The sequence below is a fragment of the Pongo abelii genome, chromosome 9, assembly GCF_028885655.2.
Source record: "Pongo abelii isolate AG06213 chromosome 9, NHGRI_mPonAbe1-v2.0_pri, whole genome shotgun sequence".
Classification (NCBI taxonomy): domain Eukaryota; kingdom Metazoa; phylum Chordata; class Mammalia; order Primates; family Hominidae; genus Pongo; species Pongo abelii.
The window spans coordinates 66,048,956-66,193,134 of record NC_071994.2 but is presented as its reverse complement, the minus strand read 5'-3'; the positions used below and the strand labels follow the sequence as shown (position 1 = coordinate 66,193,134).

The following is a 144,179-nucleotide window of genomic DNA, read 5'->3' as shown; positions in this document are numbered from 1 at the left end:
GAGACGGGCAGCAGCGGCAGTCTCTGTAGAAATCTTTCTTATCCCAATTGTGGGGATGGCAGAAGCAAAAAGACTATGCCATTTGTCTCAGCAGGGCTAACAAATGCTTTCTATAGTGCTGTGCAAAGTACACTCTTCCCCTGTTCTTTCTGGCTGGGATGGGCTTTTTTTTTCCAATTAAAAATTAAAATAGAGGCTGAATTATATTCATTTCTTGGGTCTGCAATTCATGCTCCATTTCTCATAAGCAGTCTGCATTATCGTGAAGCTCATCTACTTATACTGGTTCTTGGAAACAGCCACTTAAATCTCTGCTTGGTTAAAAATAGTTCCCTCGTGCCAGAGTGCCAGAGAATCAAGTAACAGAGTGAGATGAGGCCATGCAGCCCCATCCCCTTCCTGGGAAAGACTGCCCCCAATGCCACCCCTGCAGATCGACTTGCCTCTTCCTGGGCAGTTTCAGAGTCAGGAGCCACAGGGAGGCAGCTTTCACTCTTAGAAAGTGCTTCTTCCTGAGTAGCTACAGTTTGCATTCCTGCTTCTTACCTCTGCCCTTTGGGCCACACAAGTCAAATCTTGTACAAGGCAGTTCTTAGGATACATGAAGATGGTTTTCTTGCCTTCTTTTATGGGTTGAATTGTGTTATCCAAAAAGGTATGTCCAAGTCCTAACCCCCAGTACCTCAGAATATGACCTCACTTGGAAATAGGGTCTCTGCAGATACACTTAGTTAAAATGAAGCCACACTGGCATAGGGTGGGCTTTTAATCAAGTATGACTGGTATCCTTATCAGAAGATACACAATGGGACAACACCATGTGAAGATGGAGGCAGAGACTGGAGTGATGCTGCCAGAAGCTATGGAATGCTGGGGGCTAGCAGAAGCAGGAAAGGACAAGGAGGGATCATGGCCCTGTAAACATCTTGATTTTGGATTTCTGACCTCCAGAGGGGGGAGAGCATACCTTTCAGTTGTTTTAAGACATCTAGTCTGAGCAAACTAATATATTCCCTGGGGCTTCCCTGGGCTGAACACCTCCAGTTTTTTCAACTCTTTCTCATATAATATGGCCTCTATCCTTTTCTTTCCTTGATTTCCCTTCTTTGAGCATATTTCAAGTACCAAGCAAATCACTCTGGAAGGGGTCTGAGCATCATGCCTTGTACTGGACCATCACTTCTCTCATTTCTGGATTCCTTACTTCAGAGTACAGCCACTTTCTTGACAACTTCTTCATACCTCAAATTCCTTCTGAGTTTATGGTCAGCTAAGACCCATGATTCTTTTCCAAGAGTACTGCTGCTAAATCACATCTCTCAATTGGTGTGACAGCTCTGTTGTAATCTCTCATCATATTGATTATTGCTCTGGCCTTTTCAGATATTTTAAATTTAGAGTGGATTCACCAATGCATTAAAAATTTTTCCCTGCTCCATTGTTATATTTTTTATTTTTTTTCAGAAATCCCTTTATGTTTTCATTGAATTATTAATCATGGTAGGCTGAAGGCCGAGAACTTAGCATATCATCAGAGATTTCTCTGTAGACTTGCTGTGAATCCATACATTTGTTCACTCCATAAATATTTACTGACTTCCTGGTACCTGCCAGACATTATTGTAGGCACTGAGGATCAGTGATGAAAAAGACAAATCTTGGTCCTCATGGAGCTTAAGTTCTCATATTCTTCAACCTTTGGGATATATGTGACCATTAGTAGAATGTGTGGATACCCGGGTTTCTGCAGATACTTTATCTGTTTATAAATGCTAGTTTCGAAACTTCTGGGTCAGGGGCCTGGTAAAACACTACTTCCGAATGAAGGATTGAATGTAGGGTTGTTCTTTCCAGCAAGCAATACGGTTCTTCTTCTTCTTGCTTTCTCTGTGACCAAGTGTAAATCTAGAGGTTTCTGTCTCATGTTGCAACCTTTCTTTCCTTTTGACCTGCTGAAGGTCAGAGCAGCCTGGGGTTTGGATGGGAGGAGCAGGAGGGGAGCTGCATTCCAAGCAGGCAAGTGGAGTTAAGAATTAGGAATGAGGTGTAAGTGCTTCTGACTTTGGATCCTGGAGGCATGAAGCAAGATCAGCCTGGAGTTTACACAATGGAGAAAATCAGGGTGGGGAGAGAGAGCAAACTGTGGTCAATGAAGAGTTGGAGGAAAGACTTGGAGGAGGTGAGACCTGTATTGCAATATTCACGCAGATGAATTTCTTTCCCTAACATCTGACCAGTTACAAAATGCTACACATTTTGGAAGGAACCTAGATGGATTTAGATGAATTTATGCGCCAGATGCCAATGACTATAAGGCTTTAACAGCAGCTTTGCTGTATGGTGTCCAGCTCTCTAGTGGTCATACCTGTTGTAGCCTCTGGCATTGATCTCTTTTCAATAGCGTCTGTGCTTTTTTTACATGTCATTCTCCTTTCTCTTTCTTTTTCCAATTAACTAGATTTTCTTTGCATTTCCCTATTCAAATTCAGAAAGGAAAGTGTCTGACTTGTTAAAAAAAATCAATTAGGTGTCCATTAGATTGGGGTGGCTCTGGCACTTTAAATTCCTACATGAACAAATGAAAGCACAATGGAAACAGTAAATTGAAACTAGAAACTATACTAATCAGAAACCACCACCTAACTTCTAGCCAATCAAAATTGCTTTCTTTGTCTTGCTTCTGCAAATGCTTTATAAAAGTTTCCTCTTTTGCCCCTTCTGGTGGAATGCTAGCCCCTTGTGATCCAGTGTTACCTCAATTTATGAATCATTGAACGCTCAAATAAACTCTTTAAAGTTTAAATGTGTGACTTTTTTTTTCTTAAAAACAGTCTGTCCTAGTGTTACCATCAATACTATTGGACCTAATTTTGTATAATCAGCTACTTCTTTGGTCACTGGCCAGCCTATGAATGAGCTGATCTTGGCTTATGTGCCTACTCTGCACCTGTTAGCTGCCATTCCTTGCTCATTTGCCAAGTCTGGATGGATGATTTTACTTCTTAAACACTTTTCCTCTTCATTCATTCTATTTCCAGGTTTCACCTCTGTTTCACTATTATAATAGTAAATTTACCATACTCTGTTTCACCATGAGAACAGTCAAAGATATCTTTCAGCCTTGGTCTTGCTTCATTCCTCATAGATCATGTCACCATAACCTTTCTAAGATACACATATAATAATATCACATCCCTGCCTAAAACCTTTCAAAAACTCGCCATCATTTTTTAAGTAGAATGTCAAACCTCCTTTGCTTACCAATGTCATCTCCCATTACTATCGCTCCAGCATTCATCTCTTGGCTCTTCATTTGCTCTTTATATTCCATCAAGGCGTAGCATGCTATTTTGTTTTTCAAGTCTTTGTAATGTTTTCTCCCTCTTTGAGTGCTGGGGAAACTCTTATTTATGTTCAAAACACATCATAGGCATCACCTTCTGTGGGAAGCCTACTTTGGTAACCACCTCTGCTTCTGCCTCAGAGCTAATCACTTTCTCCTCTGTGCATTGTACATGATTCTATTGTTGTACTTATCATGCTGTATTAGAATTTCTTTATAAACATTTCTTTTTCTCCTCCTAATTAGCATGCATCCTAAGAACAGAAGCTATTTGTTATGCATATTTGCATCTCCAGCATTTACCACCAGTGCCTCAACAAATGTTTGTTGAATAAAGGAATGAATGAGAAAATGATTAAGAAGAAGATGAATTAACCTATTGTATACCAGGCACTGTGCTAAGTGCTTTACATGGACTATCTCATTTAGTCCTCACAACTGGAAGATAGGAAGGGGAGGACCTTGGGGAGATCAAGTACCTTTCCCAAGGTCATGCAGCTAATAAAATGAGCACAGGTTTGTCTGAATGCTGTTTCACTGCATTAGTAGAGGGAGAGAGCTCAATAGAGACAGACTCTAGCTAAATTAAATAAATCATTTTTAGCTTTTTAAATTTTGTTTTTATGATTGAAACTATCCAAAGTGTAAATGACTACCTCCAGAGTTCCTGTGTCAACAGAACATAGGAACAGCTGACTTACAGGAGGTAAGTTCCAGGGAGATGATGAAGTATAATTTTCAAAAGGTTACAAAATGTCATTTTAATACCAATACAAAATGAATGTATGTCAAAGAGTTTATTCTAGTCATTAATTAATGAGGGAACTAGTGAGATGTTAGAACTGGCTCAAATAGTGTTTAAGAAGCCAGATATTTATAAAAAATGCTAGTAGAAGATTGCTAGGTTAGATCCAAAATGGATTAATGGCCAACAGGCCCATAATGTAATTTTAGGCATTATCATTTTCAGTGGATAGAGATTATCTGTATCTCTAGTGGACAAAATCAACAGTAGGTACCTTTGTTAAATCTGAGATTTTAAATCAATAGTAAATTATGAGTTGAACCAAATACTATCCACTAGATATTCCTCGTGTGCCCTTCACCCCACTATGGCATTGAAAGGATGTGCCATACACCCTTTGCCATACTTTTTCTGACAGAGCTGTACTGCTTACCTCAGCCCCAGGGGCTTCCCTAGGACAGGCTGCTTCAGAGCCTGGCTGGAGGGTAGGGTCAGTGTGCAGAAATAATCCAGTGTCTTTTCCTATCACAAGGCAGGAATCTGCCCTCCCATCTCTGTGGGGAGCTAAAGGGAAGGAGAGGAGGCCTCAGCCAGAGGGGCTCCATGTACTACTGGCTGGGGTTGCAGCAACTAGTCCTGTAGCTCTGCTGGTAGGAGACCAGCCTTATAGTCTTACCAATTTTCTGTTTTTTGTTTTTAACTTTTAGTATGACAATTTTCAAACATAAAAAAAGTAGAAAGTTTGATCTGTTCCCCAGCTCCCTCACTTTCTAGCTAGAACATATTGGCAAATCCCAAACATCGTGTAATTTCACTCCTAAATTACTTTAGTTTGTACCCCCTCTCATAAAGAAAAAGGGAGAGAGAGGGAAACATTTTCTTATGTAATAATGTCATTATCACACTTAACAAAATTATCAGTCATTTAAGTCATCTAATTGGTAGTCAATATTCAAATTTCTGTATGTGTTTTTGTAGTCCTTACTTCTAATATTTATTGCACACGTAATTGAGGCCAGCCTCATTTTAGGTGCTGGGGCCATGGTGAGGAATGCTATGGACAGGACCCCTGCCCTGGTGGGGCTTGCATTCTCGTAGTTCATAAGCTATGAAGGCCAGTCCTTCCCACTGCCGAGGGACAAGGCCATCTTGGAGCTGGGCTTGGCTCAGTGAAGCTGCTGGGGTCTGGGGTGACTCCCATGGTGGTTGAGTACTCCAAAGTCTACTAAAACAGTCAGGCCTAGGTTGCTGCATCAGTTTAGATAGTAGGTGTCTTTTACTGGCTTGGACTCCAGACCTCAGCAGGAGGTGGAGTAGGTGGTTGCAGAGGCCACAGGCTGAGGACAGCAGCGTTCCTTGAGGAAGAGGAAGGGATTGGGGTCCTAGGATAGTGCCCTCTTGCTTTGGGAAGGCCAAGAGGGGAGAAGGTCCACCAGAAGATGAACAGAACCTGAGGGCACACATATAGTGTGTAGTGGGGAAGAGGGCGGAACAATATGGTGTGAATGGGATCAACTATGGTTTAACAGTTTCTGGCCCATGGTATAGGCCCTTACATTTTTCTCTTACAAGTGTCATCTTGACATGTTGGGTTTAGTGGTCCAGCCTGTGAAAATCACTCTGAATTTTGATCCTGTCTGCCCCCAGCTTCCAGTTTCCTGATATCCGTCTGTGTGATAATTATGGCTTCTGTGTCCTCATTCAAGCTGGCAATGAAAATGTTGAAGAGGACAGATTAGAGAATAGAGCCTTGTGTCACTGCCTTTCTCTGGTTAATGGCAAATGTTTAATCCTAACATTGCAAACTGACAGCTATAGGTTGTATTTGGCCCACAGCGGTGCTGTGTGTGTGTGTGTGTGTGTGAGACAGTGTTTATTTTTCCATTGGAATGTGCTTGCAGCACTTTTAATTGGCAAATCTAGATTTCTACCTTCATTGGGGTCTGGCTCCAACTTGGCCAGGCCCCTTGTGGCCACAATAGGCTACACCTGGGTGATGGCTTCTTCCTGTAGCTGACCCTACCCCTTTCTGTTGGCCAGAGAACTCACCACCACTCATATGTAGGCATTTGAGTCCCCCTTCCCATAATCTCCTTTGCTCTATTAGATGATGCTTTTTTATTATGATTGATCTACCAACCATGGATGTGCCTCACTTGATCCTTCTCCAGCCTTCATCTCACCCGCCACTCTGCAGGGCCCTGTGAGATACCTTATCAGGATCTTCTAGAAACTCAGATACATGCTCTCTACTTGACTTCCCTGCCTGCACATCTAATAACCCACGAAGAAAGGAAAATACTTCAGTTGACGTGGCCCATTCTTGGTAAACCTGTACTGTTTCCTAGCAGCCACTGCCTCATTTTTAAGTATTTAGGAATTGACCCCAAGTAGAAATAGAGGGTGAGCTGAAGCTTGGGGTTTGAGGTTGCAACAAACTACCCTCTCCAAGGAGGACCATACTATGGAAAAAAAGACAAGGGCTTCAGATTTTAAAAAATAAACACAAAACAACTGAGAATTTGAGTTTGGTCCAGGCACTTATGAGTGCCATTGGGCAAGATGAGTGTCGTGTCTTTGTGCAAGGACTTTCTCTCCAAGAGCTTCAGTCTCATCCACAAGTGGGAGCTGATTTGTAAAATGAGGCTTCAAGCTATGAAATGAAGCGAATGCTTCTCAGTTGAAAAGAGAGAGGGCTGGAGTGGGGCAGAGACCCTGGGGATGAAGCTAGACTATCTGGAAATCTCTGACCTGGACCATCTGGTTTGCAGGGCTTCCTGATCACTGGCACTAAATAATGACATCTATGCCTCCACAGCATCTAAGAACCAGAGGTTAACTTGGACCTCATCCCTAAATCTCTCAGTGTAGAGATGGGAAAACTGAGGACCAGCGGAGGGGAAGAGACTTTTGAAAGATCAGAAGTCTGATCTTATGAATTGGGGGCAGAATGGAGATTTTAACCCAGACTTCCTGAACTATAGTTGCAGATTCTATTCACTATGCCATTGTATTTCCCACTTTTATGATCCTGACTCAGACTAAGAAATACATTGATAATCACTATCTAGAATGCAGCTACACACACACATATGGTATATTTGGATAAAAACATATTTGTAACAAAATAATCACAAAACAATACTTATTTCTCCATATGCTAAACTCTGCATATTCTGTTCTAGTCTAATTGTCCCATCCCATCCCATCCCATCCCATCCCATCCTATCCCATGCCATTCTAATCTAGTTTGTTTAAAGATAAAAGTTCTGGTTGCCATCTGAATTTTTTCACTTTTGTCAGTGTAAAGCAGGGTTGTCCAAATCCCGGGTGCCACCTGCTTTTGTAAATAAAGTTTTATTAGCACACAGCTATGCCTATCATTTACATATTGTCTATGTGATATTGTTTGGCTGTGTCCCCACCCAAATATCAGCTTGAATTGTATCTCCCAGAATTCCCACGTGTTGTGGGAGGGACCCAGGGGAAGATAATAGAATCCCAGGGGCCAGTCTTTCCCACGCTGTTCTCCTGATAGTGCATAAGTCTCATGAGATCTGATGAGTTTATCAGGGGTTCTGCTTTTGCTTCTTTCTCATTTTCTCTTGCTGCTGCCATGTAAGAAGTGCCTTTCACCTCCCGCCATGATTCTGAGGCCTCCCCAGCCATGTGGAACTATAAGTTCAATTAAACCTCTTTTTCTTCCCAGTCTTGGGCATGTCTTTATCAGCAGTGTGAAAAGGGACTAATATGCCATGGTTGCTTTTGAACTAGGACAGCAGAATTGAGTCATCACAAGAGAGATGGTTGGTTCCACAGAGCCAAAAACATTTATTATCTAGCCATTTACAGAAAGAGTTCATAGACCCCCTGTAGTAGAAAGGCCTCTGGCCCCTGAGTCCACTTGTGCCTTCAGAGATTTTAGCCAGAGAAGAGGGGGCAGAGCCAGAAACCCTGGGACTCTAGGCACCCTTTGCTGGCCTGTCATACCCTGGAGGCTTTCTGAGTGCTCTTGGCTTCTGCAGCTCCAGTTTTGGGCTCATGGACCACTGGGCAAGGGCCACAAAATGTGGCTTCTGAATTAGTTCCATGGGGTAGGTGGAAGGTGGAAGGGACAGGACCACACCTGGTTTCCAGGCCGAAATCTTGCAGCTGAGGCCCACAGAGAAGCCTATTCACCAGTCACTGGTTGGCAGTTCTTACTTTAGGCTCTTCTGCCACAACAGTTCTCAGTGAAAATGCTATGGTTTTCAGCTCCATTGGCTCACACTTTGACAGGTGCTGGGTTGTTACCAAGTCTTTGAACAGCCAGTCCTCCTGGCCTGCTGTCTTATTAATGCATGACGAATGGGAGCTGCCATCTTGTATGCAACGCAGAGATCCAGAGTGCGTCCTGGGCACCATGGAGATACGATGACGCTTTTCTCAAATGAAACATGACAAGTAGCACCTCAGGAACTGGGGTTAAAATTGGTTAGTAAGACTAGCAAGACAGATTTTCTGTTGTTGTTAATTAGGAACAAATGTTCATATGCCCCTGGTTTCACTCCTAGTGGTATTGAAATTGTTTTTGTGAGGTGACACAGTTGGTACTGTATTTGAGGATCACATGTCTGTGCTGGATCCCCTATGGAAACAGATTCAGCTCAGTTCCTGCCTGCGTATCTCCTACAAACAGATGATAGAGTTCACTGGCTTATATATTTTGTGTATACATCTGTGTGCATGCATTTATCTATACAAAGTGTAAGTCATGGATACAGGTCCATGTAAGTAATGACTACAGAAAGGAAATACATTTAGCCAATAATGAAGTATGCTTCTGTCACACTGCTCAGCCTTACTACTTGCTTATTTTTAATAATGATGATGATGATGAGAAAAGAAAAATTGCTCAGAGCAGTCTGAGCTATGGGAGGGCATGCAAAATTTATCAGGCCCAGAAAGACATAAGTATGGGGACTTTAGTTACACCCCACCTCCCCACAACTATGCCCGAGGGCAATTGTTACCAGCATTTTTTTCCTGCCTTACCCATTATCTTCATGTTCTTGGAATTTGTCATACAAAGAACAATGTATAGCCAATCAATAGCTTGTATTATTTTAATATAAATTTTTGGTAAACAACTTAGGAACTGCCTTTTCTTTTTCTTTAAAAACCCACATGTAAATTCTGCTAACGGGAGCTTATATTCAGAGCAACTTGTGAAACTGCCTTTGCAAAAATTATAACAATGAGAAAAATCTAACCTAACTCCATCTTGCCTGTAACCTCACAAGCTAACTGCCTTTGTTAATTTTAAAACAAAGATGGTAACAATCCCTTCCCGAAACTAACACCCTCCTTGCTTAGGGACCAAAACTGCTCTTGTAAGATTAATGAAAGGCCACAAGATTAGGATTATAGAAGGAGCCTGAATTCTGCTAGGATGTAGGGTTAGTTAAATGATGACCAGCCATTGTTCCCTAGCTTGCCTTTCTATAATCATTTACTTCTGTGGAGGTCACAAGATTTATAACTTCCCCAGTTGTTCCTATAGATACATTCCCTATTGTCAAAACCTAAGATGGGTCTTTGAGATATTTTTCAGACTTTTGCATTCTGGTGACCACCTGACTCTGTTTGGACCCATGACTCATACCAAGGAACAGATTCCCAATCCTGAAACCCCCAACCCAGAAACTGACTCAGTGCACGAGGACCATTTTTGTCACTCCTCTGATTTCATTACTAGCCAGTCAGCAGTACCCATTCCCTAGCCCCCTGTCTGCCAAATTATCCTTGAAAACCCTAGCCTCCAAGCTTTCAGGGAAGCAGATATTAAAAATGTCTAGCATCCTCCTGTTTGGCTGGCCCTGCAATAATTACACTCTTTCATTGTTGCAATACCAGCTGTTCTCAGTCTTTGGCTTTTCTGGGCAGTGGGCAAGATGCACCTGTTGGGCTGTTACACTTGGTTCTATGCTCCCTGGTTGCAGTCCTCAAACTTGGCCCAAATAAACTCTCTACCTATATTAAGTATGTCTCAACAAGTATTTTTTTTTAGGCTAACAGTGACAATAATAATAGCAACCATTTATTGAGTGCCTCCTATGTGCTAGGTACTATATTAGATGCTACATGTAAATTTATCTCATTTAATCTCCCCTGCAGCCCCTTCTAAGTAGATGTATTCATCTGCATTTGTCTCAGAGCAGTGAGCAGAGTAGGGCTGTTCACAGTCACAAAGCCTCCAGCTTGCTGCTCTGGAGGTAGGTAACTGAGTATCCTGAGGAACCTCCTCTGCTCTACACAGTGAGGTTCTTTAGTGCCTTGGGAGGACTCATCTGGGATTTGCTATTCAATGGACACCTACTTGACTCCACCACACACTGGCTACAATTCATGTTTCTGCCCCCTGCCATAATTTCTCACTGAGCTGTTGAGGGGCATGGGTAAGGCAACACAGTGGTTTTCGTATAGTCTATTCAGGGACTCTAAGGTTTCATAGGTGCTTCAGGATGGCTGTGAGGGGTGAGGGGTGCCACACAGAGGCCTCCCACCCACTGTCATCCAAAACTGTTCTGTTGTTCTCTATAAGATCTTCTCTATAAGATCTCAACAGCAAAGAAGTTTTGTTCTCCCTAGCCACACACACATACACACACACACATACACACCCTTTTAGAAATGCTGCATGTAACGTGTTTGGAACATGTTAGAGATTTCATCAATGCATTTGACACATCTATTTTATTCCTACTGTGTGCCAAGGACTGTGTTAGCAGCTAAGGACACAGTGGGAAACTGAAAAAACATGGTCTCCATCCTTGCCTAGTTTATATTTCAGTGGGAATGAATAATTCTAAAGTGCAGTAAAGATTAGGAAGAAAAACATAAAGTTCTGTCTGGGCACACACCAGGGCAATGTGCCCCAGCATTATCCCATAGAAACAGAACATGAGTCCTGGCTAACATGGTGAAACCCCATCTCTACTAAAAATACAAAAAAATTAGCCAGGCATGGTGGTGGGCACCTGTAGTCCCAGCTACTCGGGAGGCTGAGGCAGGAGAATGGTGTGAACCTGGGAGTAGGAGCTTGCAGTGAGCTGAGATCGTGCCACTGCACTCCAGCCTGGGTGACAGAGCGAGACTCCATCTGAAAAAAAAAAAAAAAAAAAAAAGAAATAGAACATGAGGCCAGGTGTGGTGGCTCACACCTGTAATCCCAGCACTTTGGGAGGCCAAGGCAGCTGGATCTTGAGGTCAAGAGAACGAGACCATCCTGGCCAACATGGTAAAACCCCGTCTCTACTAAAAAAAAAAAAAAATACAAAAAATTAGCTGGGCATGGCGGTGTGCCTCTGTAGTCCCAGCTACTCGGGAGGCTGAGGCAGCAGAATTGCTTGAACCCGGGAGGTGGAGGTTGCAGTGAGCCGAGATTGTGCTACTGTACTCCAGCCTGGTGACAGAGTGAGACTCCGTCTCAAAAAAAAAAAAGAAAGAAATAGAACATGAGCCACAGATGTGGGGAACCACATATGTAGTTTAACCATTTCTGGTAGCCACACTAGCAAAAGTAAAAACAAAAAGTGAAATTAATTTTAATATATTTACCCAATATATCTAAAATATCATTTCAACATGTAATCAGTATTAAAAATTATCAACGAGATATTGTATATTATTACATTTTACTAAGTTTTCAAAAATCCAGGGTATACTTGACACTTACAGGGCATCTCAATTGGACTGGCCACCTTTCCTGTGCTCAGTAGCCACGTGGTAGCGGTTGTGGTATTTGATGATACATCTCCAGACTGAGGAGTTCAGAGAAGTCTCCCAGGGAAGGGGCCTTTTAGCTGAGATCTAAAGTAAACCTGAGTAGGGTTTGAGGAGGTAAAGGGGGCATATGGAGAGAGTGGTCCAGAGAGAGGGGACAGCATATGTGTAAAGGTTAGGGTACATTTGAGGAACTGGAAGAGTCAGTGTGGCTGGATCTTAGTGAGTCAGGGCAGAGTATGCAAGATGAGGCTAACACAGTGCCTTGAAGACTAAGTTAAAAAACATGGTTTTAAATCTCAAAAACAATGGGAAGCCACTGAGACATTTTACAATCAAACAAATTAACATTCAGTAAATGGGAATGAAGATCACTCATGTTTTGGGGCCTCACAAAAACTGTCAACTTTTTTTCCCCAGATGGGAGACCATGGCTTGCCTGCAGGCATGACCTGCCCTGATTCAGAGAGCAGCTGAGAGTAGGGCCAGCCTCTCTGCATGCGTCTGCCATGTCCTTCAAGAGCAGTTAACACATAGCCCACAGACAGGTGTGATCCGAGACAGATGCTCCCTGGATGTGGGGTTACTTTGCTTCTCTCCTCTATGAGAAGAGGGCACAGCTGGGTTCTCAAAGGCATGTCCCCTTCCATGCTCCAATGACCATCCCAAGCAACCACCCCTGGAACTGCCCTGGGTTTGGAGGTGACAGGACAGTGTACTCTGCTGGGAAGGGTCCAGCCCATGATGTCTCACCAAGACTTTCTCATGTCACACAAGGCTCAGAGTGCCACCACCTCAGGAGTCCCACCTCCAATGGTTCTCTAGTCTCTTGCTTTCTGTTTGGGCATCTCCCTGCTCTATGCCATTGAGTCATTGAGGGAAGGTTTGGGAGGAAGGAAGGCCAGTAGAACCCTCCCCAATGCTCAGACCTCTCCTTTTCTCTTTGGGAGGTCTTCCTCAGAAAGTCCACTCTTAAATCTGGGGGAGCAAACAGGGAGGGGTGTCACCTAAGGAAGGCCTTTGGCACAGGCTTTAAATGTCCAAAGGGAGGGTCAAGGCAGAACCAAGACCAAGTTGTGGGAATTGCAGGCAGGTAGACTTGCTTTCATAAAGGAAAGTGCCATCCAATAATCGGAACTGTCAGATATGTAACTGATTGCCAGGCAGTGAGGAGAAGTCAACTAGATGAATAGAACCTCTGAGGAGACCTCAGAGACCCTCTGGAGCAGTGGCTCTAAAATTTCAGTCCTCAGGCTGGGGCTGATCCAAGGCCAATTTCTACTGGACCCCAGTAAAATAGAGAAAGTGTGAAAAATTTCCATAGAACTCATTTTCAATGCCGAGATTATCTTCCCTGTGTTTTTTCACATTAAGGTACAACTTCTTGTGTGAAATGATGGTACTAACAGATTATTACTTTTTTATTGCACCTTGGTTGCCAATATTATAAACTCTCCCAGAGAGTATTTTTGAAATTGTAATTGTCCATGAAATCCAAATGCCTGGGAATATTGATCTAATATAACTGTCCTGTTCCCAAAATCTAAACCATCAAAATCACCTTCACACCAGCACCACACCCAATGGAAGCCCCAGACTTTTCACCACTTATGTGTTGGTCTTGAGCCTAAAACCTCAGCTGCATGTCTTACTAACCCATGGGATGTTGGGGATGTTGTCTGAAATTGCCAAGCTCTTATTCACAACTTGAGAAGGGCTTGGCCATTGACCATGCCAGAACATCAACAACAGAGACCATTGGGGATTGATGGGCAACCAGCACTAGTTAGGCTTGAGGACTAGCAAATGGCCGGCCTGGCTGTGAGTCTGGTGCTGGTGGAGATAGTCGGTAGTCTTTTGTCCAAGAGCCAAGGGGCTTGTCATACACAAGAGACACCCATGCCAGGGCCACTTGGTAGTGAGGTAGGATTGCCCAAGTGATAGATGATTTATGTAGTCATGCAGGGGGAGGGGCAGGAGTATTTCCAGTGAACATTTCAGCTGCAGGAGGCTCCCAGGAAGGAACATGACATCTGGGAACCAAGAACAGTCCGTGGGGAGGGGTGACAAGAAAGAGGCATACCAAGTGGAGTGGGGTTTAGGACAGAGAGTTCAGACCCAGGATAGAAATCAACTGCTGGGCAGGAAAACTGGACAGAAGAGGCCTAGATACATGGACTGAGCCACCCCATGGCAAGGAAATGTGTTGGAAGCAAGAGCAGGTTGTGTTCAATTGGCACCTGGGAGTTGGAGTGCTGCTTCTTTGTCTATATGACCTTCTTGAGGCTCCCCAGTTGGTGAGGCTGAGATTGCTAATGTCTTCCTGCCCTGGTCAAGTTGGCTGCAGAACTGAGCTGGGAAGAATGTGCAGGGAAAGGCCTCAGCACCTGGAGCTTTGAGGTGAGAGAAAGACTAGGACTCATGCTACAGAAAAGCAGTCTCTTCAGTATGTTCCATGCAACACCAGCAGGCAAGGGAGTTTGGTTAATTCTGCATACTCTGTCCTTCTCTGGGAGACTTGTAGTGTACATGAATATATTCAAGGCTCTGAGGAGTTCTGTGGAACACAACTAACTTTGGTTAATCCAGCATTCCCAACATGATTAGAGCCTGGGACCCTGTGTAAACCACAAGCCTATTAACCTTCCTCAACACTAATGTTTGACAGAAGATCCTGTGGGAAATGCTGCTTGATTTGCTTTAGACTGAACCTTGAGGCCAACCAAATCCCTTGTGCCTTGAGGCTTTTGTGTGTGTGTGTTCATGTGCACGCACATGCTACAGCAAGAGAGAGAGAGAGCCTTCAAATTGACTGTGGAAATTGCATGATAATGCCACCACCTGCTGCCACCTGAACTGGTCACTTTAATGGGCTCTGACAAGAATACCAAATCTTCACTTTGATTTGGGTCCATTAATTTCATTCTTTGTGGAGGGTCTGGTTGACTCACTTTGACAACAGAAATATGAAAATTTCAACAGGACAGTTGTCCATGACAATGCCTTGACTTCTCCATCTCCTGCCCAGTGTCAAGGCAATTGTATTTCAATTTGTTTTTCCATGGTATTTATGACCAGCAGATGCTCTACGATGTGTCCAAGGCAGCTGGCAAGTGCTAAGAGAGAGAGAGCTGCACACAGGAGGGCTTTACTTGTTACAGCAGAACACTGAAGTTGGTCTCAAGAAAGAGAATTAAACTTGCAAGGATGCCTGACCACCAGATGTGACCTGGTTGCCTTGAACTTCACCTTCTTGGAGGAGGCAGCATCATCTAGTGGCCCAGAGTCTGTGTAGGCTGGAGTTCGACCGTCTGTGTTTGAATTTTGCCTCCACCACTTACCAGCTGTTTGACCCTGGGCGAGTTTTTTAACCACTCTCTGTCCTAGTTCTCTAATCTTCAATAACATTTATCTCATAGCATAATAGTGCAGATTAAATATGTGTAAAGTTCTTAGAGCATAAATAATGGTACAATATATGCTGGTTAATATCATTGTATTAGTTCGTTTTCACACTGCTGTAAAGATTACCCAAGACTGGGTAATTTATAAAACAAAGGGAAGACGTTTAATTGACTCACAGTTTTGCATGGCTGGAGAGGCCTCAGGAAACTTACAATCATGGCAGAGGGGAAAGCAGCCCCATCTTACATGGCAGCAGGTAAGAAAGCATGTATGTGTCAGTACAGGAAAAACTACCATTTGTAAAACATCAGATCTTGTGAGAATTCACTCACTATCATGAGAACAGCATGGGGGAAACCACCCCTGTAATCCAATCACTTCCCATCAGGTCTCTCTCCAAATATCTGGGGATCACAATTCAAGATGAGATTTGGGTGGGGACACAAAGCTTCTAACCCTATCAATCATTATTATTGAAAGTTTCCTTCATTCTCCTGCTTAGTAATTACTAACCCTTTCCTTTGTTTGGCATTCAGAAGTAGGGAGGTGTTTCCCTTTTAATGCTTGGCTCAGACGTAGATATAAACTCCATTTTTCCTTTCAGAGAGTCTTGCCTAAGAAAGGGCAACAGGGAAATAAACACTAGGAATGCAAGAAGCATCATCACAATCCAAAGCATACAACACAATATTTGCCCTCCTCCTTGAGATTTAATGTGAGGAATAAATAAGATAGGGTATGCATAGTACTTAACACAGTGCATTTGCATAATAAAGATTCATTAAATTTTATCTATCAGTATGCTCTCAGTGTCTCCAGTGGTGTTAGAGTTGAGGGAGAAACTTACAGAGTGTTACATATGTTTTCTAATTTAATTCCCCTGTAATAAAGCGTTCTGATGGAAGTTGAGGGCTTAGGGTATAGTTAACATCCATCTTCTCACGAGGACCTTGTATTAGTCCATTTTCATGCTGCTGATAAAGACATACCCAGGACTTGGCAATTTACAAAAGAAAGAAGTTTATTGGACTTACAGTTCCACGTGGCTGGGGAGGCCTCACAATAACGGCAGAAGGTGAAAGGCACATCTCATGTGGCGGCAGACAAGAGAAGAGAGCTTGTGCAAGGAAACTCCCCCTTTTAAAACCATCAGATCTCATGAAACTTATTCTCTATCACAAGCATAGCATGGGAAAGACCTTCCCTCATGATTCAATTACCTCCCACCAGGTTCCTCCCAGGACAGGTGGGAATTGTGGAAGTTATAATTCAAGATGAGATTTGGGTGGGGACACAGCCAAATCATATCAGACCTTTTTTTTTTTTTTTTTTTTTAAATATGTAAGGAGACTTTTGTCTTATAATTGAAAAAGTTGGAGAAGTTTAGCTGAGGTCAGGGACTACAGGAAGAATGGAGATAAGGACAACAGATAATATGACTTTTGTTCACTACCTAACCCTTTGGAGAGTGTCTGAGTCCCTAAGGTTAGGAAAGTGAAGGTTGGAAGCTGAAAGAACTGACTAATTTTTAGGAGATAATTTGGTGAGCTATGGGCATAAGTAGAATTGCTTTGGAGTCTTGGGGGAAAGGCAAATACAGTTTTGTCATATTCCATTCTCTCCAACTCTGCATGGAACCCAGCACTGTTCTGGCTCCCAGGAGTATTCTGGGTGCATTGGGAAATGACACCCTAGCCCGGTTAAGGCAGTTTCATAAAGTGCACCCTCAACATGGGCAAAACTAAGCCTCCTCTAAGCAGCTTTTCAGACCATCAGCTCAATCAGGGAAAGCACAGCAGGAAAGGAAGAGCATGGTGGACACTGCATGGTAAGAGTAGGGGATATATTTACAGGTCCACATGAGTCTGAGTTCTCCTAGAAGTACCAGGGGCACACCTGGAGGGCAGGATCTCTAGCAGAGGTGGCAAATCCACAGCATTCTTGCTGCCACTCTTATTCCCCTGTACTCAGTGCCTGGACAGACATCACTAATCTATTACTGCCCTCTTTCTGATGAACTCAGATGCAGCCTCAGAATCCTTAACTTAGTGTTCCAGGCAACTCCAACCAAGTGATAAAAGCTGATGGAGAAGGTAAAAGGCTACGTAGTCTTTGACCTATCATATAAAATCAGTGATTTCAGACAGAGCCTTCAAGATCCTTCATGACTAGGATCCTGTGTGATAGCCAAGCTGAAACCTGCCTGAATACTCTGTGACACTGTCCCACCTTATCCCTGCTTTTTCCTCCTCTCAGAAATGGTCTTTGCCATCTTTTCAACTTATATATAGTGTATGGAAGTTTAAATTTTCCCCCTGAAGTTTTGATAATTTTAGTTTATAAAACACACTGATAATAGATAAATAGGAAAAAAGGCATACAAGTTTTGTTATGTGCACACTTGTGTGTGAGAGTCATACTAAATATAAAGACTCAAAGAAATGGCCAAATGGTTGATGCTTTTATACTATCTTGAGGTTACAGAAAGAATTGGGGATTGGAGCATGGCAAAAGAGATTGTAAAAGGGAGAGAAGAGGAGGCCTGGCTAGCAAAAGTGGTCTTGTTTTGCAGATGAAACCTCACAGGTAGCAGCCCTCAGAAGGAATGATGGTAGCCAGTGGTAGATGTTTCTGTCAGAGCTTTAAAGGTGTCAAAGTCTCAGTTAATCTTTCCTAGATTCAGATAAGGAAGAGTTTCAGAGAAAGCTTATTTGCATCTGTTGTTTACTTTATTTCCTTTAAAGATGCAAATCTTGCCCACAAAAGGCAGCTTTTTAGTTATTCTTGTGTTTGTAGCCCTTCTGAATAAGCCATCTTGAAATATGTCAAAGAAGTGTATTTTGGGGTAAAATATTTTAGTTTCTTCCGTTTAGCACCTCCTTTGAAACTTTACTTTCAGAAAGTTTCACATATTAAAAGCCAAGTTGACAGCTTTGAAGAAATTTGGGTTAGAATTTTTGAGATAAGAGATAGGCAAAGGGGAAGAAAAAATAGAGATTGGGATAAGCAGAGAAGACCAAATTTATGCATATCATATCATATCTTCTTAAATCAGTCTCTTAGTCCTGAGAATAGGTCAGCTCAGTTGAACAGTTGCATCTTATTTCAGAATGTGGCATTGCAGATGGGCTTTCAGAGCCAGGCTTCTATATCTGAGGTAGACACGAAGATCTTTAAGAAAAGGCATTTGTGTGGAAACAGGAGAAAAACAAAGGTTAATGTTGGAAGTATTCTATAAACTAATTTTCCTAGATCTTTGAAGCATTTCAGATTCCAGTGGCAACCTGACAGATTTTCCTGGATTGTAGTTCTAATTGGGTGATCCAGTGAGCTTCCCGAGTAGTCCATACATCAACAAGCATGTAGGCTGTTTATATATAAGTTGCTGTAGTGGTTTATCTTAAAGTTTATATCAAGTTGTCTGGATTCAGTTAGCAGGGCTTCAAGAAAAGCACAGTTTTAATTTCTAGTGATTTTAAGTCAGAAGAGCAGGAGGAAGTTGGAAATGTTGGTCTGGAGACTTGAACCTAGGTAAGAATTCAGGAGTCAGTCAAAATTGTAGCCAAGTAACAAAAACTCAAAAACAATGGTTAGACTTGCAGTATAATAACATATGTACTATAGTTTTCTTCTGAAACATAGCTTTTCTCTCTCCAGTCCCCCATTTCGACCAAGATGAATTATGAATTATAGTAAAACTAATTTATTTGCAAAATAAGTTTCAGGTCTATTATATTTGGCCTGATTATTTGGATAAAGTACAGCAAGAAAAGTGTTTGGCCATATAGGCTCTTTTGAGCTGGCTTTGCTAGAACATTCTTGCAAGAAAATCTGGATTAGACTTCAAAAAATTTCTTGAAGCTTAGGAGCCAAGACAAAAACTATCTGTAACACCAATATAAACTGGGTGAATTCTTCTTTTCTTGAGGTCCCTAAAATATCTTGAGGTTTCTGGGCCTGTCAGAAAGTGACATTCTTTACTTACTGAAAGGTCAGCAGCCCTGGAAAGACTGTGTAGACATGGCATCAGGTTAGTTTGTCCATGGGGCTTTTATCAGCTCTATAAAAGTTAACTTCAATTCCTCAAAGCAGTCTGGTCATATATGAAAATATGATCTCACAATCAAAGCCTTGGTAAAATAGTCATTGTTTCCAACTGTGTCGTGTTACCAAAAAACCCAACAACAACAAAACAAAAAACCCAAAACACAGATTCTTATTGAACTCATGCAAATAACTATATTGCCATAAAATAAGAGTACTCATGAATAGTTTCTGAATTCTTGAGAAATCAGGTAGAGAGAAAAGTAAATCCTTCAATTTTGCTCACAAAAGTGTATTTTACCCAATTGCTGTAAAGCTATAGATAACTTAGAAGAAAAAAAAATTGACGCTGACAAACAACACATAAAAAGAGTCAGAAATGTTTCAGACAAAAAAGTCATGAAAATTATTTGAGTCTTCCATCAGTTTAGTCTCATGTAATTGATTTTTAATCTGTTTGTTGTTATGTTAGCAATTTTTTTAGTACAGTTATTTTTTTTTTCCATTGAATGTTTTGGAATTATTATCCAGTCAAAGTCACCAGCAAAGGTCTATTTCAGAGTGCCTGTCAGAATCTATTCATCCTTTCCAGGAACCTCCTTAAAGACATAACCTAGGATTTTACTTGCTTGTAATGATCTTTTAGAGGAAGCATCAGCATAAAACAATTTACTATGGACAAGATTTAAAATGGTCATAAAGACAGAATTAACAAAGAAATTTGGTTATTTTCTGTGGCCTATGACAATTTCACATAATAATAATATGTCTGATAACATGTATCAAGACACATCAGGTTTTTAGGACTCTCATACAATTTCAGAAGACATTAATAACACATTTATACAAACATAACTATAAAATAAACATTATTTCTATTTGACAATGATTTAACAAACCAAATAAACTTAATGTCTCTCTTGGACTTACAGGGGCCCTTTTTGGAATGTCAAGAAGGTAGTGCAAGGTCAAAAAGACTTAATCTTAGAATTTTGAGGTTAGATTTTGGGAAGCCTGTCAAATACCAAAAGTATAAAACACTTAATCAAAATAAGATCACAGGTCTCTGTAAAATAATATTTATTTAGCCAAAGTTATAATTAATGGATTTTAAAAAGCAGGAGACTTGCTTCTCCAATCAAAAGACTTAACAAAGATAGCACGATGTACAACCGCCCTCCCCACTTATTTTTTTCAGTTTACTCAAAAGGTAAACAAAAATCTTTTGCCATATTTTATTAATACTACATGAAAATCTAGTTCAAAAGAGAAAACAAAGTTCTACATTTGCATCAGTGTATTATTAATACTGAAACTAATTTTAATAAAACCTTAAAAACAGATCAGTCTAATCTCTATCAGCTTTGACCGCACAAAAGAGTTCCCAAACCTTTTATAACCTCTTACAATTTTTCCCATTCTCTTTCTTTCTTCAACTTTCTATATTCATTCAGTTTTATCTATCATGCATTTTTCCTTCACACTAAAAAAAAATTTTAAATAACCTCTAAACTAGACAAAATTACTTTTCCTTGAAAAAAATACCACATTCTCATGTCTTCCTTATAACCTTCTTCACCAAAAACACATTCTAGTTTCCTTTGTATCTTGTTTCTTTCTCTTATATCTTTCTCTTATTCTTTCTCTTATATCTTGTAGCTGTAATTAAATATATTAACTACAATTTTAATTCTTAGTAACCCTAACTTTCAGTGAAAAACCTAGGAAGTAAGCAATTTTAATTGTTATGTATCAGATACAGAGCTCAGGAGAGAAGACAGCTGTGAAGACAATGCCTGGAGGATCTGACCTCTCTCAGCCTGGCCGGGAGACAGAGCTAAGCCAGGAGAACGAGATGATATTGGGCCTGGCTCTGCCCTGCAGCTGGTGACCCAGGCACTATGTACACACATATGTCCCCAGGCCTCACAATGACTACTTGTAGAGACCCTGGAATCTAACTGCTCAAAACCAAAGACATAAGCTAACGGACAAATTAAGCAATTATCAAAAGTATTACAGAAGCAATGGTTTTATTGCTTAATAAACAATCGAAACATCCTTAAAACATCTAGCAAAGACAGCATAAATCTGTCCAACCAATAGACCTAGGAAAAAATGATAGGTGACTGATAGGAGAATTGCTTTTCTGGACAATCAAAAGACCTGATAGAGAAATCATGATGTACACTCTCACCCCCTCTTTTTTTTCAGTTTACTCAAACAAAAATCTCTTACTGTATCTTATTAATATACAGTAAGAAAATCTATATTGATACTACATGAAATACTATATTTTATGAGTACCACATGAAATGTTTGAATTGTAGTTAATACTGACAATTCTGAAGACATTCTTATTTTATTTTACCAACAATTTTACAGCTAGCTTTATTTACCAGAAATTACTAAAGTCACATCAACTTGAAAAGCATTTGGGCTTATTTATGTAAAAATTTATGAGTACTAATTTGTTTCCAAGTCATTTTGGTACCATGTAGACACTATATAAACGCAGACATGAACACGTGTATACTCCAAGTGATAGGCAAAAATTTTTGTATAGCTTTGATTGAAAAATTTTAGTCATATGATAGGTAAAACTCATGAGTTTAAAAGGACTGTTGGATTAAACTGTGAATCTGTAAATGGAACAGGTTAAAGTTTATCTGTCCCACATGGCCAAAGCCTTTACGGAGTTTTAGAGAAAACATGGTAGCAAATTTACACCTCAAAGCACAGAGAGCATAGGCTTTCTAAAGAAGGAGTTTGGTTATGTTAGAGGAAGATAAATAGATAACCAAGGTAACACAGCATTGTAGGGATTCACCACAGTATTTTATAAGCAGGCCAATTTCATTTAGATAGGTAGCTTCTAATTTAGTCTGTTTTCCAGGTGGAACACTGAGCTCAGGATGGAGCCCATTAACAAATACTGCCAACACGGCATTTGCAGTTTCCAGGGCCCATTGCTTATATATGTGAAAAGCAGACAAATCTCCACAAAAGGCAGCTTTTTAGCTATTCTGTGTTTCCAGCATTTCTGAATAATCTATCTTGAAATATGTCAAAGAAGTATATTTTGGGGTAAAGTATTTTAGCTTCCTTCAATAGTCTAAGTGTCCTTCAATACTCCTTCTCTGTGATGTTTTCCTGGATCATCCCAGGTACTTCCAATACCTTAGAAGATCTAAGATACTCCTCCTCCACTTTTGGCAGATTTGTGCCTCAGAGTCCCTGAAACAGTGGAGCAGTTGTAGCTCATTGCTATAAATGGAATGTGCATCCCCTTCAAATTCACAGTTGAAGCCCTAACCCACCCTGTGACTGTATTGGAGACAGTGCTTTTAAGGAGGTGATTAAAGTTAAATGAGGTTGTATGGTGGGGCCTTGATGTAACAGAACTGATGTCTTTATGGAAGAGGAAGAGACACCAGAGATCTGTTTTTGCCATATAAGGACACAGCAAGAAGTTGGTCATCAGCGACCTAGGTAGAGAGCCCTCATCAGAAACTAAATCCCACTGGAACTTTGATCTTGGACAGACTTTCCAGCCTCCAGAACTGTGAGGAAATAAATTTCTGTCCTTTGAGCCACTCAGTCTATGATATTTTGTTATGGCAGCTGAGGTGAGTAGATACTCATGTTCACTGTGGAAGCTAACATGCATGGCCCTGTGGTCTACACTGGGAGTATACAAAGGGGAAAGGCACGACCCCAGACTGAAGTGACCTCATTGCCTTCACCAAGAGCAGCAGGTAGAAACAGACATACCAGCAGAGATTTAGGGATACTTCGAATCATGTTTTGGTAAAGGAAGCACAGCATGACATGGGGCACTGTCGTGTAAAATGGTGATTAGGGGATTGGGCTTTGGTGTCACACAGATCTCAGTTTGAATCCTATGTTTGCAATATAACTTCCGAAAAGTTACTTTTTATAAGTCTCTGAACCTCAGTTTCCCCACTGTAAAAGAGGGATAATAATAACTTTTCTTTAGAGGGTTATGATGAAGATTAAATTAGGTTAAGCAGGTTAGGTACTTAGCATAGACACATGGAAAGTACTGAGAGTTATTTCAGATATTACTGTCAATAGTATACGGAAAGGGTACCAAGGCATATTGCTAGAAGGATGATAAAAAAAAATCTGAGGAGATTAATGTAGAATTGAGTTTTATAGGAAAAGTAGCAATTAACCAGAAGACGTTACTGGTAGAAGAAACAGAATTTGCAATTATTGGGGATAGGAAATAACATGCCATGCTTGAAGGACTTCCAATAAATTGGTAGGACCTGATAAACTCCAAATGAGTGCAAGGGCTGCAGGAGGAGGGCGTAGGGAGGAACAGTGGGTGAAGGGCAAGAAAAGCAGTCAGGAACCAGGAAGACAGAGTTTGAACCTTATTCTGGAGATTTGTAGGGAGCCATTGAAGGACATTGAACAGTGGGGCTTCAAGTCATTAGATTTAGATGGGAGGAAAGTCACCTCTTTCACTGAGGAGAGAAGGAAGAAGAAAGAGATAAATGCAGATGCAGGTAAGTTTGAAGATGACAAGAAATGAATGTGGTCTGGATGGCTTGGAGTTCTCTGTGGGATAAGAGGAGAAGTCCTCTGATGAGACTGAGGTAGGAAGCAGGACTTGACTCCAGAGGTGGGGCTCATACACTGGATCAGATTGAAGACTAGCTAAAACAGGGCCAGGATGGAAGCAGCTTTCAATCAGACATGCCAACCAGTATGCCAGGTCTATTTACTGTTGCCATGGCAACACCGGAGCGTTACTACCCCTTTCCATGGCAATGGCCCAATTACCCAAAAGTTAATACTCTTTCCCTAAAAATTTTTGCATAAACTGCCTCTGAATCTGTATGCAATTAAAAGTGGGTATAAATATGACTGCAAAACTGTACTGAGCTGCTACTCTCTGTCTTTGGGGTAGCTCTGCTCTGCAGGAGCAGTCACAGAGCCGTAACACCATTGGAGCTGTAACACTGTCTGTTCAATAGAGCTATTTTCTTCTGTCTCTAGCTTGCCCTTGAATTATTTCCTGGGAAAAGCCAAGAACACTCAGAGGCTAAGCTCCACTTTGGGGCTTGCCTTCCTTGCATCAAGAAGAGGGCATGAAATGAGGCATGGCAGTATAGTGGCTAGAATTGAAACAGCCTTTGCAAAAATTATTATGACAGTGAAAGAGATCTGACCTAACAGACTCCATCTTGCCTTTAACTTCCAAGCTGCCCTTGGTCATTTCTGGGTGTAGGCTGAAGTAACTTTGGGAGGAATTTAGTTTACAGTTTAACTTTGAAACAAAGATGATAACAGTCTCTCCCTGAAATAAACTCCTTCTTACCTGGAGGGAGGAAGACTGCTTTTGTAAAACTAACAAATTAGCCACAATATTAGAAATTATGGATTATCAGCCATGCAACCAGAGGCTACAAGATTCTTAATCTTCCCAATTGCTCATCTGGGTAATATTACTTTTGTAAAACCTAAGATTGGTGTTTGAGATATTTTTCAGACCCTGCATTCTGGTGGGTCAGCTGGCACCACCCAGACTGGTAAGCAGGCTCGTCTGTTCTTGTAGCTTCCACCCAGGAACCAATTGAGCTCATCCCTGCCAATCAGCATTCCCCACCCTGCCTTCTTAAGAAAATCTGTCTTAAAAAAACCCCTGTTTCCTAGCCCCCTGCCTTCTTAAAAAAACACACAAAAAAAACTATCTTAAAAAAATCCTAGCCTCCGAATTTTCAGATAGGCTGATTTGAGTAATAATAAAGTTCCAGTCTCCTGTTTAGCTGGCTCTACATGTATTAAACTCTTTCTCTATGGCAACTGCCCTTTCTTCACAAATCAGCTCTATCTGGGCAGTGGGCAAAAAGAGCCAATTAGTTACAGAATGGGGGAGAAAGCTGCTGGGGACGTGTAGAAGATTTCTTAGCAGCACTAAAGCTTTAGCATTTGTAGTGGGATCTACATGGGGCAGTAGAGTTGAGGATAATAAAGAAGGAAGGAATAAAGTGCTATCGAAACCATCATTGCAAAATTATAACTGAGACAGTGAAAGAGATCTCACCTAACCAGCTCCATCTTGCTTCCAACCTCCAAGCTGTCCTTGTTCATTCCTGGGTGTAGGCTGAATGGGACTTTGGGAGGAACTTAGTTCATAGTTTATAATTTAAAACAAAGATGATAACAGTCCTTTCCCAAAACAAACCCCCTTCTTGCCTGGGGACTAGACTGCCTTTGCAGGACTAACAAATTAGCCTCAAGATTAGAAATTATGGTTTAGGAATCATGCATATGGAGGCTACAAGATTCTGACCCTCCCTAAATTGCTCCTAAGATCAGTGCTTGAGATATTTTGCAGACCCTGCACCTGATGGATCGGCTGGCACCACCTAGATTGATAAACTGGCTCATCTGGTCTTGTGGCCCCCACCCAGGAACTGACTCAGAGCAAGCGGACAGCTCCAACTCCCTGTGATTTCATTTCTGATTCAACCAATCAGCACTCTTTACTCACTGGCCTCCCCAACCCACCAAATTATTCTTAAAAACTCTGAACCCTGAATGCCTGGGGAGACTGATTTGAGTAATAATATAATAAAACTCCGGTCTCCTGCATAGCCAGCTCTGCATGAATTACTCTTTCTCTATTGTAGTTCCCCTGTCTTGATAAATCAGTTCTGTCTAGGCAGCGGGCAAGGTGAACCCGTTGGGCAGTTACACTATCATCAAAAAAGGAAGGAAGCTACAAGGATAGAGTCAGATTGAGAGATTATGGCCTGGCCAATCCACTGGAGGTCTCCGTTAGATGTGAGAGATTTGCATGTCAGAATTTGAAAACTGTTAGAGTGCATTAAAGGCTGGTAAAATTAAAGTGGTGGAGAAATGCAAGTTTCTAGATGTGTTCATGGGTGTCTGTGATCAGTAAGGTAAATGAGCAGCAAGCTTCTGGATTAAGAAGGGCAAGGAATTGTGAGGGCCAAGGTTTTGGATGGGTCTTGTACATCAGTGCTTTCCAAATTTTAATGTGCATATGGACCACAAGGGATTTTGTTAAATTGCAGATTCCAATTCACTAGGTCTAGGGTGGGGCCTGAGATTCTGCATTTCAATAAGCATCCCCAGTGATGCTGATTCTGCTGATCTGCCGCCCACACTTTGAGTGCCATATCTAAATGGATAGTGAAATGGCCCAGGATGCAGGCAGGTGGTGGTGGGGAATTCTATGCCTTTGGCCCTCCTCATCAATGGTGCTGTCATGGAAGGGAGAAGGAGTCAGAGCAGAGGTGTAGCGGAAGCCAGCTTTGCCCGGCATGTCCCACAGCAACCTCCCTGCAATAAGGGAGAAGGCTGCTAATTGGCTAGCAACACTCAATATTAATTAACTCAATAGAATTGGTCCCCTGAAGCCTGTTTTGCATAATTAATGAATGCTCAGATATAAGCTGCTGAAAACACTGACGCCAAAGTGTTACAATTTTCCGATCAGCTAAGCAGAAACACCGCAATCCATACTGTTTGTGGACACAGCAAAAAGCTTAACTCTTCCTAATTACTGAGATTGGCTATAGAGCCCTTGGCTTTGCCATATCCTAATGGGGAGAAGCAGGGCTGGACTGAGACACATGGGCACCCCAGGCAGGCTGATAATTTGATGCCTCTTCAACTAAATACTCTTTAAATATTTGTTCAGCTTTCAAGAAAAGAAGCTGAGTACTTCCTTCTGGAGGAGCAGAATAGGAAAGTGCTGGGCCGGGTGCATTTTCTCCTTTGTTGTCCCAAACAGTTCAGCTCTGGCTCAAACTCTCATAACAAACTCAGCAAAACAAGATCCTGCAGTTATAGGCCCACACTCCTTAGGAGGCAGGTTGCCACCATCTCTCAAGATCTCTGGAAGATGCCTCTGGGAGGCCTTGCCTTCCATCCCAAGTTGTTCACTGAAGAACTTTCCCTGAGACATCTCTCTTTTTTGTGTTTTTCTAAATTTTTAATTTTGGTAAAAATACACATAACATAAAATTTACTATTTTCACTACTTTTAACTGTACAATTCATTAGTGTCAGGTACATTCACATTACTGTGCAACCAATCTCTAGAACTCTTTTCATTTTGCAAAACTGAAACTCTACCTGTAAAAAAAGCCCATTCTCGGCTCCCTTAGCCCCTGGCAATCACCACTCTAACTTCTGTCTTATAAATTTGACTACACTAAGTACTTCATATGAGTGGAATTATAAAGTGTTTGTCTTCTTGTGGCTGGCTTATTTCACTTAGCATAATGTCCTCAACATTCATCTATGTTGTAGTGTGTGTCAGAATTTCTTTTCAAGGCTGAATAATGTTCCATGTTTTGCTCATCCATTCATCAACTGATGGACAATAAGGTGGTTTCTACCTTTTGGCTATTGGGAATAATGCTGCTGAGAACACGGGTGTACAAGTATTTCTTGAGACTCTGCTTTCAATTCTTTTGGGTACGTACCCAGAAGTGGAATTTTTGGATCATATGCTAGGTAATTCTATGTTTAATGTTTCAAGGAGCCACCATACTGTTTTCCACAGTGGCTGCACTATTTTACATTCCCACTAACAGTGTACAAGGGTCTCAATTTCTCCACATCCTTGCCAATATTTTTTATTTTCTGTTTTGATGATGCTACCAATCCTAATGGGTTGAGGTGGTATCTCGTTGTGGTTTTGATTTGCATTTCTCTAATAATTAGTGATGCCAAGCATCTTTGAATGTGATTATTGGCCATTTGTATATCTTCTTTGGGGCAATGTCTGTTCAAGACCTTTGCCCATTTTAAAATCAGGTTGTTTTTCTGTTATTGAGTTGTAGGATATCTTTATATATTCTGGATAATAACCCCTAATTAGATATATGATTTGCAAATATTTTCTCCTATTCCATAGGTTGCCTTTTCACTGGGTCCTTTGATACACAGCTTTTAATTTGGGGCTACTCCAATTGACCTATTTTTTCCTTTGTTGCCTATGCTTTTGTTATATCCAAAAAATCATTGCCAAGTCCACTGTCATGAAGATTCCTTTTTTTTTAAAGAGTTTTATAGTTTTAGCTCTTATGTTTAGGTCTCTGATCCATTTAGAGTTAATTTTTGTATATGGTGTAAGGTAAGGGTCCAACTGCATTCTTTTGCATGTGGATATCCAGTTTTCCCTACATTATTTGTTAAAAATGAGCTCTATTAACAAATAGGTTCTTTTTTTTTTTTTTGGTATATTGGTACTTTTTTTTAGAAGTTTAGCTTCACTTTTAGATTGGCACCATGGAGAACTTTGTCCAGCTGTTGGGACGGTCTGTAATGGGTTGGTTTCCTTAGCATTCAACTAGGGCAGAAGTTAGTGTGGAGAGCTGGTTCTCCAATGCCTACTTAAGCCATTGATTGAATGGTTTGAAGAAAAATTTTTTTACCTAGAAGCATAGATTCTGAGTCAAACTGCCTAGCTCCAAATTCTACATCTACTATGTATGGATAGTTATCTGGTCATGCACAGATTACTTACCTTCCTTGAGCCTCATATTCTCTATCTGTATAATAAGGATAATAATAGTGGCCCTTTCTAATATTCAGTGACATTAAGAATTAAGTGAGATAGCAATGAGCACCTAAACAGTTTCTGACACATAATAAACATTTCATAAATGTTAACTATTATAATTATTATTATTCTGTAGCTGTATTTGTTGTCTATACTGTATAGCAAATTACCACAACCTACCAGCTTAAAACAACTCACATTTTGGCATCTTAAAATCAATGAATGTAATGACCATATCAAGAAAAAAGGACAAAAAGCATATGATCATCTCAAAGGATTGCAGAAAAAAGTATCGAACAAAATCTAACACCTCTTCATGACAAAAACACTCAACAAACCAGGAATAGCAGGAAACTTCTTCAACCTGATGAAGAGAATCTATGAAAGTCCTACCAAAAAAGCTAACACCAGACTTACTGGTAGAAGACTAAATGATTTCCCCCTAAGATTAGGGTAAGACAAGGATATCTGCTTTTACCACTTCTATTCAACATTGTACTTTAGGTTCTCAACAGGGCAAACAGGCAAGAAAATGAAATAAAATTCATCAAGATTGGAAAGGAAAAATAAAACTATCTGTATTTGTTGATGACATGAGCTTGTCTATAGAAAATCCTAACGCACCCACTAAAAAATGATTAGAACTAATAATCAAGTTCAGCAAGGTCACAGGATCCAACATCAATATACAAAAATTAATTGTATTTCTATACACTTGCAATCTGAAAATAAAATTAAGAAAAACAATTTCATATAGAACAGCATCAAAAAGAATTAAACACTTAGAAATAAATTTAACAAAAAAGTACAAAATTTATACTCTGAAAACTACCAAGCATTGTTGAAAGAAATTAAAGAATATCTAAATAAATGGGAAAATATTTCACATTTGTGGATCATAAGACTTAATATTATTAAAATGTCAATCCTCCCCAAATTGTTGTACAGATTCAACATAATTCTACTCAACATCCCAGATGATTCTTTGCAAAAATTGACAAGTGGATTTTGAAATTTATGTGAAAATTCAAGAAGTTTAAATAACAAGACAAAACAAAACAAACTTGAAAAAGAACAAAGCTGGATGACTCCCACTTCCCAATTTCAAATGTACTACAAAGCTATAGACAATGTGGAACTGGCATAAGGATAGACATGTAGATCAACGTAATAAAATTGAGAGGACAGAAATAAACTTTCATGAAATTTTGGGTCAGTTGATTTTCAATAAGATTGCCAAAGCAATTCACAGGGAAAAAGAATACTCTTTTCAACAAATGATGCTGGGACAACAGGAAAGCCAGATGCAAAAGAATGAAATTGGAGCCCTGCCTTATATCATATGCAAAAATTAACTCAAAATGAATCAGAGACCTAAATGTAAAAGCTAAAATTATTAAACTCTTAGGAGAAAATACAGGGATAAGTCTTCATGACCTTAAATTAGGCAATAGATTCTTAGATATGACACCAAAGGCACAGGCAACAAAAGAAAAAATAGAAAAAAGAACTTTATTAAAATTAAAAACTTTTCTATTTCAAAGGACACCACCAACAAAAAGATAACCTGGAGAATGGGGAAAAATATTCGCAAAGAATATATCTGATAAAGCACTTGTATTGAGAATACCTAAAGACCTCTTAAAACTCAATAGTAAAATGACAATCCAGTTTAAAAATGGGTGAAGAATATGAATAGACATTTCTCCAAAGCAGATAATGGTTGCACAACTCTAAATATACTAAAAACCATTGAGTTGTACACTGTAAATGGGTGAATTATATATCAATAAAGCTCACTGACACACACACACACACACATACACACACATTTATTGTCTCATAATTTCTGTGGGTCAAGGGTCCATGTTCTGTGGGTCAAGGGTTGCAATCAAGGTGTCAGCCAAGGCTGGGTTTTCATGAACTTTGATTGGAGAAGGATCCACTTCCAAGCTCCCTCAAGTTGGCAGAATTCATTTCCTTGTGGCTGTCGGATTAATGGTAACTTTCTTCTTCAAAGCTAGCAATGGAGAGAGAGGCTCTAACAAGATGGGTGCTATATGATCATATAAACATAATCATGTACCTACCTCATCATCTCTACTACATTCTGTTGGTTAGAAACAAGTCACACTTTTGCTGACCATATTTGAGGGTAAAAATTATTAAAAAGTGTTAATTATAGGAGGTGGGAATCATGTGGACCATCTTAAAGTTTGTCTACCACAGTAACATTCTTAGGGCCAATTTTTATAATTACGCAAACTAAATTAATTTCTAGTACCATTTCTGATCCTAGTTTGTAAAGGAGCTTCTTGACTGCTACTTTGAGATTATTTTCAAATTTCTAACGTATAATCATTACTATTAATTGTTACAATGTATGGAGTATTTGCTTAGGGGCTGACATTACTATGTACTTTTTATATATTATTCTATTTCATACTTGGAAAAACCTATGAGGAAACACAGGCTCGTCGAGGCTATTTCTTCCAAGGTCACATAGCTAGTAAGTGATGGAGCTAGAATTTAACCCAGGTATTATGAATCCAAAGCCTACCATGCCTTTAAATACTATCATATAGTAATCAGATTAGCATGTGTTTGTGTGTATGTGTGTTGTGTATGTTTTAAGCATTAACAATGTGTTATTGTAATCTCTATGGGAGTAAGTCTAATTAGAAATATCATTTATTGTTTAACTAAAAAGTGTTAGACATTTTATCAGGCACTGGTGGTACAAGGCAAACTAAACAAGGTTGTCTTAGACAACCTTGGCCTACTTTGCTTAATGTTTTTTGTGGCTATGTTATTTAGTACATATACACATAGAATTCTTATAGCTTCCTGTTGGGTAGAGTCCTCTATAATTATGAATTCTCTCTTTTTGTCTTTAATAATGCTATTTCCTTGACATCTATTTAAATATAGCTATACCAGCGTTCCTTTGATTAGTGTTTTTGTGGTATATCTTTTTCCATCACTTTACTTTCCTCCATTCTGTGGATGTAAGTTTTGGGGTCGCTATTGTAAGTAAAGATTTTTTTTTAAAAAAAACCTACTCATAAAATATTTCCTTTTAATTGGAATTTTTAGTCCATTTACAATTAATGTAATTACTGATACATTTTGGTCTAAAACTTTCATCTTTGTATTTGCCTCATTTGTTGATATGGTCTGACTCTGTGCTCCTACACAAATCTTATCTTGAATTGTAATCTGAATTGTAAGTTCCATGTGTTGTGGGAGGGACCTCTAGAGAGCTAATTGAATCATGGGAGTGGTTACCCCCATGTTACTGCTCTTGTAATAGTGAGTGAGTTCTCATGAGATCTGATGGTTTTAAAAGGGGCTTTTCCCTCTTTGCTTGGCACTTGTCCTTCCTGCCATCATGTGAAAATTGACGTGTTTGCTTCCCCTTCTGCCATGATTCTAAGTTTCCTAAGGCCTCCCCAACCATGCGGTCTTGGGCAGTTCTTCATAGCAGTGTGAGAACAGACTAATACACTCGTCCTCTGTTCCTCTTTCTCGTTTATTTCCTTCTTTGAAATTATTTTTTATTTTTTCTTTTATTTACTCATTCATTATATACTTTTAAAGTGGTTACCCTGGAGATAAAGAAGAAAAATCCATTTCTTTTTTGTCACTTTCTGGCCAATGTAACACTTTAAACCCTCCTCCTTTCTTATGTACTATTATACAATTCTCTATATATTTAAAGCATTATAGGATATTTTTATTGTTCCATTAATTCAATTTTGATTTAAATTTATCCACATATTTTCCCTTTTCATTTGCTCTTTACTTATTTTTTTGTCTTTTTATGCTTCCTTCTGTATGTGTTGTCCCAGTGTCCATGGGGGATTTGTTCCAGGACCTTCTGTGGATACCAAAATTCATAGATGCTCAAGCCTCTGAGATGAAATGGTGTCACATTTGCATGTAACTTGACTGCTATTTTGGGATTGTCCTCCTGTGTACTTTATATTATCTCTAGATTACTTAAAATACATAAGACATTGTAAATGTAATGCAAATACTTGTTACTCTAAATTGTTTAGGAAATACTAACAAGAAGAAAAGTCTGTACATGTTCAGTATAGATGCAATTTTGGTTTGAATATTTTCAGTCTGTGGTTGGTTGACTGTATGAATGCAGAACCCATGCGTATGAAGAGTCAACTGTATTTTCTTTTAGTTCACCAATTCCCTCTCATCTATCTATAATATGCTGCTAAATATATCCATTACATTCTTCATTTCAATTATTGGAATTTTTAATTCTATAATCTCCATTTAATTCTTTTTGATAGTTTTTCTGCCAAAATTTTTCTATTTTGATATTTAACCTTTACATTTATTAAAATAATTATTTTAAAATCCGTGTGGGATAACTCTAATGTCAGGATCTTTTTTTTTTTTGAGACAGAGTCTCGCTCTGTCACCCAGGCTGGAGTGCAGTGGTGCGATCTCAGCTCACTGCAAGCTCCGCCTCCCAGGTCATGCCATTCTCCTGCCTCAGTCTCCCGAGTAGCTGGGACTATAGGTGCCTGCCACCATGCCCGGCTAAGTTTTTGTATTTTTAGTAGAGACGGGGTTTCACCATGTTAGCCAGGATGGTCTCCATCTCCTGACCTCGTGATCTGCCCGCCTCCGCCTCCCAAAGTGCTGGGATTACAGGCATGAGCCGCCATGCCCGGCCAGGATGTTTTTTAAAATTTATTTTTTATTCTATATATTTAAGGTGTGCAACATGATATTTTCATATACATGTTGATATGATTTGGCTCTTTGTCCCCACCCAAATCTAATTTGAATTGTACTCCCATAATTCCCATGTGTTGTGGGAGGGACCCTGTGGGAGATAATTGAATCATGGGGGCAGTTTCCCCCATACTGTTCTTGTGGTAGTGAGTAAGTCTCATGAGATCTGATGGTTTTATTAGGGGTTTCTGCTTTTGTGCCTTCCTCATTCTCTCTTTGCCTGCTGCCATCCATGTAACACAGGACTTGTTCCTCCTCCTTGCCTTCTGCCAAAATTGTGAGGCTTCCCCAGCCACTTGGAACTGTAAGTCCAATTAAACCTCTTTCTTTTGTAAATTGCCCGATTTCAGGTATGTCTTTATGAGCATTATTTATTTCTTGTTGACATTTTCTCCAAAGTTTCAGTCTTTTGGGGTACCAACCAAAAGCCTTTTGGGTTTACTGAATCCCTTCTTCTTGGAAGACCATGAACTTTATTTTTTGTCACTCTAGCTCTGTGGTTTCTGAAAACGTCACTCAGTTTCTTAGCCTCTCTACCATTGCTTTTACATTTAGAATTGGCACTTAACTCTTGGGAAGCCTCAAATGCTAAGCTAACCTCTTGTATTTCTCCATTTTCTTCTTACCATTCCCTAAAATTTTTATAATCATAGCAGTTTTACTATGCCTCCAAACAGATTTTTAAAATATTTTGTTTAGATTGTTCTATTGTTTTTAGAGAAAGATTTGGACTCAAACAACCTAGTGTGCCATTGCCAGAAGTAGGGGCACCACTTAGTTTTTAAAGATGTTCTTCTGGGCTTGACTTACTGTACAAAATAATACCATGGCCGCAGAATTTAAAATAAGACTTTTCTGCTTACTATGGAAGAAAGGAGGGAAGTGCTTACCAATCAGAAGTTCGGTGACCACCACCATATCCTAGGTCTTTAGCCCCTGAAAATCATGGCCTTTATTTTTTTAATGCACAAGTATAGTGCAAGATCTCCTCTGAGAACTGGCTTATGGTTAGCAAGAGAGAAGTTGGTGTTTTGGTACTTAGGTAGGAAAGAGCTCATGATACTCAGAGGAAGTGAGGGAAACCTAATAGTCCTGCATTAGGGAATTTCAAAAAGTTTTTGTAAGAGATACTGATAACACGCATTTTTGAGATATCTGTCATTTTGTTGAGATTTTAACTTTTTTGACAACGTTTTATATTTTGTACATCTTTCTTTCTTGTATCATGCTATATTACAGAGAGAGATGCAGGACTTACTTCTTCCTCACTTGGTAATGGCTAGTACTCTTTCAGCTGGGGAAGGAGACTCGGAAAATAGTATCTTTTCCAATATTTAGTAGAAAGAAGGGAAGGCATTTATCTCTGCTCTAGCCTGCTTTCATAAAGGACTGGAGAATTTCTGAAAAAGTTCTCTGACTTCTTGGAAACTGCCTATCCAAACAATGGCTTTGGCTAAAATTTATGCTTTTCTTGGGGCCTGTTGATTATTTCCTAAATAGTGTGCTAATGCATGGAAAACTTCCAAAGTGGCTGTCATCTTGAGTGACACAATTATAGCCTGTGTACAAACCCTTGATAAGAAAATGGAAAAGAAAAAAAAATCATCAAGATAAAAAAATTGCCTGAAGATAATGAAGGTGAGCAATGAATAGTGAAGGGCACAGAACTGCTTTGTTTCCAGGGATGCGAAAAAGAGGCAGAGAGGGAAAAGTTCCATGTTGATCCCAGGGGACAATTTCTTACCTTCCTTGTTCACCTGATAGTCAAGTGAGGAATGGCTTGCATGACAAGATACTGCATGGAAAAAGCCTGGGCTTTAGAGGATAAGGAAGGAAGACCATGTACTGGTTCTACCACTTAATCAGTACATGATCTGTGAATATTATTCATATCTTTGAGGCTCATCTGTAAGATGGGGATAATTCTTCCTTCACTGGCTTGTTACGAGTATGAATGTAGAACCACTGTGAAAGTGTAATATTAGCAGCATCAGATAGAAAAAAGAAAAGCCTGGTTTGGTTACTTTATTGTTATGGTTAAATGTGGGTTTTGGCAGCAGACAAACTTGAGTTTGAATTCCACTTTCTACTTCCTCATCTTTCAGAATTAAATGAAGTGATGCATGTGAAATGCTTAGTGTAGTTTCTGTCATATGGCAAATAAGGGTTTATGTGCCCAGTAAGGGTTATCTACTATTATTATTGTTGTGGTGATGATGATGATGATAATGATGTAGCGGATCTGCTTATTTGTTTTTGCCCATTTGGTGATCAGAACATTGTTTATTATAGTGAGATTTGGCTTTCCAAGTCCAAACATATGTCTTTAATTAAATAGCATTTTAATGTAAGATCTAAATAGATTGACAAAAGGATTTCAGGAGAATTTCTGAATTCATGCTCTAGAATGAGAATTAGATATAGTTCATTCTACCTTAACCTCAGCAAAAATATATGCAGCCAATTATAAATGACCTAGAAAGTGTTCTGAGGAAAACATCTACTGGTTCCTCACTAAGGAACAGATGAACATCCTTATCAGAGAAGTTATGGGGATATGTTTGTTTTGGCTTGGCATGTGTTTCTCTTACTCCATTCTAGAGAGTCCCATCTGTGCCATCTGATGCTCTTGTTTTACAGTATTTGAGCTGAGATCCTACCTTCCTGTATATCAAGAACTTTAGCATCACAGTCAGCTCTTGATTATCTGAGCCAGATAGACTGGTTTGACGAGCAAGATATAGCAGTGACCTGGTAAGTGCTTACCTTCCTAGAAGTAGTAGGAAGCTAAGTGGCTTGCTATTTACCCTCCCTGCCTTGGCACTATGAGAAGGGCGACAAAATCTGAAGCTGAACTTAAGAGATGATAGAGAAGCTGAGAAGGAGAAAATGCTCTACTTTAAAGGAGGTTGTAGGCCTATATGCAGAGTTAAGTTGGCAACAGAAAAAACATTGAATTTTTAAATTATTTTTTCTACTTTCCTTGACATTATATTGCCTTTCTTTTCTCCAGCTTCCTGATTTAAATGCCTAATGTATCAGAGAGAGTATATATATTGGGAATGAAGGAGATGAAAGGGAATGACTTTTCCTCTGAATAATGCTTTGGCTGGACCCTACAGGGTTGAATATATAATTACTTTCTTTTTTTATTACATTCCAGATATTTTATACATCAGTTAGGATTCTTTCTGTAGCAAATAACAGAAAACTGACAATTGCCTTGAAGAGTTTTTTTTCCTAAGAAGTTTGAGGTAGGAGGGTTTCAGGGCTGGTTTATTCAGCAGTTCAATGATACCATCAATGACCCACATTATTCTGATCATTCTGTTCTGCCATCTTTATTATATGGGGATTGTTCTTAAGTAAGTTTCCTTCATGGTGGTAAGGTGCAGCTTTGAGTGTTACATGCCCATAACAATTTTCAGATGCAGAAAGGGGACAGTTTCTTTTTAGCATTGAAGTAAACCTTTTGCAAGAAGACTTTCATCTGACTTTCCTTCAAAGTTCATTTGTCAGGATGTTTCATGTGACCATTTCTGATCACTAGTGGTAGGAGTGAGACTGCTATGATTTGATTCAGACCAAACAAGATTCTACTCCCTAGAAGCAGGAGTGGAACCTACCTCACCTGAAACAGATAGCTTCTTGGAGAAGAGGGAATATTTTTAAAAATCAGGTAAAATTTGAAATAAGAAAGGAAGAAAGAAAAAATGGTTATTGAAAATGCAACCAGCATTAGCTGCTACTTCCTGCAATTGTAGTTTTAGTTTCCTCTTAAACTTAGGAGTTATGTAGGGTCTTAGAGAAAGTTTTAAAGTTTAAAAATGGTCAAGGATTTCGGTTTGTTTCTACTTAATTTTGGATTGTGGTTAATAATGTGGTCTGATGCTTTTACTTTTTAGAATTTTTGAGTTTATTTTTGTTTAAGGTAGAGAGAATGTTTGCATTTTATGACTACATGAGAAGAAAAGAGTAGTTTCTGTTCTTGGGTCAATATTGTTAATTACATCATTCAGATTTTATATATTTCTATCTTTTATTAACTTGGTATTTTTCTAAATGTTCTATTTTGGAATAACTTTAGATTTAAAGAAAAGTTTGCAAAAATAGTACAATTTCCCCACACTTACCTAGTACAGATAGTTCCCCCTTTGCCTACCTTTCCTGAATGTTAATCAGCATAACTGCAGTATATATGAAAAAAACTAAGAACTTAACATGGGTACAATTCTGTTATCTAAATCGCAGAGTTTGTTCAGATTCTACTAATTTTCCCACTAATGTTTAACTTGATCTTTAAAGACTGAGAAAGCTGTATTAAAATATCTCATTGCTATTGGAATTTGGCCTCCTTTTACTTTGCATTTCCGGTAATTTTTTGGCTTCGTATGTTTTAATTCTGTGTAATTTACCACATATAGCTTCAAGATAATTTTATGTCAATGTGGATCTTACCCTTCATCAGTATAATGTGATCTTTTAAATCCCATTTAATAACCTTTTTTTGAACTCAGCATTTTCTGAGGAAGACAAACCCTGACTTTTTGTTTTTGTTTTTAAATTTTCCTAGTATTCCTTTCCTATTCTTTTACTTTCAGCTTTATGAGTAATTTTGTTTGGGTGTGTATAAGTCAAGGTCCTGGCAGGAAACAGATGCCATGCTCAAATTAGGTAACTTGACGACAATTTAATAAAGGGACTGTTTAGAGAGGTGTGAGCAAGGGTGTGGAGAAACCACAGGGACAGCATAGCACCCTTGGACTTAACCATTGGGCAACATTACCACCCATTCTTTGCCTGACAGAGCCTGAAGAGAAGGTGCTGCCTAACGGCAGCTGTGGCCCTTGGAGGCGGGAGGCAGCCCACTGTGGTGATTCTGCACAAGGGAGCCAGGGAGATAATGCCCCACTCACTCTCCTCCCTCCTTCCCTCCCTCCCTCTCTCAGACCTCAGGCTGGTGCTTCCTATGACCAAACCCAGCTGGAAGCTGGAGGCAAGGCCATGTGGGAATACACTGGTATTGGTTGGCCTCCTGGTTCACAAAGCTGTGGAGTGTAACAGAGTAGATCCGGAAAGCAAATGAAAGCTATCTAGTAAAAGTTGTGTTGTTTTTCTATAGAGCATTTACGGCTAGATTTAGTTCATATTAAATCTAATCTGAGAATTCTTTTTATGCATTAGGTTAACTTTTCATGTTAACATTTACTGTTGTAATAGATGTGTTTAGTTTTTATCTGTCATCTAATTTCTATTTTCTGCTTTTTTCTAATTCTTTCTTGCTATTTTCTAGTATTCTATTGTTGCATGTTTGTTTGCTTTTTTATCTTTTCTGCTTCATTAATTTGGATGGTATTCAGCTCTACTACTTGGTAAGTCTGCATATATATACTTAACATAATTAAACATAATAGCCATGTTCCATGTTCCTTATAATGATATTTCAGTCAGTGGTAGGCTGCATATACAGTGGTGGTTCCATAAGATTACAATGGAACTGAAAAATTCCTATCACCTAGTGACACTATAGCTGTTGTAACACTGTAGCTCAATTACTTTATTTAAAAAATAAATGTAGTGTAGCCTAAGTATACAGTGTTAATAAAGTCTACAGTAGTGTAGAGTAATGTCCTAGGCCTTCACATCCCCTCACTACTCACTGATTCATTCAGAGCAGCTTCCTGTCCTGCAAGCCCTATTCATGGTAAGTGCCCTATACAGGTGGTACCATTTAAAAAAATCTTTTATACTGTATTCTTACTGTACCTTTCGTATGTTTAAATACACAAATGCTTACTATTGCATTCCAATTGCCTATAGTATTCAGTACAGTAACATGCTGTACAGGTTTGTAGCCTGGGAGCACTAGGCTACTGTATAGCCTAGGTGTGAAGTAGGCTATATCATCTACGTTTAGGGAAAGTACACTCTGTGATGCTCACACAATGATGACATCCCCTAACAAAACATTTCTCAGAACATATCCCTGTTAAGTGACACATGACTGTGCTGTTAGTCTTAGATTATCAACTTTATAGATTAAACAATATCTGCAGACAGCCCCATCTCCCATGAAATATAAAAAAATTAGTACACATACTTCCTCACGCATCCCCACTTGTAAGATTTTGTTGGTATAATCTGGGATTTTTGTTTCAGCTTATAATACATACCTTTTTCTAACGTGCCTTTTATGTCAAGAATTACACATTTCACCTTGTATTTTGTAATTATGTTAGCTTTAGTTACAACACTTAAAGGCTTACAAGGATTCATTGCTCTGGGTAACCGTGCTGACTTGAGGCCAGATTCTGTCCCGTGCTATGTTCTTCTATTTTGGAGTGAGCTAGTCATCTTTGCATAAAATCTTAGAGATTCCTGGCTTTTGGTTTGAAAAGGCTTGTTATTTTTCCTCCCACCCAACTAGGCCTCTTGCCTTATCCTTAGGGGCATCTTCTCTTGTTTCGCTCTCATGCTGTGCTCAGGAAGTTATTTGAGCTGGGGAAAGGTAGTTTTCTGTGGGATATTCCATATTTTTCCTCGGCCCCATTTTAGCCCTGGTTCCTCTTACTCCCATTTGTGTGGTAGGGTGGGTATCAGTAAGATTTTAAATAATTTTTTCCTTTTAGTATTCATGGTCGTGTTTTGCATTCTCTTTGTCAACTCCTAGAGTCAAATAATTTTAATTTCAGTTGCAGGATAATAGTTCTTTGCGGTGTGAGACTGAGATCCTTACAGTTTCAATGTTGATGGTATATTTGCTATTTACTTCACTTACGTGGGTTTGTTCACTTATGTAGGTTTGTTCACTTATGTAGGTTTTGGATAACAAAGTTTTATAAACGTGCCCATATACTGTCATCTTTTCCTGCATTTTTTAATGGTTATTTTCCCCAGCTTTATTCAGGTCCAACTGACAAATAAAAATTATATATTTGAGGTGTACGATGTGATGTTCTGATACACATATACAACATATACTTGTGAAATGATTGCCACAACCGAACTAATTAATGTATCTATCACCTTGGTAATCATTTATGCTTTTTTTATAAAACACATTCACATTTAAATCTTGAACTCATCTGATACATATTTTTCTGCATGGTATAAACCTGACTTCATTTTGGCCCAGTGTTAGTGTTTTGTACCAATATAGTTTATTGAATAATCAGTTCGCTCACTCACTTGAAAAACGACCTCTGCTGTGAGCTAAATTCCCATATGCACTTGAGTTCATTTTTGGCTTTCCATTTGATCTCACTGATCTCACTGATTTCTGTCATTGCTCTACCTCCTCCCCACCACTCCAAACCCATTCACTGTGTTTGAGGTGTGACTGCCTGAGCCATTAACTGCTCTTGAATCCAGCATTGCCTGTCCTCTTTCTTGCCCTTAAAGAATGTTTTCTGTCCTTCCCTGTCTGGCCCATTGGTGCCTCTCATTCAGAGATACTACAAGTTTTCAGAAGCTCCTGTCAACCTCTCACTCAGTTTGGATTTCTAAGGGACCAGGGAAGGCTTTCAGGACCTGAAATGTCTGTTCTCATCCACAGTCCTGGCATAGAGGATGAAAGAGATTTGCAGAGTGTGAGCTTTCAGCCATCTCCCACCCACAGATCCCTCTATTCCTCCCTACATGGTAAAATAATTACTTCTCCCTCAGAGCTCCAGCATGACCACAGGGAGGCCCAGACTCTCAGACTGCCTCATCTCATCAACAGCAAGGTCTTGTCTCAGAACTGCTCTGTAGAGCTAGTTAAAATTTGTTAGTGGGCTTATCTTCCCCAATCCCATGCATATATGAATGACTCCACAAGCTTCCCAGAAAAGTGCACAATTGAAGACACATTTTGCTATGTGTGATTGTACAGAGCTGCACAAGAACCCTCAATATTTGAGGAATTTCAATTTTTCAAGAATTTTAGATCTATTGGAACAGAGGCATTGTCAGAAATATCATTTTTTCTGTTTTATTTAAAAAAGACAATTTTAGAGAAAATTGATATTTATGATATAGTTACATTTTTAGCACTCTATAAATCTGAAGCCATCTTGATAGCTGCAGAACATAAAAATGTATTATGGATAACTTGGTTTGCTCATAAAATGGTCATGTTTGGCATATTAAATGTCAAAGCATGGTTTATGAAGACAGCACTTATACATTTACTAATTGAATTGACATTCAAACACATTCCAGTTTATAAAAGAAAGAATGACAACACAGTAGTGTTTAAGGAACAGAGCACCTCACAGTACTTCTAAAAACAGCACATTTCTTTATTTCTTTGTTTTGTGTTTGTATTTCAATAGCTTTTGGGGTACAAGTGGTTTTTTTACATGGATGAATTATATAGTGGTGAATTCTGAGGTTTTAGTGCACCCATCACCTGAGTAGTGTACATTGTACCTAATGCATACTTTTTTTTTTTGTCCCTAGCCACCCTCCCACTCTTCCCCTTCTAAGTCTCTAAAGTCCATTATGTCACTTCTTATGCCTTTGTGTACTCATAGCTTAGCTCCCACTTATAAGTGAAAACACATGGTTTTTGGTTTTCCACTCCTGTGTTATTTCACATAGAATAATGGCCTCCAGCTCCATCCTAGTTGTTATAAAAGACATTATTTTATTTTATTTGTTTATTTATTTATTTATTTTTGAGATGGAGTCTGGCTCTGTCATCAGGCTGGAGTGCAGTGGCACAATCTTGGCTCCCTGCAACCTCCGCCTCCTGGGTTCAAGTGATTTTCCTGCCTCAGTCTCCTGAGTAGCTGGGACTAAAGACACACGCCACCACGCCCAGCTAATTTTTGTATTTTTAGTAGAAACAAGGTTTCACCATGTTAGCCAGGATGGTCTTGATCTCTTGACCTTGTGATCTGCCCGCCTTGGCCTCCCAAAGTGCTGGGATTATAGGCATAAGCCACCGTGCCCGGCCTATTTTATTCTTTTTAATGGCTAGGTAGCATTCCACAGTGTAAATATACCACATTTTCTTTATTCATTAGTCATTGGGCACCTAGATTGGTTCCACATCTTTGTCATTGTGAATTGTGCTGCTATAAACAAATGTGTATGAGTGTCTTTTTCATAATAATGACTTCTTTTCCTTTGGGTAGATACCCAGTAGTGGGATTGCTGGATTGAATGGTAGATCTACTTTTAGCTCTTTAAGGAATATCCATACTGTTTTTGATAGAGGTTGTATTAATTTACATCCCCACCAGCAGTGTATAAGTGTTCCCTTTTCCCCACATCAATGCCAACATCTATTATTTTTTGACTTTTTAATAATGACCATTCTTGCAGGAGTAAGGTGGTATCTCACTACAGTTTTAATTTGCCTTTTCCTGATGATTAGGGAAGTTGAGCATTTTTTCTTGTTTTTTGGCCATTTGTATATCTTATTTTGAGAAATGGCTATTCATGTCCTTTGTCTACTTTTTAATGGAATTATGTGTTTTTTTTTTCTTTGTGATTTGAGTTCCTTGTAGATTCTGGATACTAGTCCTTTGTTGGATGCATAGTTTGCAAATATTTTCTCCCAATCTGTGGTTTGTCTGTTTACTCTGTTGATGATTTCTTTTGCTGTGCAGAAGTCTTTTAGTTTAATTAGGTCCCATTTATTTATTTATTTTTGTTTTTGTTGCGTTCACTTTTGGGATCATAGTCATGAATTCTTTGCCTAGGCTGATGTCTAAAAGAGTTTTCCCAATGTTGTCTTGTAGAATTTTTATGATTTCAGGTCTCATATTTACGTCTTTGATCCATCTTGAGTTGATTTTTGTATATGGTGAGAGATAGGGATCCAGTTTCATTCCTCTACCTGTGGCTTGCCAGCTTTCCCAGTATCATTTATTAGTGTATCCATTCCGTAATTTATAATTTTTAATGTTCTGTCAAAGATGAGTTGGCTGTATGTATTAGGCTTTATTTCTCAGTTCTCTATTCTGTTCCATTGGTCTATGTGCCTACTTTTATGCCAGTACTCTGTTGTTTTCGTAACTATAGCCGTTTAGTATAATTTGAAGTCCAGTAATGTGATGCCTCCAGGTTTGTTCTTTTTGCTTAGGATTGCTTTGGCTATTTGGGCTCTTTTTGGTTCTACATGAATTTTGGAATTATTTTTTCTAATTCTGTGAAAAATGATGTTGGTATTTTGATGGGAATTGCATTGAATCTATAGTTTGCTTTGGGCAGTAGAGTCATTTTCACAATATTGATTCTTCCAATCCATGAGCATGAGATGTGTTTCCACTTGTTTGTGTCATCTATGATTTCTTTCAGCAGTGTTTTGCAGTTCTTCTCATAGAGATCTTTCACCTCTGGTTAAGTATATTCCTAGGTATTTTATTTTTCTTGCAGCTGTTGTAAAAGGGATTGAGTTCTTGATTTGAGTCTCAGCTTGGTCATTGTTGGTATATAGCAGTGCTACTGTTTTGAGTACATTGATTTTGTAACCTGAGACTTTCCTGAATTCATTTATCAAATCTGAGAGTCCTTTGGAGGAGTCTTTAGGATTTTTTAGGTATACAGTTGTATAATCTGCAAACAGCAATAGTTTGATTTCCTCTTTTTCAAACTTCAGATGCCCTTTACTTCTTTCTCTTGCCTAATTGCTCTGGCTAGGACTTCCAGAACTCTGTTGAATAAGAGTAGTGAAAGCGGACACCCTTGTCTTGTTCCTGTTCTCAGGAGGAATGCTTTAAACTTTAACTGATTTAGTATGATGTTGGCTGTGGGTTTGTCATATATGGCTTTTAAAATTTTGAGGTAAGTTCTTCCTATGCATAGTTTGTTGAGAGTTTTTTTCATAAAAAGGTGCTGGATTTTGCCGAATGATTTTTCTGTATCTATTGAGATGATCATATAGTTTTTGTTTTTAATTCTGTTTGTGAGATGTATCACATTTATTGACTTGTGTATGTTAAACCATCTCTGCTTCCCTGGGATAAAACCCATTTGATCATGATTAATTATCTTTTTGATATGTTGTTGGATTCAGTTAGCTAATATTTTGTTGAGGATTTTTGCATTTATCAGGGAAATTGGTTTGTAGTTTTCTTTTTTTGTTGTGTCCTTTCCTAATTTTGGTATCAGGGTGATACTAGCTTTATAGAATGATTTAGGGAGAATTCTTCCTTGCTCAATAGAAATTTCTGGAATAGTTTCAGTAGAATTGGTACTACTTCTTCTTTGAATGTCTGGTAGAATTCACCCGTGAATCCAACTGTCCTGGGCTTTTTTTTGTTGTTGGCAATTTTAAAATTACTGATTCAATCTCGCTGCTTGTAATTGGTCTATTCAAGGTTTCTATTTCTTCCAGATTTAATCTAGGAGGGTTGTATGTTCCCAGGAATTTGTCCATTTCCTCTAGGTTTTTTAGTTTGTGCACATGAAGATGTTCATAGCAGTCTCAAATGATCTTTTGTATTTCTGTGGTATCAGTTGCAATGTCTCCAGTTTCATTTCTAATTGAGCTTATTTGGATCTTCTGTCTTCTTTTCTTGGTCAACCTAGCTAGTGGTCTATTGATTTTATTTATTTTTTCAAAGAACCAGCTTTTTGTTTCATTAATCTTTTGAATTTTTTTGTTTAAATTTCATTTAGTTCTGCTCTAATTTTTGTTATTTCTTTTCTTCTTCTAGCTTTGGGTTTAGTTTATTCTTGTTTCTCCAGTTCCTTGAGGTGTGAAAACAGGTTGTCAATTTGTACTCTTTCAGACTTTTTGATATAGGCATTTAGCACTATAAACTTTCCTCTTAGCGCTGCTTTTGCTGTATCTCAGAGGTTTTAATAACTTATCTCATTATTATCATTAGTTAAAAATTTTTTTTAAATTTTCATCTTGATTTTATTGTTAATCTAGATATCATTCAGGAGCAGATTATTTAATTTTCATGTATTTTTATAGTTTTAAGGGTTCCTTTTGAAGTTGGTTTCCAGTTTTATTCCATTGTGATCTGAAAAGATACTCGGTTAATTTTGATTTTTAAAAAATTTATTGAGACTTGTTTTATGGCCTATCATATGTTCTGTCTTGGAGAATGTCTCATGTGCTGATAAGAAAAATATATATTCTACAGATCTTAGGTAGAGTGTTCTGTAAATATTCATTAAGCCCATTTGTTCTAATGTGTCATTTCAGTCCATTGTTTTCTGTTGACTTTCTGTCTCAAAGATCTGTTTAGTGCTGTCAGTGGTGTATTGAGGTCTCCCATATTATTGTTTTGCTGTTTATCTCATTTCTTACGTCTAGTAGTAATTGTTTTATCAATCTAGGAGCTCCAGTGTTTGGTGCATATACATTTAGGATTGTAATATCTTCTTATTAAATTGATCCTTTTATCATTATATAGTGACCATCTTTGTCTTTTTTCACTGTTGTTGTTTTGAAGTCTGTTTTGTCTGACAGAAGAATAGCTACTCCTGCTTGTTTTTGGTTTCCATTTACATGAAATACTTTTTTCTACCCTTTTACCTTGAGTTTATATGAATCCTTCTGTGTTAGGTGAGTCTCTTGAAGATAGACAAATATCTTGAAGATAGACACATTGGTCTTGATATTTGATAGGCGAAAAAGGGAATAGAGACATTTAAATAGCATAATTAGCAAACGACCTCATAAATATTTTTAAATACTCCACCCAACAAATTAAGAGTATGCATTTTTTTCTTTTCAAGTATACATGAAATATTTATATTCTAATTGACCTTATGCAGGGTCATAAAACAAATCTCAACAAATTTCAGAGAACTGAAATCATACAGAGAATGTTCCCTGTCAATTATACAATAAACCTGAAATCAATAACAAAGACATAATTATACATTTTTCATATGTTTAAAAATTTAGAAATATATTTCAGCATAACCCATAAGTCAAAGAAGAAGTCACACAGGACAGTAGAATATTTAAGCTGAATAATAATAAAAATATCAAAATATGTGTGTGTGACATGTGTGTCTGCACAGTAAAGAAGAAAAACTAAAAAAATCATTGACTCAGGCACGTTTCTCAAGAAGCTAGAAAAATAACAGCACATTAATAGCAAATGAAGTAGAAGGAAATTAATGATAAATGTAAGCAGAAATTAATTGAAACAAAAATACAATGGAGAGTATCAACAAACCCAGAGTTAGTCCTTTTAAAAGACAAACATCCTTGATATACCTCTATTGGGATTAAGAAGAAAAGGTGGGGATCGGGTGGCTGGAGTGGCACCGCTCTAGCCAGTAAATGACCTGCAACATAACTATTTGCAAAACTAATGGGGAAGGCGATTCAAGATAAAGATAAGTTATATCACAGGAAAGCAATTGAAAATGCAACAATTAAGCATCTGAATGAAGGACTAATTACACTGAATTCAGCACTTATGAATCTTATCTGCAGACATGTACAGACTACATCCTAAGATTGACTTCTGCTTCAATGGAAATACATGAGCCAGTGCCTTATTGGAAGTGATTTGTGTTTTTTTAAGAACTGGTGTATATCGGTAAATCAGGGATTTCTTTTTGGTTTGGATCCATTGCTGGATATGAAAGATGGCAAGCCCGGATAGAAATAAAGGGAAGACATTAAAAGCCAAAAACAAACAAACAAACAAACAAAAAAAAAACAATGCCCCCAGGTTGCTGGAAGCAAGTGGAGATTCCGAATAAGTCAAGGCATGTTGAAGCACTGAAAGCAGCAGCAACTGGGAGTAATGTTCCAAGCGGTAATCAGAATTTCAGTCCTAGTGTCATAACTAGCAAATGTAGACATTCTGAAAATGGTGCTTCCTCATTGGACTCTAATAAAAATTTGTTACCAGAGAAAAGTAAAGTATTCTCTCAGAATTGCAGAAAACCAGTAGAAGAAATCATTCATTCAGAAACAAAATTGGAACAGGTTGTTTGTCCATACCAAAAGCCAAGTAAAACAACAGATTCCCCAAGCAGAGTCTTTATACAAGAGGCAAAAGATTTACTGAACACTTCCAAAGACCATTCTGAAAACCATTTTGAATATTAGACGAATGTAACAGGATCCCTTTTTGAGCACAAAGGGGCTTGTAGTCTGAAGTCCAGTTTCTGTCCACCGAGTTTATTGAGTTGTGGTGTTCAGATGCCAAAGTCTACAGCAACCGGTACTGTGGATAATAAGAGAACTGACCAGATGGTTTTCCATTTAGAAACAAACTCCAATTCAGAATCACATTTGCCTTTTATCAAAGAAAAAGTGACAACATTTTAAGTTCAGAAGACTCAAGTTTTGTGCCTGTTGAGAAAACACCTAACTTGGTGAATTCAGTCACTTGTAACAACTGTGCTGATGACATTTTGAAAACTGAAGAATCTAGTAGAACCTGTCCTTCCAGCATTTCAGATTGTGAAAGTGCAGATTCAACTTGGCAGTCATCACTTGACACTGATAACAACAGCCATTATCAAAAGACGAGGATGTTTTCAGAAAACAAAGAAAATATTAAATGCATGAAAACTTCAGAGCAAATTAATGAAAATATTTGTGTAGGTTTGGAAAGGCAAACAGCGTTCCTGGAACAGGTCAGACATTTGATCATAGTATAAATTGCGAACTATTTGACAACAAACTGAAAGAATTGAACAAACGCACTGGGAAGATAGAGTGCAGGAATAAACATGAAGGAATAGCTGATGAACTCTTCGCCAAAATAGCAAAACTCCAAAGACATATTAAAACAGTATTATTCTGTCAAAGGAATTGTTTGGAACCAAACATGTTATCCAGTAATGGAGCCTGTAAGGTTGCAAATTCAGAGATTATGAATTTGGATAAGAATCTGGAGTCAGGGCCAGGCACGGTGGCTCACGCCTATAATCCCAGCACTTTGGGAGGCCAAGGTGGGAGGATCTCTTGAGGTCAAGAGTTCAAGACCAGCCTGGCCAATATGGTGAAACCCTGTCTCTACTAAAAATATGAAAATTGGCCAAGCACGGTGGTGGGTGCCTGTAATTCCAGCTACTTGGGAGGCTGAGGTGGGGGAATCACTTGAACCTGGGAGGCGGAGGTTGCAGTGAGCTGAGGTCACAACACTGTACTCCAGCCTGGGTGACAGAGCAAGACTCTGTCTCAAAAAAAAAAAAAAAAAGAAAAGAAAGAATCTGGAGTCAGTTAATAGTCCAGTTTAAAGAAGGTCTTCTGTGAATTATGAGCCTTCTAACCCTTCAGAAAAAGGAAGTAAAAAAATTAATTTGTCACCAGATCAAAATGAGTCTGTTCTGAAAGTAACAATGATGATCTTATGTTGATTTCTGTGAAAAGTCCTAATTTGACAACTCCGGTTACATCAAATCCAACAGATAATCAGAAAAATTACATCAGGAAATTCCAGCAATTCTCCCAATGCTGAAGTTATGGCTGTACAGAGGAAACTTGATTCTACAATTGATTTGACAAAAAAAGGCCTATCCAACTGCAATACAGAAAGTCCAGTATCCACCCTGGAGTACCTTTGAAAACTATTTTAAACTCAAAAGAAACAACCTCATTGGCACAAAATGCAGCCCAGTTTCCTGAGTCCTTTGAGCACCTGCCACCACTCTCAGAACCAGCACCACTAATACCTGAATTAGTAGATAAAATCTGCGACACACTTCCTCACCACAAGCCTGAGCTCAAAGTGAAATGGGTTTTTGAGACCCAGGGGCATTGCCCTGACTGGGAATATAACCAAAATCAATCCCAGTGCGCTCCTGTAGAAAGCTACCACCTCCTCCTGTGTTATGAGAACCCTAATAATAAGTTGATTTGGAAGAAGACTGGAGAAATTAAAGCTTTACCATTCCCAAAGGCCTGCCCTTTATCTCAGTTTTTAGTTTCCAACAAATATTATTTTACTGTCCAATAAAAAGATATTTTTGGATGCTATGGACCATTCTGTGATATCAAATCTGTCCCTGGGTTTTCTGAAAATCTTACCTAAAAGAGAGGTCTTCAATAATTATGTATTGTACTACATTTTTTCCATATTTGAGTTGTTTGTTTACAATATCACTGTAATACTATTTGCCATTGTAAAAGGTTAGCTCAGATTGTAAGCCCTTTCTATAGAAACAGTCCACTTCTATATGTTGTAAGTGGCCAGTAATTTGATGAATTTCTGATATGTATTAAATATATCCTTCCAATGGATAAGTTCTAAAACGTACATTCTCATGGACCCATGTTGCTGAGGTGTGTTGTGAACAATACCTTTGGTGATTGTGGAACTGCTGCTTCCATCAGAAGACCTAGGATACAAGCAGCCACTGTTTCCTCCATTGACAATCAGCTTTTAGTGACCTGCTGTGGTCAGCATAGCTACAGGAAAAATCAGTGTTTTTTTTTTTTTTTTTTGAGACGGAGTCTTGTTCAGTCGCCTAGGCTGGAGTGCAGTGGTGCGATCTTGGCTCACTACAAAATTGGCTCTTGACTGAGGCCAGATCATCCCTGGGGTGCACCTCCACCAAGATTTTATGAAAAGATGACATTTTGGGCTGGATAACAAAAATAAATTATAAAAATTAAAAGATTTCATGAAAAAAGAAGAAAAGGGAGAAGACACACATATATCCAATGTCAGGGATGAAAAGTCAACTTTGCTAGAGATTCTGCCGATACTAAAAATAATAAGATGATACTAATGGCATATTATTAATAACACAACCTAGATTTAGATTAGATGAATAATATCCTAGAGAAATGCAACTTAGAAACCTGAAGATCTTCATAACTTTGGGGTATGAAAAGATTTTTTTTAGGCAGGATATCAAAAAAGTGCTAACTATGATGGAAAATAGATGCTTACCACCTTGAAACCAAGAATCTCTCTGTTCTTCCAATGACTTGATGAAAAGTAAGCTGACAGTGGGAGAAAAGATTTGCTACACATATAGTCAACAAAGAGCTCATACTCAGAAAACAAAAAGAACTTCTAAAAATCAATAAGGAAAAGTCAAACAGCCAAATAGAAAACATTGGCAGACAACTTGAATAAGCACTTCACAAATGAAGAGATCTAAATGACCAGCGAACACATGGAAAGGTGTTGGGCCCATTACTAATTGAGGAATGTAAATTAAAACCATGAGTTACCAATGCACTCACCAGAATGGATAAGCTACAGAAGTCTGGTAATACCAAGTCCTGTGTAGCTCTGGAGTAGAGGTGCAACAGTTGGCACTCTTCTCACTGAAGGAAACCAGAATGCATCATTCCAAAATCTACCTCTTTGAAATAAATATTTTTGAACTGAAGGCAATTAAGAAGTAGCAAAGGGAGGAAGAGCTCTTTCTATTCTCTCCTCTGCCCCTACTGCCTAAAGACATGATATAAATTATCCTTTACTGGAGACGACTGCTATTAGCTCAGAGATGGCACCAGAGGAATCTACAAATAACCTTTACTCCATTAGTTTATTCCCATATTCTACTCATAGCTACCTCTGGAAGCTTAAAACTTCTTTGCTTTGTCTTGTCACTTCTCTAAAATTTATTATTCTTTGTTGAAGATGTTAAATAAGCCAGAGTTTCAAGTCACTGCTTTGAGGTACCTTTCATTGAAGTTTCTCTTATGTAATGCACACTGTTTGCATTTATACACTTGTCTGTTTTTTCTCTTGTTAATCTGTCTTTAGTAACAGGAGTCTGTCTCAACAATACATTTATAAGGGCTGAGGAAAAATTATGTTGTTTCCTTGGCATCATGCATTGGTGGTGGATATGCAAGTTCACACGATTTATATGGGAAAGAGTTGTCAGAATCTTCTGAAGTTGAACATATACATACTCTATGATCCCAAATTTCTTGGAATTTCCAAAACTTCTTAGATTTATACCCATGGAAATTCATGTACACGTGTACTATGAGATTTGTATAAAAATATTCATAGCTGCGTATTGACCATGGCCCCAAACTGGAAGCAGTGTGCGTGTGCATCACTTGTAAAGTTGAATAATCTAGAGCCATATGCTAGTTATGTCTGGTGAAAAAGCCAGATTCAAAAAAGTAAATACTGTATGACTTGATTTATATTAAGTGCAAAAACTAGGCAAAAAGTTAGTGCTTAGGAATGTATGTTTAGGTAGTAAAGCTGTAAAGAAAAGTATAGAAGTAATTGCCATAAAAATCAGGATAATGTTGCCCTTGTTAAGGAGAAAACATGAGGTGGCTTCTGGGTGTTGATCATCATCTAAATCAGGAGTTGGCAAATTACATCTGGTACCTATTTTTGTAAATAAAGTTTTATTGGAACAATGCAAGCACATTTGTTTAATATTGTCTATGGCTGCTTTCACAATGCAATAGCAGACACAGATGCTGTAACCTGAGTGTTTGTGCCTTTCCTACCAAATTCATACGTTGAAACCTAATCACCAATGTGATGATATTAGGAGGCCTTTGGGAAGTGATGAGATCATGAAGGTGGAGCTCTCATAAATGGAATTAGTATCCTTATAAAAGGGGCCCCAGAGAGCTAGCTTGCCCCTTCTACCATGTGAGGACACAGTGAGAGGGAACCTTATAGGCCAGAAACCAGGAAACAGGCCCTTACCAGACATGGAATCTGAGTCAGCTGGCACTTTGATCTTGGACTTCCCAGCCTCCAGAACTGTAAGAAGTATATTTTTATTGTTTATAGGCCACACAGTTTATGGTATTTTGTTACAGCTGCCTGAATAGACTAACACAGCAGAGTTAGGTAGTTGCTGAAGGGATCAAATCAGCTAAGTAAAATATTTACTCTTCTGCTCTCTAGAGAAAAAGTTTGCTGACCCCTGACCTAGACTTCCACCTGGATATTGATCTCACAGGTGCTTCTTTGTGACAAATCACTGCCCTCTACATTCTATTTCTGCTGTACATTTTTCTTTTATATATCTTTCTGTATATATGCTATATTTCACAATAAGATGATATTTAAGCTCTATATTTGAGTTTCAGCAGAGAACAACAGAACTGGGTGGAGATGTGGGCACTGGGAGGTGGGTGATTCACCTTCTTGGAACCTCCTTACATACAATTTGCACTTACTGGTCAGCCAGTGTATACTTCACAGGTTTCCAGAGTTGTTCAAGAACAATCAAAACATGAATGTCCCTTTTTTTTTTTTTTTTACAAACGAAGAAACTGAGGCTCAGAGAGATTTAACTGTCTTGCAGAGTTCTCAGAACTTGGGTGAGGAGATGGGATTTGAAAGCATTCTGTCCAACTATGAAGTTCATTACACCATGAGGTTGCCTCCTAGCTATTGTTAGAAACAAAACGAATAAGAAGGAAAAACTCAGCCTGATCCTCAGGCATTTTAAGGGCCTGTAGCCAGCTCCTAAATTTAGCCAGTATTTTTTTTTCTCCAGAATACATTAAAAAAATGCTTAACTGGATCATGTTTTTAGTCTCCTTAATAAATTCCTTTACCAAAAGGCTTGCAGAATGGGAACTACGCCCTGGAAGCTTCTAGTCCTAGTAACCTGACTGTGGTTGCACAGGAGGACCAATCTTCAAACCCGAGTCTATTTCCAAAGCTTGCGGAGGCCTGCAGGTGACTGATAGCTTCAATCACACCCCACTCCAAGCCTCTCTGCAAGCCTTGAAAATGAAAGGGTGGGATTGGCCCAACCAATCATTCCCGACAGAGCTTTGTACTCTGCTTTCTTTGTAGTACTCTCAGAGCCACAAAGGAAACAATCACCTTTCCCAGGAACAATACAGGCTGAGATGCCTTCTCAGGATTTTCTCTGCTTCGGCAAAGCCCTTATTGCCTCCTGCTCCACAGTTCACCAAGTGTAAATTATGGGGAAGATTAACCTGCCTGTTATTACAATTGTTCACTCAACTGTTAACACCAAGAGCCATTATAGGGAAATTAGACTTCGGGGAATGCTATTTACAGCTGCTGGCCCGGCACCCAGGGGACTGCTACTAAATTCATTTATATGTTTTTCCCATGGAAATTCTCAGTGGATTTAGGTTATTCTTTCAATTCCCTAATCCTTAAGTGACCTTACATTGTCCAGCTCATCATAACCCCTTCCAGTGACATTTTCTTTCCCATCATACTTGAGATTATTTCTCTAACAGGCAGAGTTATGACCCACTCTTGCTAATCCTCAACATATCAGGGGAGCTGTGGGCTAATGTGCTTATATTGGCATCAGAAAGACCTAGGTTCAAATTCTAGCCCTGGGAAAGAGGAGGCAAAATAACTGTAGACAAGTTATTTAATCTCTCAAAACTTCAGGTTCTGCATACATGAAATGCACAGTTGTGAAGATTCAATGAAATAATACATACAAAACATGGAACATGATGTCGGGTTCATAGGAAGTGATGGTGGCCAACATGATAGTTGTTTAATTCCAGGTATCTATTATTGTTGTTGTTTAATGAAATCCTGACTTTATTTATAGATTGAGCAGACTGGGAGGGACAAGGAGCAATGGGAAGGGTTTATGGAGCCTGATGGAAATGGGACTTGCCAGGATGGACTGAGAAAATTCAGTGAATAGATGGCTTGGGAGTAGGAAATCTGCCCTTCCCACCTACTCCCACCCATCACCCACATTCCCTGTCTTGGGACCTCTGCTGCTCTACCTACCAGACCTCATGTGGTCCTGTAGCCCAGGGCTGGGCATGGTCCCTTGACTCTTTGTAAACTCCTGGCTGTAATTCTGTGTTCTTTCTGGCACTGGCTTCATAGCAGCAGAATTTTAACAGACGTCAAACGTCTGGTTTTGTTTGTCTTCGGTTTTCAGTTAGAATATAGTAAGTCATCCTTTCCTCACCACTCCAGACCTTGCATATTTCTGAAGACACATTGTTTCTCTTCTTCCCTCGTGGCAGGGATGGGCCTCTGCCCTGCTGTAGTTTTGGTATTTAACATTTTCAGGGCCACTTACTGTAGATGTCACTGGACTTTCAGTCCTGTTTTCTCACTTGCGTCTATGAAAATGACTCTGAGGTTTGCTGGGAGCTAGGATCACCCCTGCTTTACTGGTGAGGGAATGGGTAGTCTAAGACCAAGTTATATCGGGTCTAGATGCCACATCTCTTGGGTCTGTGCCAGCATGCTGTACTCTAAAAGCCTCATTGTCTCCTTCCTAGAGGTGAGGCTTGCAGTTGCAGATGGGTATCAACTCATGGGAAGCTACTCCCTTCAAAGACCTGGATGACTTTATTCTGGATGTTTCTGGCAAGGCCCCAGGTCCAAAGAATGAAGAGGGCACTGATGGACCCTCTGCACTTACAGACTTAGTTCCTGAACCTACATGTCTCACCACCTTGTCCCTTCCTGTCTGTTCCAACCTGCCTGGCATCAGCCCTCACCTGTTACCCCCATTCCCTCCTCTGCCTGTTCTTTCCCTTGGCTGTAGTCAATAGCTCCTTCCACCTTCCAACTTTTGGCTTCATCTCCTGGCCACTGACACCCATGGTGTCTCTGCCTTTGACCTGGCCCCAGCATGCCTGTATGCTGCCCTCTTAGGAAACTTTCATCTTTTTTTTTTTTTTTTGAGATGAAGTCTTGCTCTGTCACCCAGGCTGGAGTGCAGTGGCGCGATCTCGGCTCATTGCAACCTCTGCCTCCAGGTTCAAGCGATTCTCCTGCTTCAGCCTACTGAGTAGCTGGGATTACAGGCACCCACCACCATGCCCAGCTAATTTTTTTTCATATTTTTGGTAGAGAAGGGGTTCCACTATGTTGGTCAGGCTGGACTTGAACTCCTGAACTCAGGCGATCTGCCCACCTTGGCCTCCCAAAGTGCTGGGATTACAGGCTTTAGCCACCATGCCTGGCCAGAACCCTTCATCTTGAATTTGTCTTCTGGACCCTGATGGCAGCTCAGGAAGTCCTTGTAGGCTCCAAATGCTCCATAATATAATCCCAGAAGCACATTCTGATCTGGTGCTTGTATATCTGATACCATTCAAGTCCCATATGCAGACCTGAGGCAGGCTGGACATGTAGAACGGTTGAATAACTGGACAAAATTTCTAGTGATCTCTGTTCCTCCCCTTCAGAAGGAAGATGATTTTCCACACTGCTGGTGTAACGCCTCGTCATCCCTTGAAGTGGCCTGGGCTGCCCTGCTCAGCCTGTCCCTAGCACAGGCTGCCCCTCACCTGGCAGGAGTCTATGGGCTTTGCAGCCAGGGCCTGCATTTTTACATCATCCTAAGCCAGCACTATCTCTGCCATCACTCACCTTGGCTCAGCCTGCTTAAAGTCTCTCCTGCTTTCACATATCAGTCCGCTCGCTGTGGGCTTGCCCCTGGTTTCGGACCCTAGTTTACCTGCATTCCTGGACTTGATCCCACCAGTTCAGTTCCTTGCTTACTGCAGGTCTATTCTCTCTTTAGCTGTGGCACGGTGGAATTGACCACCTGTGCTGGTTAATTTTATGTGTCAATTTCGCTGGACCTTGGTGTCCAGCTAATTGGTCAAACATTATTCTGAACGTTTCTATGAGTGTGTTTTTCTTGGATGAGATGAACATTTAAATCCATGGACTCCGAGTAAAGCAGATTGCCCTTCATTATGTGGGTGGGTTTCATCTAGCCCACTGAAGCCTTTAATAGAACAAAGACCAACTTCTGCCAGCAGAGGGATTGTGCCAGCCGACAGCTTTGGACTTGACCTGTAACATGGGCTCTTCCCTGGGTCTCCAGCCTGCCAGCTCACCCTGCGGATCGTGGATTTGCGTGACTCCATAATTGTGTAGGCAGTTCCCTTTACTATCTCTCTGTATAGATACACATCCTATGGGTTCTGTTTCTCTGGAGAACACTAACTAATACAGCTTCTAACACAGGGATGGTTAAGAAAATGGATTCAAGAGCCTTAAAAAAAAAAAACTTATGAATTTTAATGATCAACTTAAAAAGTTATATTTTTCACCTTTTTTATTGTAAAATATACATAACATAAAGCTTACTATTTTTTTTCCTTTTGCCATTAATTTTATGCAATTTATTAAAAAAATCATTCATTCAAAAATTATTTATTAACTGTCCTGCTATGTGCGAGGAATCTGTAAGAGGTGCCAGGGTTAGAAAAACAAAATAAAAACAAAAACAAATGTATGGTCTATGACCTCAAAGATGCACCATGTGTAGTCAAGGAAGACAAATAACATATGTAACAAACCTGCACGTTGTGCACATGTACCCTAAAACTTAAAGTATAATAATAATAAAATAAAATAAAAGAGATGAATAATTCAATAGAAACTAAAGGGAACGATGCACATGAAAACTTACTACTTTAACCTTTTTTTTTTTTGAGACAGAGTCTCGCTCTGTTGCCCAGGGTGGAATGCAGTGGTGTGATCTCGGCTCACTGCAACCTCTGCCTCCCAGGTGCAAGTGATTCTTCTGCCTCAGCCTCCCAAGTAGCTGGGACTACAGGCGCCACCACACCGAGCTAATTTTTTGTATTTTTAGTAGAGACGGGGTTTCACCGTGGTAGCCAGGATGGTCTCGATCTCCTGACCTCGTGATCCACCCGTCTTGGCCTCCCAAAGTGCTGGAATTACAGGTGTGAGTCACCGCACCCGGCCTATTTTAACCAATTTTAGGTATATAGTTCAATGGCACTAATTTAAGGACATTCACATTGTTCTGCAATCCACCTCCACACTGATGTCATCTTTGCAAACTGAACTCTGAACCTATTAAACAATAACTCCCCGTTTCCTTCTCCCCTCGGACTCCTAGCCTTTCTACTTTCTGTCTGTACGAATTTAACTGCACTAGGTCCCTCATATAAGTGGAATCACACAGTATTTTTCCTTTTGTTACTGGCTTTTTCCCCTGTGCAAAATGTCTTTAAGATTTATCCATGCTGTAGCACGTGTCAGAACAGAACAACTATTAACCTGGGTTCCTCGAACAATTTTCTAAACTGCTTGAGTCATCTCATCTGTAAAATAGGAGTTGTAAGAGTATCAGCCTTATGGGGTTCAATGAGTTAGTACGTAGAAAGTACTTGAGCAAGCTGGCTCATAGTGAGTGCTCAATAAATGCAGCCTGCCATTATTAGTTTCCTCTCTGATCTGGTGCCAAGGGTCCTTTTTCAAGATCTGCTGCCCTGCTCAGAATGGTGCTGTCTGGCCATCCCACATCTAGCACCTGGCACATGGTTTTCTCAATGAATATTTGTGACATGAATGTACACATGGAACTTATTCTCTCCCCAGCTCTGGCCCTGGAGGGTCAGATGAGGGACAAAATCTCTAAGCTGTGACAGGGAGTAAAATAGAGCTCTCTTAAGTACCACAGTTACTTAAACTTCAACAGTTTTCAATATGGTACCCAAACCCCAATAGCAGTAAGCTAACAATTTCATGTCAGGATGAAATAGGAAACAACATTGGTCTACAACTTGGAGTTGATGGCCAAGTACAGAGTTTAAGACCTTGCTTTGCTACTTGTTGGGAGTACAACCTTGAAGTACTTATCTCCCCTTGAAAAACCTTCGTTTCCTCATCTGTCAGTGTGGATTACAAGCTCTACTTCCCAGGGCTGCCGTGAGAACTTTGCGTGAGGTTTTGATGGAACTCACTTTGTACATGATGCTGCACCACGAGGGCCACCCTCTTCCTCAAGTCCCCGCCTTGCTCGGGTGGATCTCAGCTACCAGGGAGCAGCACACCATTTGCAGTTTGGATTCAATTTCCTCTTGACTCTTCTTTTCATTACAAACATGATAAAAGTGAGAGAGACAGATGGCAAGACTTGATTCACTTTTACAAAATGTTTTTATGGTGTGAATATAAAACTGAAAATGAAGGGAACGAGAAGGTTGCGATATCAGGGAAGTTGGGGAGGTGGTGAGCCCAGTGGGGGAGGTTTTGGCTTCCAGGGGGAAAGCTAATTGCCCATGGCTTGAGCGGTGCTCCCTGCTACCCATCCACCACTCTGGACACCCTAGGACATCACTGTCAGTGAGGAGAGACAGAGAGCAGATAGACTTTCTCCTTAAAGCACCTTCCCGAAGGGACACTCAACGTCAAGACACTGGTCATTTACTGGCCGATGGCTCTGGGTTGGACCAAATGACGCTGCTCTTTCTAGCACAGTAAGGCAATGTTCTCTGGCTGAAGCCGGGGCAGCACAGAGTGTGCCTGAGTTCCTTTCAACATTTGATTAAGGCCAGGCTTTCTCAGCATGGCACCATTGACATCTTGAGCTGGATAGTTCTTTGCTGTGGGTGCTGTCCTTTGCATTTTTGTATGTTTAGCAGCATCCTTGGCCTCTACTCACTAGATACCAGTAGCACCCTCCCCATTCCAGTTGTGAAAAACAAATCCCCCCAGCGGCTGGCAAAACTGCCCCTTATTGAGAACTACTGGGTTATGCCCATCAGTTGGGGTGCCCAGTTCTGCCCTTCTCGTGGGGCTGGACAAGCCAGATGGAATAGGCAGAGAGTTACCTGGCAGCCCTTTGCTGGGGATCTTTTGTTTACTTTCCACCCTGAGTCAAGGAGCTCCACTGGCCTCTGACTTCTGGTTGGCTTTGGCCAGTGAGGAACACAGGGAGGAGATCCAAGGAAGGACAGAGGGTGAAGTCAAGGTATTTGTTCCCCCACTTCCTCCCTGCAGGTTTGAGGGGATGGCTGCCTCCCTTGCAAAAGGCCACCTCTCTGTTTTAGTGGCCTGCTCCAGGTTCTGGGACCTGCTTCTCTCTTAGCCGCATCAGGCCTAGGGGTGCTAACAGCTCCTTCTCTCCCACTGCTGCCAGCCCCAGGGTGCTGCGTGCTTTGGTCAGTTACCTCCACCCTGTCTTCACCTTTCTGAATTTCTCTAATTACTACATTTGAATGTGCCATCTGCTTGCTGTTGAAACATAACTGATTTTTACAAATATTTATTTTTCTTGCATTAGTCCATTTGACCATTCATTTATTCAACACATTATTTTTCATATCTACCTATCCTGGGCCAGGCATGATGCCAGGTACTGGGGCCACAGAAATGGATCAGACATCATTCCTGCCTGAAGGGAGCTTACAGTCTTCCTGCGGAATAAGACAGGAGAATGGTGATAGTCCGAGACCTGGTGCTCACGTGCTCTATGAGATGTCTGGCAAAGCCCTGGGGAGGATACAGGAAGAGTATGGCCTAGGGAGCCTGGTGACCCAGGTGAGAAGGTATTGGATCTCCTGCAATGATGACACATCATCAGGTGGTTCTACGAGGATGTCTCCAGATCACAGCAGTGCATCCTAGGCAGAGGCACAAAGTCTGTAGGCTCCTCTCTCCAGGCCCTGGGGACTCTCTCTGGGGAGGAGTAAACTATGCACATTCAAGCTAAGAGCCTTCTTTCCAGGGATCCAGAGCTCACTCACCCTGAGGCCCTCCACTCTTTGGCTATTTGAAATTCCTGACTGATGCTGTGAAGAAAGAGAACATTCCAGCACAGAGAAGTCTTTCCCTGCAGCAGCTGCCAAACAGGCTCCTTGCCGAGGTACCTCCCTGCTGCCTGCCAGCCAGCCATATTTCAAAGGTCACAGTTTCCTCCCTGTGGTTTTCTACAGAGCTAAAGTCTCCAGGACCCTGAAATAAATTAAAATATTGATTGATTCTTAATATTCTCTCAAATCTCTCAAAATCTCCAGGTCTTATATAAATCAAATGTGCCGGTTCCAGGGACTTATTCAATAATCTGCAAAGTATCCTGGTAATTACTTTCGAGCTGACCCCATGGCAGAGGGAGACCACCTTTCCATCATTTTTAGGGCCCTAGGTACAGTAACTGATCAGAGGACTCTCATTTCTTATTTTAATTACTGAACCTCTTCAACACAGTGCCTTGGACAGCACGAGGCAGCCCACCTGCTGGAACAAGTCTGTTGGGCAGACCTGGGTCAGGAACTTGCCTCTCTGCTGCCTCTTTGCTGTCCTGCCTCATTCTGCTTCTCCCCTCCAACCCTCCCACCTCATCCCCTGCCTTTTACTCCAGTGTCCTTAGCTTCTTGGCAAGGATAGTTCAGAAATTAATTTAATAACACTCCATTTCTTCAGATTAAGTAGAGAGCTTGTCTTATTGGGGAAAAGCTGTCTGAAAGCCTCAAGCACATGGGACTTTCTGATGCTGCCCAAGGCAGCTGCCTGGATTTCAGGAGCGAGGGTGGGATGGGAAGAAGGAGAGGGGAGATGGGCCATATGCCTCTCATAACAGTGCTCGTTTATGCTGCAGTAAGTAATAAAGTGACTTCAGCTCATTAGGGGCCAATGTGGTTCTCAAAGAAGGGAATGTGTTCCTAAGGAAGCTAGAGATGATGCCTTGTGTACGGTCTTCCCTGTCTGACCCCAGCCACACCTGAGCCTCGCATTGTGCTGCAGCATCCTCTAACATCCTCCTGTCCTGAATGCCAGACAGGTGTATGGCCAGCCACCCCGGAACACGTTTTGCTCTTTCACCATTCTTAGCCTTTGAATATATTAGTCTGTCTATCTGGGATGCTTTGCTCCTCTTTCCCCTATCTGAAAAACTCCTGGTCATCCTTCAGAGCCTAGTTCAAGGCCGGGTGCAGTGGCTCACACCTGTAATCTTAGCACTTTGGGAAGCTGAGGCAGGCAGATCATTTGAGGTCAGGAGTTCGAGACCAGCCTGACCAACATGGTGAAACCCGATCTCTACTAAAAATACAAAAAATTAGCCGATGTGGTGGTACATGCCTGTAATCTCAGCTACTCGAGAGGCTGAGACAGGAGAATCACTTGAAACTAAGAGGCAGAGTTTGCAGTTAAAAAAAAAAAAAAAGAAACATAGTTCAAATGTGAACTCTTGTGGGGAACTCCCATACTTCCTGTGTTTTCCTCTGCAGCTGAGGATTCAGACAAACCTCAAAGGTATTTGCAGACATGTCTGCAGGTGTCTGGCTTCCCATCACCTTAGAGTAAAGCTCTCATGGTGACCTACAAGACCCCATGTCATCCACCTTTCATTATCTCTCTGGGCTCCAGTAACACTGACTGCCTTATTGTTCTTCAAACACTGGCCACCAGTGGCCCCCACCCCACTCAGGTTCCTTGCATTTGCAGTTCCCTCTGTCTGGGATGCTGCTGTTCCCCACAGCAGAGGTGGAAGAAGCTGTTCTCACAGAGGGGACATGGAGGTCACATTTTAGGTGTCCAGGTGAACGTGTTGCAGCAGGGTCAGGGTGTGGGGTCTTCTGCTCACTTCTGCTTGGTGCAGGGTGAGCTTCAGGATACCAGTGGGGGCACCCTGTGGAGCAGAAGCAGAGAGATCCGCAGACCTTGAGACTTGTGGGGAAAGGGAAGGAGCCACCTGGGGCTCAAGAACTCACCTCGTGTGCAGGCACACCCAAGACCTCCCCTGGGAGCCCAGAAGCATTCAGAGGGCACTTTGGAGTGGTTGTGAGCAGAAGGAAGTTACAACACAGTGAGGTCTGAGCTAGTACTGTCACTGGGACCCTATTCCTGCCCACAGGCTAGAGGAGGCAAAGAGTTTCCTGTTGTATTGACAGCGTCGTCTTGGGTTACAAATAGATTTCACACTGAGACACATGCCTACCTGTTCAAAGTGGCTGAAGGGCTTCAGGCCAACATCATGGAAAACACTCTCCAACCAACCATCTCAAGCCTTTCTGGATTAGGACTGATATATTCAAGTTTATTTTCCTCAAACTGCTGAGTAGCAAATGAGAGAATTTTTTGGTAGGTCTTTGCATAGGCCCAAGCAGGTGGGGCTTCCAACCCTATACCACAGGGAGGCCACACATACATGCACACACACATGCATACACATGCACCTGCACCATAGCAGGTAGGAGCCGCAGGAGTGAGGCTGGTACTTCAGCCGATGGTGCCTTTCCTGTGGGGAACCATCTGTTCTTTTTCTTCTGCCAGCTGCAGTCAACTCTCCGGTTCTTCTTTTTCGTCCCACAGCTCCAAATTCTCAAGAGATGGGGTATGGATAGTGGTCATAATCTTATCCCTCCCCCCAACATGGAAACTTAGGGTTCAAGACAAAATGTCTACTTTTTTGTTTTTACTTGAGAGCATCTGGGAGCTAGGTCAGCATACAGGCTTAGTGAGCTGTAGCTAGAGCAGGGAGCTTCTCACCAGGTTAGTAGGAAGTATTAGGACGAGATGAGGCTGAGACCCAAGGCCCAAGAGGAGGGGCTTAGGTGACTAATATGAAAAGGCCAGGAAAAATGTTAAAACTGGGAACAGACATGGAAATCAGAACCAGGGAGACAAGAGCAGGCATAGTGTCCACAGAGAAATTGAGGAGGTTCTAGGACAATCTCCTGGAATAGATACGGTATTTGTTGCTGACTTTCACAGGCCTGCAAAAGTGTGATAAATAGGTGGGCAGCCTGGGTTTGAGGCATTGGGGTGGGATGAACAGTTAGCCTAGATGGTTGACTTCTACATGGGAATCAACTCCTTCTCCTTTCTTAGTCTTGCCTTTACATAATCTTGTTAGGACAATCTTCATTCTTCTTGTTTTCTCTAAGGTAGTGAGGGATAATAATTATGAGAAATTTTATTTTCTGACGAGAATGGAGATCTGAATTTATCAATCGTTATTCATTTTTCACTTTTTTTTTTTCTGAGGCAACAACTTCACTCTTATTCTACATCCCTTTTGAGGAGATTCCTTCGAGAACTTTCCTTTCACTCACTCCAGGGGATGTTGCAGTCCTAAACAGAGACTTAGAAAAGTGGAGTTCCAGCCCCTTCTCCATTAATTACTGGCTGTGTGACCTTGAGTATGTCACCTACCCTCTCTGGGCAGTTTGGCTATATTATCTTCAAGGGCTTCCCAGCTCTGCTACTCTGGGTTTCTCTAAGTCTGTCTTCTTTATGGATTAATCTCTAAGCCACAATGACACCTCCCTCCAGAAATGTCATTCCAAATGTTCACTGGTGAGCAGGTGTCTGCCCACAGACCCTGCTCCCAAGATGCTACAGGCAATTTGGGAACTATATTTTTAAAATCACCACAGATGGGAAGACGAAACTGAAATGTGACTTGGTTGAAAACGCTGCTTTTAGCATTTTAGCCCCATCTTTCATCCTTCATTGCATTCAACTTTTCAGATGGCTGCCCCCAATAGCCCATGATCTTTCTGATTGCTCAACAAAGTCTCCTGGAAAAGAGCTTCTGATCACTGCTAGCTCTGTGGCCTCTCCTTACCATCCCATAATTCTTGTTCTAGTCCATTTCAGGGCTATTGAAGTCCCATATGATCAATGTTATGGCCTCTTTAACTGACTCTGTTATTTGCGTAAACATGGGCAGATTTGCTTTTTCATCATGCCCTAGAGGTCTATAACAGTGTCAATGATCTTTCCTACTGTCTTAATTCATTTTGTGCTGCTGTAACAGAATACCAGAGACTAGGTAATTTATAAAGAATAGGGATTTATTTCTTACAATTCTGGAGGCTGGAAAGTCCAAGGTTGAGAGGCCTGCATCTGGTGAGGGCCTTCTTGCTGTGTCATCACACGGCGGAAGGTAGAAGGGCAAGAGAGTGCATATGTGCGTGAGAGAAAAAGAGGGAGAAGTGGGGGTGGACTCACTTTTTAATCAGGAACCTACTCCCGCAATAACTAACTCTTTCAATAATGACATTAATTCATTCATGAGGGCAGAACTCTTATGACCCAATCACTTCTTAAAGGTTCCATTGCTCAACATTGTTGCACTGGAGATTAAGTTTCCAACACATGAATTCTGGGGGACACATTCAGACCATAGTACCTACCATATCAGGCAGTAACCTTAATTTAAGTTCTAGGCTGAGCATGTTCATTTGCATACATCATCTTTTTATCCACACAGTAATGCTCTTCCTGCATCTATATTGCTACTTTCCTTTCCCACACAAAATTTGGGAACTATATTTTAAAAATCACCACAGATGGGAAGATTGTTTCCTGAAAACAGTCTTTTTTTCAGATAATATCTCCAGGATTGGGATGATTTTTAACCTTAAGCCTGCCCCTGACTTGTTGAATGACATGCCGTCTGGAAGTAGTGCTTGTCCTGGGGGCTAGTATTGTCCTGGGAGTAGCCTGTCGGTGGGCAGAGCCTCAGGTGGGCTGGATGGTGAGCTGTAAGACAGGTCAGGAGGCAGGTGAGGGCTGGGGTGCAGGCATGGGATGGGATGCAGGTGTGAGCAGCTTGAGAGCCAGGGCAGATGGGGTAAAGGCAGAAAGGGCTAGCTGGGAACTGGGAACCAGGAGGTGAATGGAGAAAGTCAGAATCAAGGGTGTTGGTAGCCAGGTTGAATCCAGAAGGTGAAGGCCTGGAACCAAGACCAGCTAAACCCAATGCTGTATTGGGAACCCAGGCAACATGATAGCCTGGGACCAAGGAGAGAATTCTGGGGGTCTTGTATGCGACTGTGGAGACAAATTGTCCGAGTTTAAATCCTGGTTCTGCTCCTTATAGGTGAATGTCTGGGAGAAAATTATCTAAATTCTCTGTGCCTTGGTCTCCTCATCCATAAATTGGATGACTATAATAGTGCCTTTCTTGTAGGATTGTTTAAGTGAGTTAAGACATGTAAGGTTCTTAGAAGTGGTACTTGGCCCATACTGGCATCAGATTCAGCTATTTTCTTTTAAAAAATGACCATTAGATCACTTTGCACATGGAGGATTCTGCCTCAAGAGGATGTTGCAGGCTCTGAGCAGCTTCTGATGCTGCTGTATGGGAGTGTATGCCAACTCAGGGAAGGCCTGGCCTTGATTAGCATGGTGCTGTCGTACCAGTTCTTGCTGCTGCCATATGTTTGTTAGTGGGATAATTGAGCAACTGTCCATTTTTATTTTTAAGTTCTGATGGAAACGTGGAAATAAAAACACAGTATATTTCTGCAATAACCAGAGTGTGGGCTTTTGTGTTATCAGTCCTGAGTTCAAATCCCCTGTCTTCTATTCATTCATCATATGACATTTAGTAAGTTTTCACCTTTTTGAGTCTTGGTTTTCTTATCTACACAATGGAGATATCAACATGTATCCCAGAGAATGAATTTGAGGTCCAAGATAAAGTATGTAAAGCATCTGGCTTAATACTTCCTTTCTTCTGAAACAACTCCCATGTTAGCTGGGGCTATAGTCTCACCTGTTGGTGCCACTGGAGAAGGATCCACTTCCAAGTTCACTCACATCACTGTTGGCAGGATTCAGTTCCTCACGGGCTGGTAGGCTGAGGGTTCTTGGCTGGCTGGGGCCATTCTCCATTCTTTGCCATGTGGGTCCCTTCATAGCGCAGCTTACAACATGGCAGCTTGGCTTCCCTCAGAGTGAGCAAGATGGAAACCAGAATCTTTTTGTAACCTAATATTGGAAGTGATATCCCATCATTATTCATCAGCATCCCTCACTCAAGGTAGAGGGGATTTTACAAGAATGTGAACACCAGGATAGGGCATCACTGGGGCCATTTTGGAGGCTGCCATCACATTCTGAAACCTCTTTTCCCACACACATGTCCCAATACTTCCCTCTCCAAAGGCACCATTAGCCATAACCTCTGAGGCATTTGTTACTTCATCCCATCCCCTCCCTCAACCAGAGCCAAACTCCAAAGGCACTGAGTCTTTCAATCTTTGAGCAAGAAACTTATCTTAATAAGGGCTCTCAATATTCTATTTCTTATGTTAAGATTCTCTTTTTTCTTCCTAGAGCCCTCTAAAGTTTCGATTTCTTTAAACAGAGAAAGGGAAGCTTTTTTCTCTACCCATTCCCAAGAAAATGTAGAAGCCAAATTCTGTTTTAAATGTGTGACTTACTACATGATATTTGACCTCTTCCTTCATCTTGTATTAAAGAAACTTCTAATTTCAGTAATGTTAAAGAGTCATGTCCTCTGACCTGACCCCAACGGGAAGGTTGGCCCTACCATCCACTGCAAAGCTGAAACACATCTGACTAGGGTTTGCAGATTTCTTCTGCCAGGACTCACACTGGGCTTCAGTAGCAGTCAGGCTGAGAAGAAAAGAGTAAGAGATGCTGAGACGGAACAGCTGATAGCAAAGTGAGGACCAGCCTTAAGGAGAAGCAGAGAGTGGTGGGATGCAGTTAGACATAGGATGCCTGTAAACAATTAGACTTGGGACTCAGCGAGGAAACCTAGAGCTAACTATGTGTGTCATAATTGTAAATAAAAGGCAGTGGTCAGAGTTCAAAAGGAGTCAGAGGCAGTGGTAAAATAGCAGCTGGAATAATCCTGGAGACTTAATAAAGTACTGAGAGATAGGTGCTAGGATTAATGGGCAGAATGGGGCTTAGAGAGGTATAGCAATTTGCTTAAAGTCACATAGCCCAAAAGTGGCAGAGGTGAAAGTTGAAGGCAGGTCTGTCTGCCTCCAAATCTCACTGTCTCTGCAGTCTACCATACTGCTGCCTAGATGACTTCTTTGTCATCTTCTGTTTTTTTGTTTTTTTTTTTTGTTTGTTTGTTTTTTTGAGACAGAGTCTCACTCTGTCACCCAGGCTGGAGTGCAGTAACATGATCATGAACCACTGTAGCTTCGACCTCCGAGGCTCAGGGGATCCTCCCACCTCAGCCTCCTGAGTAGCTGGGACTGCAGGTGGATACTACCACCCCCAACTAATTTTTGTATTTTTTTGTAGAGACAAGGTCTTGTCATGTTGCCTAGGCTGGTCTCGATCTCCTAGACTGAAAAGATCCTCCTGCCTCTGCCTCACAAAGTGCTGGGATTACAGGCGGGAGCCACTGTGCCCGGCCTGCCTAGGCTTCTGACTATTGGTTGACCTCCCCAGCCCCCACCACAGATCCTGACTCCTTTCTGACCTCCTTGATGGGTTCCAGGCTAGCTGATGCCCAGGACAAGGAAGTGGCAAGGACTGATGGACAATGGGTGGAAGAGCAGCAGAAGACGAGCTTCATAGAAAACGATTTGCACGACCTCAGAGGTCTCCTCTGCCCAGGCTGGGGCCTCGCTCAGTCCTCAGAGATGCTGGGAGAGCCCAGAACCTTAGCGTGGTGGAGCCTGGCTGAGCCTGGTTGGGTCCTAATCCACTTCCTACTGGTTGACGCCACGGCCGCAGATGCTGACTACGATGTCTGCAGGCAGGACCCAGCTAGGTGAGTCCGCCTTGCTGGCTGTGCGCTGCGTTCTCACTAGGGCCTGAAGTCTCCCTTGGCTTCCTCTCTGGGCCTCTCGCACCTGAATTCTCCCCTCCGGATGGTTGGCTGTAGTTGCAGCACTGTGCCTGCAGGGGGCGTGAGGTGCGCCGCCCAGGTTCCCCTGGGGTCCCTACCCGTCCAAGATGGGACACAGTCCTCAGGCTGCTGACAGCTCTGAGCTGAGTCTGTCTCCAGGGATTGCCCTCAGATGCCGAGAGCCACCTCGCCCATCACATCCCCTTCCCAGGGGCTGCACATCCAATGTCGAGTCAGTGCGGGGGATTAGAGGGCCGGGGTCCTCGCCCTACCTCAGTGCATCTTTGCAGGGCCATACCAGCTCTCAATCTTCCCTGCAGGATTGCGGAGGTCTTCGCTGCTTCTGCATCACTGTTCAGCATCTCCTTCTGTCCCATCCTTTGCCCCTCACTACTCCCACGGGCGTGGAGTCTGAGAGCACTTCCTGATAAACCCCGCACTCACCGTTTCCGTTTCAGAGGTGCTTCCGGAAGAGGCACCTGCAACAACTCCTATCTGCTGTCTTGGGTCAACAACGTGGGATCCTTCCTGCCACAAGTCTTGTCCTGAGGCCTAGCTTAGCCAGGCCTCGTGTGCACCACATTCCCTAACCCCCTCCCCCGGGGTTGGGTCCACGGCTCTGCCCCTGAGAGAGGGAATCAGGCAAGTCCAACCCCTCCAGTGTCCAGGCGTGAACGATCCAAGGCAAGGCACTTGGCCACCGTCACATAGCAAGGCCGTGGCCCGGAGTTCTCCTCTTCTGCATCCCGACATTTCTACTATGCTCTATGGCTTTTCTCTTTAACAAATATAATCCAGTCCAACAACCTTTCTTGACCTGGTGCCCCTGCCCCTAGTATTCTTATTTTAGAGTTCTCAGCTTTCCCATCACCAGGGATATCTTTTGTGTTATTTCAAACTCCATGCTCTGGAAAATCCTATCTGCCATATACCCTTCATTTGCAGATAATAATAAATTTGTTTTCATAGTTTTATCATCAAAACCATATGTAACTGCCAATCAGAGCTTCTGATCCATAAGAGATAATCACAGTTTGTATAAATATTGAATTGATATAAATTGATGCTTGTTGCTTCATTTAGTTTGGCAGTGGTAGTGGGGTGGTTATTGCGAAAAACATGCGCAGTTTCCATGAGGAACTTCATTTGAAAATAGCACATAGACATCTGTGACTGTTTCAACTGCAGAGATAAAACAGGGCCTTGACCCCCCCTCTCTACAGCATGAAGCTCCTGGAGCCCCCTGCTGGAAGGTGCATAAAGGCAACTTTCCTCTACCAGACACTGAAACCACCATCCCTGGGCTCTTGGTGCCATGGAAGCCTTGCATGCTGGACTGGATGCCTTCTCGTCCACCATCCCTGGGCTCTTGGTGCCACGGAAATCTTGGATGAGGGTCTGGATGCCTTCTCATTTAAGGGGAAACTGGGCAGGGCTCTCTGTTCCTGCCCCCACCATTAGCGCCCCTCCATTCTTTCGATTTTTGAAGTTAATACACTAGGGCAGAGAGAAAGTGGGCACCACTTATACTGTGATTTGCCATTTATCCCTTAGTTGCCAGCTAAGCCCTTTGTAGAGTTTCCTGACAGCTCCTTAAAGCCAGATGATTTGGGGTCCCAGCAAAGCCTTTCAGTGGTAGTTAGGGCTCCAAGGTGGATTGAGAATGGCTCCTGGTTTCTCCAGGTCCTGTGTTTGTAGGCATGACATGTCCAGGTGTAGGAATGGGTGTCTATGGCAGCTCTGCTCAGCACACCATCGCCGGCCCAGAAGCACTGACATCACACATCACAGAGCTGCCCTCAGCTGGCGAGCAGGGCCTGGGTGTGAGGTGGAGATCCTGGGCTCTCCCAAACATGCGCCATAGAGCACTAGCTTCAGGTCTCATGGCAGCCTAATCTTTACCCAGCTTGCCTCCAAGATCTTGTTGGCAGGAGTGTGCACCAAACGAGGGGCAGAAAAATGATCTACATAGAGATGGAGGAGACAGAGCTGCCCAGGGAGCCCTGCCTTGTCTCAGCTGCAGCCTGGTGTGCTGAGGTCTCTTCCTACCCAACCTTCTGTAGACTTCCTTCTGTTCTCCCCCAAGTCACTCACACTCTGGAATCTTCCCAATGGACCTTGAGCATCATGAGGAGTCCAGACCTTGCAGGAGGGGGACCATGTGCCACAGAGCTGACCTGTCATTCCTTAGAGAGATGTGAGATGAAATTGTCCATGACTGCCCCAGGGATCCTGTATGGGGGGAGGGCTGCACATGCCTATGCCAGAAACCAGATTATCAGTTTTTTTTTCTGACAAAATGTTAGTCCATGGAAGATAAATTCTGCCTTCTGGCATATTATGTATATAACAATATATGATATATACATACATATTTTTTACATGTGTGCATTTAAATTACTTAATTTTTAATAGGAATCATGAGATATGTATGATCTTTTCAAATAAGGCTTAAATTAAAATACTTTAAAGGTTTTAATTTAATGATAGGGACTAGGAAACTTGAACAAGGATTCAGGTTAAGAAAGTTGAGGGAGCTGTTTTGAGACAAGTCATTGAGTGTACAAAAAAAGATAAATTGAGTTAAAAATACACTTGCCTTTAAAGAAATACCACAGAAAAGCACCAGTTTATTTCTAGATAATCTGGTCTGGGATGCCCAATTATTTAAACAAAAGGTAACACAAGAGAAAAACACAAATAAATAATATATAATAATTATAAATAAAACAAAACCCTCTAGGAAAATGGCTGATTCAAACAATTGTCAAAGCATCTTCAGACCGAGCTTATCGCATGCATTTTTTTCAGCAATTGAAAATGAGGTCAGGCTCCAGTGAGCCCAGAGACCTGGTTTTAGGGATGCACCTCCACCTATCAAACCCTGAGTGTACCTTCATGCCTCTAATTGTTTGGGTTTCTTCCAGTCCCAAAGGCAGTCATTCAAATATCTCTTTGACTTTTTAAGCCTTCCTGATTTCCTGAAGCTCAAGCACTGTATCTCTTTTCATGCCCAGAACCTGAAACTGACTTTAACAGATTCTGTTTATTTTCTTTAAACTCCTAAAAATATTATTCCTGGTCAAGCAGCAATCCTGTGCCCTCCTTCAAGCCAATGTGCAGGGGCAAGGGCACCCCAGGAGATGCTGGAGGAGTGGTTGCTTTTGACCTATGGAAGATGACTACCTGTAGCTGTGGGATTAGGATCCAGTAGGGCCATGATCACAGGGCCCAAAGAAAGGGACCCCAGGCCTTGTGCTCATAGCTTCTCACAATTTTAACTCATTACCACTGCAGCATCAAGGTTAGTATAAGGAGGTCAGTAAGGGGCCATTCTTCTCTTAAAACCTCAAGATTGTTTGCTAAATTTCTGCATGTTAAACCCTACTGGTTGTGGGTGGTATCCTCAGGTGACTCCCACAGATAGCTTAAACCCATTCTTCTTTGTAAAGTTTTGTGCTTTGCGTGTGTATGTGTGTGTGTAGGGGGGCTACGGAGGTTGCTAACTGGCGGCCACCTTGCTGCCCTGGACATGGCTGATTGGATCAGGCCCTTTGTGTTGGACAAGAGGGAAGCCAGTCCCCACTAAACTGTATTGATGTGAAACCTATTAGCCTGACTATTCAGTAAGAATGATCTGTATTGCATAACAATGAACAAAGTCAATCGAATCCTCACTTCTGGAAAGAGCAAATGCAAGGTATACACAATGGAGCAGGGTTTGCTTGAATTCAAGTTGCATCCTGAATGAATATGAACCATAGTTCTGGTTCCCTTTGAGAAGCCCTGGACAGTTAGGATGATGGCATCCCATGGTTCCAGCTGTAATAGCTTCCTACTGCTGCTGAAACACATGGCCACAGACTTAGTGGCTGAAAACAACACTAACGTATTCTCTTGCTGTTTCAGAGGTCAGAAGTCTAAAATCAAGGTGTCTGTGGGGCTGCTCTCATTCTGGAGGCTTTGGAGGACAATCTGCTTCCCTGCCTTTTTCAGCTTCTAGAGGACACCTGTGTTCCTTAGCCTGTGACCCTTTCCTCACGTCACTCCAACCTCTTGCTTCCATCACCACCTTCTTGTTTCTGTGGTCACATCTATTACTGTCTTTGACCCTGCCTCCTTCTTGAAAGAATCCTTGTGATTACAATGAGTCCATCAGGATAACTGGATACTCTCCCCATTTCAAGACCCTAATCACATCAGCAAAGTCCCTTTTGCCATATAAGGTAACATATTCACAGTGATAGTGATAGGAGGCAGCCAAATGCCTAGGCTGATAGGGGCAGGTCCTGATGAAACCCCACTTTCAAGCCAAAAACAGCCTGAAGGCTGAAAGACTGGGCTGCTGGTCTCAGATGAAACCTGTGACCCACAGTAAGAACTTCTGTTCCTGTTTGCCTGCCCTTTCCTGACAGATTCTTTCTGAATAATGCCTTTTAACCAGTTGAATGTTGCCTTTTCCAAGACTACCTATGGCCTGCCCCTTCCCCATTCTAAGCCCATAAGAAGCCCCCAACTCAGCCATATTAAGTAGACTTTCCCGCCTTTGGGTAGGGAGACCACCCCTGTGTCCCCTTTCCACTGAAAGCTGTTTCATCACTCAATAAATATCCCCATCTTGCTCACTCCTCAATTTTCAGCGCATCCTCATTTTTCTTGGGTACAGGACAAGAACTCAGGAACTGGTGTGCAAACCAGAACTCTACCTGGGCGGGCTGAGTGGGTGAGCCATCTCCTGCAGCAGGCAGTGTGGCTGAGTGAGGCCTAGGTGGGGCGTTGCCAACTGGAGGTCCTGGCTTGCAAAGTGACCAAGAGGAAAATCCTGCATCAACAGCTTCTGAATTAGGATGTGGAAGTCTTTGGCAGGGGGTAGGGGGGTCATTACTCAGGCTGACCATATGTGTTTTGCTATAAATTCTTGCAATAAGCCTGCATTTCTGATGGTAAGCATCTATCCAATTCTATGCTATTTGTGCTTCAATATATGTCCTGCGCCCATCTCCTGTAAGGGACAGTCCGTGTATTACAAGAACAGACCCTCCTTGGCAATAGTTGGTAAATAGTCAATCTAATTTCTGGTTAATGACCTATTGAGTTATGACCCATTGACTTGCCATTTGCCAGTGACCCGCTGGCTTGCCAATCATCAATCAGCTTCTGAAGAATTTGGATGTAGTGACACAGGCCTGTAGCCAATTGATGGTAGGCTCTTTAGACTAGGAGTGATCTAGAGTCAGGATTAGGACAGCCATCCCATTAGAGAGCTGTGTACAATATTTGTAAGCAGAGGAAGCTGATTGATCAAGAGAAGCATGAAATAGAAATAGGATTAGAGAGCCCCTGTGGCCTTTGAGAGACTGAGATGACTAGATGCAAACCCTGCAGGGACTGGCTGTGCTTCCTACCCTGCCCCTTTCATCTAAGGTCTTTCTGTGTCGTTGTGATAACCTTCATCTCTGTTTTTTAGCCAGTCAGAGAGGAATTTGATTCTTTGCAAAGCAAACAGCTTCAAATAGAATATTCTTTTATTCCTTCACACGGAGATGGTAACTTACAAGACCCTTTAAAGTACAGATCCTGTGTTCAGCAGAAGTCTTCCAAAATGTCAGAAGACCAATGAAGAGAAGGTGGGATAGTTCCCCTGGGGTCCCCTTATATCCAGGGGCTTCAATTCCCATGCCCTGGTGGCTCTCATTTCCCACAGCTAGAACTACTGAAACTCTAAGGGCAGACCTGGCTTCTCCATCATTGATCAAGACAAGGGGTCACTTGACAATTTTCTCAGGGTTGAGTCACTGAGGAAAAACAACAACAACAAAACCCAAAAAACTACTCTCACATTCCTACACTCACCATGTTATCTCAGCCCAAAAGTCCAGACTTCTGCCTCACTCTCCCTGTGCTCAACTCTAGGTCAACCAGAACCATCTTCTTGGAGTGCCTTCTGCTATCTGGACTCCCATTGCTGCAGCCCACCAGGTTCTAGCATCTGTTCTAGCCATACCTGGGCTTACCAAGGCCTCTGGACATTGTGACTTGCACCTCTCAACCTCCTGGCAGGCTCCTCACCATCATGCCCCTGTTCTGCCAGGATGGGGGCTTCCTCTTGTTCCCCACCAGTAGGTATGAGTGTGAACCCCACTGCCTCACTCTCTTTGTACTCCCTACCTGCCTGAGGATGACCCTTCAGAAAACACCTGTGAATGGACTAACGAATTGATTTTTGTTTAGCAGCATGCGTTTGTGCCGTGAAGTATTAATGGGGTCTCTGCTGCCTCCAGTGCCTTAGTTGTCGGGGAAAAATTGAAGAAGATCTGAAACTGCTGAGGATTCAGCTGGTGATTTAATTTTCCCTAATTTTTCTACCTCTGGGGAAATAGGCAAATTAATGAGAAGCCACACCTCTCAACTTGGCTGCAACATATGAGCGGTTGTCCAGGGAATGCAGGTTTATGAGTTCAGCCACCGTGTCTTGTGGTACAGGGTCACTGAGGGTCCTGGGGCAGTTGTTCCCATTCTCCCTGCAGCTGGGCCCCAGGATCCAGGGCACGTGGAGGGGAAACCCCTCCTGCATTCCTGGAGTGAGAAAGTCTGCCCGTTAGATCACCCCGCCAGCTTCAGTGTTTTTATTTCTTTCCATCTGGTTGCTGCTTCTACTATGGAACTGATGTTGCTTCTCCATAACTACTGGGGGTGCCAGACAAGACCTGGGTGTGGAGAGAAGATCCCAAGGGACAACATGTTGGATTCCTGAGCCCAGCACATAGCACCAAGAGCTCTGCAGTTGGCCCTGCAGCCCGACAGCTCTCAGTCCCAGCTCCAGTCCTCTTGGTGAGGAGACCCGAGCAAGTCACTTATTCTTTCTGGCCCTCAGCTGATTGCTCTAGGCCCTGTGAACTCTCAGGGTGCTTGCAGCCCAAATAATCTGTATTTTATTTGTTTTACAAAGCATTGTGTAGCCTTCTGCGTTAAAGAGACTTGCAACTTCTATGGATTTTGCCACCAGACTTTCTAGTGATGAAAATGTTTTGGAGAGAAGCCACATCTTTTCCTTCTGTTCTGAGGATGTTAACAAAGCAAGTCTTAAACATCATTACAAAGAGGCTTCCTTCCAGTTTCCTTCAGGGTCCTGCCTCCTTGGATTTGGAAAGAGTTTTATCCTCCCTTCGTCTCTCCTCCTGTCTTCTGGTATTCCCTCTGTCCCCTTCTTGGCAGCAGCACCACATGCATCAGAGGGTGGGTGTCTCCTGCTTGTCCGTCAGCTTGGCTATGTGGCCCACATGTGGTATTGCAGGACATTCGACTCATTAAAAAGTCTTCATAAAGTTCCTGGACTCTTGATCTGAGAGGGAACAGGTTTCAGCCCTAGGCAGGCTGCTGGCTCCAACAGCTTCTCCTACCAGGTAACTGCTTCTGATTTCTCCAAGCAAAAATATAGAGCTATCCCCAGGGATCCCCCAACCCATTAATACTTTATTTTAGTGCTTCCCAAACTAGAGTTCAGAAAAAAACTGTTCTTGTCTGGAGGATGTTAACTGATATGCCAAAACATAAAATCTTCCACTTAAATCTATTCTTTTTTATTTAACCATGAAACAAAGTTAGTCATACATTTCTGCTCCAGAATTTCTCAGAACCTTTAAAATATTAGTGTGTCCTGGGAGTCTTCTGAAATGGGGATTAGTCTGCGGCACTTGCTAAGTTTATTTGGTCTTGGGACACTTTGTTTCTAGAGCTCTGATTAACATCTCCCTCAAATAGTGTTTAGTGAAACACATTTAGGAAAATGTTTTTCCATTATAAGATTTATCACACTGTATTGCAATGATTTATTCACATGTCTGCCTTCCTCACCAGACTGCTATTTCCTAAAGGGCAAGAAATGTATTTTACTCATCTCTTTATCTCTAGCACCTAGCACAGTGCTTTGTAGAGTTGGTCCTCTATGGAGCTCTTGCCAGGGTCACCAACAGCCCCGTCTCTGTTCTCATCTTACACAAATTCCCAGCAGCGATGCACTCAGTTTGGCACTCCTTCCTAACCCTTTTCTCTTGGCTCCAGTGACACCACACTCTCCTGGTACCCTTCCACAACACTCAGGAATCCTTTGCAGTCCTTGTATTGAATCCTTCTCCCTCATGTGTTATGGAAATATCAAAGTGCCCAGGGCTCTATTTTTGGACAGTTCTGATGCTATAGCTACACTCTTTCCCCAGGTGACCTCAAGCAGATCCATGGCATAAAAGACTTTCTATAGGCTGGTGATTATCATGCTTATGTTTCTAGACATGGCATTTGAGTCAGACTCTTGTTTCACTACCTATTTGTTATCTTCTCCTAGATGTTAATGTTTAACAAATCCAAAACAAAGCTTTTGATTTACCCAGCAAACCTGTTCATCCTCCAGTCCTTCCTACATTAGTAAATAGCATTATCATCCACCCAGGGGCTTGCTTGTATCTAAACTCTAAAACACATTTGTCTTATTCTGTTTAGTATTGCTATAAAGGAACACCTGCGGCTGGATAATTTATGAAGAAAAAAGGTTTCTTTGGCTCTTGGCTCTGCAGGCTGTACAGGAAGCATGGTGCCAGCATCTGCTTCTGGAGAGGGCTTCAGGCTGCTTCCACTTGTGATGGAAGGTAAATGGAGCCAGCCTGTGCAGAGATCACATGCTGAAAGAGGAAGCAAGAGAGCGAGCCAGTGCCAGACTGTTTTTAACAACCAGTTTTCATGGGAACTAATAGAGGACTCATTCATTACTGCTAGGACAGCACCAAGCTATTCATGAGGGATCTGCCCCCAGGACTCACACACCACCCATTAGACCCCACCTCCAACATTGGGGATTCAATTTCAATGTGAGGTTTAGGGGACAAGCATCCAAGCTATAGCATCCTCCCAATTCTTTATCTTCCCTTTCAATGCACTGGCACATTCCACTAGTACTATTTCTGTGATCACTGAGATTATTGTTTGCCAGATACTCACCCTCCTCCCCATCTCTCGCAGAACATACTTTCCCACCCAATTGTGAACCTGTTTAGGTGACTTGCTTTGGCCACTGGGATGTTAGCAGATGTGTCCAGAGCTGAATGTGTTTGGGAAGTGTGGTTTGGCATTGCATCCTGTGTCAGTTATCAACATATTACCTCTCAGCTCCAATTCACCCTTTGTTGCTCCATCTGTGGAAACGGCTAAAGGCCCTTTATGTCTTTTTCCTTTGCCAGCTGGGATAGTGTTCAACTTTGTTGATGAGGGCCCTGGATGTGCTCCATCCCCTCTGCACACCTGCCCACCAGCCTGGGATGTCCTGCTCCCCAGAGGGTGGTTCTACTTGCCTGAGGGCCATGGAACAGCTCTGGGTTAGGAACCCAAGAGAACTTCTCTGCCATCATATTTCTCTTGGACTATTCTGATAGCCTGTGAACTGGTCTCCTTTCTTCCATTCTTGTTACCCTGCAGTAAATCCTGATCCCAACTGGTTAGTGATGTTTCAGTCATCATACATAAAGTTTTCATATATATCACTTTCTGATTCAGACTAATTTAGCTATTCTAGCATATTGATTCATCTATTTGATTTTGGGTCCTTAACAATATTTTCATTATGATATCTTTATAAAATATTTTCATATCTAGTCCTCCTCACTGCTCTTCAACACACTTTTTCAGTGATTCTTTCCTGTTCACACTTCCAGATGAATTTTAGAATCATTTTGTCATGTTCCCCAGATAACTCCAATACTATAAGTTCATTTGGGAAAATTAACATCTTTATATTATTGAGTTTTTCCATATAAGGTATTGACACATTTATATTTAGTTAACTTCTTTTATGTCCTCAATGAAACATTCTGATTTTCATTATCTAGGCCTTGCACTTTCTCTTTCTCTTTTATTTTCTCTTATAGGCATATAAGTCTTTGCTGTTACTGTGTGTGGGATTCTTTTCTCTCATATTCTTTACATAATTACTGTTAGTATATTAAAAAGTTATTGATTTTTGCACGTTTACTCCATAATGAATCATCTTATCGAATTCTTATTAATTCTATGTGTGTTCAATAGATTCTCTTGAGTTTCTTGGATACAAAATCATATTGACTATAAATAATGATAGTTTTTCCTTCCTTTCCAATAACTATACAACTTACTTATGTTTTGTATCTAATTATACCAACCACAACTTCTATAATGATGTTAAATAATAATAGTGTTCCAGAAAATTTTTACATTCCTATGGAAAGAAAAATGAACATTGACTTTTTTTCATTCTATGTAAGAAAATTAAAATGAATCATAGACTAAATGTGGGAGCTAAAACTATAAAGCTTTTACAAGAAAGTGTAAGATAAAAAAATCTTTGTGTCCTTGGGTTAGGTAACATGTTTTTTAGATATGACACAAAAAGCATAAATCATGAAAGAATGATAAATTGGATGAAATTGAAACATTGATAAATTGAATTTTATCAAAATGGAAACTTCGGCTTTTTGAAAGGCACTCTTAAGAAAATGAAAAGACAAGCCACAGACTGGAAGAAATTATTTTCAAAACACAAATTTAACAAAGAACTTGTATTCAGGATATATAAGGAATCCTTACAACACAGTGAAAGGAAGACAGACAGCCAAATAAATAAATAAGTGAACAGTTTAAACATATACTTCACCAAAAAAAAGATGTATTGGTGGGAAGTAGACACCTGAGAAGATGCTCAAAATCATCAATTATTAGAAAAATAAAAATTAATGTCAAACCAAGATATCACTGTACATCCACTAGATGGTTAAAATTTAAAAACTGACAATAGCAAGTGCTGGTGAGGATTCAGAACAACTGTAACTCACATAAAGTGTTGGTGGGAATGCAAAACAGCACAGCCACTTTGGAAAACAATTTGATAGTTTTTTATAAAGTTAAACATTTATTTAATATGACCCAGCATTCCTACTTTTAGATATTTACCCAAGAAAAAAATGTGTGTTTATACAAAAGTCTATACACAAATGTTTATAGCAGATTTATTGATAATAATCCCAAACTGAAAACAATAAACATATTCATCAATCATAGAATAGATAAACAAATTTTGGAATATTTATACAATGAAATATCATTCATTCAACAACATGGATGAATCTCAAAAAACAGTTTGCTGAGTGAAAGAAGCAGGACTCAGAAGGCTACCATCTGATTTTATTTATATGGCATTCTGGAGGAGGCCAAATTATAGAGATAGAAATCAGATCAGTGGTTTCCAGAGCTGGGGTGGAAGAGGACATTAACTATAAAGGAGCTTGCGAGAAATTTTTGGGGTGATGGATACTCTATGTATTGAATATCATGGTGCTTCAACGACTGCATTTATTTGCTGAAATTATCAAACTGTACAGTTTAAGTGAATAAATTTTAGTGTGTGCAAATTGTACCTCAGTAAACCTGACTTTTAAAAAAGAGATATGCAGTCAACAAAAATTCTTGTTTTGTCCTTTGTTTTAATAGGAATGACATTATTTACGTATTATTTCTGGCCACAGGTTTTAAAAAATAAGACGTTCTTTATTATGTTAAAGAGATAACCTTCTGTGTCTTTAAGATTTCTTAGTTGCCAGCAACAGAAACTGATTCTGGCTGATTTAAGCAAAAAAGAAATTTGTTGGCAGGATTCTGGATGGTTCAGAGAATCACCAGGAAGTCAGGAACAAAGAGTTCCTGGGCAGCTGGCACCACAGTGCAGATCATGACATGGAACACAGAGGAATGGCTGCTGCCGTCTTTGACCATGGGATGCCAAATCTCGAAACACCAACTCTGCTGGTCCCCAGAGCCCAGATACAGCTACTTATGCTTCTATCACTGTGTCCCTGGAAACAGATGTTGCTGCTCTTACTGGAACTGCCATAAAAGATTCTCTGCTGCCTGGCTTTTTTGCTCCCCAATCTGAGCTTATGCTAAATGCCTCACTGTTGCTGCAAGGAGGGGGCCAATACCCAGGGCAGTGAGCACTTGGCCTTTCTTCCATTTCTACAGTGAAAGATGGCTCTGCCTCCCACCCAAACTCAGAAAGCGGGGAATTTCCCAAACATTGGAAAACCTTCAGATGTGGAGTGCCCTCCCACTAAAAACATTCCCATCACTGTCCACTTGTATCATTTAGTCCTAGTATTTTAAAGAAGGTCCCCTTTAGGAATTGATTTTGAATCTTCATAAATGATTTTCCGGCTCCTCTTGAGATAATCATATGGTTTCTCTTATTTGACCCATTGATATGTTCTATAATCAGATTTACTAATATTAAAACAGCTTTGCATTCTGCAGTAAACCCTATTTGGCTGTGGTAAATTATTCTTTTAATATACTGTTGAATTCAATTTCCTGGCATTTTGTCTAGAATTTGCACATTTATATTTATGAGTGAGGTTGGTCTAGTTTTATTTCATGCCGTCTCTTTGCCAGCCTCAGTGACATTCTGGGCGCTTCCTCCTAGGGATTTTGTGCCCCCTGGTTGGGATTTGAGCCCTGAACTATTTTTCATAAACCACAGGCTTTACAACAACCCACATGGCTCATCGAGTGTGAGGAAATTATAGGAACGGACACAGATATGGTGAGAAACTCTAGATGCCCGAGGCATCCCTTAAATCACCCTGGACATTTACTGAGGGCCTACCATGTGTCAGCTGCTGAAATATTTAACCTGAAGATTAAATAAGTTTCTCTGTGGGTAGAATTCAGATGAACCATGAGAATCATCTGAAAATAGAGACTGGGAGAGGAGACGGGAAAGACCATCTCATCCACCTGTGTCTTAAGGTTGGGGGCGGGGGTGGGGGTGGGAAAATGAAGTCCAAGAAGGGAAGAGACCTGCACCCGGAATATGATCCAGGTGTCCCTGACTCTGTCCCTTGCTCTTTCATAGACAGGACAGCCAAAAGCAAACAAACAAATGAACAAACAGAAAAGGTCCAGACTCTGGTGAAAAACATGCTTCAGGCCCCTCAGTAAGAGTGGACAAGACAAACATCTTTACAAGGTTTGTATTTGTATGCTGTATGGTTAGATGCCAGGCCCCTTTCAAGATCCCCTGGCCTTAGGAAATTCTACAGACTTCTGCCAGCCTACACATCCTACATTAGTCCTGTCTAAAGATAAGAGAGCATCAAATATAGCCTGAAACTTAAGCCAAGGCTTCTGGAGCCTGGCTGCAGACTACACGTATTAACTGTGTGATCTCAGATTGTAAAGCCTCAGTTTCTCATCTATAAAATGGGATAATAGGAGTGCTTAAAGTTAAACTAGTTCTAGGCTCAGATAAGCACTCATTTGTAAAGAACCTGCTCTGTGCCACGCCTGTGCCTGATAGTTACAGAGATAACAATGGTTCAAAATGATATGTTTTATTGGAGTGTATCTGTATCTGCTCCAAATACATGACTTTTTGCTCATAGGAATGGCATCTTTAAAAAGTCCTATCTTTTATTTTTCTCTTGAGGCTGTATTTAATAGAACAAAAGGTCTTTGGATAATTATTAAGAAATTGCCTCACCACCCTCTCCAGGCTCTGTGATTTTCAGGTGGGTGTTTCTGGTGATTTCCCAGCTGGGCTCCCCTCTCCAGTGCAGCCTGTAGTCCCGGGGGGATCTCCTGCGGCTGGAGTCCAGTGCAGCAGTCTCAGGCTGGTCAATGTGAATCCCCGTTTCCACATCAGGGAGGCATCTCCTCACCTGTGGGTGTTCCCCCAGGCCATGCCTGGAGGCAGAGCTGTGCTCTGTGGCCTGTGTGGCTATTGTCTTGTTCTGCAGTTCAGTGTCTGCAAAACTTTCCCTTGCATGTGGTGTGGTGCCCACGTCCACACCCACAACTCCAGCATCCCCGTGGTCTCCATCTTGTTACTCTCCAGAACACATAACAGACCAGGGACAAATACTGTTCCATACAGAAATCTGCAGACAGCTCTGACTTTGTAACAGCCCTGGCCGGGGGAAGAGTGGGCCCAGGGTAAAGAGGAGGCCCTGATGCACAGCAGGAGATGTTCTCTGGAATGAGTGGGCAGAGCTTTGCTTTCACCTTGACTGTCACTAACTCACTAAGTGACCTTGACTGAGTCTTTTTCCCTCTCTGGGTCTTGGTTTCCTCATTTTGCACAATGAAAACCCTTCCTCCAGCATCAATTTTCCTTGGCTGTTCGGCTTTAAAATAAGGTAAGTGAAGACAGAGGTCTTTGGGAAGGTTAAAGCTTTCATGATCATCGCAGTCTTACTGGTTGAGGTTTTGTTGAATTGACATCCAATATGAGAAGATGCCTTAGTCAGCAATCATTTGATTACCAAGAATAGAAACCATCTAAACTCCCCTTAAGTGAAGAGACGGAGGGGAATTTCCAGACACCCAATTGTAGAGGAATTACAACTGTGCTTCACAGAGACTGAAGGTCATCAGGTGACTTCTTTCTCTTTGTCTGGTGCCATGTGCCTGCCTCTGCTCCAGTCTTCTCTTGGTAGACCAGTTCCTTCTCTAGGGCCTGTAATTAACCTCCCCAAACTCAGCTACTGTGAGGTTCTGCCTGGTATGGGCACCAGTCTGGCCCTGGCTTCTCTTAACCTATAGCTATGATACTCAACACCATAGAACTGTCTCTGTGAGTGAAGAACCAGCTTGGGTGAGGGATCCACCCTTAGTCAGATCACATGTGTGTGCTGAGTAGGATCCCATGTTACTGAGAACTGAGATCATTGTGGTGGGTCCTGGGGAGAAAGTTCTCTGAGGGGTAGCCTAGTACTCTGTGCTGGAGCTAAGTCATCTGCTTCAATGTTTCATTTTACAAAGAAGTAAAATGAATAATGGAGTTGAAATGACCAGTAAAGGTCACACAGAGAATTAATGGCAATGCTGTGACTTGAATTCAGCCCTCCCAATATATAACACAGGCATCACTGCAGCCCTTCTCTGGTTCAGATGCAGAGGAGTATTGGTGCTTGGTGGATGTGCTCTGTAGTGGAGACGTGAAAATCAAAACAACATAACTCTGTAGCCAGGCTGGATGTGCCAGGTATGTCTTCTTAAGGCCGGGAGTTACTGTAGGTGGGCAAGGGCTGCCTGCCATGAGTGGAACACTGATGCAATTCTGGGGTCCCACTCTGAAGCTCGCAGGCTAGGTGAGGAGACACCAGATGGATTTGCACAGCAATCTGGGGGACATTCCTGGGGCTGATTTAATGCCTCTGCCAGGGCTCACTAGAACTGGGCAGACCATTCCTACAGTATTCATCAGCCACAAGGAGGCCTCCCCAGGACCCATCTCGGATGTCTTCTGTTGCCTCCCAACTTTCCACCTCCATATATGGTGACAGAAAGCATGTGCCATACCCTGTACCCACATCCTCCCAACTGCACCAGAAAAGGGAATGTTTATTTTTAGAAATGGGGCAGGCTCTGGGGATGTACCGGAGAGCAAACAGGCAGTGTTTCTGCCCTAAAGGGGCTTATAGCCTAGAGCAAAGGGTAGACAGAACCACACTATGCTATGTGCTGTGAAAGAAAGGGGCAGGAAGCTATAAGAACACCTGGGGGGTCCCTGACCTGGCTCAGGGAGGGCCTGCCAGGATGACCTCCCTGAGGAAGTGCTTGGGCTGAGAACTGAAGGATGGGTTATGACAATAACTAATATTTTTGAGCACACACTAAGTGCTCTGTGAATGCTGAATCATTTATTCCTCTAGCTAAAGGTTCTGTTATTGCCTCCATTTCACAGATGAGGAGACTGAGATACAGTTAGCTTTTGCCAATTGTCTAAGACTACACAGTTAAAAAAAAAAAAAAGAGGAGGGTACTATACAGCTGGAGACTCAAAGCCTGTCAGTCTGACTGCAGAGTCTGCATTGGTAATCATTAAACCACAGCAGCTGTTAAGTAGGCAAGGGTGTGAAAATGACAGAAGGGAGGCTCAGAGAAGGCACTGAGAGAAGGCCAGACTGATGGAACCCAGCAAGTGAGGTGCAGCCAGGGGCAATACGAGGCCCGGGGCCTTGCAGGGCCTTGAAGAGCCTTGTAGGAGCTTGTGGACCACATTAAAATTTGAGTTTTTATTCTGACTGAAATAGGTAGGAAGACACAGAAGGAATTTAAGGACAGGAAATACATAATGAGAATTGTATTTTTAAAAGACTATTCTGTTCTATTTGTGGAATGGTGAACAGATTGGAAGGGGGTAGGAGAAGATGCCAGCAGACAAATTTAGAGGCCACTACAGGGGCCCAGAGAAGGGGCAATGGCAGTCTGAGGGTGGAGAGGCAGCAGCGGAGAAGGAGAGAAGTGGGAGGGAGAACTGGTGAGTTCTTTAAGAGGGAGGATTGACAGTCTTTTGTAATATGGGGGCTGCAGGAGAGGGAGGTGCTGAGAAGACTCCTTGGATTCTGAGTTGTACATCTAGATGGAGACTGGTGCCATTCACTGACATAGAAGGCACTGGAAGGATGGACTTATTTTCTGTACTTGTCCACACTTTTATGTATGTGTGACTCCCAAATTCTAAGGATAATTTTAATTTGAGGATGTTTAAGAATAGTAATGTGTAAGAGGTGGTTTGATGGCTCTGGGAAATGAGAAAATGGCAACCTGGTATTTTCTGTCTCTTATGGATCTGCACTGTTACTAAAAAACATGACTTAGTGGGTGGAGCCGGACACACCTCACCCCCAAGTGGACCACAGGGAATGAGGTTCTTAGGCAGCCTTTCTAAGGCGAGGCCTCAGCCCTGGCTTTCCAAGCTCACTTGGCAGGAAATTCAGAAAATTTATACTACTTGCTAGAATTCCACATTCCCCAAACCCAGGTTCTCTGAGGGAGGCCTAAGTATGGGGGAACATCCATGTAATCATATGTAGCAGGCATGAAGGAGGGGAACAGAAAAGTACCAGGGAAGCTGTGAAAAGTTTCTACTCCAGCCTTTGTAACTGGGAAAAAATTTAGAAACAGAGGACTAGGAAAAAGCCACCAAATAAATGAACTTCGAGTAACAGGGAGAATAATTCATCTTCTGCCCACCTAAAAACCCCTCTTCCAGCATAGAATATCCACACTCATCACAGGCAGGTTCCACACTCATCACAGGTAGGTTGAAGCAGACTGTACTGGATACTGTCATATAAGTCCAGATCCCCGCTTTGGGAATGAGGCACTCATTCCTCCAGCAGCTGGTAATATTGGCTGCTGACAGCTCACAGCTCAGCCCCTTTGGAAATTGCCCTCTATCTCCCTAGATCATGCACTCTTCCCCAAGGCAGCCTTGCCTTCATTCCAGACAACCCTGAAAGCCATCCCAGCTCCATACAGAATCCTGTTGCAACTGCCTCTCAGCTCACCTTCTCCCTCTGCCCCACCCTGCTTCCTTCACTCCCAAGAACACACCCCAGTAAATCTCCTGCATGTACATCTCCATCTCATAGTCTGTTTCCTGGGACATTTGACCTAAGACACTGTGCTGGCTTTGTAAAGTGTCAGTTTGGCTTGCTGACATGCAAGGATTCCCTTTGCACGTGTTTCTGGTTAAGGTGGGTGAACTAGGAGATCCTCTAAGGAATTTTCGGGGGCAAAAGGGAGGCAGTCGCCATCATGTAGCACAGGCACACTGTTGTTAACCTGCTGACTCACCTCCTTGGTGAAGCAATAGCTGGGCCAGGTGTGAGTATTTAGCTCAGGGTTGAGGGTCTGGTCTATGCAGGAGTTCTTCACCAAGGTCAGAGGCAACAAGAATAGCAGGTTCCAGCCTGTCCTTGTGAGGTCCCAGCTTGTGCCTGTGGGGTTTCAGCCTTTTCATAATCCTCCCTTCCTGATGCCTGCCTTGTGGTCTTTAAGCTCCACCATCAGACACAGAGACAGCCTTACCTGGACTATTTAACCAGCTCCCACAATGCATAGGTCAATTACCTGTAAAAGGTCCCTTCATCTATCTCTCTCTCTCTCTCTCACTACCTCTCCCCACTTTCTCTATCTCTCCTACTAGTTCAGCTTCTCTGGTCCAACTCTGACTGATATAGACCCATTCTAATCAAGGAAAAGCTTAAATTCCTGCACAAACTAGTGCAGTAGCTAATAGGGTCAGGTTTAGTGAGAACAACAGGAGCTTAGCTGACAAAGTCTGCTCTTTGAAGAAAGAAATATGAGCAGTAAGTATGTCCACCCTGGTGCCAGGATGTAGAAGACCAGGTTATCCCAGCCAGAAAGGAAGGTGAAACAAATGGGAAGGCATCAAACAACAGAGCAGAGCAGTATTAGATGAGACCCTGCCCAGCCACTCCTGATTTAAGGCTGTACCAGTGTCTAATATGGAGGGGCTGGTGGTTAAATCCTTACCTCTCATCTGCCGCAGCGTAACACTGAACTCTGGATATATAAGCATATATAAAATAATATACAAGTTCATTCTATAGTTTGTCTCAGTTCTCAGTGCCTCCTTTGTGTTCCATCAAAGGCCCTGAGTTTTACTGTCCCTTCCACCCCCCAGCTAACTGGGGCACTGCCCAGGTGCAGCCAATCAGGGGAGCCTCCTCCTGCACAGATTCAGATATGAGCTGAGGCTTTTCTTGAGGGGTTTTTGCCTTTTCAAGGGCATCTGTTTTCTAGTCATGCTTGCCCCTCTTCTTTCAGGAAATAGTTACTGTACTTTTTAGCTTTTGAGCATGACTGAATGCTGCCCCTCAGGGTTTCCTGGGTTGGGAGTGATTTTCCCAACATGGAAGGATGAGGGATAATCTAGGCATAAGGAGGGGAAGCAGAAACAGAAGGTTTCCAGCTGAGTAATGAGAGAGGGAAAAAGAATAACAGCCTCAAAGGAGAATGGGAGGAAGAGGGTTTATTAGCCACTATTTGAAAACACAATCGTCCCAGAGCAGAATTCTTAATAGATTCAATGGTTTTTACACATATTTTACCTGCAAAACTGGAAAAAGCATGTGAGAAAGGAATACAGAAACTCCTGAGGACAGCTTAACTTTCGATTCTGCTCTCCTTAGAAGATCCAGTCTCTCACTCTTTAGCCCTTAGGGCCTTATCCAGGGATTCCTTGCCTCCTTCTTCACAAACCGTCCCTGCCTTAGAGGATCAGACTAAGTATAGTGGAGCCAGTTCTCTTGGGAAGGCTGTGCTGCTTGAAGGCTGCTCAGGAATGCTTCTGAAAGGGCTGAGAAATCCTTTCTTTTTCTGTCCAGCTCCCCCAACTATTAGCATATTTGCTCACTTTGGTAGGCTACAAAAGTACCCACCTCTCCCAAAAGATATTCACCTCCTAATCCCTGGAACCCGTGATTATTACTTTATATGGCTAAAAAGGGCCTTTGCAGATGTGATGGAGAATCTTGACGTGGAGAGATCGTGTGGATTATCCAGGTGGGCCCTGAGAGCAATCACATGATCCTTATTAGAAGGGGCAGGGGGAGATGTGACACTCACATAGAGAAGGCCACAGGAAGATGGTGCAGAGAGAGACACAAAGACGTAAACTTTGAAGATGGGAGTGATATGGCCACAAGCCAAGGAATGCCAGCAGCCGTTAGGAGCTGGAAGAGGAGACTCCAGGAGAGCAAGACCCTGCCAATACCTTAATTTCAGGGCCAGTGATATTGATTTCAGACTTCTGGGCTCTGAAACTGTGAAAGAATACATTTCTCTTATCTTAAGACACCAAGTTTATGGCTTCTTTGTCACCCAGCCACAAGGACCTAATGTATAGACCCTTTGTGTGCTTCTGTGGAATGTCTCCTACAACAACCCTGGGAGAGTGGGGACCTCCAGAGAAACAGTGTGGGGAGGACAGTGTGCAGAGATCTCAGTCCCTGAGCAGGTAGGTTTGCTGGTGGGAGGGAACTGAGTTTAGACCTAGAAAAGGACCACTGAGTGTAATGAGATAGGACAGCCCAAGGGCTGTTGATTTGAACGCACATGTGCTTATATTCTTGTGTGACTTCTGATCTGTTATTTCATTTTAGGCGTGCTATTTAAACTTTTTGAGTTTCCTTCTCTGTAAAACAAGAAAAATAATATATACCTTATCAGCTATAGGAAGAATTTAATGGGATGAGGCAAGTTAAAAATAGTGTGCATAATTCTAGCAGATTTAAATGCTAAGAAGGTGATTCCTACAAGAAAAGAAAAGGTATGGCAATTCAGGTATGGTTCTAGCAAGTCTAGCTTCTGGGAGGACAAATCCCTGTGGTCTGACTGCCAAATTATACCTCAGTTCACAAGTTTGCTAGAGCTGCAGTCAGGGTCAAGATGGTGTCTGTGTGCATTAGAAACATGGTGTTCAGGATGCAGGAAGTGGAATCAGGCTGAGGGAAGGAAGGTGGCATGGACCAGGTAGATTCTAGGTACCAGTCCTAGAGGGTCCCAGGGTGGCAGGCAGCAGGACTGGCTACATAATTTGCCAGGCTCCATGCAAAATGAAAATGTGGGGCCTCTTACTGAAAGATAAGAATTTCAAGACAGCAATAGCAGAGTATTAAGCCAAGCATGGAGCCTTTTTGAGCACAGCCCCTTCTGAACACAGGGTCTTGTGCAGTGGCATAGATTGCAGGTTCATGAAACAAGCCCTGCAAGGTTTGAGACAATGGGGAATTCAGGATAAAGTCCAGCCAGAGAAAAGCAGAGTCCTGCTGTGTCCCAAGGCAGTGCCGCTTAGCCCCGATGTGCATAGGAATCACTAGCCCCTCTATGTTAATACTATTACTGATAACAATAACAACACCAGTGATAACATTACCTTAGTAGCCTGTATTTATTGAGCACAAATCATGTGCTAGAAGCAAAGCTAAGTATTTTACAAAGCATTGTCTTTTTCTCCCTGGTTTGAAAAGAATAATACCAATCTATGCCAGGTGATTATCAGTGATCTTATTATATATTAACTTATTTAAAGGCATATAAACATTTTACTATTATTTTTCATGCATCATCTTGCTTATGCCTTCTATCATGCCTATAGCTGGTACCAGCACATTATGCCCATTCGACAGATATGGAAACTGAAATTGACAAAGGTTCAGTAACTTGCCTCTATCTGTCTGGGTCCAGAGTCTATGCTCTCAAGCTCTCAAGTAGCTGGTCCTCGTTACAAACAAACTGAAAGGGATTGAATGTTGGCTAACACTAAACAATTTACAACATGCTTTCATGCATGGTAACTCACTACAGCCACCTGTGAAGCATTGCTGGTATCCAGTTTATGGATGAAGAGATTGAGGCCTGGGGGTAAGTGAGCTGTCCAAGTTCACAGCCAGTAAGTGGGAGAAGCCAAGCCCAGGGGCTGGGGGCTCTGTGAGAACACCATGCTGCCTGTTTTTCATTGGAGGGACAAAGGAATGAGGTGTATGCAAAGATCTGCATCCAGCTCCCGAGTCTGATGAGTTCCGGCAGTGGCTCCAGGGAAAGGAGGAGTCCAGGAACAGAGCTGGTGGGGGAGGCGCTCCCAGGAGTGGCCTTCCCAACAGCAGGTGCTGCTCTCCTCCTGCCGCTGAGGAGTCACATGTTCCCTCTTCTGAAGGACTCTTCCCTGTTTCTGGTGAGCATTCCCCTCCCCAGGCCAGACAGGCAGCTGAGCAACAAGGGCTAAGAGAGAGTTCAGACTCTAGGGTTCAAAGCCTGACTCTCTCTCACTGGAAAACTTTCCTCAGTTTCAGTCAAGTGGAATTAATAATAGTGCCCTTCTAACAGGCTTGTTATGAGGATGAAATGAATTAATCCACATATATCTCGGAGAAGAGTGCTCATCTCAGAAGACGCACTTAAGCAATGTTGTGAGTAGGTGTCCTCTTCGTGCAGAGAGCTCTCATCCTGGGGTGCTGGTTGGGACCATAGAAGGTCCCCCTGAGCTGAGAGGCCAGCTTCCTTATCTGAGCAACTGTCAGCCTTCCCCTGCTTGGCTGGGCCCAGCCCTGGACCCCATCCTCTTCCTCATTTTCATTCTGCCAACATTTTGGCAGCAGCTCACTGTTGAGATTCTGTGAGATTCTTTTTTATCCACATGGATTATATATAATCTTCAAAGAAAATGACACCAATTTTCTCTCCAAGTGTGATAGACTAGATCAGCTCCCATTGGGGTAAGGAGGTCTCAGTTCTGGTCCCAGCATTACTATTTGTTAGCTGTGTGATTTTGAGGATAGCATCAAAATTCTCTGGGCCGTGGTTTTCTTGCTAAACAAGGAAGGAGTTGGATTTAATTTTTTTTTTTTTTTTTTTTTTGAGATGGAGTCTCACTCTGTCGCCCAGGCTGGAGTGCACTGGCACGATCTCGGCTCATGGCAACCTCTGCCTCTGGGGTTCAAGTGATTCTCCTGCCTCAGCCTTCCGAGTAAGTAGGACTACAGGCATGCGTCACTGCACCCGGCTAATTTTTTGTATTTTTAGTAGAGACGGGGTTTCACCATATTGGCCAGGCTGGTCTAGAACTCCTGACCTCATGATCCACCCACCTTGGCCTCCCAAAGTGCTGGGATTACAGGCGTGAGCCACTGCACTTGACTGAATTTAATTTTTGAAAAGTGCCCTGAGCCACCACTCCATGCCAGATAATGTATGGAGCGGGGCGGGAGAGGTGGGGTGTTGGCGGGGCGGGGGCACCAGGGGATGTAAAAACAAAGGTTCCAAGCCCCCCCTCAAAGAGCTCCACTCTGGGGCAGAGGAACACCATGGTGAAAGGCCACATTATCCGCTAGCTATGTTTGACTCTGACACTCTAGAATTATTCTTATTGTCACCCTTGACTCCTACAATGCTATCATGCCGAACAGTGAACAAATATGTCTGTTGCTAGTCCTTGCTCTTTCACCAGGTATCTGTTCTGTCTAAAGAAAAATTTCATCAGACAATCCAAGTTCTGAACCATTGGTTTAGCATGACATGTGTCCCCCTAAAAAGGTCCTCTTACTGGTCGAAGTCCAAGGTTATGGTAATGGCTTGCAAAGTTCAGATTCAGATATTAGATGTGGCCCTGAGTTTCTTGGATTGGTAATAGAAGAGACATGCTCCCAGCTCACCTATACCCTTTTCCAGGAGGCCTCTCCCTGATATTTCAAATCAGCAGGCCTGGAGGCTTCTGTCTCAGTAATTCAACAACTACAGCAGCTGGTTCTTTTCCCTTAAGATTTAATACTTGTCATTTATCTATGTCAAAACTGTAAAGGAGCAAGTTTCCAAAGACAGATTTATTATGTGTGCTGAGTGTCTCAGGTGCAGCAGTGCATATAGATGGGCTGAATTCCATATTTTCCCTGAGTTTTTGTTCTATAAAAATAGCCACTTTTACTTTGCATTCAGGCAAGCATGAAATATACAGTCTTGAGCTGTGAGTCACCACGGGGCACTCACAGACAGTAACATTATTGTGAGACTGGGCTCTAGCCATTGGGTTCAGGATCAGCTGCCTAGCTTGCACATGGGTTGGCTTAGGCAAGGAGCAAGTTGTAATCAGAGCTAGCTACATAATTTGTGAGGCTCAGTGCAAAATGAAAATGTGGAGCCTCAAGGTTAAAAAGCAAGAAAAAAAGTGCTGTTATAGATAAAGCTTTTTTCTTTCTTCCGCAGTCTCTCTCCCAGCTTGTCATGGTGTTTTTCATTTGTTATTTAATGTCATTCTAAGAAAAATTAAAGTTTTCAATTATTAGCATGAATTTTATCTTTACATTGTGCAAGGCAAATATAAAAGCACTTAATGTGTATGTGGAATTACCAAACTTATACAATTTGCATTTTGTAGCCCCTCCACAAAAGGTGCCTTGAGCTGTCCAGAAGAGACAAACCGAAGCCCTGCGCTGGAAGGGAGGAAAAGAGAGAGGACCCCCTCCTCCCAACAAGGTATGTTACTGGCTGTAGCTGCCTGAGGGAGGGCTCCAGGTGTGGGGACACTTGCAGGGGAGTGTGCAGCCTCATAAGTGCCCCGGACCTCTGCCCCTTGATGGAAAAGGCATGCACACTCTTCCTGCTTGTACCAAGGAACCCTGCCCGAGGCAGCCAGAGGCAACTGAGGCTGTGGGTCTGAAGAAATTAAGCCAGGCATCTTTCCTTTCTATGGGCTCTCACCCCTCCAACCCATGGCAGTTGGCTTCCCTGGATTTTTGAACCTGTGTGCTGGGATGTGCTTGCTACCTGGATTGGGTAGGTGAGACTTAATCCCCTGGAGATGGGGCCTCTGGCTAGCCATCCAGCAGGTGTGTAGGGGTGCTGCCAAGCCTCACTACCAAGACTGTGGGTGTGTGCTGGGCCCCCGACTCTCCCTGTGTCCTGTCTGGGGTGGAAAGCAGCCACAGTTGTGCGGTGGGGCCTGGGGGAGAGAGAGGCCCCACAGCCCCCGTAGACAACCATCCTGGAAAGGTGGGAGGAGGTAGGACCACAAGTAAGCTGAGGTCCTAAGCCCCTGTGAGTGCCCCATTGTCCCATCAGACCTCACAAAACACAAATTCAAAGATACAAGTCTTAAGAATTTCAAGATGGCAACCACAGAGCATTAAACCTCCTGAGGAGGAAGCCCAGTATGTGGCCCCTGCCCCTGAGGCCGCCCTGGCTGTTACCCTAGATCCACAGCATGGCTTGGGACTGACACTACCCTACTTAGTAATCCTTGGAGCTCTGACCCTTTCAGGACCTCACCCAGCAGGCCAGTGCATTTCAGGGCTGTGACAAAGAGGAGAACAAGGAACATATGTTGGAGACAGAGGCAGAAACCCTGGACCCTAGTCCTGCTTCTGCATGACCCTATCATCTGTGTTACCTTGATAAAGTCATTCCACTTTCCTACATTTACCTTTTACCATAGGGTAAAGAGGATGGTGTCTACCTTTCTCCTTTGCCTCCCCAAGATATTAAACACGGAATGCTAAAGGAAATGTATGTGAGTGTCTCCAATCTTTAGAAAGCAGATGTCATATAGTCACAAGGCTGAAGAGAAACTGGAAGCCAGCTGGGTCGATTTTTTACTCCAGACTTCAATTCCTCCTTCAACATTCCACTAAGAAATCGACCTGCCTCTGCTTGAATTTCTCTTGTGACAGAGAGCTCACTACCTTTCAAGGCTTCTCATTCAATGATTGGATAACTCCTATTGCTGTAAAGTGCCTAGAATAATGTCTGGCACATATTAGGTATTCCATAAATATTTGGTTTTTTTTCTTTCACAATTGAGATTTTATTGGTTGCGTTGAGGATCAGTATACAGACATTTCAATTTGTACACAATTCTTAACATACATACCAATAATCTAAAAAGCCACTATTGTAATTTCTTTTTAAAGTTGTTCCAGTGACTTTCCAGCTTAAAATTTGGAGATAATTTTTCCTTAAGAGGCTATCAAATATCAGTATCTTCACATATTGATCAACTGTTACATAGTCCCACCAATTCAAAATTGAATTGCATATATACCACATACTCAAATTTTCAGTCTTCCACAGCACATGAACACAGTTATTAGGGAAACAGGACTGCGACCAAAGATGGTACAGAGTGCACACAATTCTGACAGGAAGAGCCATGTTCAAGGGCTGGCTTTCTTTAGGAAACAATTCTACTGAAAAACAACATGGCACTAGAAGTAATTTAAAATGTCCGAGACATAAATGCAGGACTGTGACTCTATGTTGCCATTCAGTATGCTTTATATTACAATATATAAAAACTAACCCCCATCTATGGAATGTTAAGCTAACACCCAAGACAGTCAAAGCCTCCCATAATTCAATATCCTGCGCTATCTTCTGGTTGTACCAAAAAATAAACAACCAGCAAATGACTTTACCTCTTAAAAAGCATATACTTAAAAAATGGGATGAGGTGGGATTCCCTCCTTAAAAACGTTTCTAGATCTACTAAAATACTTGCATTTACAAAATAGTTGATAAAAATACTCTTCTGGATTGTACAAGAAGGGAGACGGGGACCGCTAAGACAGGGTACATGCTATTAATCAGACTTGGCTTCTCTCTCTCTGGCTTCATCAGAGGCTGGGCTCTCCCCGATTTTAGTTTCTCCATTTTCTGCAGATAAATGTTCTTTAGTTTCTTGGTTAGCCACTTGGCCTGTTTTCTCTCTGCTCCCCTTTTCCCTTTTGTTTACACTTTTTTTGTCTGAAGATGTATCCTTTCCTGCTGCCTTTTTGGCTTCATTTCCCCTTTTGCAGGAGCGGATTTAGCTGAAAACCACACCGATCCCCTCTTGGGCTCTTCCTTGGCTGCCCCTTCGGCGCAATTGCACTTCCTCTTGGGCTTCGGCAGTGGGAAGAGCGTGAGTCGGGTGCCTTTGAGCTGCAGTGCGCCGAGAGGCTTCGCGAGGCTGGGCTCAATATTCGTTAATGATCAAACAATTATTTATGTTGACAGCCCAAATCTCCCTTTCCGTAGTTTCCATCTGAAGACTTAGCTCTCCCTTCTGGTGCAGAACAAGAAAGCCTAATCTGTCTTCCAGGAGGCTGCTCCTCCTGGGGCCTCTGTCGGTATCCTCTGTGTTGCTCCTAGTTAAACTCTTATTCCTCGGGTAAGATGGTGCTGAGTCTACTCGCCATCCGACTGTGGTGCCTAGTATTGGACACCACATCCCTGATGTGCCCGGACACCTCAGTTCTCTCCCACATAGCATCTATTTGAAGAACTGCTCAAGAGGCTTTGTGGGAGGTCTAGCTCCTCCTCACTCCCTCCAGGCTTGACATGCCTCCCCCACCCACCACCCCGTACCCTTCCCAGCATACTTCCGGTCAGGCAGCAATCAGCTTGCATCTGAGAGGGATCAGCTGTGGTGACTGAGGCTGGCTTGCTCTTGCAGCCCCAGGAACACAGAGATTCGTGCTGAAGAACCAAATGGTTCCTACAGTACAAGCAGGCGCCAGGGACTCCGCAGGAGGCATCACTGGCGCCTTCTAATTGATGAGCAGTCCAGCTCTGAAGCTGTGAGCTCTAAAGCCAGATACCTCCTCCAGGTGACTCTGATCTTCCTCTCCCAGCGGAATAGAGTGAACTTCAGTGTTTCTGGCTTCCAGTTCCTGAACTCTGCTTCTTCCAAGGCAGGTAAGGCAGTTTTGTTCCTCTGCTGGAAAAGTAATTTCAGGCCTCCCTGTGCCACATGCTGGTCCTTTTGCCTGGAACGCTCTTCCTGTCTTCTCTGCTTTCTCCTTCAAGTTTTAGCTTAGGCATCGCCTTCTCTGGGAAGCTCTTCCTGACTCCCATTCCTACCCACAGTGAGTCACTTGCTGTCTGTTCCTCACTTCCATGGTGTTTCCTCCTGTCTCCATCATTCTACTCATTAGCCCAGGTGACAATTATTTGTTGTGGTGTTTGTTGTAGACAAAGACGGTCTTGTCTGTTTTTTTGGTTTTTGAATTTGCTACTAAATGTGTTTTTGATAAATGAATAAATATAATAACACCACAATAGCAGCTAAAAATTATTTATTGAGCATTCACTATGCAAATGCACATGCATTTTCTTAAGTATTCCAATAACACGGTGCCATGGTTATTATCTCAGTTTTAAAGACGTAGAAACAGGCTCACATGAATTATGTAACTTGTTCAAGGCCATAATAGCAGTTTGTGGTGAGTCTGGGACTTAAACCTAGGTCTTTTAAAAAAATTATTATTCCAAAGTCTTATTTTAAACTTTGTAGTATGAATGTTTATCCCAAAGATTTTAAGCACTCCTGAATGTTATATCTTGCATCTAAGAAGATAGGTAGTTCTCAGAAAAAATCAATTGCTTAGAATGCCTTTTACATAGAACTGCTGCTGATATTTCTTTTTGCCAATAATAGAACTTAGACTCATATTAGGCAGTGCAACATAGTGGTTAAGAACTCGGACTTTGGAGTCTGCAAGACCTGAGCTCAAATCCTAGCCCTGATACTAGAATCTTGTGTAAATTACCATAACTTGCCCAAATCATAGTTTGCTTATACAGTATATAAAAAGGGGCTAAACTATGTTGGAGAAATGAAGCTGTTATTTACAGATGCCATGATTGTGTGCTTATAAAATCTAAAATAATCTACAAACTATGGTAGGCTGAAAAATGCACCTCCAACCCCACCTCCACTCAGGATATCAGGTCCTAATTTCTGGAACCTATAGATGTTACCTTATTTGAAAAAAGCATCTTGGCAAATATTGTGCCGAACCCCCGAATTGCCTCAGTAGGGAAAGCACCAGGTTCACAAGGCCAAAGAAGAGACCCAGAGCCAGCAAACGAGACGTGGGGTTTTATTAGGGGCTCATACACAGGGGAGAGAGTCCAGTGGCAGTGGGCTGGGCAGGAGACCCGGACTACCTACAGAAATGGTCCAGTGGCAGTGGGCAGGATGGCATAACCACATGGCCCAGTGGCGGTGACCTGGGCAGGAGAACCACAACTTCCTTTCTAACTGTGTAATTAACTTAGAAAAATTTACCAATGTTACAAAATAAAGTCCAGAAATAGACTCATATATCTAATTACCTGATTTGTGATTAAGGTAGTGCATAGGAAAGAAGGCATAGTTTGATTATTAAATGTTGCTCCATCATGCGCTTTATACAGCATTTTCACTTAACAGCCTCCCTCTAATGACCTCCACCTGGCAATCTTCATTTAACCCAAAACTCAAGGCCTCAGTCCCCCGTACAGATCAGCCTGTGTCCCACAGGACTGGCCAGGGGGCTGTCATGTTTGTGATAGAAAAGGAATGAATCTCCAAGTTGGCCACTACTGGATTCCCTAGCTCAGCACAAACATTCAGGTGCACCTGCCATACAGGGTCATTCTAAGAGTATGTTTAAATCATTGCTATTAGGTTACCCTATAGCAGATGTAATTAAGTTAGAGATCTTGTGTTGGGGAGATGATCCTGGATTATTTGGGTGGGGCACAAAGGCCATCACATGTGTGCTTATATGAGGGAGGCAGAAGTTGGTCATACACACAGACAGAAGAGAAGGCCATGTGAAGTTGGAGGCAGAGATTGGAATGATGTGGCCACAGGGAATGCTGGAGCCACCAGAAACTGGAAGAGGCAAGAAACAGATTATCCTCCAGAGCATCCGGAAGGAGTATGGCCCTGCTGACACCTTGATTGTAGCCAAGATTTTGGACTTCTGGCCTCTAGAGCTATGAGAGAATAAATTTCTTTTGCTTTAAGCCACTAAATTTGTGCTAATTTATTGCAGGAGGCTTAGACAATTAATAAACTATTAGAATTAATAAATGTAATTAGTAAAGTTGTTGGATACAAGGTCAATATACAAAAATCAACTGTATTTCTATCAGCAACTAACAAATAAAAATTAAAATGTTATAATAGCATCAATAAACATCAAATTCCTAGGATTAAATATAATAAACGATGTACGACTTCAAAATATTATTGAGAGAAATTAAAGATGACTTTAACAAATAAAAAGATATATTATGTTCATGAATTGGAAACTCAACATTGTAGGATGTAATTTCTTCCCAAATTAATATATTGATTCAATATAATCTCAGTAAAATTCTGACAGTATTTTTTTTGCAAAAGTTGATAAGCTGATTAACAAGGCCCATTATACATTTGTAGTGATTTAGACAGTGTAGAACTGTCATGAAGTTAGAGAAACTTACCAATGGTACAAAATAAAGTCCAGAAATAGACTCATATTACTTGATTTGTGATTAAGGCAGTACATGGGAAAGAAGGCATAGTTTGTTTATCACATGTTGCTCCACTGATTATATGAAAAATATATCTTTACTTTCCTATTTCATACCAAATACAAAATCAAAAACAGATGGATAGCAGCTCTAAATGTAAAAGATAATAAAGTTGTAGAAGAATACGTAGGATAACATTTTCACGATCCTTGAGTAAGCAAAGCCCACTTATTTAAAAGGACACAAAAATTGCTAACCAGAAAAAGAAAAATACAAGGACAAATTATACTTTGGTTTTTCAAAAGACATCAACAAGAGGGTAAAAATGTAATGCAAAAATGAAAAGATATTTTCAACACATATATCCCACAAAGGTCTTGTATCCAGAATATATGAAGAACTCTTACAAATCAGTTAGAAAAATATAACGTAGTAGAAAAATGGGCAGAAGGCTTGAGTAGACATTTCTCAAAGAAAACATCCATGTGGAAAAATAAATAAGCAAGTAAAGCCAACCATGTGAAAAGGTACCTGATTTCATTAATCATCAAGGGAATGCAAATGAATGTCACGATATACCACTGCACACTCACCGGAAGGCTACAAAGGAAAAAAGGAAGTTTCAAAGGCTGGTGAGAATGTGGGACAAAGTGAACGCTTCTATACTACTGGTGGAAATATAAATTTGTACACTTCTTTTGGTAAAGTGTCAGCATTTAATAAAGCTGAACATATGCATGTCTTACTCTCCAGCTATTTCATTTCTAGTTATATACCCAATAGAAATGCACTGAAGTAATCACCAAAACAATATGTGCTAGGATGATCATAGAAGAACTATTTGTAATAGTAAAAATAAAATGGGATATTACCCATATGTCCAAAAACAGTAGACTGAATAAATTTTGTCTTATTCACATAATGGAATACTATACAGAAATAAGCAAAAATGGTCTATATTCATGCGACAATGTGAATGAATCTCAGATGACATAATGTTAAGTGAAAAAGGCCAGACCCGAAGCAGTACCTATTTGTTATTCCATTTGTATAGAGAACAGAAATGGACAAAACTAATCCATGCTGCTAGATATTAGGACAATGGTCACCCTTCCATAGGCATGGTAACTGGAAGGGAACCCAAATAGGGACCTCAGAATGCTTGTCACATTCTATTTCTTGATCTCAGTGCTAGTTACATGTGTGTTTAATTTGTGAATATTCATTGGGGCCAACATCTATGTGCCCTAGAAAAGCAAGTTATGCTTCAATAAAAAGTTAATAAAAACTTACCCTATATTCTATGGTGTTATGAAGTGGATTAAGAAAAGTAATTTCTTAGCACAGGTCCTGGCACTTAGCAAATATTAAAAGTGACAACTATTTTTATTTTTGCTGTAAAACATAAGCTATTTTCTGATGATTATCTGCTACAGCTAATGCTACCAGCTTCATTTTTAAGTTGCTTGATGTTAGTCTGACAAATGAAGTCCTGTCCAATCATGACTCTGCTGCAGTGACTTTGAAATTTGTTAAAATTTGTGTAGCAGTGTTGAGCATCATGAGATTTGTGAGCTGAACCCTGGTGAACCAAAATGTCTGTTAACATGAAATTATTGCTCTCCATTTTGCATATTTTTCTAAAGCAGTTTTGGCAAGTGAGGCCAAGAGCCATGAAAGGGCCATGACTAAGGTTTTCCAGAATCACCTCTGACATGGATTTGACATACAGGTGTGTTATCTAAGTGAGATTCAGAAATGGCTTCAGACAGGACTTTTGCAGGTACCAGTGAGTTTGAGGAGTATTAGAAATGCAAAATGTCCATGTTACCTGGCCCCTCAGCACATACTGGTCCCATTTGCACTCTGTACAAAGTTTCTTATTGTCTCTCTAATGTTATAATGATCCTAAGGCCAAATTCTCAGATAGATGCAGATGTAATTCACGTTGAGCATTGCAGTTTATTTGCTTATACTCTTTCTTATTGCAGAAAGTCTCAAAGTGGTTTACAACTGCTGTTTAAGCCATATTTAGGGGCATCTGCTAGGCTGTGACCTCCCTCCTCTAAGAATTGTCTCTCTCAATTATAGTGGGGGGCCTGGAAATCATGTTTACACCTTATTAACCCTCCCTCCATAGCGGAACAGAACTGGTGGAGATGGCTGACCAAAGATGGGCCAATTGCAGTCTTTCTCCTGAGATTTTGAAATTAGTACCTGGAGATAGCAGTCCCTTTCCACTAATTGGCTTGACTGAGACCTATTTTCACAGAGAAGAAAAGAAAGCTGGTTTATGGAGGAAGACAGAATGAAACAAATGCGTAGGAGAAAGCAGAGAGAATATTTGGGGAAGAGAAAGGTAAGAGACTAGGAGAGGGAATGCTTTGGTTTCTTGTATTTTTCGCAGTCCTGGTTTTTGTTCCTCCTCTGATCCAACTATACTTCCTCTCCTGTGGTCATGAAATAACCCCATGATATTACAGTGACTCCTCTCATTATGTTTAGTTTAAGCAGGCTCAGGTAGGCTGCCCACAGTCTCCAACTAACATAGAACACGTTGCCACAAGATAAAGTCACATTTAAAATGTGTTGACAAATGGAAAATGAGACCTGAAGGCTAGGATGGTGTCTGGGGAGAGAGATGATACCAGTGGAAGCCACAAGGCCCAGTGAATTTGCTGCTAGCAGCCAGCATATCTGGCTTTCAGTTTTCTAGTGGCCAATGCCAAGGAGCAGGACTCCCCAAGGATCAGTGGTTCTCAACCCTGACTGTATGTTAGGGACACTGGTGAGCTTCTGAAAAATACTTCCAGGCCCTACCCCAAGAGACAGTGATTTAATTGGTCTAGGCTGGTATCTGTATGTTATAAAAGCTTACTAGTGATTCTAAAGTATGGTCAGAGTGAAGAGCCACCAAGTTATACTATTCACAATATGTAGAAATAAAAGTAAACAGATAAACCAAACAAAAACAGCTCCTTAAGAGAAGCACAGGAATGGAACTGAGAGAGAAATTCCTCCTGTGAATTTTTAGCTGGAGGGCATGTGTGATACAATGAACAATGTCCTCAAAAATATCCCTATAGTAAATACTCAATTTTCCACAAATGGAAACTCATGGAATTATCCCTAGGTACCAATCAGGAAAATCACCTCTATAGTCATGGGCCAAAGCATCCTTGCCACTTGGCTGCATCCTGGAATGTGTTTGAGAGGATTTAGAACAGATTCTTACACAAGGACTCCAGAAATTAAAACAATTTCTTTTTCCATGAAGAGGGCCTATGGTTTTTGTATTAGTCCATTTTCACACTGCTGCAAAGAATGACCTTAGGCTGGGTAATTTATAAAGAAAAGAGGTTTAATTGACTCACAGTTCTGCATGGCTGGGGAGGCCTCAGGAAACTTACAATCATGGTGGAAGGTGAAGGGGAGGCAAGGCACATCTTACATGGCAGCAGGAGAGAGAAAAGAGAGAGAGAGAGAACACAGCATAGGAGAAACTGCCCTCATGATCATGATCCAATCCCCTCCCACCAGGCCCCTTCTCTGAAATGTGGGGATTACAACTAGAGATGAGATTTGGGTGGGGACACAGAGACAAACCATATCAGTTTTTGTCTGATTCATCTGATTATCAGTGGTGGCTCTGAACCCTGTGAAGCTTAAGAACCACTGGAAGAGAAAAATTCATGGACTGCTTCTTTCTGACAATTTTCTAATCACACAGGAGTCTTTTAACTGCTCGATTGGGCTTCCAGGTGCCAGGGCTACCTGGCGTGCAATGCAGCTTGCTCTACTGCTGACTTGAGCATGGAGCAGGTCTGCCTCGCTGGTCAGCTGGTGGGCTCAGGATCAGCATTTACTTAGGAAAGTTGAGGAGCCTGGCAAGGACACAGACATAAACAGAAAGCAAAGAGGCAGGCCAAGATTTTCCTCAGGAAGCATTTGGATACACTCCAGTGCACAGACAAAAGGGTAATTGAGCCCCCAGAATTCTCCATCAGAGCACGAACAGCAATAATTTTTGCTTGGAAAAAATTTAAAGCAGGTGGGCCAAATACCCAATTTGTTCATAAAATATTTTGGTAAACACCCATGGAACATTTAACCTTGAAAAATAGAGTTTCCTTGTGCCCTTTCCATGCTAAATTGTTTGCAAAATATACAACTCTGTGATTTGAATTTGTGAACTTCTTTCTTAGGGTTATTGGCCACAAGTCAGTTTAATATTGGAGGCTGTCTACAAAAATATAATGACTTTGTTTTTAGAAGCACTTGATTTGTGGTCCTGTTTTACAACATTAATTAGATAGTAGGTATGCTATCTATTAAGGTTAGTCTCAGCTCATGACACTATGGAATCTGTGAATAAGTGAATACCCTTCTTTCTATTTGTTATAACAAAGGAGTAATATCTTGATAGCCTAATCACCTAAGAGATGCTAATTTAATGGAAGAAAGGCCAGAATAAATATCCATTTTATTTCTTTGGAAGATGCTATCTGAGCCATCAGAAGAATATCTTTATTGGGTAGGTCCTAGATCAGGTGTTGGCAAACCACAGTCTACTGGCCAAATCTGACCAGCAGCATTTTTTTGTATGGCCTGCAAGCTAAACAAGTGTTTTTATATATTTAACAGATTGAAATAAATCAAAAGAAGAATAATATTTTTTGACACATAAAAATTGAAACCCTACAAGCCAGAAGAGATTAGGGGCCTATATTCAACATTTTTAAAGAACAGAAAGTTCATCCAAGAATTACATACCTGGCCAGAATAAGCTTCATAAGTGAAGGAAAAATAAGGTCTTTTTAATACAAGCAAATGCTGAGGGAATTTGCTACCATCAGACCTGCCTTATAAGAGCTCCTGAAAGAAGCTCAAAATATGGAAAGTAAAGACTTATCAGCCACTACAAAGACACACTTAAGTACACAGACCAGTGACACTATAAAGCAATCACACAAACAAATCAGGGTATAGACAGCAAACAATATGAATACAAAATCTAATACACACATATAAATACTAATCTTGAATGTAAAGGGCTAAATGCCCCAATTAAAAGTCACAGAGTGGCAAGCAGGGTAAAGAAGAAAAACCTAATGGTATGCTGTCTTCAAGAGACCTATCTTACACACAATGACACCCATAGGATCAAAATAAAGGAATGGTGAAAAATCTACCAAGCAAATGGAAAACACGAAAAAGCAGGGGTTGCAATCCTAATTTCAGACAAATCAGACTTTAAACCAACAAAGATCAAAAACGAAAAGGAAGGGCATTACATAATGGTAAAGGGTTCAATTCAACAATAAGACCTAACTATCCTAAATATATGTGCACCAAACACAGGAGCACCCAGATTCATAAAGCAAATTCCTAGAGACCTTCAAAGGAACTTAAACTCTCACACAATAATAGTGGGAGATTTCAACATCCCATTGACAATATTAGAGAAATCATTGAGGCAGAAAATTAAAGATATTCAGGACTTGAACTCAACTAGTGGACCAAATGGATCTGATAGACATCCACAGAACTTTCCACTGAAAACCAGAAGAATATACATTCTTCCTATCCGCATGTGGTACATACTGTAAGGTTCACCACACAATTGGACATAAAACAATCTTCAGCAAATTAAAGAAACAAAACAGAAACTATACCATCCACACTCTTGGACCACAGTGCAATAAAAACAGAATTCAATATGAAGAAAATCACTCAAAACCATACATTTACATGGAAATTAAACCACTTGCTTCTGGATGACATTTGATCAAATAATAGAATTAAAGCAGAAATCAAGAAGTTCTTTGAAACTAATGAGAACAAAGATACAACATACCAGAATCTCTGGGATACAGCTAACGCAGTGTTAAGAGGGAAATTTATAGCCCTAAATGCCCACATCAAAAAGTTAGAAAGATCTCAAATTCAAAACTAAAAGAATTAAAGAACCAAGAGCAATCAACCCCAAAGCTAGCAGAAGACTTGAAATAACGAAATCAGAGCTGAATTGAAGGAGATTGAGACATGAAAACCATTCAAAAGATCAACAAAATCAGGAGCTGGTTTTTTGAAAAAATAAAAATAAATAAATAGACTGCTGGCTAGACTAATGAAAAAGAAAAGAGAGACGATCCAAATAAGCACAATTAGAAATGACAAAGGGGATATTACCACTGACCCCACAGAAATACAAATAACCATCAGAGAATATTATGAACACCTCTGTGCACACAAACTAGAAAATCTAGAAGAAATGGATAATCCTGGACACATACACCTTCCCAAGGCTGAATCAGGAAGAGACTGAATCTCTGAACAGACCAATAATGAGTTCTGAAATTCAATCGGTAATAAATAGCCTACCAATCAAAAAAAGCCCTGGACTAGACAAATTCACATCTGAATTCTACCAGATGTACAAAGAGCTGGTACAATTCCTACTGAACCTATTCAAAAAAGTTGAGGAGAAGAGACTCCTCCTCAACTCATTCTATGAGGCCAGAATCACCCTCATACCAAAACCTGGCAGAGACACCACAACAACAACAAAAAGAAAACTTCAGGTCAATATCTTCGATGAACATTGATTCAAAAATCCTCAACAAAATACTAGCGAAACAAATTCAGGAGCACATGAAAAAGCTAATCTATCACAAACAAGTAGGCATCATCTCTGGGATACAAGGTTGGTTTAACATCTGCAAATTAGTAAATGTGATTCCTCACATAAAGAGAACTGAAGACAAAAACCACATGATCATCTCAGTAGATGCAGAAAAGGCTTTCAAAAAAATTCAATACCCCTTCATGTTAAAAACTCTCAACAAACTAGATATTGAAGGAAATACCTCATAATAAGAGCCATCTATGAAAAACCACAGCCAACATCATAGTGAATGAACAAAAGCTGGAAGCATTCCCCTTGAAAACAGGCACAAGACAAGAATTCCTTCTCTCATCACTCCTATTCAACATAGTATTGGAAGTTCTGGCCAGGGCAATCAGGCAAGAGAAAGAAATAAAGTGCATCCGAATAGGAAGAGAGGAAGTCAAACTATCCCTGTTTGCAGACAATATGATTCTATATCTAGAAAACCCCATAGTCTTGGCCCCCAGAGCTTCTTAAGTTGACAACTTTAGCAAAATTTCAGGATACAAAATCGCTAGCATTCCTGTACTCCAACAACAGCTAAGCTGACAGTCAAATTAGAAATTCAATCCCATTCAAAACTGCCACAAAAAAAGGCTGGGCATGGTGGCTCATGCCTGTAATCCCAGCACTTTGGGAGGCCAAGGTGGGTAGATCACCTGAGCTCAGTAGTTTGAGACCAGCCTGGGCAACATGGTGAAACCCTGTCTCTACAAAGAATACAAAAAATTAGCTGGGCATGGTGGCATGTGCCTATGGTCCCAGCTACTCAGGAGGCTGAGGTGGGAGGATCACTTTAGCCAGGGAGGCGGTGGTTGCAGTGAGCCAAGATTGTACCACTGCACTCCAGCCTGGGTGACATAGTGAGACCCCATCTCAAAAAAAAAAAAAAAAATACCACAAAAAGAATACCTAGGAACACAACTACAAGGAGGTGAAAAATCTCTACAATGAGAATTACAAAACACTGCTCAAAGAAATTAGAAATGACACAAACAAATGGAAAAACATTCCATGCTTATGAATAGGCAGAATCAATATCATTAAAATGACCATATTTCCCAAAGCAATTTATAGATTCAATGCTATTCCAATCAAACCACCAATGACATTCTTCACAAAACTAGAAAAAACTATTCTAAAATTCATGTGAAGCTGAAAAGAGCTCAAAGAGCCAACACAATCCTAAACAAAAAGAACAAAGCTCAAGGCATCATGCTACCCAACTTCAAACTATATTACAAGGCTATAGTAACCAAAATAGCATGGCACTGGTACAAAAACAGATACATAGACCAATGGAACAGAATAGAGAGCCCAGAAATAAGACTACACACCTACAACCAGCTGACATACGTTTAGATGAAATATCCAAAAGTAATAGATAATAAAGGAAATGTTCTTAAAAATGGGAAATAACATTTTTGAATCATTTGGTTAATTATTTCAACAAATATTTATTGATAAATTACTATGTGCCTAAGAGCATCATGACTAAGGTATTCATAATAGACTCAAAATCCAAAATCTGGCAATTGAGACCATCCTTGACCAGTTCTGGGCACAAGAAATTTTGCTCAGGTGTTTTAGTTAGCTTGAGAACTTTGTTTTAATCAACTGTATGAAATGAGAGTTTATTACTAGGCCTTAATAAGAAAGTGGCCCAGGATCTACAAGGTCTGAATAATTGCCCCTGCTTTGTAAAGCTGTGAAAATTAAGTGTCCTGTATCTCAGTCACTAAATGCATGCCTCTTGTAAGTATTTTCTGAATGCCCATTGCTAGTTGTTCTGGCATGGATCAATTAGAAGGGCAGAAGTTTACAATAAGATCAAGAGTTACCAGTGGTTTCTCTCTTCCTTGAAGTTATTGTTTAACCACAAATGAGGTGAGTACACACTGTAAATCCTAGGATACAGCACAAGGTTGATATGTATTTAAATAATCAGCATTTTGTTTGGTAGGAAGAGGGAAAACATCTCCCTTGAGGCAGTTAAAGTGAAGTTAATAGCCCCCTGGATAGAAATTGGTCCAGCAGGATCAAACTGACTTAAAGATGATGAATCTAAAACCAGGGAATCTCTTCTACAATATTAGAGGGTGTGATGTTTGGAAGCAACACCATTCACCATTCCCTTAATCCCTTAATCAAGTGTGTCATCTGTGCAAAAGAATTAGAATTCTGAAAAGTGTAAACTTGTGAGTCTACTGGATTTTCAGGAGTAGGGTAGAGTAGAAACCCTTAAAGGGATCGGTTCTGTAAGAAACAGGGTTTAGCTCTTAGGACAAATGCAAAGAAGAAGGGTCCAACCTCTGCTCCTTACAGGGTGAGCTTTTCTTTGCAACCACATCTATAGCAACACATTCCGGCTGGCCATTGTAAAAAGAAATGAAAATTTGTCATAATTTTCATAGAAAGAAAGGCAAAAATGAATGAAATTATTTCAGTCATGAGAGAGAGTATAGGAGATTAAAAGGATATTAAAACAACCATAAAAAAGCAATATACGTTTATAAAGAATATAAATCACAATAAAGGCAAAAGGTTAGGAGCTTAAAAATAACAATTAAATAAAATGGATGAAATTCAGAAGAAAATGTAAAAGGCTATACACCAACAAAATTAAAGGTTACAAATATAAAAGTAAATGAGATGAAAGATTAAGATAAAAGGATAAAGCCATGAAAGTAAAAAGTGAGCAAAAATGTAGACATAGATGGGATTTTAGGGTTAAGAACTAAAATTAAAAATTAAAACTGTAAAAGTAAAAATAAATAAGTCACAAGAATAATAAGATTAGAAAAATAACATGTTTAAATGTTTATGATAGAAATTTAAAAATAATAATGATATTGATGTGGCAGGAACCAGATAGAAGAAATAAAAAAAATGTCTTGGGGTAGCTCCAGCTTCTCCTGGTTAATCAAATCCTCTAAAGTAGGAAACTAAAGGGGAAAGATGGTATCTTACAGCAGATTCTCCTTCTACACAGAAATTAGCACTGCAGAAAACCACTAGAGTTGTTGGTGCTTGCCTGGAATGAGAGGAGGGGTGACTTCTTAACATCAACAGCTAGGGTCTCAGGGTTGCCCATGCCTGCCCTTGGGCAACTTTCCAGTAAGAGCACTGAGCACTGGCTGGGCACGGTGGCTCATGCCTGTAATCCCAGTACCTTGGGAGGGTGAGATGGGAAGATCACTTCAGGCCAGGAGTTCAAGACCAGCCTCGCCAACATGGCGAAACCCTGTCTCTACTAAAAATACAAAAAACTTAGCCAGGAATGGGGATGCATACCTTAGTCCCAGCTACTCAAGAGGCTGAGGCATGAGAATTCCTTGAATCTGGGAAGCAGAGGTTGCAGTGAGCCAAGATTGCGCCACTGCACTCCAGCCTGGATGACAGAGTTCTGAGCACTTACTATGTTCCAGAGAGTGGCCTGGGTGCTTTCACATTTAAAATTTCATGTAGTAATATTCCTAATAATTAGCTTTTGGAGGCACCAATTATGCATGTGTTGGATTTTCCGTCTATCTTCCAGTAGGCACTGATATCTCCATGGTTTAGGGAAATACAATTGTTTAAAGTCACACAGCAGCTGAGAATTAACCCACATCCGGTCTTTGTTCTACAACTTTGTTCATCTGAAAGCCTTTACTCTCTAATTCTCAACTGCCAGACTGAGGAACTACCCCTTTCGATTAATTTTAAGTGGTGACTATTGACTCCTAGCTGCTAGGGATGAAGCAATTGACTTGCTTATTTCTAGTTCCATCATCTTTTGCCCTTCTCCTCTCATTTTCACATTGTCAGAGTGTGTGCTATTTACATTGTATTATGTCATTTTTACCTCCATGCTTGCTTTTTATTTTAGGTCTACAGTTAAATATATTGAATGCTTTGACAGTCTTTTTGCCAGATTTTCCTCAATTACCTCTTGTTTGACTAGAATTCATTTTCTGCTATTTTCCTCAAGGATGGCCCATGAGAACAATATTTCCAGAGTTATTGCATATTTTAAACTTTGTTAGCCATTAGGCTTGAAGGATAACTTGGCTGGATATCAAATCTTTATCACTAATTTCTTTTCCTTGAATATCTGATAAGAATTTCACTTCACTATGTTGGTGTTAAATGATGCCATGGGAAAGTCCGATGTCAGCCTGATTTTCTTTCTTTTATAAGTGATTTGATCTTTTTGTTTGGCTGCTCAAAGAATCCTTTAACATCTAACAGTTTTATTAGGATATGTCTCAGTTTGGACCATTTGATATCAGTTTTCCCTAGTATATGATTTGCTCTTTCAGTATGTAAATTCAAGTCTTTTACTTCAGGAAAGTGTTTTTGAATTATACATTAAGGATTTATTCTGTTTCATAGTTTTGGTTTTAGTCTTTGGAGACAACAGTTATGCATGTGTTTGATTTTCTGCCTATCTTCTTTAATTCTAATTTTCTGCCTAATTCTTTTTATCTCTTTCTCTATTTCTGTTTCATTTGATCACTTTTCTCATTCCTATCTTTTGTGTCATTTACAGGCATCTTGTGTGTATCGTCTATAGTGTCTTTTCTTTCTTGTGTTCCTTTTCATATATTCTTTATTTCTGAAAAAATTGATTTTTTATCCCTGAATTTTGCCAGTTTTCATCTCATTTCCCTGAATTCTTGTATTTCTGAATTTTTTGTCTTTTTTGTCATTGCATGTAACAAATTTTTAAACTTTATGATGGAATATTTGGTTATGGTGTCTTTGAATCTTGAGTGTTCTTCATTAGCACAAGAGTTTTCTAGTCTGTGTAGTTGAATAGATCCTGTGCCTATGAAATATTTGTTAGTCAATTGTATTAGGTGGATTTCTGGATCAACCATCTGCAGGAAGTCATTTTGTGCCTTTGTTGGGGAGGGTTGTGAGATGAGTTGGGAGAAGAGGATATGGAAAATCTCTGGGCTTTGCAAGTCAGTACTTCCTCCTCTGTTACTTAAGTAGTGAGCCATTTCCTTCAAATATGGCACCCAGTGTAACCATACCTGCTTGTCTCTGTGCATCTAAACTGGCTCAGAAGGGCTTCTAGAGCCAACCTTGATTTTCTTTGTTTGTTTCTTTATTGGATGCCACCACTAATAGGAGCAGCCCTTGCCTTCAAATGTCTATTTGTTTGTGCTTTCTGAGGTATGCCATTCCTGGATCTGTTGGGGCACTTTTGACAACTTCTCTCTGTTGCTTCTTACCCTACTCACAGATGTCCCACTTAGGGCAGTTATTCTCTGCTTCTGGAAATGCATTTTTTGTTGATGATTTCTGAGGTCTGCTAGTTAGACCCTTGTTCTCCCTGACTTTTCTCATGTCTGCCTCTTATGAGGCTCTTCGAGTCTCACCTGCTTTGGGCATTACTTAAATGTAACTTGGAGTTCGTGGGTTTTCTCTGTTTCCTAGTTCCATGTAAAATGATGTTTGTGTTTTTTCTTTTTCTTTTATTCATTTTCCTTGTTGCTCTATATGGCTTCCAAAGGGAAAAGTCTAAAATAGAAGCAAACTATCTGGTATTTAAAAGATTTCCCCAGTGATTTTAATGTCCAGAGGGGAGAATAACTATTTAAAAAAAAACAGGGAAAAGATATACATAAAATTTAGTGTAATGGTTATTCCTGGATGCAGGAGGTTGTGGAAGGCAGGAAAATGCAGTAGAGGAAAGAGAGCTTCAATGGTATTGGTAATAATTTATTTCTTAAATTGGGTAGTAAGTTCGTGGGTGTTTATGTTATTATTTACCATATAATTATGTGTGATTAAAATATTGCAAAATAAAAATAAAAACCTTTAAACATTCACAAAGAAAACTGTATTTTAATGACTCAAAATATAATTAATATTAATTTGACTGTTGCCGATAATGCTATTGTAATAGATTATATTTAAATAACAAAAGAGCAGCTCCATGTGGGGACCTGAGGAACCAACCTCGTTATTCCCCTCAGCCCACAGAGATAAAATGACCTCCAGAAAGTCTACCAGGATTTGAGTGTTCTTTTTTTTAAAAACAAAAAAAACCAACCAAACAAAAACCTATTATAGCGTCTGTAACTGGACTTTAAAACAAAAGGAACTTTTTGGACAGTAATATTCCCACACTGAAAGAATCTTATTTGCCTGGAGCCAGGAAAGCCTGGAGTGGTCTTCAGAGGTCTGGGCACTTATGGTGATCTTTTTCTCCACCATCCTACCTAACAAACTGGGACACAAGCTTCCCTTCTACTTTACAACTCTTTCTCAAAGACCTTAAGACATGCTCATCAGAGATGGGGTCAGAAGGCATATGACTATAATAATAAGAAAAAAAAAACACTTCAGTTTATATACACTGGCATGTATCGTTAAGGGGAAAAAAACCAGCCATGTGGACCAAAATACATGGCAGGTCCCAGTTTTGTAAATAAAATTAAAAGATTATCATCTGTTTAATCTTTTGTCTGTAGATAGAAAATGTCAGGAAGGATGGACAATGGTTAACATGGTGGAGGGGGGTTGGTGTTAGAAGGACAGAAGAAAGAAATTTCACTTCCTGGTATAATAATTTTAGAAGATGTGATTGATTTATAAATGATTTTTGATTTTATTGTTTTTAGTGTTTTTCAAATAAAACTTAAAAATAGAATGCATTGCTCCTTGTGACAGCCAATATTGTAATCTGGGACACTTGCTATCATCTCTTGCTTTGAAGTGAGTTCCCTGCTCCCTGCCCTGAGACTGAGGAAGCCCTTGTGCCCTCTTTTGCTGGGAATTATAATCTTAGTGTCCAAGAGCTGGACAGTTAGGGTCAAAGTCCGCAACCTCATTTCTCCAGGTCACTCCTGATAACTCATGATTCCTAGGCTCAGCACGAAAGCCTCTCTTTCCTTCCTCAGGCTTTTATTTTTTAAAAATTGACGAATGAGATGCATTAAACATAAGTGGTTAAAAACAGGGAGGCAAGGCAGATGCCTCCACTCTCCTCCCTCCCTAGGAAGCCCTGATTTGGTGGCTTCTGAGCTGGATTTGTGGCCAGGGTTCCCGTGTTCGGTTTGCTAACCCCAGGGCCCTGTTGACTTTCACTGGGCCAGCGTCCATGTATGTCACTGGGAGAGGAGGGACTGGGATGTTTTGTTCACCCGCCTTTGGCAGGAAGCAGAGGGTTCCCGAAGCCAAGAGGCTTTCCTTTCCACCAGGCACTGAAGGTGGCTCACAGGGATGGGAACTCTGAATCCAGAGGATGGACAGTGATATGTGCTGGTCCAAACCAGAAATCCAGGCATGACTGCTGAATAGCAGGACATGTGATTACTATGGGGTGTTTCCTACCGATTCTTAGACATTTACCATCATTTCCAAAAAGTTTTTCCAAAATCTCAAACTTGCCATTCTTTCAAAAACTTTTTTTAAAAAGGAATAGGTTTGTGGGGTTTTTTTTTCATTTATAGCAAAACTCCAGGGACATCTCCTTGTCAGACAAGGCTCTATTGCTCCTACAAATAGAGTTCATTATTTTGCCAAAGTGAGTTAAAATAGGATGTCACTTACTGAATGTCATATTTCTGGCTGTGACATTGTATATAAAAGGTCCTCTTTAAAAAAAAAAAAAAAGAGAAAATCTGAAAGCCTTGGTTGGAAACCCATTTAAGAAAAAGAAATATAGACATTAAAAAATCCCATTTGGGTTTCATAAAATTCCTTTCAAATGTGACAGTCTGGTAGAAATCAGGTAGTTTTCAGTTCCCAAAATACAATCTTGATAAAAAATTTATAAAGCTATTTGGAGGAAAGATACTACATAAATTGAGAATAAATCTTATGAGTCCCTTAGAGAAAAGCTGGGAAATTTCTACAACTAAGTGGTAAGCAGTATTTGCTTCCTGCAAATAAATATCCTTTTTACTATTTGGAATGAATCTCTTTCTATATTCCAGCAATTTACACCTATGGCAGCTAAGGTTGACCAGAGACACTGGAGGGTGACAGTTACCAGGACTAGACACACAAAAAAAAGAGCTGAGTGGTCCCCTGCAGGCCACATTTGAATACTCCAGGGTCCATATCTTCTGCACCTCAGATTAGTTCCTGAAAAACTGAAAACCATCACCTCCATCTTCTGGTGGCAGGTAGAAATAGGCAGATAAATTGAAGAATGTTTTGTCTCCTTTTTTTGCCAGATAAATTCTTCCCAGAGCAGAGTACTTATGACTATCTGAGAAAAGAATGAATGAGAAATTATGGGAGCTATGGACTCATTCCCACATGGTTGAACTTAGTGCTTTCCCCCGTCCTTACCATGCACCCACCTCCTTTGCTTGATGAATTCTTACTCAAGTGTTTCTTCTGTCAAGATTCTCCCTCACATCTATGCAGGGATAATCAACTCTGGGCCCCCAAAATACATTGTATAGATCTCCACTGTAGAACCTAAAACACTGAAATGCACTTACGAATATAAGTGGTTCTCTAATCCATTAGACTGTGAGTTCCTCAAGAGTAGAAGTTTGTTTCATTCAATTCTATATTCCTAACATTTAGTGTGCCACCTAGCACATAGTAGGTGCAGGAAAATGGTTAGTTAGATGGTTAATAAATGGTTAGTTAGATGGATAGCTGAATGGATGACTGGGTAAATTAAAAAACAAATGAATGAATAAATGAGCAAATAAAAACACAAGTGAATACATGAATTCAAAAGTGAAGAAATAAATATACATGAACAAATGGACCAATGAATAAACCACATGTCTATTCCCCACAGATATGTATATATGCATACATATATATGAATACATCCTTCACAACATGTTATTCATTTTAAAAAAATTTCCCCCACATTAAAATTCATTTTTAATATCCTTGGGAAAGGTACCAGTAAATTCTGAGTTAATTCACTAGAGGAGACTCAGGGATCAGAGTAGTGTTGTCCACTGGTGGGGGGCAATGTTACCTGTTGGGGATTGACCATGATGGGTTTATTGCTGAAGTTCCCCCACAATCAAGGACCTGCTCCCCATTTCAGCCCTGAACAACTCCTTGGCTTATTGGATTGGAGCCTCTTAAGATAACTATTGAATTCCAACAAGATGGTTCAGAACATGACCATGGCCATCTGTATATGCACTTAGTCCCTGACATCTGCCTTCCCCCAGGGAGAATGAGTTGAGAGGTCCAAGGCCCAAAGATTGCAGGAACTTCAGCTTCAGTGAAGCCTAAATTTACATCCCAGAGCATTGTGATTCAGGGAAGTGCACAGGGCACACAAAGTACAGCAGGTCTTGCTCCAAATCCTTGCTCTGCCCCTCCCATGCTGCATGGCTAGCATGACCTCCGTGATCTTCAGTTTGCTCATTGCTGAGTGAGGATAATAATATCTATGAAGAAGGCACCTGTGATAGGTGCTTAATAAAGGCCAGTTTATTTCCTGCCCAGTAAAAAAAAAATTGAAAATAGTAGTAGTTGAAGGAGAGAAGCTTCTCTTCGATATGAGGCCCTTGGCATTGACCACCGAAGATGAGGCTCCAGAAGGGCACTGATTCCACTTGAATGGAATGTTGGCAACATTGAATCCCACCAACAGCCCTGTCATTTCTCCAGCAGTGATTCTGGGGTTCCTGCCTCATCTCCCAAGATAGCCTGTGGCTACCAACAGCTGCAAGAAACTGCCCTGCTGAGCAATTAATAAGCAATGAAGAGTGTCACCTGGATAAATATTAAAAACAAGGAGATGAGACACCTTGGCTGTCATTTCAGTATAAAGCCTGTTCTGCCATCTTTGTCTCCCAAAGGTCAAGATCTTGCTTTAGAAAGTGAGAATTTAGTAAGAATGCCATGTCCTCGGCACTGCTCACCTGTGTCCAGCAGAGGTGACTGGAAATGAGGCTCCCAGAGCACTGTTTCTGCAGAGAAAATCCAGCCATCAAACCTATGTTGGCCTAAAGAAGCATCTCAGTCCTGGGGGGGTGGTCCTTTTTCAGAACAAGGTTGTCAAAGCCAGGAAGGATTGCTAAGCAGCAGGGTGTCCCCATGAGAGCAGAAGGGCTCAGGAGTCATTCAGATCTGATCCAAGCTGAGCAAACGTGGACAGGTCACACTAGCCAGGCTAGCATGAGGTGTTGACCCTGAGAAGAGTGCCTCCTTAAATTTTGCGCCCTAAATGTCTCACTGGCTTAACCCTAGTCCTGGGTCATAGAATCTTAGCTTCCTCGTCTATAAGGAAGCTTCCCTCGTATATCATGTGGGAAGATGATAATACCTAATAATAGTTAAGGTTATTAACATTATTAGGTTCGCTTTACCCAAATTAACTGATTCAGTCCTCATGAGGCTATAAGGTAGGTATGATGATTATTTCCTTTCTGAAAACAGCCAAAGTGAGGAGCTGTGCTATTCAATAGTAACTTGCTAATATTCTCACATCTAGTGGCTGGCAGGCTGAGATTTGAACCATGGGAGACTGGCCCCTGCATCCAGCCTCATTACCACCATGCTACACCAGCCACAGTGCAGGGTCTGTGTGAGAAGAACAACATGGTTGACATAGACAAGAAAACAGTGCAGGGGAGAGACACTTTGCTAATAAACTGAGGTGGTGCTCAGTCACCCACATAACATGTAACTGGGAGGATCCAAGGTGACTTCGACCCCAAAGACCCAGCACAGGCAGGAACAGTCCTGGCATGCTCTGCTGCAGCAGATTCTGGTCCCGGAATTTCCTGGAGCCTACTCCAGACCCAGGTTCTGGGCGACTGACTTCACTTCCAGGGCCACCATCCTGACATCATTAATCCAGGCCCTGTGTGGCTCTCATAAGATTCATTCACATGCATATTAGATAATACCTGTTAGTGATGCCCATTAATTAAGCAGAGCAAGTTGTTTATAATTGAGAAATTTATGGCTTCAGAAAACAATTACAGGAGCTGATATAAACACATTAAGTAGCTATAGCAATGCCAAGTTTAATTGCTTTCAAGAAGAATCATTGATATTAATGCCACAGCCATCACTAGCCATGTTTGACAGCAGCTTGTAAATTCTTCAGTCTTATGAGCCAACAACACCCCAGGTTATTTGGAATGGGAAACATCAACCCTGGGAAACTGTTCATGATACAGTGCTAAGTGAAAAAAGTAGGCTTGAAAACTGTATATGGTGCCTTTCCAATTTAGTGAAAAATATTTTTTTGTATATGTATTTCCTCCTACTCTGACATATATACATATTTTTATGAATATGTATGAGTATAAATATATTTCCTTTTAGTACAAGAAATACAAAAAATGAAAAAATTACATATGAAGTACATATAAAAAATACATAAATACGTGATAGTGGGTTTTTCTCATGTAATGGAATTACTTACTATTTTAATATTTTCTGTATGACTTTTTATATTTTCCAAAAATTTTATAGGAAGAATTTATTACTTTATGCCAAGAAAAAAGTGAAGGGTTAAAGGATAGAAAAAGAAAAGGAAAAAAAGGATAGATTTTTCTTTTCCAAGTAAATTGCTTTTTGAAAGGTAAGCAGACACTTCTGTAATAATTGTATGTGCTACTTGGTTGGGATTTTAAGATGCTTTTTATTTTTGTCAAATAAAATTTTGAAAATAGCAAAGTAAACGCATCATTTTCACAAACGTGATTCTCATTGTGGGGTTATTCCTGTGCTTGTTGTACAGTTAGGGAAGAAATGCAGCACCCTTCAGTTTTTAAAAATATCAGCTCCTGAAAATACTGCAAGAGGCTGTTGGCAGAACTCCCACACTGCGGGTGCCTGCATATTCAGGATAAAACACACCAGCCAGTCATTCTGGACAAGGATGAATTCTCAAAGGACTCATTGAATAAACCTCCTGTTGACAAGCCTGTATACTTAGAAGAGGGTTGAGAACCCGTCCTTGCCAAATGATCCATCTTCCCAAAATGTCACAAGTGAAGAAAAGGGACATTTAGCTAAAAGCTGTGAATGCCCTTTCAGAAAATGCACTCCCAGAATGTCAGAGGTATCTGACCCAACCTGCTCCTTCCCCAGCCAAGAGGAAGTGCTGAGATCCCATGGGGTCACTTGCTAGCCAGAGACAGTGCTCATTCTGAACACAGATAGGCTCCCCTTTTTGTTAACATTTAATGAACACCACTGACTCTGTGTCAGACAGTGGCCTCTTAGGCTCTTAATAAAGATTTTTAAGCCCATGGTCTGGTGGTCCTTAAAGCATAGTCACTAGAATACTCATTTTGTTAGGTGCTCCTTGAAAATTCTCTCATCCATTAAGTTTGGGAAACCCTGATTGTTCTTTCCACTCTTGGAGATTCCTAATGGTATCAGCTTATCAAAGTCTTGGAGGAGTCCCACAGTAAAGGAACTTGCTTATCTGTGTTTGATGCAGTGATTCCCAGACTCTTTTGAGCACAGAATGCTTTTGGTTCTGTAACATCTCTCAGCATGTTAAACTAGTGTTCCTCAAAAGACAGTTGGGGAAAAGTCAGCAATTCATTTAGTTTGAAGATGCAGAACAACTAAATTTGGAGCTGTACCAGCTGGGCAAGTTATTTCATCCATGTGGCATGCTGCCAGGCACAGGGTAAACCCTGAATAAACATTGGTTTGATTAGTTGAATCAGAGGAGACAATTAAAACCCAAATCAGTGAAGTAACGAGCTCAATTACAAACTCACAGTCCAGGCCGTTTTATTTTTATAACACATGCTAAGAGACATTCCAACATTAAAGTAAAAATGCTATCTGTAAATCTTTATTCATTTAACAGTGAGTTCACTCTCTTACTTGAATTAGAAACATAGAAGTGTGGACCTGGATCATCCAATCTACCCCTCACTTTACAGGTGAAACTGATGCTTACTTAAGCCATGTGATTTGTCTGAGGTCACAGACTATTAAGGGGGTCCAGGATTTAAGTCTTGCAAGTCTAAGTTTGGGTGATTCTCAGTCTCTGACCTCCCACTTATGTTCTCATTACCCTCCACACTGCCACTCTGAGGTGACATAATGCAGTGAAACCAACAGGACATTCAAAATGAGGCAGATTTGGATTTAAACTCTGGCTCTTCAAACCAGCAGCAGAGTGACATTGGGCAAGTGGCCTAAACTCTTTGTGCCTCAGTTTCTCCATCTGTTAAATGGGAATCATGACTCACTTCATGAGCTATTGAGAAGATAGAATGAGATAATGCATAAAAAAGATCACTGTCCTAAACTCAGTGGGTGTGGGAGAAATTTTATCCCCTTGTTTCATTACTGTTTTGAAGAGCTCTTGATTCCTTTTTCTCCTCAGAATGAAAACCCACGTTTTCTCTGTAGCTGTTTGTCACTCTGGATGGTCCTTTATATTGGAACAACAAGAACCTTTCAATATCAATAGAAGGAAACAGAATTAATAAGTGAATTGCTTGTTGATGAAAAAATAATGTTGAATTCTAAGGGTGTGAGACTAAGAAAAAGAGAATGTGTGACTTATCCCACCCTGGGCTCTGTTTTCCAACAGGGCTTGTAGATATAGAAACCAGGTCGCCTCATACGGAGGGACCAAGAGCCATCTTTTGACTGTTACCTTGTCGTTTGCTCTAGCCCAGTAGGACAGCCTTACTAATGGGTTCTAACATGGACATGGGCAGGGCCACTGGTACAGGCAGCAGTGCATTTCCCTAGAAGAGTCATTAATTTAAGGCTGGCAGAGGGCTTGCTTCTCCTGAGAGCCAGGCAAGACTTGGAGCATTTTGCAGACAGCTGGGCCATGAGCAGGCCTTACCAAGCTCTCTGGCTACAGCACAAGAAGCATTTATTTATCTGGCTCCTCTGAGACAGGCATCTTACTTTCGACATGCAAAGAGACACCCTCCCCTCCACAGTCCCCTTGTCATCCCACACTCTCCATGCCTTTACTCCAGGCCTCATCTCTCATTTGGTCCATTGTGCCAACCTCTTCACTGACCTTCCACCTCCTATCTAGCCCCTTTCCTGTTGATTCTCTGCAGCCAGAGCCATTTTTCCAACTGCTGACCTGCCGCCAATGGCTTCCTATGGTTTCTAGAAAAAAGTCCAGAGAACTTACTCTGACATTTGGGATTCTCCAAATCTGGCCAGTGTTCCTTTAGCCTTACTTGAAATTCCTCTCATATGTGCCTCCTTTCCTCCAATCATACTGAGCTTCCTGACATTTTTTTTTTCTATTTAATACCCTGTTATTTTAAGTCTCTAAGTCATTGCAGTGGCTATTTTTTCTGAGTGGCATTTTCCCCTTCTTCTTCATATTCAATACTCAGTTCAAATGTCATCTCTTTGATTTATTCTTCTTATACTCCCTAAAATTAATCATCCTCTCCCTTGGATTGTCACACCACTCTCTTCATACTCTTTATGAACAATTGTAAAAATTTCCATTTCCCTCTCCAGATTATGAGCTCCTTTGGTGCTGGGCCTGTGTTTATTCATTTCATCATTCCCTGTGCCCAGCTCAGTAACTGCTCAATAAATGAATGGATTAGTGGATGGATGGGTGGATGGATGAGTAGATGAATGGATGGAAGAAAGGAGGAAAAGAAGGAATAAAGGAAGGAAGGAAGGGAAGGAAGGTGGGAGGGAGGGAAGAAGGGAAGGAGAAAGAATTAGTGAGTGACTATGTAGATATGGTAGAGAGAATTTACCCCACATAGATTTAAATGCTGGAGTACAGTTAAGAACAACAGTTTTGACTGCAGTGGGGAGGTTGCAGCTGATGTTGTGATAACACAAAAGGAAGCTGAAATATAAAATAGAAAAGCAAGCTTGTTTCTTCCCCCTGGAGAGCTCTGGGCTTTGGAGAAGTCAGGAATCGCAGAGGAAAAAGAGAAAAGGAAGTCAGTCTCCCCCTGCCAAGACTCAGGGGACAGAAAGCAAGGAAGGAATCAGGCTGGAAGAAAACCATTGCAGCAGAGAGGGTGAGTAAAAGTCTAAACCACAGAGACCAATTGTGCATTTTGCTACCCAAGGCACAAATATTCTCCTCCAGCGCCGATAAGTGCCCAGGATAACTCCTTGTGTCTAAGCATCACTGAGAGAGAGTTCTGTGATTTCTATAGAAGCAAGTTACACCTGTGGGCACAGGTAACATTGGTTGATTAATTTGTTTGTTAATATCTTTCTCAAACACTGAGTGTTTGCAAGTGGGAGCTCTGGGCTGAGTGGAAGGCCTTTCTCCTCCCATGAATGGAGCTTTGAGCTGAGAGAAGCAACCCATCTTCCCTGACAGTAGGACCCGAAGAATCGAACACAACACTGTAACTGTGCTTCACTCATCCACCTGGAATACTAGGTATTGAGACACTGAGAGTGGAGAGCTCGCTCCAATTCTAAAGAATTAAAACAATAAAATGGGACTTGAGACAAGGAATTTATTTAAAAAGTGTTTCCTGGCTATGGAGAGAGGGACATGCTTGGGCCAGACAGATTCGGTAGCTAAAGGACTTAGGTGTTTTGGATCTGTAGTTAAAAGACCCAACACAAAATCCAATTTCCAGTCTTTCAGATCTGGGAGGAAAGGGATTTTGATACAGACCCCTGGCCTCTTTATTGTAGAATTCATTAGTTCAACTAAACACTTATGAAACATTAACTGTTTGTCAAGAATTGATTAGGGCACTGGGAGCCCCTGCTCTCAGGGAGCCCTGTGGGAGAGGGGTGTGCCAACAGCCAGTGTCATGTCATGTGGCCAGGGCTCTGATGAGGGTATGGATGCCAGCAGCTGGGCCCATGGGGTGAGATGAGGGTATGTGCCTCATATCATGTGGGAAATCATTAAAGGCTTCACAAAGGAGGAAGGCTTAGGAGGAGAGTTTACCAGAGGAACAAGAGGAAAAGGGTGTTCCAGGCAGATGGATTAGAGGCTGGGGGAAGATCAGCACAAAAAGACCAGTAGGGAATGTGGAAACAATCTGGATGTGAGATGTTGGGAGGAAGTGTGAACTGGAATGATTGCGGCAGGAGTGGAGAGGAGGATGGATTGGAAATACTTTTAGGAGATGGAATTGGCTGGGCTGGATGATTGATGGGATGTGAGATATGGCCCAGGCAGAGTCAAGGATGGACTTTTGTTTCCAACTTGCATGACACTTGCACAGTGATGGGAAACCAGTGGGGAGGATCAGACTTAGGGGCAATACAGAGAATGCAGATTTGAGTGTGTGAGTTTGCTGAGTCTTGGAGGACCTTCAGGAGGAAGTAGCAGGATAAACTGATCTGGAGTTGAGGACAAAGGGCAAAATGGAGACACAGGCTTGGGAGTAATCCATGGGCAGATGACAGCCATTGGGAAATACGTCAGGCTCTGATGATGTCCTGTGAGGTCAGCAACCACGAGTGGGGAGGTTGCAAGGCCTGGCGCACAAAAGCCTTCGCTTCTGCTTGTCCATTTCTTCAACTGTGTGTTTGCCAGGCCATTGCCACTGCTGCCACTGCTGCCACTGCTGTCACCCACCTCCCCTGCCTCTTGCTGCCCTGGCCCATCCCTACTCTGAGTGGCCACAGCATAGTCAGAGCCGAAAGATAAAAAGATGGCGAACAGAGCTTAGGTGGCCAGTGTCAGCATTGCCATGGCAATGCAGAGGAGCTCAGGCAGCCTGAACAATGGGGCCACTGTGTCACAGGCCTCCTGGGTGGAGGGGCTAGAAGTGGCCTGCTGCCAACTGCTGAAGGAGGTTTCTTCTGTCATTGAGGGATTCAGCATGGCAGGATTTCTGAACTGGAGAAAGAATGAGTCCATCACCATGGATCTGAGGGCTGCAGGTGGCTTTTCCCATGTATTGTTTCAAAACACACTGTGGGTAAAGTGTGGCAGGAGAGAAGCCAGCCTGCTTCCTCCATCCTCTCTTCATGGGTTTCATTTCACTCTCCACAGGAAGACCCAGGCAGCAAGGGCTGGGGGCTTCTGTGCTAGGAGTTGTGGGCCCAGAAAAGGCTGGCAGTAGGGGAGCGGGGGACCCAAGGGACATTTGCACCAAATCCTCATGGCCCTGCCTCTCTAAGAGTCAAGATGCTCCCATCTTCTGGGTGTCCAAAGCCGAGGTGGCAGGAGGGAGGCCTGGGCATGTGAAGTGGAAGCCTGTGCCCTCATCCTTCCTCCAGCTTTCCCAGAAGGGGGACCACTAAGGCCAGCCCTGGGAGGTGTGATTTCCAGCCCCTGCCTCTGTATGTGGAGCATAGATTCCTTAATGGAATTTCAGATGTGTGTTCATCAGACTGAATCAGTTTTCTTTGTTCAACTTCAGACACATTGCCTACCACTTCTTGGAAGAGATTGTTGCTTGAGAGGAAAAACTACTTCAGTTAGGAACAAGCTTTGCTAAGATTTGTTGAATGTACCTGTCCTAAAAAACAAAAACAAACAAAACACACACACACACACACACACACACACAACTAGCTATGGATGACAACTCATTTGGCATCTCCCAGACAGGTAAGGCACACTGAGCCTAAAGGACATGCCTCTGGTCCCTGCTGGTGATTCTCAGAGCAGGCCACTGAATGCTCTTAACCACTGTGATGGTTAATACTGAGTGTCAACCATATTGTTCCTTCAAGTATTTAGGGTGTGTGTGCCTTCACTCACCCCACCTTCTACTCACCCCACCGTGAACCTTAAAGACGCAGGCACCCACATATCCCACAGAGGATGCAATGGCCTAGAATTGTCTATTGGCCTGGCCAGGATGGGCTCTGGGGGCTGGACTAGGGGGAAGGCAGGATAGAGAGTGGTTGTATTAGTCAGGGTTCTCTAAAGGGACAAAACTAATAGATAGATGTATATATGAAGGGGAGTTTATTAAGGGAGTATTGACTCACAATCACAAGGTGAAGTCCCACAATAGGCCATCTGCAAGCTGAGGAGCAAGGAAGCCAGTCCAAATCCCAAAACCTCAAAAGTCTTAGGGAAGCCAAGAGTGCAGCCTTCTGTCTGTGGCTAAAGGCCTAAGAGCCCCTGGAAAACCACTGGTGTTAGTCCAAGAGTCCCAAAGCTGAAGAGCTTAGGGTCCGATGTTCGAGGGCAGGAAGAATCCAGCATGGGAGAAAGATGAAGGCCGGAAGACTCAGCCAGTCTAGTCCTTCCATATTTTTCTGCCTGCTTTATCCTAGCAGTGCTGGCAGCTCATTAGATTGCGCTCACCTAGATAAAGGGTGGGTCTGCCTCTCCCAATCCATTGACTCAAATGTTGATATCCTTTGGCAACACTCTCACAGGCACACACACCCTCAATACTTGAAGGAACAGTACGGTTAACACTCAGTATTAACCATCACAGTGGTAAAGAGCATTCAGTGGCCTGCTCTGACAATCACCAGCAGGGACCAGAGGCACGTCCCTTAGGCTCGGTGTGCCTTACCTGTCTGGGAGATGCCAAAGGAGTTGTTATCCATAGCTGGTTGTGTGTGTGTTCTTTTTTTTTTTTTTTAGGAGAGGTACATTCAACAAACCTGGGGTAAGGCAGGTGGATCTACTTCCTGTCTACACACACCCTTCTGCCTCCCCGCACCACACATACACACAGTCAGAAGCTACCACCATTGGGCTCCCTTAACAAGTAGGGCTCCAGAGTACAAGTTAAAATCTAAGATCGAGGAGGGGCAGCTTTTATGGGCTCTTACTGTGGGGCAGACACTATGCCGTGGTATTTTACACCTTATTTATCTTTCGCAGAATTCTCTGCAGGTCAAGGATTCAGAGAGGTGAAGCTACTTGCCCAGAGTCACTCAGCTAGTAAGTGGTGGAGCCAGGATTTAAACTGTTCACTTAAGTGAACAGTTGAGGGCTGGCTCCCAGTGATAACCTCTTGCTGTCTCCCCATGCTGCCTCTGACAGAGCTCGTCCACAACTGTGCACTTTGTCTGTGTCTGACCTCCTGCAGTCTTGGCTCCAGCCACACCTGTGTTTATCTGGCTGACTTGCTTACAGCGCAAGCAAGATTTCTAATGTTCTCTCTTCCTTCTTGGATTCCTGTCACCCTTAGTTTTCAACTCAGCTCAGTATCCAGAGTGTTGTCCTCAGAATTCCCCCTTTAGCTAACTCCCTGTCCCGTACCGTTTCTGATGAACTGGTGATTTCTCTGACTCTGTCTTAGACATTATGTTCACTTTCCACTTTCCAGCTACCAGTTCTTCACTTAGTACAGGGTCATATTCACAACTGTCCTCTCCATCTCCAGCTGGAGAAACTGGCACTTACCCAGGGGTTGACCTGGCAAGTGTCTCAAGTCTGTGTCCTGTGCAGGTTTAGGAGACGAGTCAGCTACCAATTGCTGTTTGTTTTTCCTTGTCTGAAGAGAAGAACCTTGGGGTAACGGGATAGCCGCTGAGTCAGGGCTCCAGTGCTGGGTGAGAAAGTTCCCTTTGGACTGAACCTGAACTAGCTGAACCGATGTTAGAAATATCTGCTTATTCCCATTTCTGGGCCCTTGGCCGTGCCTTCTCTATTTCCCCACATCTATTTCTGCCTGCATTTTATTTCCCCATATTGGTCTCTGACTTTGGACCAGAGAGTTTGACACTTCTCCAATCCTACTCTTATCCTTGTTGAGAGACTTCCAAGTATGGCCCTGGCTGCTGCTGGTCCATGATATTGTCTCTTGGGCCATGGAAAGAACTAGCAATAAGCTGATGATTGACACTCTCCCTACATGTCTCCCCCTCCCTTTCTGCCCAGCCTGGTGCAGCTGCAGGATCGGGCTGTGGGTGTGTTACAGATGCATTTGGTAACCGTCTCCTCTCACCCCTCACCCCTCCACGCCATGGCTTCCCTCTGCAATATCTGCAACTCTCTGCCCAAGGGGGAGTCTGGAAGTACTGGGGAGCTGACACCCCTGGGAGCAGCCATCAGCCAGTGATGGATGGTCATTGAAGGATAAACACCCGGCTTCCTATTCCTCTGGTGGGGTAGCCGTGAAGTGTGTTCCGCATTATCAGGTGTCCCCAGTGAGCGTCCCCCCAGTTTCTTACAACAGCAGCTTGCTCATTTGCTCACCCGGCATTGACTCTCTTCTTGTCCCTGTCTTATTTCCTCACTCCCCTAGATGAACTTCTGTACCAACTACTTGTACTCAAATCCTTCGAGTCTGCTTCTTGTGGGGAGGGGAGCCCAACCTACGACAGGGTCCTACAGCCAATGTCCTTGATGGCTCCAGCTTCCATTCGGTGCCTTTTCAATGGGACCACAGTTCACAAACTCCCACGGTGGTTTCAGGACTGAGGGCACATGCCAAAACTCTGGTGAGTGTGGGAGTAAAAAAAAAAATATTGTTTAACATAGGCATCTTTAATGGAAGCAAGTTATGGAGCTAAAAATACTGATAGTTTCAATGGACCAAATTAAATTATGCTTCCCATCTTGTGTCTTAATTAAAGGGATAAAAACTGTTTCACATTTTAATTAGCAAGTACGTCTTGAAAAGACTGAAATTAATATGGGAGTCATCACCATAGGAGAGCAGTCCTCTGCCAAGATTCATAAGGCCAGAGAGAGCACAGAGAACGGAATGGGATTCTGGCAGGAACGAGAGCAGCCACTGCTAGAACTCAAAAACTTTGGTTTCTTGAATTTTCTGAAAGGATAAAAGCAGGAACCTGGTAGAAGGCATGCCGTTTCCTTTTCTAGAGAGGTCCACTTTCTCCATGTGAATCTTCTTTAAGACACTTAAACATTGCATCTAGAAACTATGAGAGTATAGAGGATGGTGGGGACAGAGAAGGCCTGCTAATGACAGCTCTGCCGCTTCGCCCATCTCCTGGGATGTGAGTTCCTGGAGTTTCTGGAAGCCTTGTTGGTAGAGCCTGAAAACAAGGGGTTCTGCCTCACAAGTGTCTCAAGTCCATGTCCTGTGCAGGTTTAGGAGAGGAGCCAGCGCTGATGGCTGTTTGTTTTTCCTCTGTCTGAAGAGAAAAACGGTGTGGGAGCAAGGCTTGCATGCTGCTACTGAGTGTTCAAGTCCTTCCACAGCCCTGTTGGCACATTTGTTTACTTTTTTTAGTTTGACTTTAAAAAATTTCACAAGTCTCTTTCTGCCGCCATCTTCGTTCCGCATTCCCTGCACAAAATGCCCGGCGAAGCCACAGAAACTGTCCCTGCTACAGAGCAGGAGTTGCCGCAGCCCCAGGCTGAGACAGGGTCTGGAACAGAATCTGACAGTGATGAATCAGTACCAGAACTTGAAGAACAGGATTCCACCCAGGCAACCACACAACAAGCCCAGCTGGCAGCAGCAGCTGAAATTGATGAAGAACCAGTCAGTAAAGCAAAACAGAGTCGGAGTGAAAAGAAGACACAGAAGGCTATGTCCAAACTGGGTCTTCGACAGGTTACAGGAGTTACTAGAGTCACTATCTGGAAATCTAAGAATATCCTCTTTGTCATCACAAAACCAGATGTCTACAAGAGCCCTGCTTCGGATACTTAAATAGTTTTTGGGGAAGCCAAGATCAAAGATTTATCCCAGCAAGCACAACTAGCAGCTGCTGAGAAATTCAAAGTTCAAGGTGAAGCTGTCTCAAACATTTGAGAAAACATGCAGACTCCAACTGTACAAGAGGAGAGTGAAGAGGAAGAGGTCGATGAAACAGGTGTGGAAGTTAAGGACATAGAATTGGTCATGTCACAAGCAAATGTGTTGAGAGCAAAGGCAGTCCGAGCCCTGAAGAACAACAGTAATGATATTGTAAATGCAATTATGGAATTAACAATGTAACCATCTGAAAGCAACTTTTTTTGGTGTCTCAAAGGAGTAACTGCAGCTTGGTTTGAAATTTGTGCTGTTTCTATCATAAATAAAGTTATGGCTTCTTGTTGGATGAAAAAAAAATTTCACAAGTAACACATACTTGGGAAAAACAATTTGAAAACATATATGCGAAGACGAAAGAAACAAAACAAAAACGTAATCCCATCACTCCAGATAACGTGTTGATTTCCTCTTTAGGTCTGGCCCTGGCCCTGGCCCTGGTCCCACCGCCCCTCCACTCCCATGTATCTGTATGTATTAGCAGTTACATCTGCTAATGTATCTGCAGATAATGTGGGGATGGTGGACTGGGGGAGTGGGGTCTGGTGCTCACATTCTCCTGCAACTGCTGTTTCTAAACGCTTGTTCCAATCTCCATTTGTAATTCCCTCTCACATCTTCCCGTGGCTCCTGCTGGCTCTTCCACCCTTTTCTGATTCACTCCATTTCAACTATGAACAAGCCCCACCTCCTTCATTTCCCAGAGGCAAGTTAATACAAGTCTACTGTATAATGACCTGTATTAAAGGGTTTGGGTAAAACGGGATTTCAGCTGGAAAATGGAAGATTAGACACCATTATTCCTGCCACTCTCTGCTAAGCCCAAAGTCCTGCTACCAGATTTCTTGGCCCTGCCCCATCTCCCCAGACTCTCCTCCCATCTTCTCTCTTCTTGGTTGTCCCATGTTCCCCAGAACACCTTTCTCTTGGGTGCCCAAGGGATCGTGAGAGGCGTTTGAACCAGAGCAGCTCCATCTTGAATAGGGCCTGAGTAAAATAAGGCTTGAGACCTGCTTGGCTGCACTTCCAGGAGGCTAAAGCATTCTAAGTCACAGGATGAGATAGGACGTTGGCACAAGCTACAGGTCATAAAGACCTTGCTGATAAAACAGGCTTCAGTAAAGAAGCCGGCTAAAACCCACCAAAACCAACATGGCGACAAGAGTGACCTCTGGTCATCCTCACTGCTGCGTTCCCACCAGCGCTGTGACAGTTTACAAATGCCATGGCAACATCAGGAAGTTACTCTGTATGGCTTAAAAAGGGGAGGCACTGATAATCCATTCCTTGTTTAGCATATAATCAAGAAATAACCATAAAAATGGGCTCTGTCTATGGAGTAGCCATTCTTTCATTCCTTTACTTTCCTAATAAACTTGCTTTCACTTTACTGTATGGATTTGCCTCATTCTTTCTTGTGCGAGATCCAAGAACCTTCTCTTAAGGTCTGGATCAGGACCTCTTTCCAATAACAGGACCACTCTAGAGATGCTATTACTTTGTTGTGCTAAGTAATTTAGTTTTCTTTTTGTCTCAATGTCTTATATATAGACTACCCCATGGCCTTCCCTATCATAGCCAAAAGGCCAGAGATTTTCTGAATCAAATAGACATCTACTATAGAGATGAATTTGTTATCCTTCTGGAAGGCAGAAGTAGTGGAGTTTTTAATTTTATTTATTTTATTTTATTATTTTTTCTTTCCCATGAAATAAAAAAGACTTTAGTGACTATTCTTTAAATTGGTGTGTGAGATGGCATGCACAACCTCTGAACCATATTTTGGACTTAGTTCTTTGAAGTGAAAGTCTAGGTGAGGAAATATGACCAATTTCAAGGCAATCTGCTGAATGGCCGTGCAGACAGAAGGGCTCACCCTCCCTCCTGCAGCATGAAGTGAGAGCCTGTTTCCTCTTATCCTGACTAGCTTTGGATAACATAATTTACAGGGGAAAAGAATTATCCCCTTTGACAGGTACAAGTCACGACTGCATGTTGATGTAATTTGGAAAGCTGTTTTGAGCTGAGTGTGGTCAGAGCCTGGGAAGGCAGAGCCCTCTGTGGAAACCCATGTGTCACCTTTTTCGCAACAGGCTTCCAGATGGAATCTTAAATTCTGCATGGCCATTTATCAGAGTTTCCAAATGCCACTTTCCAATTTGCATCAGATCTTTTCTACATATTAATATGATTATGTTACGAATGTATATGTTTTTGCTGTTCTACCAAATTTGTGTTTGAAACACTAATGAGCCTACAAGGTGAGCCAGCTCCCTGGGGAAAAGGATTCATTTGCTTCTACTTGTGGATCATGAGGACGTCCTGAGAGGGTCACGTGAAGTCAGAATAGACTCTGGCAGTCCACTCTTTGTCTTCCGCTGCCTCTGCTGCTAAATGTTGGCTCCAGCCCAGTTCTTTTTTTTTCTTTGAGATGGAGTTTAGCTCTTTTGCCCAGGCTGCAGTGCAGTGGCACGATCTTGGCTCACTGCAACCTCCACCTTCTGGTTTCAAGAGATTCTCCTGTTTCAGCCTCCCAAGTAGCTGGGATTACAGGTGCCCGCCACCATGCCCGGCTAATTTTTGTATTTTTAGTAGAGACAGGGTTTCACCATATTGGCCAGGCTGGTTTTGAACTCCTGACCTCGTGATCTGCCCACCTCGGCCTCCCAAAGTGCTGCGATTACAGGTGTGAGCCACCGTGTCTGGCCCCAGCCCAGTTCTTGACCTCTACCTTCTCTTGCTCTGGGCAAGGCCTGCTAGTTCTCTTTTTTTCCCCCACTCAAAGACAATGGACTTAGGTTAGAAGGGTTCAACCCATTGCTTTGCCCAGGAGTTTGTATGTATGTATGTATGTATGTATTTGTTTATTTATTTTGAGATGGAGTCTCACTCTGTTGCCCAGGCTGGAGAGCAGTGGCATGATCTCGGCTCACTGCAAGCTCCACCTCCCAGGTTCACGCCATTCTCCTGCCTCAGCCTCCCAAGGAGCTGGGACTACAGGCTCCAGCCACCACGTTTGGCTAATTTTTTTGTATTTTTAGTAGAGACGGGGTTTCACTGTGTTAGCCAGGATGGTCTCGATCTCCTGACCTCATGATCCACACACCTCGGTCTCCCAAAGTGCTGGGATTACAGGCATGAGCCACCGTGTCTGGTCCTTTTTTTTTTTGAGACAAAGTCTCACTCTATTGCCCAAGCTGGAGAACAGTGGCGTGATCTTGGCTCACGGCAATCTTCTTCTCTCAGGTTCAAGTGATTCTCCTGCCTCAGCCTCCCGAGTAGCTGTGACTACAGGCATGCACCACCATGCCTGGCTAATTTTTGTATTTTTAGTAGAGACGGGGTTTCACTATGTTGGACTGGCTGGTCTTGAACTTCTGACCTCGTGATCTGCCTGCCTTGGCCTCCCAAAGTGCTGGGATTACAGGCATGAGCCACTGTGCACAGTCTGCCCAGGAGTTTTGTTGGGGGTGGGATCCAGGACCCAGATATAAGTTAGGAGTCTCTGCAGAGGTGATTCAGGCCAGGGAGAGCCTGATGGTCAAACCATAGTCCAAGTTCTTAGAGAAAACTTTTCCCAGTCTCTGACCAACTACATTGCTTTGTCCTGCAGGGGCCTGTTGTGGGTGCCTTTGAGTGTGATTGCTGGAGCAGGCCTCCAACTCTGAACAGGAGTTTGGACTCTAAAAGAAGCTTCTGGAGCATTTACTCCCACCCATTCTATCCTCTCTGCTCCCGCTCTTCCCGAGGCCTGAACATGAAGACAGATGTCTCTACCAGTTGGGTCACTACTGGTTGGACCTTAGGGATGCAGGGTTTGTTTTGCCCACTGTAAACTGAAAGCAGTGCAATGGCTTGACCATGGGCCTGTCCTGCTGACCATGGGGGCCCCTGCTTGGTGTCAGTGCTGCCTCGGACCTTTACATGAGCCTTTCCTCACCCAGTCATTCACGAGGACCTGTCATGCCTTGAAGGGGAGCCACAGCCCCCAGGATATCAGCCCAGGGCAGGCAACCTGGACTCCCCTTATTCATCCCCAGCCTGCTTCCACCCGGGAACCCGCTTTTGCCCCATTCTGAATTCTTGACTCCACATTCTGATCTTGATTCAGCGTTTTGAGACTTTGGACTTGGCATGTGTGCCTTGTCTTTCAGGATCTAAGCTTTCTCTGGAACTCTGATAGGCAACTGTTTTTCAGCTTTTCATGCTCCAAGAAGCTGCAAGTGGCAATTCCTGTCTGAGCTCAGCCCTGGGCCCTCAGCCAGGGCCTCTGCAAGGCCAATGCCAGGCTCCCTTCCCTCATGTGCAGGGGTGCTTAGCAGGGGTGGCGTGGAGAGGAAAGGTGAAAGAAACCCCTCAGCTCTGTGTCAGAGAAGCTGAATGCAACCCGTGGACAGTGGGTCAATAGCTAGCTGGTCCTCATGCCCATCCTTCCAAAGGTACAGATGATCAATGACGAAAAAACCAGAGGCATAATCTCCCCCTTCCTGCCCTATCTGTCAGGCCACACCCCCATGACAGGAACCTCACACAGCTTGGGCCTGCTCCTGCCTGCCCCAGCCCTTCTCAGCAGCAGACACCAAAGCTCTTCACCATCAAGACCCTGGATCCTCTCTGACCAGAGGGCATTTGAAACTTCAGCCAGTTCTCCAAGTTGAAGAAGGAGGGTTTTGAGCTTCTATCATCAGTATGCAGTTCCTAAGGAGAGACTCAGGCTCTTAATCACTGACCCAGGACCAGCCTCAGCCCAAAGCCAGTGGATGGCTGGTGTTTCCTGGTTTGACCTTAATTCTTATCAGTAATAGAGCCTGTATTTGTTTTCCAGGGTTTCCACAATAAATTACCACAAACTGGGTGGCTTAAAACAATCAAAATCTATTCTTTTGATTATGGAGACCAGAAGTTAAAACCCAAAGTGTTGGTAGGGTTGGTAGGGTTGGTTCCTTCTGGAGGCTCTGAAGGAGATGTTTCTTCTCTAGTTTCTGGCAGCTGCAGCAATCCAGGGTACTCCTTGGTTTGTAGACGTGTCATTCCAACCTCTGCGTCTGTCATCACATCACCTTCTCCTCTGCGTGTCTCATCTCCCCTTCTCTTCTCTTCTAAGGACACAGTTCATTGAATTTAGGGCCTACCCAGGTAATCCAGGATGATCTAATCTTGAGATCTGTCTTTGTTTGTGTTGCTATAACAAAAGACCACAGACTGGGTAATTTACAAATAATAGCAGTTTATTTCTCACCATTCTGAAAGAAGTACAGGATCAAGTAGCCAGCAGATTCAGCGTCTATGAGGTCTACTCTCTCTGCTTGCAAGATGGCACCATGTTGCTGCATTCTCTAGAGGGGATGAGCACTGTGTCCTCACATGGCAGAAGGTGGAAGGGCAAAAAAGGGGCCGACTCCCTCCTTCAAGCCCTTTTATAAGGGCACCTAATCTCATTCACGGGGACAGAGGTCTTATGACTCAATCACCTCCTAAAAGCCACATTTCTTAATACTGTTGCATTGGGGATTAAGTTTCAAAATACATTTTGGAGGGGACTAAATGTTCAAACCATAGGAAGCTCCTTCACTAATTACATCTGTAAAGGCCTTTTTTCCCCCCACCAAATGAGGTCCCATTCACAGGTTCTAGGGGCTCTGGCCCTTTGCTGATTTCTTGCTCCAGCCTGTGAGCCTGGCTAACCTTATTTAGCTCCAAATTTCACTCACGTCTGAGTTCCTCCAGCAATACCTTCCCTATTTGTTGACCAAATTCTGCCCTGAATGTCAGAATTAATTCGAGTTTATTATACCCCATTAGACACAGAATAATGAAACACTGGACTCTAGCTGGCCAAGTCAGGACACAGGCAGTGGCTCAGGGCAAGGGCATGTGCTTTGGCGTGAGACAAATCTTGGTTTTTGGCTCCAACACTCACGCCCATTTCTGAGCCTTGGTTTCCTCAGCTGTAAAATGGGTTTGGATGATGATGCTTTTCTCAAGGTTGGTGCATATGTGCACAAGGCCCAGGGCATGAGGGATGGCATAGGGGTTTCTTGCCCCTTCCCTTCCTTTCTCTTTTTCCCATCTGCCCTATGGAGTAAGTGTCTGTTACTACAGAAAAAAGAGGCAGGGTCCACAATGTGGTAATATTGTAATGTGTTAATATCACAGAGTTATGCTTAAGAGGAAAAGATTTCCCTCCCACTCCTGGTACGAAGTAAGAAATAAGATAGAACTAGAAGTCTATGGCCCAGGACCCTGAGAATTCACAGCAGGGTGAAAAGATCAAGGCATTTCTGGAAAGAGAGAGAAGTGGCACCTCATCAGTCATCCAAGACAGATTCTGTGTGAAGTGTCTACTCTTATAATACAGCACCTGCAGAACTTTCCAGGATTTACAGGCATAACTAAAGGGCTGCAGGCAGGAAGTGCTCAGTGTCTTAATCCTGTCTCCTCCTAATTTCTTCTCGTGGATCAGCACTCTTTGTCCTAGCTTACTCTCTTGCACACCAAGCCACTGCTAAGTCAAAGCTTGCCTTTTGATCCCATGATAGCACATAAATCAAATACTCCCAACATCCCCTTATCCTTCTATGAACAGGCCGATGCAGCACCCCATGTGCCAACCTTAAAGCCACAGTTGCAATGACTGGCAGGAAGGATGATGGTTAACACAGTTATTGAGCGAACAGTTGGGGTGAGGATGAAGTTTAATCATTGGTTAGTTTTAGTTGGAGTCTATCTTTGATTATGAGCATCACACAGTGCATATTTTCAGTCATGTCTACTTTAAAGCAAAATTGGGAACTAAGAAGCCTTATCACTGTCTGATAGTCACTATGGATTTCTGTGATGGGTGAGTTTAGTTTAAGCTAGTCACAGTTGACAATGAATATGCAAATAGATTCTAATGAAGACCTTTGCTCATCTCCCTACCTCATTGTATTATGCCACATTGCGGAGTGTGAGTATCTCTCTCCCATGCCCAACCCTGAGTGCCTCCTGGCCTGTCCCCGGGTTGCCTTCCCTAGTCTTCCAAGATTACTCAGAGCTCAAATCCCTTAGATCTAAGCCCAGGTCAGCTTTTCTTTACTAGCGAGAGTGCACCCACTTGCACAGCCCTCTGATTAATTAATCGAGTTCTGCCAAGGGCCTTTTTGTGGATGGATGGGGGAGAGCATGTATCCCTTTAAACATGCTTAATTAAGCTGGGTGAAACACAGGACTCCTTAGCAATGGGCTGGGCCTTGAAGCAAGTCTTGTGGCATATTTGCACAAGATGCTCTGTGTTTGCCCATTTGAAACGGGATCGATCTATCTGGAGGATGCCTTGCATGTCTTGTACTAGGATGTTCTTCCTTGGCACAGCAACATGGCCCTCCCTAGGACTCTCTTTATAGATGGGCTGTGATTCTACTATTCAGAAAGGTTGGCCGGCTGCCTCCAAGCAAGGGATACAAGATGTACCGGTAATAGTGATGCTATTCAGAAGTGATATTTGACATATTTAATAACAGGGACAGCACAGGCTCTGGCCAGTCAGAACAAGCAACAGCCATAAATCACAGATAGAGCTCTTCTGGTAGGTACTTGCTGAATATCAGCTGTGGAAAAAGTTAGAGTTTACATAGAGCTTCACATATATTTCCCTGTTTGATCATAGCCACAACCCCATGAGAGAGGCTTGGTACTTTCTTAATTTTAGAGATTTCCTAATTCTGAGGTTCAGAGAGGTCATATGTCTTCCCCACAGCTACATAGGTCATCAAAGAGCTGGAAGCCAAGCACCCTCCTCCATGTTCTTTCTACCGTACCACGTGGCTTGTGTCGATACAGACCCTTGGGCTGGACCAATCCTGGAAGATCAAGAGCTGACTGGTGAGCCCAGGGCAAAGGTGGCGGGGGTAGGGTGAGAGGTGCAATGCTCTGGGATTTGTAGAAAAGTCAGGGTGGAGCCAGTGCCCCTTTCTGTACCCTCCACTCACATAGCACTATGATCCTATAGGAGGCTCGGGGGAAGAAAGGGCTGCACAGAGTAAACACAGAGAGGAGCATTCTTGAGAAACAAGGACACAGATATTTATTTGGGAGGTGATCCCCGGAAGCACAATGATGAAGTAGGCAAGGTTAGACATAGAAGACGAAAAAACAATAAAGTGAATGCTCTGATGAATGAGTTACTGTCATTGGCAACTGGGGTTGATCCCTGGAAGCTTTCTGAAAACCATGGGGCCCTTGCCTCAAAATCGAGCCACTGGAGGGGCAGGGAGCCTGGGGCACTTATTCACTCCCTGCCATCCCCACCCCGGGCATTAACTCCCCTGCATGTCACGGTGGTGACTGGCCACTGAGAGCAGGCTCTTAGGCAGGATGCCAGCCAGGCAGAGAGGAGGGACATGCACGGGGGTGAGAGCTGAGATGTCCGCATAGCTGCAGGTAAACTCAGGTGGGCTGGATATGGGATGGAGGCTCCACAGCATCTGTTACACTCATGAATCCCGAATGACAGCAGAAAACAGGAGACAGGCGTTCACCATTGTGGGCTCATTTTCTCCATGCAAGGGAGGGAGGCCTCCATGTTTCAGGTATATGCCATGCCCAAGACAATGCTTGATGTTTTAGGAAACTCAGGGAATGTGTCCCTCCATCCTTTTGCTATGAAATGTTAGCATCTGGACTTGCCTCTCCCCCGTCCTCTGACTTATTTGGGGAACCTCTGCAGTGGGAGGGAGCTTGCTTTTGGCTCTGGTAGGAAATGCCATATCCTCCCTACCACCAACTGAAATCTCCCCTCCCTTCTATATCCCCCAACCTCACACCAATCTGCAGCTGGTACCTCTGCCCTGCCAGAGGGTCTGCTGTAGACATCTGACAGATACAGAATGTTTTAATTTTTGAAGCCATTGATCTAGAGCATGTTAACAAATGGCACCTGTTGATCCAAACGTTGTTTGCCATCCATCTTGTCTTATCTGAGCACTGACCGCATCTAGATGGGAGCTATGTCAGTCCTCAGGGACAGATTGCTGTGCAGGGTTCCACCCCACAGCCGAGAGGAATTATCCCTCCAGCCTAAGAATGACAAGGGCAGTGCCTCTGTGAGTGGCTCAGGGGCCAAGAATGGGAGAAAGTGGGAGGAAATTGCCTGGGAGTGGCTAAGAAAAAAGTCTTTTCACCTCCATTCTAAGGGTCAGTCTCCTGGTACATCTCAGTGATGAGCTGAAGAGATTGGACTGTTACTGACAAACCTCAGTAGGTAGCTTCATTGATGTAGTAAGTGCTGAGCCAGGGGGTCATCAGCAGGGGGTGGAGTAGCCTTTATCCTGTTGTGTGAACCTGGGGGTATCATTTGTCCTCTCTTTCCTTTCATCACACCATCTATAAGATATGCAGAGAAGTCTCTGCCCTGCTCCATCTCATTAGGCTGCTGAACTGGGTTGTGCAGGACAGCATTAGAACAAGTAGAAGGAACCATGGGAATGCATTTTATTTATGAATCAATGTAAATGAGTCAGAGTGAAGAAAACCTATGTAGGGTGGGCACAGCTGGGCACAATGACTCACCTACAGCCTTGAGGTAGGATTGGTGGTGTCAACCCATCTGAATCAAGGCACAGTCTGCCTGCAGAAGGGATGGGGCCTAGGGAGAAACTGGGCTTCAGAGAGGAGGGTTGTTAGCCTGTTCCCAGCTCTGCCTGAGAGATGGGTGTTCTGCTTTGGCATGAGGACAATTTCTGGATCTTGGTGAAAATAATCTCACTTCTTAATAGCCCTCTTACCTTATTCTGACATACCAAGCAAGCCTCGGAAGAATGTTTTGGCCTCCTCAGTACTATAATAGGGTGTCCTGGTACAGTGGGCATTGGTTGGGTTTGCTGCCCAGCATCTACCTGTGCATTGTGGTGCCCATATCCAACTTCCCTCTTTCCCCTACACTCAGCCCTTGTGCTTGGGAGGCACCAACTCTTGGCTTAGGGGTGGAGCATGTGATCTAGGCCTCAGGCAATCAGAATGTAACACTCCTCTGCTGGTCGCAAGGCTTGGCTCAGAGTTGGCTATGTGACCTCATTAGGGCCAAGGAGATGCAATGAGATGCATGCTGAGGCTTCCAGGGGAGACTCTTCCACTCCTGCCAGCTAGACTTGAAGCTGAGAAGATGGGATCCTGGGGGCAGGAAGCCATCTATCCACCATGTGGAGCCTAAATCAACAAGGTAGAACCCAGAGAAGGAAGAAATTGAGTGCTGATGATACCATTTGATGCCTGAATCCAGCTGTACCTGGAACTAGATTTATTCCCTGGAACTTTCAGTTTTGAAAGCTGATAAATTCCTTTTGCACTTAAGTCATTTTTGAATTAGAATTCCTGTCTCTGGCAACTGAAAAAATCTCAACTGAAATGCCTGGACAAGAGACAGAGCACTCCAGTCACCTTTACCAATCATTAGGCTGGCATTCCCACTTTACAACGTGACTTTTGAGCCTGGTTATGTGAGTTTGCTGCTGAAAAATGACTTTGGGGTGCACTGCAAAATTTCACTTTCTAAACTCGGATGGCTGAGAACCTGGCTGGGGTACAACCCACCGATGAAAGACCCTTCTTGAGAACTTGGTTGGGGTATAACCCATCTATGAAAGTCCCTTCCCGAGTGGCCATTTCTGGCACTGAGTGACATCTCTGTGGTCACTGTGGTTGGTACCTTATTTGTGTCTTCTAATCACCAATGTGTCCCTGTGAACCCCCTTTCTTCATGACAGGGCTGGGGAAGACAGCAAGTACCAGCTCCCATATCCCTCATCCCTTTATTCATTCAGGTATTCTTTATTCATCAAATAAGTGAACAAGGAAATGGTAATAAATCCAGTTCGTTGACTGAGGTGGGAGTAATATTCGAAATACTGCATTTTACAACCAGTGTGGTCTACCACAGAAGCTGTAGTACCCGAATATTTCCATGTGAGCGTGCCTCTGGGGGATGCTGGCCTGCACCAGGGACCTTAGCCCAGCCCAGCGTACACCTGCAGGGGAGTCAGTGCCAAATGCCATCAGGGAACTGTTTCTCCTCAGGGCTCTGGCCAGGAGACATGTGAGCAAGGAGGTTGGCTGGTGCATGTCTGGGGTCATCGAGTGAGCACAGAAGTATTTCAATATTTTAACAGCTGGTATGGCTTTACTGGTGAGTACTGGCTGCACATCAGGCCTGAACGAAGACCAGCTTTTAAAGGGCTTTGCACGCCAAATTGAAAAAGTTTTATTCCATCTTGAAGACAATGGGGAGTCATTGGGGTATTAAGGAGACTGGCCTGACCAGATCTATGAAGTAGGTGCATACTTCTAGTGACAGCACAGGAGACGTCTGGATGAGGGACAAGAGACAGGTAATCTGGAAAGGAGGCTGGCAACAGTGAGACAGCTAGGGGTGGAGTCCATGTTGGAACAGTCTTTTCCTTTTAGGGACCACTGAACCCAGATGCTTGGAAGGCCATGGTATTGAGATGATGTGTGTGGTCTAGTTGAGTTTCTGTAAAACTTTCTTAAACTTGATACTTTCTCTGACGATGTGGGTTAGGAGCCAGCTATTTTATGCAGTTCATTTCCTATTGTATTTAGGAAGTTCCTGAACACTCCCAGGAAGCCTGCCCTTGCAAGATATCGCCCTTCATTCCTTAACTTAGATGCTCCACTGGGATTCTGAGAAGCTTCAATTCACAGATATACATCGATGGGAGCTGCTGAGCCATTTAAGCTTTGACTGTCTCTACTTGAAAGGCATGAGATAAAGTTTTCCACTGCTGGAGAGGAGAGCATTTAAGTGGCTTAGGCTCTCAACCAATCACACTCCCCCAGCAACCCTGAGAGGGTCCTTGAATGTTAATTTCATGATTCAAAATAAGTGGATCATCAACCTTTGGGAAATTCATTCATCAAACATATACTAAGTCCCTACTATGCACCAGGCACTAGGGAGGATAAATGAAGCTGCAGGAAATGCCAGAGGTTTCCTCTGTTTCTTTCACACATCACAAAGCACATCATCAGCTCATAGATGGAAGTGGGCTAGGCAAATCCAACGTCCCTATTCTATTTCCCCATTAGGCAAAGCACTCTGTGCACCTAGGCAGAGTCAGTGGCCAGAGCAGCTCAGGAGCTCCAGGAACCACCCCCTTCCTGGGTCTGCTTCCTCCATTTCCCTAAGGTAAATCTTCTTTGGCATCCAAAGCCTGTGGTTCCAAGAAGCCACAGGTCAAAACAAGCACTAGTGTGCCAGGTCACCTCTGTTATTCCCAGTGTCAGAGAACCATGCTCCCGCAAAGATCTTTAATATGGAGCCCTCAGCAGCTTCTGCAGAACTTGGAAGTAGTAACTATGAGGGCTCAAATCAGCCACTCAGCCCAGACAAGACTTTGGCTTTGGGGATGGTATTGCAATTAAGTATGCAATATGGTTCTTTGCTGATAATCCCCCTGCTGCTGCTGGGAGGCAGAGGTAAAGCTGCTTCTTACTAGAGAGCTTTCTTTTTAATTTAAAACTGGACTCTTAAAGGAGCAACTAACTCTTTTTGTATGAACTGAACATTTAGAAACTAACATTGTAAAGGACAGATTTTGAACACAAAGGTCGAGTAGTTTCATCTTATAGAATCTTGGAATAGCCTGTCTGGCTAGGTGTGGATGTCGGGAGGGGGACTAGTGGGGAAGAATTGTTGAGAATCAAAGGGGAAATAGAGGGAGACTGAGGATGGGAGAAGGAGGAGGCAAACTCAGGAAGGATTCTAATTGTCCTGAGGGCCAGCCTTGTCGATGGCAACTTCTCTGAAGGCACCCAGGGATGCTGAATGGCCTAACAGGAGGAATCTGCTGGAACCCTAGGTTAGAGTTAATGCTTGTAAGAGCTAATACTTAGGGTGCACTATTCTTAGTTCTTTGCCTGTATTCATTGATTTAATCCTCATGACAACCCAGTGCGATTAATTTTATTATTAGTAGTACCATTTTCCAGATGAGGAAACAGGCAGAGAGAGGGTAAGTGATTTTCCCAAGTCTCAGAGCTGGTGAGTGCTGAAGCTGGGATTCAGAGTCAGGGAATCAGCTCAAAAGTCTGTGCTGATAACTATGGTACTAGGAAGAGGTCCAGGAATGGGTCCACCCAGATCCAGCTCGATGACCTGGGCCAGTTACTCGGACCCTGGATTTGTTTTCACCTATACACTGGGAGAGGGGTGGAGAAGAATGAGTTGTGGTGAAGGGTAAATGAGATAGTGTGAGGGAAGAGTGCCTTGTAGGCTGGAGGGCTCTGGACACATGTTCATTGTGGTTATTCAGTTTTCTACTGGGAGAGGAGAGGAGGCAGAGAGATTAGCTTTTCCAAGGAGCACCCAGCTGATACCACAGAGACTCCAGGATCCTTGGAGAACCATTGAAGCTAGAGAGGAGACGAAGGAGGCAGGACAGAAGGACTACAGGAAGGAGAGGGGAGCATGGCAATCCACCCATTTCAGGGGTCTGTTCGGATGCAGAGATGGGGTTGATGTGCCCACTTCCATGCAAAGTCCCACCCGTGGAGCTGTCTTGGGGCCTCTGGACATTGCACTGAAATCAGCCACAGGAGCTCCTATGCTGAGCTGGTCTCAGGCCTGCTATCCTTACCCCTGAGGTTTCCAGATACTGCCCTAGGGCCCTTTCTCTATCTCTGTTTGCTCCTCTCAACCATCCTTCGCATTCATTTCCAAGACCAAAGGAAGCTCAGCCTGCAGCAGGACTCATAGCACTGTGTGTTCCGCTGCGTCCTTCCCCTTGTCAGGCATATTTGCTGCATCATCGCTCCCCCTCTGTCCTGAGAGCTCACCCAGCACAGGGAACATGCTTATTCCCAGAATGAGGCAGGGCCTTTCCTTGAGCAAGCCCTGGACATGTGTTTGTTGAATGGAATTGAGGAGCAGTCTGGGAGGTGGCCAGAGCCCTCCTTCCAGCTCCACTGTGTGGTTGTGGGTAAGTCCTGGGATCTCTGTGAGCCACAGTCTCCTCATGATACAGAGGGATGGATTGGACAACTCCGAGGGCCCCTTTAGCTTTGACTTTCCCAGGGTTCCAGGGATGGAAGGGCCCGAGGTGTCTAAGAGGCTGTACACATCATTGCTGTTGTCTCAGTGGGCCAGACTGTGAGCCCAGCCCTTGTCGTTAATGCCTGTTGATTCCCACAGGTGGCTCTGAGGAGTCATTTAGGACCCCGAGTGGGCAGAATTAACACCAACTTTATTCATCTGGCAACAAGAGTTTGGTTGGCAATAAATTGCTTCTCCAATGAGAGTATAATCACTTCTCATCAGATTAGTCCTCACCAGGAGCTGTTCTGAAATCCTTTCCGTGTCTGATGCATACAGCTCTGACTCCAAAGGAAAAAAGTGAAAAACAAATGAGATGAAAGAATGATGAATTTGATAAAGGGCAATGATACCTGGGGGCTTTTCCTCCTGCAGAGAAGCTCGGAAGTAGGGGGCGGGTGACAGGTCATTCAAAGAAGTCTGAGGGGGTGGGATCAGCTGCTCCCCCACAGTCTCACTCCTAGGTTGCATGAAAGTGAGTCCCAGAGCCAGTTTCTTCACACACAGACATTTATGCCCTGGCAAAGCAGGCAACCCAGCAGTTCCTACAGCCTGTTCTGTGAGTCCAGGGAAGTCCCGACTGTCCTTTTACACCCAACCTCACCCTGCATGTGAGGATCACTTGAGGTAGACAACAAAATTCCAGACATGAGATTTCTGTGTTCTTGTTGACATCAGACAAGCAGAAAGCCTCCTAAACCAGTGGCCAGACCCAGAACCCTGCATCAGGGTCACAGGTAAAGGCTTCCCTGAGTTCTTAGGTCCTACTCATGCAAATGTCTCTGAAGTATTTTCAGCCAGTCCCCAAATCCTGAGCGCCTTTTATTTCACCAATGAAAGCTTGCTGGGGTCTGAATGTTTGTGTCTCCACCAAATTCATGTGTCGAAATCCTAACCCCCAAGGTGATCATATTATGGGAAGTGGGGCCTTTGGGAGGTGATTAGGTCATGAGGGAAGAGCTTTTATAGATGGAATTAGCATCCTCATAAATAAGATATCAGAGAGCTCCCTTCCCCTTCTGTCATGTGAGGACACAGTGAGGAGAAGACCATCTTAGAACCAGGAAGCTGGACCTCACCAGGCACTGAACCTGCTGGTGCCTTGATCTTGGACTTCCCAGCCTCTAGGGTGTAAGAAATAAATTTCTGTTGTTTGTAAGCTACTCTGGTTATGGTATTTTGTTACGGCAACCCAAACAAAGACATCAGTGTCCACCTCCCTAGTCAATGGGGCCACTATTTTCACAAATAAAGCCCATTTTTGACATGCCTTACGCTAGCTTGTGACCTTAGCTGTTGATTGAAAGACAAATAGTGAAATCCTTAAAACTATTGCTTCTTGTGTGGGCTTCCTCCTGAGTGTGCACAAAAGCTGGTGGCCCTCGGACTGAGGATTCTTGATTAGGGCAACTGTCCCTAAAATTGAGTTCCTCTCTATGCTGAAATATTTGAAAGTGAAAAAGGCCATCATGATAAGACACCATAAATGGGAGACCTTGTGACCCTGCAAGTCGATGTCTTTGGAGAGAGAAAGTAACTTACTACACCTTATCTCATACATAGCTTAGAGATTCTGTCACCAACTGGATTCAAATCCCAACCGTGGACCCTGACCTCATCACTAGCTAACTCTCTGACCCTGGCCACAGACAGAACCACCAGACTCTCCAGAGACAAAACCCCAGGAACCAACCACTTCAGCCTCAGAGGAGCCCGGCACATATCTAAAACAGCGCGTGATCATAACTATTCAGCCACAAGACGGGCCTTCAAGCCAGCCTGAGTTCCCTTCATAAATTTAGTTTGATTTGAATTTTATGTCAGTCATGCTCCTGAGAGAGAGGTGAATTTTCACCTCCTTAAAAGGCATACCACTAATTCAGGCCTCTGGGAGTTATCTGGTTAGAGGGTAGGAGGGGGGTGTTTACTTCCTGTAAATATACTGCCTAGATTTTTGGCACATTTGAGGATGCAGAGACAGTTTAGCATTTTAAAAAAGCTAAGCTAAAGAATATGTAAAGCATCCTAATAAAAATATAGTTAGAGCCCAGGCGGGAGGAATAATCATTATATTAATGCATCGGGCTTGAATTCCCATAGGCACTTTTGGCTTATGTAAAAATCCTTCCCTCTGGTTACTGGTCTCAGGAAATGGCAATGTATTTCCTTTTTTTTTTTTTTTTTTCCGAGAACATTGGGATCTCTGAGTCTGGTTTTTGAAGTTCTATCACAGCTTTTATTTATGAAGCAAGGCGTACTTGCTTCATAAATAAAACAAGGAACAACACTGAGTTCTGGAATCAGACACCCAGAGTTCCCATCACGGCTCTGCCACCAACTAACTATGTGACCTTGGGCTCTTTAACCTCTCTGAGCCTCAGTTTCTACATTTGTAAAGTTGGGCTGCTAAAATCTAACTTATAGGGGGTTATGGGATGATGACACTGATCAGTGTTTATAAAGTACTTGTCATTTGGCAAATGCTCAGTTAAGGGGCATCACTAACAGTGCAAGGCCAACCCATCAAAGAGGCTGTATATGGAAAGAGCATTAGGAATGCTTCCAGCTGGGTATCATTAGCAGTTCTATTCTGAAGAATAATTATTTGTGACCCTTGGTGGACCTAAGGCCTGGCTGAGTGTGGCTCAGATCTGGGGCACAGTGCTCATAATATTTGCTCATTTTGACCCCTCATTCTGGGTACTGTCACATAAATGCAGAGCTGCAGTCACGAAGTGGGAGCCAAAAGGAGAATGAAAGTAGCTCCCCTTGAGTGAAGAGATTGTTGCCTTTATTTCCCACGGTGCTTTCCAAACTTAAACATGCATGTGAATCACCTGGGGATCTTACGAAACTGATTCAGAGTCAATAGGTCTGGGATGGGGCCTCAGATTCTGCATTTCTAACAAGCTCTCAGGGGATATCAATGTTGTTGGCCCAATTGCAAAGTTCTAAAGCAGAAGTTCTCAGCCCAGGCTACCCATTATAATCACCTGAGGAGTAATTTTTGTTAAAAAGCACTTTAACAAAAATACTTATTCTCAGGGTTCATCTCAGAGAAATTAATTAGAACCTAGGGAAGGGGAATGGTAGGCAGGGTTTGGGTTGGTCAAAACAGCTTTGAGTATTTTCCGTTTTAATTATTGACCAAGGACTGCTGATGGTCTGTGATATGGTTTGGCCATCTCCCCACCCAAATCTCATCTTGCAGTTGCCATAAATCTCCACGTGTCATGGGAGGCACCTGGTGAGAGGTAATTGGATCGTGGGGGCGGTTGCCCCCATGCTGCTGTTCTCGTGATAGAGGGTGACTTCTCATGAGATCTGATGGTTTTATAAAAGGCTTTTCCCCCTTTTGCTCTGCACTTCTCCTTGCTGCTGCCCTGTGAAGAGGGATGTGTTTGCTTCTCCTTCCACCATGATTGTAAGTTTACTGAGACCTCCCCAGCCATGCTGAACTGTAAGTCAATTAAACCTCTTTCCTTTATATGTTACCCAGTGTTAGGTACATCTTTATTAGCAGCGTGAGAACAGACTAATACAGCTTGATTTTGCCCACATCTCTACATTCAGCCATAAGCATCTGGTATGAAGGCTTCCTTTGGCCCTGAAATGCCATGCTGTAGAGGGGACAGGTAATAGGGTGGCCATGGTCACAGCAGTAGTCACTCCAGCTCTACCCTGCAGCTGCTGCAGCCCCTTTCCCTTGGTCTGCAACCCCCTCCCATGTGCTGCTGCAGAGCCTGCAGAGCCAGACGGCCAACGACGGAGCTGGGCTTGGAGAATGACTTTACCACCTCACTGTCGTGGGGCGACTGCTCTCTCAAATCAAGAGTGCCTGGGCTTCCTGACCCCCAACCCAATGTGTGGAGCTCCTGGGACAACCAATGAGCCTCTTCTGTGCTGACTGTGCTCACTACAGCTGGGGCTGGTAGCAGCTATGCCTTCAAGGGTCCCAGCCCAGGGCTCAGTCAGGATGGGACAGGCCAGGCTGAGTGGTTGGAAGGCTAGGGTCTGAGACTAGATGAACTCACAAGCAAGCCAAGTGACGAGAAATGGGGTGGGCTGTAGATGGGTGGGCAGTCCAGGGTTAGTGGTGCCTGGGAGGAGGCAGCAGGACCCCAGTCACAGACTCTGGCAACCATGGCATGACTGCTGGAGGCTAGAAAAGGGGAGGTTGAGGAAAAATAATGCTGGATGGTAGTTCCAGCTCCTCTGGAACACTGGACAGGGAAGGAAAGCAGAAACTCCAGCATGGGGGCCAGGAAAGAGACTCCATCCTTGGAACCGACTGCTTGCCCTCTGCACAGGTACATGGCCAGAGTACAGGAGACGAGAGAAACTGGGTAAAGAAGAGGTGGCAGAAGGTCAGGAGGAACAGGTGCAAGCCTAGCGATGCTGAGTT

The 144,179-nt window shown here is 42.3% G+C and overlaps 2 long non-coding RNA genes and 2 pseudogenes across 2 annotated transcripts; all 4 read left to right on the top strand.

The window, feature by feature from the left end:
* The first annotated feature begins 33,846 nt into the window (after positions 1 to 33,846).
* LOC134759412 (uncharacterized) lies at positions 33,847 to 95,241 on the top strand. The gene is made up of 8 exons (XR_010135480.1): positions 33,847 to 33,946; positions 36,283 to 36,396; positions 39,003 to 39,014; positions 79,497 to 79,831; positions 80,753 to 80,866; positions 91,583 to 91,680; positions 93,999 to 94,878; positions 94,990 to 95,241. It is a non-coding gene; the product is annotated as an uncharacterized LOC134759412 (long non-coding RNA).
* Positions 47,197 to 49,598, top strand: LOC100442317 (activating transcription factor 7-interacting protein 2-like; annotated as a pseudogene).
* A 25,552-nt stretch (positions 95,242 to 120,793) lies between the features above and the next one.
* Positions 120,794 to 133,852, top strand: LOC129056807 (uncharacterized). Its single transcript, XR_008521413.2, has 3 exons — positions 120,794 to 120,925; positions 133,427 to 133,551; positions 133,679 to 133,852. It is a non-coding gene; the product is annotated as an uncharacterized LOC129056807 (long non-coding RNA).
* Positions 125,167 to 125,988, top strand: LOC129056806 (nascent polypeptide-associated complex subunit alpha-like; annotated as a pseudogene).
* Positions 133,853 to 144,179: the final 10,327 nt, after the last annotated feature.